Source organism: Lithobates pipiens, unplaced genomic scaffold (assembly GCF_037356315.1).
Source record: "Lithobates pipiens isolate NorthernLeopardFrog02 unplaced genomic scaffold, aLitPip1_a1.2 Scaffold_24, whole genome shotgun sequence".
Lineage (NCBI taxonomy): Eukaryota > Metazoa > Chordata > Amphibia > Anura > Ranidae > Lithobates > Lithobates pipiens.
In genome coordinates, this window is record NW_027507786.1 from 8,757,217 (window position 1) to 8,901,395 (window position 144,179).

Consider the following 144,179-nt stretch of genomic DNA (forward strand, 5'->3'; position numbering starts at 1 on the left):
TCAATGCCTGGAGTCTGTCAGAATTTGGAGTTTTTTTTTTGGTTCACCTGCCTCTTGACGATTGACCACAAGTTCTCAATGGGATTAAGGTCTGGGGAGTTTCCTGGCCATGCACCCAAAATTTCGATGTTTTGTTCCCCAAACCACTTAGTCATAGCTTTTGCCTTATGGCAAGGTGCTCCATCATGCTGGAAAAGACGTTCCTCACTAAACTGTTCTTGGATAGTTGGTCTCTGAGGATGTTTTTGTACCATTATTTATTCGTGTTCCTAGGCAAAACTGTGAGTGAGCTGAGAAGCAACCCCCACACATGAATGGTCCCACCATGCTTTACTATTGGCATGACACAGGACTGATGGTAGCGCTTAACGTTTCTTCTCCAGACAAGGTTTTTTCTTTTTTCGGATGACCCAAACAATCTGAAGGGGGATACAGAGAAAATGGCTTTACCCCAGTCCTCAGCAGTCCAATCTTTGTACGTTTTGCAGAATATCAGTCTGTCCCAAGTGTTTTTTCTTGGAGAGAATGGCTTCTTTGCTGTCCTCCTTGACACCAGGCCATCCTCCAAAAGTCTTGTCCTCACTGCGTGCCGATGTACACCTACCTGCTGCCATTCCTGAGCAAGCTCTGCAAGCCCCCCCCCCCCCCTGCACTGGTGGTGCCCTCATCCCGCAGCTGAGTCTACTTTAGTAGACGGTCCTGGCGCTTATCGGACTTTCTAGGGTGGCCTGAAGCCTTTTTCACAAATGCAGTGGAAATGTTTTTTTTTTTTTTTATGGGTTTAAGTACATTTTCATACTAAAGAGGGACTCTACAATTTATCTGATCACTCTTCATAACATTCTGGAATATATGCAAATTTGCCATCATAAAAACCGAGGCGGCGGGCTTTGAAAATTCTTTTTTTTTTTTTTATTATTTGTCTCGTTCTCAAAACTTTTGGCCACGGCTGTATACACCCCAGCCAAATAAAGTGTATGATCTTTGGTTGGTTGCTTGAGAAAAGAACACCCCTGACGCTCCTTGCGCATGCTCGGAAACCCGTTTGCACGACACCCAGTGACGTCATCACGCCCAGTGTGGTGGTCCACAAGCGCCTCAGTCTCTGTCTTGTATCTCTTCTAGCCAGCTTTCTACAGCCCAGACCAGTGGCACACCAGCAGAACTGGCGGTGACTCCTCACCAGAGATGGATTATTATATATCTACCTGTACCTTTTCAAATGGAAGTGGCCAATCAGTCAGAAACTATTAACTAAACATGCTGATTGACAGTTTGTTTTGGGCACCAGGTGCTTGCCGTACACCAGTGCTGTCATTAATCCTGCAGGGGGAGGAGGGCACCATTGAGACTGCCTGTAACACAGTCTTGAGCTTAGGTACACTCACAGCAAAGGAGGAGATATCAACTGAGCTCTGCTTGATTTCCACAATACAAACAGAAGTTGAAAATCGGAGCACTTGGTCCCCCCGACCCATGGTTTGTTTAAAAAAAAAAAAAAAAAAAAAAAGAAGATATTTCTTTAATGCCTGTGCTAGCTGTAGCTGCACCCCAGGCTGAAGCCCTGTTTATGGGAGTTTCTGTGAGGGAGTTCCAAATTAGCACTGAAGCTACCTCTTCCCCCTTTTCTTTCTAACATCTGCCGTTCTACTAGCTAATCTGAAATTTCTCTGCCTCTTCTGCTCTACCCCTCTACTATCAACCATCTTCCATGTACTGAAAAAGACTTGCTTGTACTTAAAGGAGAGGTATGGCCATGCTTCTCTGGGTCACAAAAATGCACTTCGATCTGCACTTCTGTGACCCAGATTCAGCCTATGGCAGGCTTTGTCTCATTATTGGCTGACGTCACAAAGCCGGTCCAGATTCTGCAAGGATCCCGATCATATTGTTGGTATCCACCCAGATGCCTGATTGGTAGTTGGCTCAGCCTCTCTTTGTGCCACTGGGAGACTGAGCCAGCCACTTCCACCCTCTCCACAGCCCGGCGCTGCCGAGAACGCTGGAGGGACAGAACAGAGTGCCGTTGATTGACAGTTACTGCTTTCTGCTGAGCGAAGATCAAGAACTGAGCAATCTGCGGTCATGTGATTATTCCGTTCTTGATCTTCGAGCCGGCGGGGAACAGTTGCAGTTTCATTTCATATGGATGTTGTTTTTTTTTAATCCCGCGCTTCTCTTTTAAAGAAAAAACTGAGCCCAGACCTGCCTACCAGGTCTTATAGGGAGGAGACTAGAGTACTAGCTGGTAGCTTGTGTTGTGAACGATGGCACACTGGAAAGGAGTGCTGTCATTCACAGCCCAACTCACAATACATGCCAGCTCCTACTCTAGTCTCACCCTTAGCATAGCAGGCAGGCGGAGAGACTTGAATGGAAGCTGGAAGGGTGTATTTTTTGTCTTCAACACTCCATAATTCACAAAAACATAAGCTCATAAACCCACATGCCAGCTACCACTCTAATCTCTCTCGGACAACTGCGCTGAGACCAGCCCACCTGCTATGCTAAGGAAGAGACTAGAGTAGTAGCTGGCATGTGTTGTGGGCTGGGTTCTTGTGAATGATGGTACTCATCTCCAGTGTGCCACCGTTCACACTGCCAGCTAATGCCTTATGCCGGCCATACATGGTCGAATTTCGAACAAATTTTCTTTTCAAAATCAAAGTTTTGTTGTTGTTTTTTGTGATCCGATGGCGCCACCATTCATTTTTGAAATTCAGCCCACCAAGCCTTCAATTTTACCTCATGTTGCTACAGAAAATAATTTTCGTGGCCGGGAATCTTCTTTTCTCTCCGTAAATTTCCTTTTCGTATTACATTTCTCGCAAGATTCTTCCATCATTGATTAGAAAATCGTTTGTTTTTCCAAAAATTTCCAACATGTCTGATTCCTCAAATTTTTTCCTTTGTGTGAAATCCCTGGTGTTCCTGCCAGGCCCTCTGCTTTCCTATTAAAAACTGACCACACTAAGCAGGAAAACAGCATGGTCCATTCTCTAGCTATGCTGTTCTCTAGCTATGTAATGTCACAAGGGGGCGTGACCACCAGGTGATGAAGCCAGGTGGCCCCACCCTTTACTCATATAAGAAATGTCAGACATTGGAGCCTGCAGTAGGCAGCCAGCCTTCATCGACTGCGGGACCGTTTTTCTCTTTCGGATGTGGCGGGCGGTGTGATTGATGATGGATTTACATGGGGGGGGGGGGGGGGGGTGCACAATTTTTTTTAACACTTTTATATTAAAAATTGTCAAAAACTGTGTGCTTTTATTACCTTGTGGCACTTTTTTGCTGAATGGGTAAGGACACCATGTAACCATAAGCATTCACATGGGGGGGGGGCAGGATCTGGGGGCCCCACTTTTTAAATGGGGCTTCCAGATTCCGATTAGCCCCCTGCCCGCAGACCCACACAACCACCGGCCACAGTTGTGGGGATGAGGCCCTTGTCCCCATCAACATGGGGACAAGGTGCTTTGGGGTGGGGCAGAGCACCCTTGCCCCAAAGGACCCCCTCCCCCCATGTTGAGGGCATGTGGCCTGGTAAGGTTCAGGAGGGGGGCTGCTCTCCTGCGCCCCCCTCCTTTTTCCTGACCTGCTGGGCTGCATGCCCTGATAAGGATTTGGTCTGGATTTTGGGGGGGGAACCCCTCACTGTTTTTATTTATTTTAAGTTTGGACTTGGGGGGTGGGGGGAAACCCCAAGCTGTTTTTTTTTTTTCTTGTACCTTTTAATTGTCGGCTTTTTTTTTTTTTTCAATCAGCTGTGAGCAGTAAAGTCCACTGACAGCTGATGATCCATCCATTGTTAAGGATGCGGCGGCCGACTTCCCGGCCCACTCCTTATCAATCACCTCAATGCGGTAATTACAGCTAAATCAAACAAATACCGCATTCTTACTGAATTAAACATTCGCACAATTGTTACCGCATGCGGAATTCTACAGCAGATTATTATCTGTTATTTAACTCTTAGTGAGTTGACCCAGCGGCTCTGTCTTTATTAATATGTCATTCAATTTATTTTTTTATACTTGAATTTGACCTGTTATCAGCAGAGCTCAATGTTAATAATTAGTGACTTTATTAATTAGTGATCAATTAATCCTGGTGTGTGGAAAAACATTTTTTTCTACCATTGAGGGACACTGTGTGCTGCTAATAGGCAAGCTAGGGTTATACTGTCACCTACAGGGGTTACTAGGCACATGGAAAACTGAAGGTCAGCCCCCTTGAGGCGGCCCTCCAGCTGTTGCAGAACTACAAGTCCCATCATGCCTCTGACTGGCTGACTGGGAGTCATGCTTGCCACTGTCAGCCTTGCAATGCCTCATAGGAATTGTAGTTCCGTAACAGCTGAAGGGCCGCCAGTTTGACACCTGTGCGAGAACGGAAGTCTTTTTTTTTTTTTCTGCTCTATTTTTGACTTGTATCGGAGGCTTTTTCTGCTGTTACCAAGCTTCTGATATATTCAAGTCCAATGTTAGAAATCCTGGAAGTGTCTGAAGTTAGCATGAAACAAAATTTTACAGACAGACTGAACTATTAAAATATTTTAATAAGGACGTGAGAACATTAAATAGATCATTTTATAATCAGCCAAAATCTAGAACCGCTCTACATCAACTGACACATGCAAACAATGAATTAAGAATATAAATTAGACACTTGAAGTTATTGCATTTCCATCCAGCAGAGGGCAAAATCAACCAAACAATCCTGTCTGCTCAGCATAAGGCAACACTATACTACAAGTTTTACGCTAACCACATTTTAATCGAGATGGTGAACCCAACAAGAAATAAATAAAGGGAAATGTCAAAAACTGTGAGAACCGTCTCATCCCGCGGTTCTGGCCAAGTAGTCTGGAGGATGACGTTCAGGCAGAGCCACCGAATTAGCAACTCAACTTGAACCGTGACTCCTGTCGTGGGCAGAGACCCTGGAGGGTTTTTTTCATGAAGGGTATTTCTTTTCTGTTCATGGAAGGACACGGCAGAGACCCGGAACATCTGAACCAGGGGTGTAACTATAGGGGGTGCAGCAGTTGTGACCGCAACCGGGCCCTGTGATGCAGGGGGCCCATGCAGCCCCCTCTACATATGGCTGCTCTTTAGTTGTGCATTACCCGCATGACCTGTGTCCTGAGTACCCCTCTCCTGCTCCATGCATTGCCGCTCAGTCCGATGTCTGTGCTCCCCAGCCAGAGTCCCGCCCACCCCGAGACCGGCCCACACTGCACTGCATACTTCTCCCTGGTAAACAAACTTTAAGCACACAGATGCAGTGCAGCCCTATGAGAGCCGGCTCCCCGGAGGACACTGCAGGCTTGTCTGCCAGCCCCCCTCTTGGTCATGGTGAGTGAGAGGACCCCATCCCCCACACACCATTACATACCCCCTCCATCTCCCCCTGGGGACAGGGACCCCTTCTCACGTGGGGACAGGGACCCCCACCTCCCCTGGGGACAGGGACCCCTTCTCACCTGGGGGCAGTAACTTCATCTGCCCTGGAGAAAAGGACCTCATCTCTTCTGGGGACGGGGACCCCATCCTGCCTAGGGACAGTCCCCCAATGGGGCACCTAAAAATAAAAAAAAAATAATAAAAAAAAAATACTGATACCAGTGGTGGAACTACAGGGCTCACAAAGGTCATACCTGTGACCACGCCCTGGAGTTCCACCACCGGACTCAGAGGGAAGGGCCCTGGCTGGGGTTCAGGGGGGCCCTTCGTGGTTTCTTGCATCGGGGCCCTGAAGGTTCTAGTTACGCCACTGATCTGAACCGTTGGTTTATAGTGCCACCTACAAGAGTATGGAATTAAGGTGGTGGTGGTCCTCAAAAGGTTTTATGGGTCAGGCCCTAAAAATTGGTTGAAGGCCCGTAGAGAGGCCTGAGATATCCACCGGAAAAAAGAGGGACGAACCCCTTATAGTGAAGTATATAAATGAAAATAAGGTTATTAATATAAAATTAATGTTTTTTATAAGAGAAAAAGTAAACAAAAAATGACTTACATCTAGTTAGGTCGCAATGACACAGATGGATGGCACCACACAAATTTCCGTAAGATGCAGGGTCCCCTGGTCTCAGCAATCGGCAACAGAGAGGAAGACAGAACCCTTCCTACAGTTCCTGCGCCCCCTGGTCTTCGAATTCAGCATGGCTCTGCCAGCTGACGCCAGCTCTCCTCCGGTCCTTCTCCAGGCCCTGCACTTTCCGCTACCCAAGCTCCTCCCAGCTATGGGGGAGGCACCGTGATGTAAGGGAGGGTGGAGGACTCTTGACATCTGATATAAGGGTGCTCTGGTCATCCAGTCTTACAGATACAACTGGCCATTTGAGGGCAACCATAATGCTGTTGTGGCCCACAACAAAATTGAGTTCAACACCCCTCGTCTGGAGGTTCTCAGGTAGGTTTTGAACTGGTAGAGTGTGAAGAGGTAAAAAACCCATCAGTGAGATGAATGGCAGAGGTACTGATTATCGACTCATTAGGACAAGGAAGGGGCCGGTTAATGACACATTTACTGGCTCCTTCCCCACTCTCCATCTTGACAGATTCCTCGCAGCAGCCAGTGGGAGGGGGCGGGAACGGCATGTAGAGGAACCAATGCCCTCCTTTTACCTCCTGCAGCTGATGAATGCCTGCGGGAGGGAGAAGATGGGAAGCGGGCATTCAGCAGCTACATAAAGGGATTGGTTCCTCTACATGCCGCCACCCCTCCTATGCAGACATACAGGGGGCCGCATGGGTCCCCTGAAGCATGGGGCCGGGTCGCAATGGTGACCCCCTGTATGTACGCCCCTGCAGCTAGCTCATGTTGTGTGTGGGATCGCCTACCAAAGCCCTATCCTGGACCCTAATGCAGCCTGTGGGAAATCACATGGGGGTCAAACATGGCTAAATGCAACAAGAAAGGTACCCCTACCCTCCTTTACTAAAGGTATATTTTGGCATTTATCTTTTTTTTCTTTTCTTTTTTCCTTTACACTCTTGATTAAAATGTGGTCATAAGTTGACTTTAAACAGCAAAGATGAAATAAAATAGAGATTAAGCAGGAAGAAAAGGAAGCGGGGGTTTATGTTATAAATGTAGGTAATACAGCAATATAAACAGCAATTTGGTCCCGGCGTTTGGCAAAGCTGAATCTGAGGGTCTCCTCCCAATTGGTTCTGTCAATCTTTGGTCCATAATACTAACCCTTCTCTCTTTCATTGCAGGCCAGAGTGGACCTCTATGTATATACCCCACCCTTAGGAGGATGGACGATGATAGTTGCTTTTTGCTCGTGTTTAAAGTACTCCTGTGCTTTGCCCACGTAGGACAAAGCAATGGTTTTCCTTTAATGGTGCCCCAATGGATGCTCATATTTTAATTCTCTTTGATGCTTTGTTCACTATTGGGAGCAGGGAAAAGGGGTTGTCAGGGAACCATCAGCAGGAGAAGGGCTGTAGGACCCAGCATCTCTACCCGCACTTATGGCAGGAGAAGCACTTTAGCACCCAACATCTCTTCCAGCAGGTCACATGGGCCTATATAAGGAAGTCTACTAGTGGCTTTAGTTGCTGGCTCCTCCAGTGTGTTATCTCTGTAACATTCCTGTGTCTCCTGTTACCAACCCGACTTGTCCTTGACCTGTCTCCTGTTTGCTTCCTGTGTTTGACCTCGGCTATCCACCTGATCAAGTCTTCTATGCTACCCACCCGGCTCATGACCTAGGCGTCCTTCTGACCATGCTCCAGTCTCAACATTATCTGAATCCTGCAACACCTCACGGGCGCCACCTGTCTGTCGATTCTACGCCAGCACACCAGCTGTACTCTGGAACCGCCTGCATGCAGTCCAGCAGGTGACCCGTTATACTTTGGGCCTGACGTCTCCTGTTTCCACCCTCGGGGGGGTTAGGAACTTAGTCATAAGGGAAGCCCTCTCTCTCCATTGGCCTCTAGCACCAGGTATGTGATAGAGATTCTGTATAAGCTGCAAATCATGACTTGGTGCTTACACAGAGCTCTCTCCCCACAGTGCTGGGTGCTGAGCAACCAATTACCAGCACCCTCATGTGGCAGGAACTGGAATGGGTCACATGCTCCCCCACACTTGGAAGTACCACGTAGTGGGAAAAGGGAGCAGCTGCATTATAGAGACCCTGTTGCTTTGACCTGCAAGGGCAAAGCACAGATACACGTTATCCAATTTTTTAATCTAGTACTTGATGGTTGGCTTTGGCTGATCGTGACGAGAGAGGTCTGCTGGGCCTTTTGGCTAGGTGGACCTGAGACTAGGAGTCTTGCACCCTGGGAGGTCAGGGAAGGGTCCTTCCTCTTTGGGAGGGGACCACATTAAACACTCTAGTGCACTTTTTTGGTTCACTTTCGTGATTTGTTTTAGTGTACCACACCATGGGTATGGAGAAACAAAATTTTTCCAAATTATCCAATTTTCCAGCAACTAATAAACATAGCATTGTCATAGAGAAATTTCCGAGGCTATTTTTGGCAGCCAATAAATAGTTACAAACCCAGCCCTGCTAGGCAAAGGCTATACAAATACAGACAGGCAGCTGGCAAGAAATGCTGAGAGTTGTAGTGCTTAAAGAGGAAGTAAACCCTTCCAAACAACTTGGACCTACAGGTAAGCCTAGATTAAGGCTTACCTGTAGGTCCAAGCAATATCTCCTAAACCTATATGGTTTAGGAGATATTTGCCCGAAAATGGGCACCGCTGTCTACGGCGCATGCGCCGTAGACAGCGGCGCGCAGGCGCACTAAATGCGGCAAATCCATGAATGGATTTGCCTAATTTGTCGACTCCCGTGCGCATGCGCGGGAGTGACGTCATCGCGGCTTCGCCGAGTGGCAGCGGCGGAGCTGCGAGACGCGACTCCCGTGCGCATGCGCGGGAGTGACGTCATCGCGGCTTCGCCGCTGTGATTCGTCGGAGCTGCGAGACGCCACCAGCAACATGGATGCGGCGGACTACAGGGGACAGCGGCGACTTCGCTGGCTCCTGTGTCAGGTAAGTGACACATAATGAGCTACTATGCGATGCATAGTAGTCCATTATGCTTTACCTTTGCAGGGAAAAAAAGAGGAAGTAAACCCATCAGGGTTTACTTCCTCTTTAAGCAGCTGGCAAATTCTTGCTTCTAGGTACTTTAGTTGTACAATCCTCATTAAGCGCTATTCAGAAGCATCGCCAACACCACTCTGAGGTCCCGCACCAAATTCCAGCCAAGGGTGGCAGCAAGACTTTAAGTTCCGTCACCCCAACCCCCATCCCCTTTGCAATAGAAACAGCCGCCCATCGCTTCTTTCTCTGCAAACAAAATGTTATTGTGCAAACCACACAGAGGCATGCCACCCATTCCTCCCGCTGACTCATTTCGACCCCTGCTGGCGCTTCACAGAGATTAAAAGAGAACTCTACAATTAAGCCCCAGTAAGAGGGCGAAGCAAGTTAGAGAGGATTGAGTGGGGGTGTGCCTGCTGTTTGCCCAATAAAGTTTTGCAGTCTGCAGTTCTTTGTTTATATTTTTAGGCATTATTCAGCGCTCGATGTATAATTTCACAGGGTAAAGTGCCAAATTCCATAATTACAGCAAAAAACTAGATTTAACCCACACACTCTTTGTAGTAGGTCAATTTGATGGCATGTGAAGGATCTGTGGTCAGAATGGCTAAATGATTAGAGAGAGGTCCCTGTGAATGTGAATGCGCCATGCCAACCAAAGCAATATCCCATTTTCTCACATAATTTTCCAATTTCTGAGTGATCAGCTCTTCAGTCCGCCCCCCCCCCCCCTCCTTCCCCCGAGGTCCTTCATTAATTAATAAGTCCTCTAGATATAGTCCACAAAGGGACGTTCAGAATCTAATAAATCTCTTTCGTCTTCAGAAAAGCTGAGATCGGCTCCGATTCCTGTTGGTGAAATATTGCCATCTTCGTAGTTGATCTCCTCCATTGGCAAGGCGGTGAAAAATGGCAGGTTGATGGCCTCCTCCCTCTTGCTCTGCAGCAGAAGTTCTTCGCAGACAATTGCAAATTTGTCCCTGCAGCAACAAACAAGGAAAGGAGTTATGACCTGGAAGTTTCCTGGATTGTGTGGGTTACAGAGGAAAGTAGAAGAGTGTCTTAATGGATCTTTGCTTTATCAACATGCGTCATTTTCTCCTGTTCCCTATCTAACCTGGCCACCAGAGTTGAGTGGCTCCATCCCACTATCTCACGTTGGCTTCATGGTAAGACGTTAGGTCTCAATTCATTGGTGCCATTATTAGCCAAGGCTGGTACAAATAAGTGGCAAAGTATCAACCCAATAAGTATAATGGTTCAGATGATACTTCAAGTTTTTGAGTCAACAAGGCGGTGATGCCCTCTCAAAGGGCCAGTTTATGACACCCTGTGCTCCTAGAATATCTTCAGTCTTATGGGTTCACCAAGGACATCTTGTGGCAGAGTGGATTAACTGCAGAGGGACAGCACTGGAGAGGAGGTGAATGCTGCAGCCAACGCAAGTTTAAACCCACTAGGGAGGGATGGGGTTAACTGCTAAAATTAGAGTAGGTGTATGGATTTAGGTCAGACTTATGGCTAAGTTTCCTTGTTGAGGATAGAGCAGAGCCCCTTCTCACTGAAGTGGGGAAGGATAAAACCTTCCCTTGACTGAGACACTCTTATGCCCTACACCTTCCAGCTTCATTTTGATGGATAAAACCTCTCTTGAGCTGCTTTTTGTGTCCCTGTGGTCAAGTGAAGGTATATGTCATCAGAGAATCATCAAAGCCTTTCAGAGGTTTTAGAACTCTGCCACTCTATCCAAAGTTAAAAAATGTCTCTAATGGCTGAACGCTAAAACCCATCATCGGTCATATTTTCAACAACCACCATCCCTTTCATCCATTCACAATTTAAATAAAACAACCCTTGTTATTCCCTTTTTTTACTAATCTGGATTCATCGTCCATCCAGCATACCAGCATCTTCTGGTAGTAGAAACTGGTGATCCACCACTGTCGCCACAGCCAGGGCTCTCCAGTCTCCACCAACCAGCCTGATTGATGCCATTTGTTGTAACAACCCAACGGGAGGTGCGCTGGCTGGACCTTTACTGTACACTGGAAAACCTTTTCTCATGTTTTTTCTCAGAGTGATGATTCTCACAGGAGGCTACTTACCTCTGAGCCTGACAGATCAGTCCGGTGGCACAGGGACAACGGTTTAGAGGGGCTTCTGACTCTGGATCCCATGAAAATATATCGAGGAGTGAGTTTGGAGTCTGGCACTCCTCACCCTTAACCAGCAAAGGTGTGCACACTGGAAAGAGGAGACCTGAAAGGCAAAGAAACCAGGTTTACAAATTAACACTTTGAGCAGCCATATTCAACCTTTTTACCCTAGTGGAACCCTTCAAATAATTTTCAGGCCTTAGGGAACCCCTGCTAAAACCAAATTATTAGGGGTCAGTGGGAAGAATGTTCCTTACATTGGTGATCATTGGGAAGAATGTTCCTTACATTGGTGATCAGTGAGAAGAATGTTCCTTATATTGGTGATCAGTGGGAAGAATGTTCCTTACATTGGTGATCAGTGAGAAGAATGTTCCTTACATTGGTGATCAGTGAGAAGAATGTTCCTTACATTGGTGATCAGTGAGAAGAATGTTCCTTACATTGGTGATCAGTGAGAAGAATGTTCCTTACATTGGTGATCAGTGAGAAGAATGTTCCTTACATTGGTGATCAGTGAGAAGAATGTTCCTTACATTGGTGATCAGTGAGAAGAATGTTTCCTACATTGGTGGTCAGTGGGAAGAATGTTCCTTACATTGGTGATCAGTGAGAAGAATGTTCCTTACATTGGTGATCAGTGAGAAGAATGTTCCTTACATTGGTGATCAGTGAGAAGAATGTTCCTTACATTGGTGATCAGTGGGAAGAATGCTCCTTACATTGGTGGTCAGTGGGAAAAAAGCTCCTTACATTGGTGATCAGTGAGAAGAATGCTCCTTACATTGGTGATCAGTGAGAAGAATGTTCCTTACATTGGTGATCAGTGGGAAGAATGTTCCTTACATTGGTGATCAGTGAGAAGAATGTTCCTTACAGTGGTGATCAGTGAGAAGAATGTCCCTTACATTGGTGATCAGTGAGAAGAATGTTCCTTACATTGGTGATCAGTGAGAAGAATGTTCCTTACATTGGTGATCAGTGAGAAGAATGTTCCTTATATTGGTGATCAGTGGGAAGAATGTTCCTTACATTGGTGATCAGTGGGAAGAATGTTCCTTACATTGGTGATCAGTGGGAAGAATGTTCCTTACATTGGTGATCAGTGGGAAGAATGTTCCTTACATTGGTGATCAGTGAGAAGAATGTTCCTTACATTGGTGATCAGTGAGAAGAATGTTCCTTATATTGGTGATCAGTGGGAAGAATGTTCCTTACATTGGTGATCAGTGGGAAGAATGTTCCTTACATTGGTGATCAGTGAGAAGAATGCTCCTTACATTGGTGATCAGTGAGAAGAATGCTCCTTACATTGGTGATCAGTGAGAAGAATGCTCCTTACATTGGTGATCAGTGGGAAGAATGCTCCTTACATTGGTGATCAGCAGGAAGAATGTTCCTTACATTGGTGATCAGTGAGAAGAATGTTCCTTACATTGGTGATCAGTGAGAAGAATGCTCCTTACATTGGTGATCAGTGGGAAGAATGTTCCTTACATTGGTGATCAGTGAGAAGAATGTCCCTTACATTGGTGATCAGTGAGAAGAATGCTCCTTACATTGGTGATCAGTGAGAAGAATGCTCCTTACATTGGTGATCAGTGGGAAGAATGCTCCTTACATTGGTGATCAGCAGGAAGAATGTTCCTTACATTGGTGATCAGTGAGAAGAATGTTCCTTACATTGGTGATCAGTGAGAAGAATGTTCCTTACATTGGTGATCAGTGGGAAGAATGTTCCTTACATTGGTGATCAGTGGGAAGAATGTTCCTTACATTGGTGATCAGTGAGAAGAATGTCCCTTACATTGGTGATCAGTGAGAAGAATGCTCCTTACATTGGTGATCAGCGGGAAGAATGTTCCTTACATTGGTGATCAGTGAGAAGAATGTTCCTTACATTGGTGATCAGTGAGAAGAATGCTCCTTACATTGGTGATCAGTGAGAAGAATGCTCCTTACATTGGTGATCAGTGAGAAGAATGCTCCTTACATTGGTGATCAGTGAGAAGAATGCTCCTTACATTGGTGATCAGTGAGAAGAATGCTCCTTACATTGGTGATCAGTGAGAAGAATGCTCCTTACATTGGTGATCAGCAGGAAGAATGTTCCTTACATTGGTGATCAGTGAGAAGAATGTTCCTTACATTGGTGATCAGTGAGAAGAATGTTCCTTACATTGGTGATCAGTGAGAAGAATGCTCCTTACATTGGTGATCAGTGGGAAGAATGTTCCTTACATTGGTGATCAGTGAGAAGAATGTCCCTTACATTGGTGATCAGTGAGAAGAATGCTCCTTACATTGGTGATCAGTGAGAAGAATGCTCCTTACATTGGTGATCAGTGGGAAGAATGCTCCTTACATTGGTGATCAGCAGGAAGAATGTTCCTTACATTGGTGATCAGTGAGAAGAATGTTCCTTACATTGGTGATCAGTGAGAAGAATGTTCCTTACATTGGTGATCAGTGGGAAGAATGTTCCTTACATTGGTGATCAGTGGGAAGAATGTTCCTTACATTGGTGATCAGTGAGAAGAATGTCCCTTACATTGGTGATCAGTGAGAAGAATGCTCCTTACATTGGTGATCAGTGAGAAGAATGCTCCTTACATTGGTGATCAGTGAGAAGAATGCTCCTTACATTGGTGATCAGTGAGAAGAATGTTCCTTACATTGGTGATCAGTGAGAAGAATGTCCCTTACATTGGTGATCAGTGAGAAGAATGCTCCTTACATTGGTGATCAGTGAGAAGAATGTTCCTTACATTGGTGATCAGTGAGAAGAATGTCCCTTACATTGGTGATCAGTGAGAAGAATGTTCCTTACATTGGTGATCAGTGAGAAGAATGTTCCTTACATTGGTGATCAGTGAGAAGAATGTTCCTTACATTGGTGATCAGTGAGAAGAATGTTCCTTACATTGGTGATCAGTGAGAAGAATGCTCCTTACATTGGTGATCAGTGAGAAGAATGTTCCTTACATTGGTGATCAGTGAGAAGAATGTTCCTTACATTGGTGATCAGTGGGAAGAATGCTCCTTACATTGATGATCAGTGAGAAGAATGTCCCTTACATTGGTGATCAGTGGGAAGAATGTTCCTTACATTGGTGATCAGTGGGAAGAATGCTCCTTACATTGGTGATCAGTGAGAAGAATGTTCCTTACATTGGTGATCAGTGGGAAGAATGCTCCTTACATTGGTGATCAGTGGGAAGAATGCTCCTTACATTGGTGATCAGTGGGAAGAATGATCCTTACATTGGTGATCAGTGGGAAGAATGCTCCTTACATTGGTGATCAGTGGGAAAAATGCTCCTTACATTGGTGATCAGTGGGAAGAATGTTCCTTACATTGGTGATCAGTGGGAAGAATGCTCCTTACATTGGTGATCAGTGGGAAGAATGTTCCTTACATTGGTGATCAGTGGGAAGAATGTTCCTTACATTGGTGATCAGTGGGAAGAATGTTCCTTACATTGGTGATCAGTGGGAAGAATGTCCCTTACATTGGTGATCAGTGGGAAGAATGTTCCTTACATTGGTGATCAGTGGGAAGAATGTTCCTTACATTGGTGATCAGTGGGAAGAATGTTCCTTACATTGGTGATCAGTGGGAAGAATGTTCCTTACATTGGTGATCAGTGGGAAGAATGTTCCTTACATTGGTGATCAGTGGGAAGAATGTTCCTTACATTGGTGATCAGTGGGAAGAATGTTCCTTACATTGGTGATCAGTGGGAAGAATGTTCCTTACATTGGTGATCAGTGAGAAGAATGTTCCTTACATTGGTGATCAGTTGGAAGAATGTTCCTTACATTGGTGATCAGTGGGAAGAATGCTCCTTACATTGGTGATCAGTGGGAAGAATGTTCCTTACATTGGTGATCAGTGAGAAGAATGTTCCTTACATTGGTGATCAGTGGGAAGAATGTTCCTTACATTGGTGATCAGTGAGAAGAATGTTCCTTACATTGGTGATCAGTTGGAAGAATGTCCCTTACATTGGTGGTCAGTGGGAAGAATGCTCCTTACATTGGTGATCAGTGGGAAGAATGTTCCTTACATTGGTGATCAGTGGGAAGAATGTTCCTTACATTGGTGATCAGTGGGAAGAATGTTCCTTACATTGGTGATCAGTGGGAAGAATGTTCCTTACATTGGTGATCAGTGAGAAGAATGCTCCTTACATTGGTGATCAGTGGGAAGAATGTTCCTTACATTGGTGATCAGTGAGAAGAATGTTCCTTACATTGGTGATCAGTGGGAAGAATGTTCCTTACATTGGTGATCAGTGGGAAGAATGTTCCTTACATTGGTGATCAGTGGGAAGAATGTTCCTTACATTGGTGATCAGTGGGAAGAATGTTCCTTACATTGGTGATCAGTGGGAAGAATGTTCCTTACATTGGTGATCAGTGAGAAGAATGTTCCTTACATTGGTGATCAGTTGGAAGAATGTTCCTTACATTGGTGATCAGTGGGAAGAATGCTCCTTACATTGGTGATCAGTGGGAAGAATGATCCTTACATTGGTGATCAGTGAGAAGAATGTCCCTTACATTGTTGGTCAGTGGGAAGAATGCTCCTTACATTGGTGGTCAGCAGGAAGAATGTTCCTTACATTGGTGATCAGTGAGAAGAATGTTCCTTACATTGGTGATCAGTGGGAAGAATGTTCCTTACATTGGTGATCAGTGAGAAGAATGTCCCTTACATTGTTGGTCAGTGGGAAGAAGGCCTCCTCTACAGTAGTGGTCAGAATGCCATCCTCACCTTAGCTATGAAAAGCATTGGTGTCAAACTGCTAGCACCAAGGTCAAGGGGAATTGGCCCTGCAACTTTGCAGGAACCATCAAACGGAAGGTCAAATAGCAGCTTAAGCATTCTTACACTTGTGGACATTGAGAAAAATGACCACCTTCAGGATAGATAAAAAGATCAATGGTTTCAGTGGGAACTTATCTGAGAGGCAGAAATTGCTCATTGCTCAAGGCACCTTTAGCAACCTCTGGAGGAACACTTGAGTTCCATGGAACCCTGGTCTAGACCAAACTTTATCAACCTTTTTACCCCGGCGGAACCCATTGGTGGTCATTTGGAAGAATGCCCCTTACATTGATGGTCAAAAAGCCACCCTTCCCAAGAGTTAAAAAGATTATTGGTATCATGCTGGTGGCTCTGCCAAGTGGCTTCGGACCAAGTCATCGCCAGATGGCAGGTCAATCAACCACAGCTCAAGGAACCACTAGCAGCCTCTGGAGGAACCCTTGCGTTCTATGGAACCCTGGTTGAGAAACCCTGATCCAGAACAAACTTTATCAACCTTTTTACTCCAGAGGAACCCATTGGTGGTCAGTGGGAAGAATGCTCCTTACATTCATGGTCAAAAGGCCACCCTTCCCAAGAGTTAAAAAGATCAATGATATCAGGCTGTCGGCTCTGCTAAGTGGCTTCGGACCACGGCATCACCAGATAGCAAGTCAATCAGCCATAGCTCAAGGAACCCCTAGTAACCTCTTGAGGAACCCAAGGTTTCTACGGAACGTTGGCTGAGAATAGTTGGTCCACCAATATTCATCCTTCCTTTTCCTCCATCCCAGGATGAGAGGAAAACAAATCCAAACCCACTTAGTGCAGGTCTGTAGCACCCAACCCTTTCCTAATCTATCCAAATAAAAATAAAACGTTTCAGCTGGATCTGAGTACTAGGATACACTAAGTGGACGTGCGGACTTGAGCACAATTGAAGAGTTTTTTGGTTAGCAATTCACAGGTTGATTTTACTTGATGTCTGAGGTGTGCACAATAGATCATGAAGATATTTCATATTGGAGGTGGGGGGGGGGGGTAAATAGTTACTTGAATGTACGGCGCAGCAGAAGCCAGGGTCGCAGTCGCTCTGCTTCTCACAGATGGCACCGCTCTCCCCCTTCTCAGATTTCTTGCACTGACCCCAGATGCACAGCTGCCCATCGCAGCATTCCCCGTCTCTAGTGCACTGCATGAGATAAGAAAAAGAAAAAAAAAAAACATAAACCACCAATCAGATGTGTGCAATGATACAACTATACATTTCACTGTCTTTGCATCTGCCAGGGGGGCAGTGAGCTACTCCGAGGCCCAAGGAACCAGCCGCAGCCATGCTAACATTTTAAAATGAAAAGTTTTCCCCTTTAATAAACCCCGATGAAGATGAATTATTGTGTGGCCCCTGAAACCTGTTGAAAGCAGTTGAACAATGAAGACTCCTAAGGATTTTTTTGTTTGACGCCGTCTTTGACCTCTTACACTTGACTGTGCAGTGTGGCACTGATGTGTGGATTACAAAACTGTCCGAACAGAATTACAAATGCTTTGGCAGGTGTAACGATCCACAGATATTTATTACAGCTCTCTATTTATTGGGTACCTGCAGTTCAGTTTTGCCTGTTTGGATGGAGATGCCTTTTCTAATTTAAAATGGGAAAAAGTCACCTTCAACAAATTTTCAAGACTTATGCCGCATACACACGACCAGACTTTCCGGCAGACTAGGGCGGACTTCCGAACGACGGACTTGCCCACACACGAACTAAGTCCGTTCCTTTTGAATGTGATGACATAAGACGGGACTAAAAAAGGAAGTTCAATAGCCAGTAGCCATTAGCTTCCCTTGCGTCGTATTTGGTCCGTCGGACCAGCATACCGACGAACGGTTTTCCCGATAGGAATTGAGTCCTTCAGACAGATTTGAAACATTCTATTTCTAGGTCCGTCTGATTTTTTTAAAGAAAAAGGATCGGATTATCCCACACACGATCGGATTGTCCGACAGACTGATCCCGTCGGACCTAGACAGCCGGAAAGTCCGGTTGTGTGTACACAGCATAAAAGTGTCACTAAACCCACATCATAAAAAAAACGATCAATAAATGGTGTATTCCATGCTGTTCATACTCCCCTCAGTCACTAAGAGATTCGTTTTCTGTATTCTGCAAAAAACCTGGTTGATCCTGCTGCTCTTTATCTCACCCTTCTGTCCATGTCCCCAGTGCAGTTGGGGATTTTGCAGAGCAGTGTTGGCAGATCTGCACATGCTCAGTTTTCCATGAGTTTCTATGCTGAGCATGACATCTGAGCAGCCCATGTGACAGGGATGGGCTCAGCTCTTCCTTCTCTGAGCTAGCCGCTCAGCTGTCTGCTAATTGCCAGCTCCTATCTCTCCACAGTTACTCAGCTGTTGATGATATCCTGCTCATCAGTCCTGCCTACTTAAGCCAACCTGTCCAGAGGAGCTGTCAGGTCACCTGAGACAAGGTGACAGATGCACTCCATAGGAGTCGGAAGTGCACCAACAAGGTAGTGGATCTTAGGACTGACTGCTGCGGATTGTACCTAGGGAGGTTCAGGAAGCAGGTCTACTGGATCACTAACACAGATCCCAGTGGGAGCTAGAGCATAGATCCCCCAGGGTGCGGAGTCTAAGAGCCAGCTGGTGTTCGCCAGAGCCTCCAGTGGTGAGAATGGACTGCGCTGCAGTCTGGCTCCAGGTCGCGGCTCCTAGGGTCTCACAGCTCACGCTCATGGTAGACTACAGGAGTCAGGGATAAGGCAGAGGTCAGGGCGACTAGCAGACAGGAACAATAGAGTACAGGCCTTAGGTTCAGGGTCACAAGCAGACAGGGATAGTCAGGGACACGCCAAAAGGTCAGGGTCACGAGCAGTTAAACAGTTATAGTTGAGAACACGCCAAGGTTGGTAACAGAGACAAACGTAGAGCACATGGCAAGCAGGAAACAGGAAGCCAAACACACATGATGAATACACAATGGTGGATCAGCACCGCTGGCTTGCAGTGCACAGGTTAATATAGGGTTCCCTGATAGGGCCTGGGGTGGAGCCATGCTTGGAGGAGAGGTTATAAAAACAGCCAGGTGAGAGTGGCTGGCCTCTTAGTCTGAACACATGAGGGGAGGTAAGCTGACAGAGAAAGATTACTGCATAACCATGACAGGATCTCTGCCTTCGCCTTGGTCAACATCACAGAAACTATCTCCTGCAATCCTGTTCAAGGCTTGTTTTGCTGACATCCCTTCTGACTCCAGATCCTGCTTCCTGTTCCACTACATTGATCCCTGACTTCTGGCTTGGCTGACTATCCGTTCTGGTTACTGAACTCTGGCTATTGGCTTCCGCTGCTGTCAAAGTCAGTCAGCCAATGAGAAGAGAAAGCGGGCAGGGCAGGGTGTGGCTTCCATGTCTGAATGGACACAGGGAGCTATGGCTCAGCTCGGGTGCCCCTGTAGCAAGCTGCTTGCTGTGGGGGGGCACTCAACAGGAGGGAGGGGCCAGAAGCGCCGAAGAAGGACCCGAGAAGAGGAGGAGCCTTTGCACAAAGCAGGTGAGTATAACAGCTTTGTTATTTTTACTTAAAAAAAAAAACGAGACTTTACAATCGCTTTAATGCATAACTAAAGACAAAGCTCTTTCCCTTTGTTTTGGATAGGGTGGAGAGGGATTAGAACCCCTGTCAGTTTTTTTTTTATTGCTGTCTGTGTCCCCGGAGATTTACTCTCTGTTTACCATTATCAATGAGAATGAAAGTCTCCAGAGCAGGAATAGAGGGGAAATCTTACAGTGGGGACACTCGTTCTGGTGACAACCGGGAATCACTCACTTCCTGTTTTGGCTATAAGACATGAAGCGAAGGGAAATCTGATGGGGGGGGGGGGGGGGGGGTAATAACCCTCCTTTACTCTATCCACAGTTTAGTTCTACTTGATGACATCATTGAATTCTCAAAGGGTTTTTTCAGACTTTCATAGCAAACATTTGAACAAAAATCTAGCCTTATGCCGCATACACACGATCGGAATTCTCGTCAGAAAAAAAGCTCTGATGGTTTTCCCCACAGAATTCCACTCAAGCTGTCTTGCCTACACACGGTCACACCAAATTCCGATTGTTTAGAACGCGGTGACGTACAACACGTACGACGGGACTAGAAAAGGGAAGTTCAATAGCCAGTAGCCAATAGCTTCCGTCTCGTAGTTGAATCTGAGCATGCGTGATTTTTGGCGTGTCGGAATTGCACACACACGATCGGAAAGTTTTTCCGTCGGAAAAATTGAGAACATGCTATCAAATTTTGGGCGGCGGAAATTCGGACAGCTAAATTCCGATGGAGTGTACACACAGTCGCATTTTACAATGAAAAGCTCTAATCTGTCTTTTTCTGGCCAGAATTTCCGATCGTGTGTACGCGGCATTCGATGTGTAGAAGTAGCGTCGGTGTGCAGGACGTACCGCTTCCTGTTCCTTGCACGGTAGACATCTATAGACAAAGTCTGACAGGTGACAGAAGCCGCCCAGACCGCAGTCCTCGTCCACAATGCACTCCTGGAAAGAAAAAAAAAACAATTATAAGAGATCAGACAGAGCAGGAAGTGGAAAGAAAAGTTACATTGAAATAAATATCTCCACTGCGCTAAAGGTGGAAAATGCGCCCAAAGTAACAAAAAATCTACACTTCATATTTAACTTTTTAAATGTTACATTTTTTGGGTTTTGGATGGAGTGGGGAAAGGAGAAACCCCATTGGGGCTTTTTTTTTTTGCATCCCATCGAGGAGATTTTCTATATAGTAGATATAACAGGAAGTGATAAGAAATCTCCCCGTAGTGAGGAAAGTCCCCTCTTATGTCCTGTACACACGGTTGGACTTTCCGATGGAAAATGTACGATCGTATCGTGCTGTCGGAAAATGTGTGGGTTCCATCTGACTTTTTCCGTCGGAATTTCCGACACACACAGTTTGAGATCAGGATCTACAATTTTTTCCAACAACAAAATCAGATCGTTTAAATTCCGATTCCGTGTGTAGACAATTCCGACGGACAAAGTGCCGCGCATGCTCAGAATAAATTACGAGACGGAAGCTATTGGCTACTGGCCCGTTTATAGTCCCGACGCATGTGGTTTACGCCACCGCGTTCTGAACGATCGGATTTTCCGACAACTTTGTCCGACCGTGTGTATGCAAAGACAAGTTTGGGCCAAAATCCGTCAGAAAAAAATCCTTTGTTTCAGTCTCACTCTTGCTGGCGGAAGTGCCAGATTGTGGCTCGGGTCTCCTGGTGGGACAGGAGCAGTGGCGGCCCTTGCATTAAGGGCGCGCGGGTGCCGCCCCCTCTCTCCTGCCACCGCTCTATAGCACCAATAGATAGATTCATCCACCACTGCCACCCCCTATTCAGGCGCCCAGCCCCTTTCCGGGCAAGGGGGTGGTTTGAAGCACCTGATTAGAGCCATAGGCTCTATTAGGCATCAAAAAAGGTGACCTGCGAGCGCCAAGGCGGGTACTCGCAGGTCACTCAACTGTGTTAGAAAAGCAAATGAATATTCACTTTCCTAACACTAAACCACCTGATTGGCTGAAACGGCAGGCGCTGTGATTGGACGCCAGGTGGGATAAGACATCGAGGAGCTGCCCCTCCGAGACAGGTAAGTGTAGATGGCGGGCTGGTGGGGGCACACTGGTAGCATTTGATATGGTTTGATGGGCACAGTGGTGGTAATTGATGGGCACAGTGGTGGCAATTGATGGGCACAGTGGTGGCAATTGATGGCACAGCGGCGGCAATTGATGGGCACAGTGGCTACAAATTGATGGAAACAGTGGCTGTGTTTGATTGCACAATGCCTGCGTTTGATGAACACAGCGGCTACAATTGATGGAATATACAACAATAGCTGCACTTTATGGGGCACAGTGGTTGCGTTTGATGGCACGGTGGCTGCATTTGATGGCACAGTGGCGGCAATTGATTGGCTTAGTGGCTGCGTTTGATGGGCACAGTGGCGGCAATTGATGGGCACAGTGACTGCATTTTATGGGGCACAGTGGCTACATTTGATGGCACAGTGGCTGCGTTTGATGTGAAATTGGAAGGTGCTGGCACAATTTTTTAAATCACGCTGTCCCCAAAAAAAAACAAAAAAACGCATGGTACGGCGGTACCATGCATTTTTAGCGGGCAACGAATGCCCGCACATTTGCTAGATACATGGGGGGGCACCTACAAGCATCTACAAAGGGCAGCACATTTTTGAGAGGTGTGGGAAAACACCAAATTTTACACGTCTTCCCGCACTGCAGATGGGGGTGAACAGGCTCTTAGGGTTCTACTTTATATTGAAAAAAGTGCAGGGGGCGGGAACGGGGGTACAAGGGACGGCAGATGGGGAACGGGGGGCGGCGGATGGGGGACAAGGAACGGGGGACGAGGGGATGGGGGACAGGGAACGGCGGATGAAGACGGGTGGATGGCGGATGGGGGACAAGGGACGGGGGAACGGGAGGACGGGGGATGGGGGGACGGGGGTCAGGGGACGGGGAATAAGGCATGTGGGACAGGGGATGGGGGGACAAGGGACAGGGGCACGGAGGGACAGAGGTAGGGGGAAGGGGATTGGGGGACAGAGGGATGGGGGGGCGGGGAATGGGGGGATGGGGGACGGGGAATGGGGGATAAGGGATAGGTGACGGGGATAGGGGTCAGGGGATGGGGATGGGGTGGACAAGGGATGGGGGACAGGGAATGGGGATGGGGGGACAAGGAACGGCGGATGGGGACGGGGTGGACGGCGAATGGGGGACAAGAGACGGGGGACATTAGACGGGGGAACAGGAGGACAGGGAACGGGGACGGGGAATGGGGGACAAGCCATGGGGGACAGGGAATGGGGACTGGGGTCAGGGGACAGGGGGACAAGGGACGGCGGATGGGGGACAAGGGACGGGGATGGGGGGATGGGGGACAGGGAATGGGGGACAAGGGATAGGTGACAGGGGGAGGGGGGTCAGGGGATGGGGGAAAAGGGATGGGGTCAGGGAATGGGGACGGGGTTTAAGGGACGGGGGGATGGGGACGGGGGGACAAGGGACGGCGAATTGGGCACGGGGGGCGGCAGATGGGGGACAAGGGTTGGGCGAACGGGAGGACAGGGGACGAGGGATGGGGGGACAGGGGCATGGGGGGACAGAGGGATGGGGGACGGGGATTGGGGGACAGAGGGACGCGGGGGCGGGGAATGGGGGGATGGGGGACGGCGAATGGGGGACAAGGCATAGGTGATAGGGGAATGGGGACAGGGAATGGGGACGGGGAGACAAGGGATGGCGGATTGGGGACAAGGGACGGGGGACGAGAGGACAGGGGATGGGGACAGGGGCACAGGGGGCCGAGGGACGGAGGGATGGGGGCGGGGAATGGGGGACAGAGGGACAGGGGGCGGGGAATGGGGGACAAGGGATGAGTGACAGGGGGGCGGGGGTCAGGGGACAGGGAATGGGGACGGGGCATGGGGGACAGGAGGACGGAGGATGGGGGGACAAGGGACGGGGCGGACAGGGATGGGGATGGGGGATAAGGGACAGGGGACGGGGGATGGGGTTGGTCCTGGCGGCTTTTGATATCAATTCTTTTGATTTTAGTGGCAGGCGGGGGAGGAATCTCATCCAGAGAAATGTTCACAACGTCTTCCTGGATGGCTTCACCACAACGAACGATTCTCCTGCCAAATGTACAGACCGGCAGCTGTCCTGCTTATCATTAATACTCTAAGTGGCTTCATTAAGCAGGAGGGGAGAAGGAGAAAAGAAATGACGGCTTTCCATCCCCCTGAGCGTTCATCTAATGGCCGGGGACAAAATGTACCAGCTACCTTCCATGTAATTAAAATAATTTGTGTTATCTTTTTTTTTGTTGTTTTCGGATGCGGTCTCCATGGAGACGGTTCTTGTTTAACAATCTGAAGACAACATTGCTGCACATGTTTTATCCGTGTGCGGAAAATGATGTTTACCGGGTTTGTGAAATGTTTCTGGAAGCCATAAAAAACTTTCCGAAGCCCAGAAGTTTGAAGATTTAACCCCTCAATACCGGGGGGCACTTCCCCTCCCCCCCCTTCCTGCCCAGGCCAAGTTTCAGCTTTCTGCGCTGTCGTTTTTTAAATGACAATTGCGCGGTCATGCTACACTGCACCCAAACAGAATTTTTATCATTTTGTTCCCACAAATAGAGATTTCTTTTGGTGGTATTTGATCACCTCTGGGATTTTTATTTTTTGCTAAACAAATGAAAAAATACAGAAAATTTTGAAAGAAATAAATATGTTTTCTTTATTTCTGTTATAAAAATTGTAAATAAGTAAGTTTTCTCCTTCACTAATGGGCACCGATGATGGGCACTAATATGCAGCACTGATTGGCACTGACAGGTGGCACTGATGAGCACTGATGATGGGCACTGATATGCGACACTGATGGGCACTCATAGGTGGCACTGATGGGCGACACAGATGGGCTCTGATGATGGACACTAATATGCAGCACTGATGGGCACTGATAGGTGACACTGATGGGCACTGAAAGGCTGCACTGATGGGTACTTATGGGTGGCACTGATAGGTGCCACTGATGGACACTGATAGATGGCACTGATGGGCATCACTGTAAAGGCATCACTGGTAGGCATTCCTGATAAGCACCGTGTGGCATCATATATGGAGAAAAAGAGGGGGGAGAGAAGAAAGAGGGAGAGGGGAGGACAAGAGAGAGGGAGAGAATCGGGATGGAAGAGGGAGGGGAAGAGAGGAAAGAAGATGGAGAGGGGGGAGAGGAGAAGGAGAAGGGAGGGGGAAGAGAGGAGATGTAAGAAGAGGGTGGGGATGAGATGGAAGAGGGAGAATGAGAGGGGGAGAGGAGAAGGAGAAGGAAGGGGGAAGAGAGGAGAAGGAATAGGGAGGGGGGAGAGAGGAGAAGGGAGGGGGAAGAGAGGAAAAGGAGAAGGGAGGGGGGAAAAGAGGAGAGGGAGAAAAGAGGGGAGAAGAGAGGAGAAGGAGAAGGGAGGGGGAAGAGAGGAGAGAGAGAAGGGAGGGGGAAGAGAGGAGATGTAAGAAGAGAGTGGGGGGGGGATGAGATGGAAGAGGGAGAATGAGAGGGGGGGAGGAGAAGGGAGGGGGAAGAGAGGAGAAGGAGAAGGGAGGGGGTAGAGAGGAGAAGGAGAAGGGAGGGGGTAGAGAGGAGAAGGAATAGGGAGGGGGGAGAGAGGAGAAGGGAGGGGGAAGAGAGGAAAACGGGAAGGGAGGGGGTAAAAGAGGAGAGGGAGAAGGGATGGGAGAAGGGAGGGGGAAGAGAGGAGAGGGAGAAGGGAGGGGGAAGAGATGAGATAGAGATGTAAGAAGAGGGGGGGGGGGGGTTGGGGTGATATGATGGAAGAGGGAGAATGAGCGGGGGAGAGAGAAGGGAAAACAAAGGGAGAGGAGGAGATGGACAAGGTATTAAAAAGGCTGGAAGAGGATCGGAAGGAGAAAGAGAGTGCAGAAAGGGTGGGTTGGGGAAAGAGTTGGGAAGAGGAGGAGGGATAAAAGGGAGAAGAGAGAAAAAGGAAGAGGGAGAGAGGAGATGGAAAATGGGGAGAGTGAGTGAGGAGAGGAGAGAGAAAGAAATGTGGGAAGAAGAGAGGGGATAACACAGGGAGAGAGAGGAGAGAAGAAAGGAGGAAGGAGAGGAAAGTAGAGGAGTTCTGAGAAGGATAGAGAGAGAAGGGTGAAGAGAGTGGTAAGAAGAGAAGAGGAGAGATGGAAGAGAGAGGAGAAGAGAGAGAGGGGAAAAAAATAAAAGAGAGGAAACAGAGGGAGAGAGGAGAAGAGGATGGAAGGGGGAGGGAGAAAGAACAATGAAAAGAGAGGAGATGGACAAGGTATTAAAAGAGAGAGAGAGAGAGAGAGAGAGAGAGAGAGAGAGAGAGCGAGAGAGAAGGAATATGGGGAGAGGAGAGAGAGATAGAGCAGAGGAGGAAGAAATAAGAAAAAATTAGAGGAGAGGGAAAGAGACGGGGAAGAAAGAAGAATACAAAGGGGAGAGACTGAGGGGGAGGAGGGAGGGATAGAGAGAGAGAGGAGAACTGGAGAGATGTTAAAAGAGGAGAGAGGTGGGGAGATGAGAGGGGAGAGGGATATAAGAGATGGAATGAAAATCAAGAGAGAGAAATGAGGAGAGCAAAGGAAAACAAATGGAGCGGTGAGGTGAAAGGAGAGGAGATAGGAAAGAGACAAAGAGAGGGTTGGAGATGAGAGCAAGGGGTGGAGAGGAAGGAAAGAAATGAGAAGGGTGGAGAGGGAATAGTAGAAGGATGAATAAAGGGAATAATGAGAGTAGGGGAGATGAGAGATGAAAGGAATGAGAGAGTGGAAAGAAGGAAGGAGAGAAGAGCAGCGAGGAGAAGAGTTCAGTATTTCCCATGAGTCCAGTGACGTTTGCCCCGGTTGAAGGAGAAGTAAATCACAACCCAGAAAGAAGACCCTGTGCATGTGATACACAAATCCGGCGCTTCCCACAGCGCACATATAAATAAAACCTGTACAAATAAAATGTTTTTATTTATTTTTATAAATCATTGATCAGACGAATATATTGATGACATTCACACACATCTACAATAAGCCATATAAAGTTTGTAGGGCCCTTTAAAATGTGTTGTCTGCCATTGCCTGCCATGGCACAGCTCGCATTGGCTCCCCCCGGTGGCCGTCTCCTCCCATCACACCCAGCTCCTGGGAACTGAGAGCTCGGGAACTTTTCCAGGACAAATCCGCAGACTGGCTGTTCTTTTGTCACAGGAGATGAACAAACACAAGCTGGCACTTCCTGCGGGGAGATTACTGCCTGTTATCCCCGTCCTCTATTCCCCCAATCCCAGCGCTTGGCTCGCTGCCTCTATTCTCACACTTCTACACTTTAATAAAAGGAACTGCGAGCTTTTTTAGTGCTTTTTTGCATTGAGTTTTATGATTAATGATGTCATTTTTTTTTTTTTTACCATTGCGGATCCTCCTGTCCTTACAGAGGCCAATTGAAAACAGCGGACTCTCTACAGTCTCTAATGACATTAAACACCCACAATGACCCTGATTGTCATCTAAACTGAATAGGCTCTAAGCTGAGCTCCAGGCAGATATAAATGAAAGCAGCTCTGTATTTATTAAAGTGGAAGTGGATATTCCATGGAAATGGAAGGTCTGCCCCATTGAAAGCCCCCCTCCCCCCCCCCCCCCCCACATAAAGTCAAATTACCTACATAGGGTGTACTGGTAGTAATATCACCCCCCAGGGTGGGCATGTACATGACAGCCGGATTGCACAGGAAGTGGAAGCGTGACCACCCCACATCTGAAAGTCTGCAGGAGCCCACTTAAGCAATGAAGATTTGGTTTTATTTCTGCGTGACACAAGATTTGTAAGTGAGTTCTGTAGAGTTCTGATTTAACTGCATGTTGTATATGAAAACCATTCTGATTTTAAAGCTGAATTCTAGATATGCATTAGAAGCTGGAGCAAGTCTAGATAGAGCCCACCTCATTTCCTGACAGGATGACTTCCAGCATCATCGAGCCCTTATCTCCCCATCCTGACTGTCTTTTATTCTTGGATGCTCAGTGCCACATGTAGTTGCTCTGCATGCAAATACAACCTACCTAGGAACACCCAGTCCTGTATACTGACAAATACCCATCAAAGTATTTTACTATTTGCATAACTCCTCCCAAGAGCCAGCCCACTGCTTGCATCATCTAGCCCACGGGTGTTGAATTAAAATTCAAGGCGTTCCGGTCACTAAAATTTTCTTTCAGCCGAGTTTCATCAGAGTGCCCCTTTACATCAGCTTCCCCCATCACAGTGCCCTCTTTCATCATGTGTTCCAATCAGAGTGCCCCTTTACATCAGGTTCCCCCATCAGAGTTCTCCTTTACATCAGATGTGCCCATCAGAGTGCCACCATAGATTAGGTGTCCCCATCAGAGTGCTCTCACAGAGCAGGTGTCTCCATCAGAGTTCCCCTTTACATCAGGTGTCCCTATCAGAGTGCCCTCACAGAGCAGGTGTCCCCATCAGAGTTACCCTTTACATCAAGTGTGCCCATCAGAGTGCCCCCATAGATCAGGTTCCCCAATCAGAGTTCCCCTTTACATCAGGTGTGCCCATCAGAGTGCCCCCATAGATCAGGTTCCCCTATCAGAGTTACCCTTTACATCAAGTGTGCCCATCAGAGTGCCCCCATAGATCAGGTTCCCCAATCAGAGTTCCCCTTTACATCAAGTGTGCCCATCAGAGTGCCCCCATAGATCAGGTTCCCCTATCAGAGTTACCCTTTACATCAAGTGTGCCCATCAGAGTGCCCCCATAGATCAGGTTCCCCAATCAGAGTTCCCCTTTACATCAGGTGTGCCCATCAGAGTGCCACCATAGATCAGGTGTTCCCATCAGAGTTCCCCTTTACATCAGGTGTCCCCATCAGAGTGCCCTCACAGAGCAGGTGTCTCCATCAGAGTTCCCCTTTACATCAGGTGTCCCTATCAGAGTGCCCTCACAGAGCAGGTGTCCCCATCAGAGTTACCCTTTACATCAAGTGTGCCCATCAGAGTGCCCCCATAGATCAGGTTCCCCAATCAGAGTTCCCCTTTACATCAAGTGTGCCCATCAGAGTGCCACCATAGATCAGATGTCCCCATCAGAGTTCCCCTTTACATCAGGTGTCCCTATCAGAGTGCCCCCATAGATCAGGTTCCCCTATCAGAGTTCCCCTTTACATCAGGTGTGCCCATCAGAGTGTCCCCATAGATCAGGTGTCCCCATCAGAGTTCCCCTTTACATCAAGTGTGTCCATCAGACTGCCACCATAGATCAAGTGCCCCTATCAGCCTTTCCCTTTACATCAGGTGTGCCCATCAGAGTGCCACCATAGATCAGGTGCCCCCATCAGAGTTCCCCTTTACATCAGGTGTGCCCATCAGAGTGCCCTCACAGAGCAGGTGTCTCCATCAGAGTTCAACTTTACATCAGGTGTGCCCATCAGAGTGCCTCATTATATCAGAGTGTCTCCATAGATCACATTTTCCCATCAACATGCCCCCATAGATCAGGTGTCCCCATTAGAGTGCCCCTTTACATCACATGTCCACATTACAGTACCCCCATAGAGCAGATGTCCCCATACAGTAGGTGCCCCCATCAGAATGTCCATATAGATCAGGTGTCCCCATCAGAGTGCCCCCATAGAATAGAGTGGCCATCTTTACATTTCAGTTGTGAACCATCGCCATGCACGTGTACATTGGTAGAGCCCATCTAAGTAATCAGTGTACTTGATGGATAAATCCCTGTAGGCAGGCAGCGGCGGAGGCGGGATCTTGAAGAAGAAGTGTGCTGCAGGGGGCGTGAGCTGGGTGAAGGAACTTCCTGAAGCAGACATCCTTGGTTGCTAAGACCCTGGCGGTCCTAGCAACCAATTACGTAATGCAGCAGGGATTAAGCGCTGCAGATTGGCAGGGCCGACAGGAGGGTATCTGGGTCTGTAACCGCAGTCTGCCATTTAATGAAGACGGGTCTAACCCTCCTGACTCTCTCTGGTCCTCCCCTTTTATTTTTGGAGGATTAATGTCACACAGTTTCTTGTCTGGTCATTAGCCTAGGCTTATGACATCATGCACAGCTCACTTTCGCACTCTCCTAAAGAATTTGCCAGAAAGGGAGAGGGGGATGAGTCATAAGAGGGTCAATGAGAGCTGCAGAGCTGGAGGTGTGTCTGTGTAAATCCAGGAAGTGAACAGGCAGCAGCTTCAGCTGCCCACAGTTAAAATGGCTGCAGCCAGACTTAGCGGAGGGAGATTTCTGCAGCATATTTGGCAAGTACAGAATCACAGTATATATAAAATAATATGCAAAGTGGTTGGAGGGATGCCGTATACAGCATCGAATGCCCATGGGGGTTATTGTCTATAATAAGTGCATTCTCACTTGGGAAATGTTTGGCGTCATTGGAGAAAGAAGGAATTAAGATTGACTTTTTCTCTATTAACTCCTCTTTTTATTTTTATTTTTCTCCTTTTTGTTTTTAATTCATTTTTTTTTCCATTTTTTTTTTTTGCGGGATTAATAATTCCTATATTCGATTTTGGAAATCGTATTATTATATTTTTGATTTAACGTGTACAATGTTTTTGTTGTGTCTTTTTGTGTTTTGTTTGTAAATAATAAAATGTAATAAAGAAGATAAAAAAAAAAAAAAGTGGTTGGGAAGCTTCAGAATGGCAAAGATGTTTTTATTACAAATTATAGGAGCAGACCGCAGTTCCTCTTTAAACTCCCAACTATAAAGGATACAAAGAATGTGGAGCTGTCATTTGTGACAATGTATCATTTGTACGGAATGTTCTTGTTAGAAGCATTGTGATCCCATGAAATATGATGGATACAATGGAATGGGTTGCAGCTGCTGTAGACGGGTGCTGAGTGTTCTAGTTCCTGAACAGGATGCAGGTAGGTGGTTGCCCATCCCCCCGGAGTTGGTGCGCTCAGTAAACAGCACCCCGAGGAGCCGCCAGGCTCTTCTATAAATAGATCTCCCGGTAAACACATTAAATTCTGCAAGGTTCATCTTCTATCCATCTGGAAGTGGGCGTGTCTCCGCTTTCATTTCCACAACCCTCTCCGCATTCGGATAATATATTAAAGTGGGAGTCCACCGGGACTCCGCGTTTTTTATTTTTTTTAAAAGCCAGCAGCTACAAATACTGCAGCTGCTGACTTTTAAAATAGTGACACTTACCTGTCCAGCGCGCCCGCGATGTCGGCACCCAAAGCCGATCGCTAGGTCGTCTGTCGGGTCCTGCCGCCGCCATCTTGGGTATGGGAATCAGGAAATGGAGCCTTTCGGCTTCATTTCCCGGTTCCCTACTGCGCATGCGCGAATTGCGCTGCGCAATAAGGACGCTCCCCGCTGCCTCTGGGAGCTGTGTGTTTCCCAGCAGGCAGCGGGGCACTTGCGGGAAGGGGTGGGCACTTGCGGAAAGGGGCGTAAGTTACGCCCCTTTCCGCAGAGAGCTGTCCCGGAAGTGGGTGCAGTTACCTGGATTATCCAGGTAACTGCACCCCCCTCCCCCCTGAAAGGTGCCGATTGTGGCACCGGAGGGGGGGAGGGTTCCGATGAGCGGAAGGTCCACTTTAGGGTGGACCTCCGCTTTAAGAATCGATGTAAAGGGGGAACTCTGTGGACTCTGATGTAAAGGGGAACTCTGTGGACTCTGATGTAAAGGAGGAACTCTGTGGACTCTGATGTAAAGGAGGAACTCTGTGGACTCTGATGTAAAGGAGGAACTCTGTGGACTCTGATGTAAAGGAGGAACTCTGTGGACTCTGATGTAAAGGAGGAACTCTGTGGACTCTGATGTAAAGGAGGAACTCTGTGGACTCTGATGTAAAGGGGAACTCTGTGGACTCTGATGTAAAGGGGGACATCTTGTGATTAACTTGATATGATTAGAAATGTTATTTAATAGCAACATCTATGCATAGTTTATTCTATGCATAGTATGAAAAACTGAAGTGTTTGGGTTTGACTTGAAGAAAAGGTGGTAAGCCTACCTGCCGCTAGTGTAAAAAAGCCCTTAGTCATGTGATCCCAACCAAAAGAGCTTGGAGAATGACAATCAGGTAGAAACATATTCACACAGACTGCTAAGCTAAGGCCATCAAATGCTGACATTACAAAGAGCTGGAAGCCGGTTTCATTAAAGAGACTGGGGACATGTCAGATATGCGGTTGGAGACTGAGGGCATGCTGTAGATGACAACCAGAGACTGGAGATAGGCTACATCTGTGGTTGGGAGAGTGGAGATGTTGCTGTAAAAGCCAAAGACGGGGCACATGTTACACACGTGTGCTTGGAGACTGGAAATGTGATGTCAGAGGATGTCGGAGTCAGAGACTGGAAACACGTTACAGGTGTGGTTGAAGACAGGAGACATGCTCTAGGATAAAGCCGAGACTGATGACAACATGCTACATGTATGGTTAGAAACCGGAGATGTGCTGCTGAAGTAAGAGACTGGGGGACATGTTACATGTGTTGTTGAAAACTGGAGATGTGCTGTAGGAACCAGAGACTGGGGAAATGTCACATGTGCAGCTAGAGACTGGAGATGGTGTTGCAGGAAACAGCCAGAGACTGGGGACATGTTACATGACACTGTGTAGAGCCATTCAGGTCTTAGTCCTGGTGCGGTGTGTTAGTGCACTTTTTCTGGAGCGTTACCATGCATTACATTACTGCACTCCATTGAAATGGAGACTAGGGAAATGTTACATGTGTAGCTAGAGACTGGAGATGTGCTGTAGGAGACAGCCAGAGACTGGGGACATGTTCCACCATGACACTGTGAAAGAGTCATTCAGGTCTTAGTCCTGGTGCGGTGTGTTATGCCGCGTACACACGAGCGGACTTTTCAACATCCAAAGTCCGACGGACTGAGTCCGTCAGACTATTCGATCGTGTGTGGGCTGCAACGGACTTTTGACTCGCCAAAGTCCGAAGGACTTTAGAATATGGAACATGCTTCAAATTTTCCTGACGGAACTCCGCCGGACCCGGTCCCTTCGAAAACTCCACTCGTCTGTATGCTATTCCGACGGACAAAACCGACGCTAGGGCAGCTATTGGCTACTGGCTATGAACTTCCGTATTCGAGTCCAGTCGTACGTCATCACGTTCGAATCCGTTGGAGTTTAGTGTGATTGTGTGTGGCCAAGTCCGCTCCGCCGAAAAGTCCGTCAGAACTCCGTCGGAATTCCGGCAGAACTCCGACGGAACTCCTTCGGAAGTCTGTCGGACATAAGTCCTCTCGTGTGTACGGGGCTTTAGTGCACTTTTTCTGGAGCGTTACCATGCATTACATTACTACACTCCATTGAAATGGAGACTAGGGAAATGTTACATGTGTAGCTAGAGACTGGAGATGTGCTGTAGGAGACAGCCAGAGACTGGGGACATGTTCCACCATGACACTGTGAAAGAGTCATTCAGGTCTTAGTCCTGGTGCGGTGTGTTAGTGCACTTTTTCTGGAGCGTTACCATGCATTACATTACTGCACTCCATTGAAATGGGCCGTCAACATACCAAAATTACAAAAAAATGGACATGGACCATTTCTGGCGGAGAGAGCAGCCCACAGTAGCGTGTTTCCTATGTCTTGTGGCGCGCTGCATGCAAGTGCATTGGAGCTGCATTGCTGCAGTAAGTTGGAGTTCCTTTCAAAATGAACGGCACGGCGTCACGCGAATGTACGTAACGTTTGTGACCACAGTGCACCGCAGCGTTCACCCCTTACAGATCATAACCCCCTTTACAAAAACAACACTCCCACTACTGGGGTCCAAGGGCCACGCTGCAAGCACCAAAAAAGGGCCACATACAGGCTCTCAAGATGTTCCTCGGGCACCACGGGGGGGTGTTGGCTGTTCAACGCGCTCCGACAGCTCTATTATAAATGAGTCAGAACCCATCCATACTGGTGGCAGGAGCAGTGAGGTGCGTTGTGCTGTACAATGTGTTAGGGGGTCCTGTTTACAATGAAGGAATGCGGCATTGCCGTGCGTTGTGGTAATGTGCGTTGCGGCCCCTCATTTCCCCAGTGCATGGGAATGTGAACGAGCCCAACAAAAATATTTAGATCATGCGACAGCAGCTCTTCTTTAACCCTTTCTTGTCATGCGTTGCAGCGGCTCTGCGACCTCAGGACGCTTCCAGCGAATACCATAAAAAGCACATTAGCGTGCCGGGGGGAGCGCGGTGCGTCGCGATGAATCACGCAGGGAGCCGGTGTCATGCACAGTGACAGCTCTGCCTTGCAGCACGTCATGAATTAAATATCAGTCGCCTTTTTAGCCGAGAATAATTCAGATTTGACATCCCCCAGACTAGCGTTGCGTCACGGCGATTAAAAAAAGAGAATGGCGGGCCGCATCAGAACCGCGAGGAACGCTTACATAATGTCAGCTCTATGGAGTTAAATGTTCTAATTTCCCCATCAAGCCCGCTGCCCCCAACCAATGCACAGCACGGCTTAAAGGATCACTCCACTCCTAACTGATATTTTAGTTAAAGGTGAACTCTGTTTTTTTTCAGATCCTCTGGATTCTTCTGTCTTTCAGGGAGCCCCTAGGAGTCTTACTCACCTTGCTGCATTCTCTAACGTAAAATACAAATGGGGGAGAGTCTGCACTGTTCTGTTTCAAATGCCGCTTTATGCATTGCCATAAGTCCTTAGACCCGGTCTGTCTGGGCAGTATGGTCACTTGCTGACTTGGCACCATCCACAGGCAGCTTAACTCTTCAATAAGACGCAGAAGGTGAATCTGATTTTACTTCAAGAGGAACTGCAGTGTGCTCACACACAATTTGTAATAAAAACATCTTTGCCGTTCTGAAGCTTCCCTCCCAACCACTTTGCATATTATTTATTATATATACTGGGATTCTGTACTTGCCAAATATGCTGCAGAAATTGAGTCTGGCGGCAGCCATTTTAACTGTGGGCAGCTGAAGCTGCTGCCTGTTCAGTTCCTGGGTTTACACAGACACACAGGGGCCCAACTCAAGCTTTGCAGCTCTCATTGGCCCTCTTATGACTCACCCCCCCTCCCTTGCTGGCAAACTCTCAGGAGAGAGAGAGCTGTGCATGATGTCATAAGCCTAGGCCAGGGATCTGCAATTAGCGGACCTCCAGCTGTTGCAAAACTACAGTCCCATCATGCCTCTGCCTCTGGGTGTCATGCTTGTGGCTGTCAGAGTCTTGCTATGCCTCATGGGACTTGTAGTTCTGCAACAGCTGGAGGTCCGCTAATTACATATCGCTGTCCTAGGCTTATGACCAGACAAGAAGCAGGAAGTGGGCTGTATAAGGGATTGACTGGCAGAAAAAAAAAATGTTTTCATCTTTCCATCTATTAAATCTTCTGCCCTTGTTGTTGTTTTAACTTTGGATAGTAAAACATTTTTTTTTCTGCCAGTAAATCCCTTATACAGCCCACTTCTTGTTTCTTGTCTGGTCATTAGTCTAGCAGAAGGATATGCAATTAGTGGACCTCCAGCTGTTGCAGAACTACAAGTCCCATGAAGCATAGCAAGACTCTGACAGCCACAAGTATGACACCGAGAGGCAGGGGCATGATGGGACTTGTAGTTTTGCAACAGCTGGAAGTCCGCTAATTGCATATCCCTGGCCTAGGCTTATGACATCATGCACAACTCCCTCTCTCTCACTCTACTGAGAGTTTGCCAGGAAGGGAGGGGGGAGGTGAGTCATAAGAGGGCCAATGAGAGCTGCAGAGCTGGAGGTGTGGCTCTGTGTAAATCCAGGAAGTGAACAGGCAGCAGCTTCAACTGCCCACAGTTAAAATGGCTGCAGCCTGATTCAGTGGGAGGGAGATTTCTACAGCATATTTGGCAAGTGAAGAATCACAGTATATATAAAATAATATGCAAACTGGTTGGAGGGAATCTTCAGAATGGCAAAGATGTTTTTATTACAAATGATGTGAGCAGACTGCAGTTCCTCTTTAACAATGATTGAAGGGATATGGAAGAAATAGGGAGGGTCTAACTAAGACTAAACTAACTAGCACTAAACAGGAGGTGGGGGGGACAGAGGAAGATACCAGAATCACATAGTAAACAAGTTGCAGTAGACCAAAATGGCCTCTAGATGTCAGCATACTACAAAGCAATGATAACCTCATACAAAAGACATAAAAATGGGGCAGAACAAGGACTTTTCATCCTTGCAATGGAAAGTGGGTGGAGCTGGGATTGGAGGTTTTTGATGCAGAGGGCAATGTGCTACCCTAAGTGCCCCCCCCCCCCCCACCATGACCCTAACCTTCCCTAAAGTCACCCCTTTGCCCTTGTTTCCATACCCACCAGCCTACCCGCTGACCTTTATTGGAAAGGATCCAGCCTTGGGATCCTTCCTAATAAAGGTCAGCAGACTGGGGACATGATTTCAGCCTAGGCAAAGTCACTGGACCGGAGCTCAAGGGAGCGGCTTTTTAATAATCAATTCTGTGTCAGTTCAAAGTAAAGCTTGTGGAAGCTCCTCTTTAATAATGTGCTAAATGACCACCTTGTGGGAAATAAAAGGGCGACCCCTGCTGGGGGTGTAAAAGGAACTGCAGCAAGGCAATCAGGATCTATGGCCCACAGGCACCAATCAGAATTCATCTTTCATTGTTTGGTAAAAAAAAGAAAGCTGGAATCTAATTGGCCTTCATTAGTAACTGCTTTTTTTTGTTCTGTTGCAGGCTGCCCTGCTCCAGTTTTTTACACATTGGCCTAATAATGGAAGTTGGAGATCTGCAGCTGATGATGAAAGCTCCCAGAAATGCGCTGTGCTTGCATCGCAGATGACAAAGATTTATTACACCCGATGTCTGTTGTTTATTACACTTTTTAGCATCTGATCCTTGGCTCTGTATTGGGTGCAGCTTCCGGGGAGCGGAGACGCCGCCGCTTCCAACACATGGAAAGGTGAGTGTATTCCCTCTTCTTTAACAACTATTGGCTAAAGATGGCAGCAGGGTCACTTTAAACGCGTCGCACCCAGGGGCTATGTTTTTTATTTATCACACACATCGGCATTGTTTGCTAGAAAATGACTTGAAACCCCTCAAACATAATATATATATAACTATATATATATATATATATATATATATATATATATATATTCTACAAAGCAGAGGCCCTGGAGAATAAAATGGTGGCAGGTGCAATTTTCTTTAATGTCACATGATATTTGCACAGCTATATTTATCAAAATGCATATTTCTAGGGAAAAATACACTCCCTCTTCTGGGAGTGTCTAATTACTGTCAGTGCTGGCCCAGCTTTTACACCCCTCCTCTCACTTCTAAGGGGGGGGGGGGGGGGAGAGCCAAGGGGAAAAATTTGGATTGACCACTCTGGGTCTGCTGGCACTACATCCAAAGATCCAGATGTGTAAAAATGTACCACCAACAGCAACTGAGTCCAGAATGATATTTTTATTGACTGATCGACAATGTAAAGGAGACAACGCGTTTCAGGGAAACTCTCCCTTCATCAGGGCTACAATACAAAATGAACATATTCATTCATGAAACTCCCTAAATGCTACTTTAAACAACATGATGTGCGTAGGTGTGCGCAGCATTTTGCATTAGGGTGTGCACCCCAAAATCTCAAACACGCATGCCTTTCTCTCGACAGTAAATGAATAGGAAGCGCTCTGTGCTGAGAGGCTTCCTGTTCATTCACAAACGGAAGCATAGGAAACACAATTTCCTATGCTTCAGTTATGAATGGATACAGTGAGTGAGTGTGTTCATTTAGAAAAGGAAGCGGGCGGTAAATTACATATTGACTAGCTCCTTGCTCCGCCATCAATTCTAAAAACGCAGCAGCCGGGAGGGGAGAAAAGAGGAGGGAAGCCAGCAGCATTGCAGGGCAGGGGAACCAACAAGGAGGGGGCAGTAGGGGGAATCGGCACGGCACATAGTGCTGACGCTGTGCCCAGGCGCACCTGGCACACCCCCTGTGCATGTCGATGTGTCTCGTGTATTGATCATATCATAGATCTTATGGAGTCAGTTCACACTAGTGTGCCGGCATCGCATAGGACTCGCAGGCAGTTCGCACTTCCCTATGCGAACCGCTGCGGGTGTCAATAGAAAGTTAATGCCAACCCCCCCCCCCCCCCCAGATCGGTTCGCAGATTGCAGCATGAACTGTCAAATGGTGCAGGAATTGGAACGCATGGGTGTGAGCATCCATGAGAACCGATTCCAGTGCGGACCAAAAAAAAAAAAAGGGTTCCTGCACCATTTTAGTGCAAATGCGATGCGAATTCAGCCATACATGGCTGAATTCACATCGCACAGACATCTCATGTGAGCTGCACAGCAGTGCGGTGCGAATCACATGCGATGACTAACATCATGCCGGTGTGAGCCCAGCCTTAGGGCCAGTTCATACCACATGCAGTCCATCGAAAAAACGCATGGAAAGAAGGTTATATGGTTTTCAATGGCATAGTTCACACCAGTGCTTGCAGTTCCAGTGCGTTCCAGTTCCAGAATAAAACGTAGAACGCGCTGCATTTTTCCTGCACTGGAACGATGCAAAACGCAGCAAAAAAGGCACTGGAACACACATGTCCTTATTTAAGGTTAAGAAAAAAAGAGGGGGAAAAAATGCACTGGACTGCATTCAAAAACGCACCAAAACGCATCAAAAACACGCATGCGGAAAAGCATCTGGAACGCGTCCAGACTGCGTTTCTGTGGTGTGAACTGGCCCTTAGTGTATGAAGAAGATGCTGTATAAGAACAGTTTGTGGTGTACAATATGTCACTTTTGGGATATATTCCTCTATAGGCTGAGTTTGTTCTATAACAATATTGACACTTTGTTGTTGTACATTTTGGGTATTATTATTATTATTATTGTAGAAAATAATTTTAGATTATATTAAAACCACTGGCTGACCCGGCCTTTTCGTTTACAAGTTTAACCACTTCAGCTCTCCGGGAGATTAAATAACAATAATAATAAGAAAAACGTTTTAATATAATTATTTATTATTATTATTATTATTATTATTATTATTATTTCGTTCCACTCCATTTGTTTAGATGCGGCATTCGTTATTTCAGATAATTCGTAACTTCGGATAAATTCGTATTCGTTACGTTCGCTAACAGCCAAATTTGGAAGGAAATTCCAATACCTATAATTTAATCGTTAGTTATTCTTTTTAATTTTTGGATTTTATTTCTTATTTACGAACTGCGACCAAAACGAATGACCCGAAAAATGGAAAAAAGAACAAAAAAAAAAAACAAATGAAACGAAAACAAGCTAATTTTTCGGCAGTGCACATGTCTAGTGGCTAATAGGACCTGTCTTGATACCGATTAGATTGTAAGCTCTTATGAGCAGGGCCCTCTTAATCCTCTTGTATTTTATTGTATTGTAACTGTATTGTCTCCTTTTATATTGTAAAGCGCTGTGTAAATTGTTGGCGCTATATAAATCCTGAATAATAATAAAACCAACAATATTGATGATCAAAGACAAGCCAGAGGAGTTTTGGAAGGCTTGTATGACCACCTATAATTTAGTGGTCCATACCTTGCGGTAAGAGGCCCGGTGTGCTATGGTGTCGGTGGAGAGGTGTTATTTCACCTATATTATATCTCTACGCAGCCTTAGGACTTATGAACTGGTACAACCAAAAAAAAAAATTTTTATTTTTTTTATCTCTGTCATATATCCTGGGAGTTCCTATTGATTTTTTTTTTTTTACTTTTTTCACGAATGAACTTTAATCTCTGCATTTCTTTTTTTTTTTTTTATAGTACTTTTAGAATCATTGTAGCCGCTGGAATGTTTTTAGGAGTCCTGCTGATTCTGGTGGATGAGGAGGGCGGAGTTTGTACATTTATAATGAATATAAAACCTTGGATTGCGAGCATAATTCCTTCCGGAAACATGCTTGTAATCCAAAGCACTTGTATATCAAAGCGAATTTCCCCATAAGAAATAATGGAAACTCCGACGATTCGTTCCACAACCATTTATTAATAACTCCTTCAGTTTATTGTCCATATAGAAAGATTATAGCAATGTGACCGGGTTCTGTATCCATAAAATGTCCATCTACAAGGGGATTAGAAGCAAAATCCAGCAGGCGCTCCAGAGAATAAAAGAGAAGAGAGGAGCCTCTAAGTGTAGCAATATGTTGCCAAATGTTGTCCCTTCATTAAATGTAACCATATTACTACACTTAGAGGCGCCTCTCTTCTCTTGTATACTCAGTTGTGACACGATGCTACTTGTATATCAAAACATTGTTTATATATCAAGTCAAAATGTATTTAAAGCGGAGGTCCACCCTAAAGTGGACCTTCTGCTCATTGGAATCCTCCCCCCCTCCGGCGCCACAATTGGCACCTTTCAGGGGGGAGGGGGGTGCAGGTACCTGTACAGTACAGGTATCTGCACCCACTTCCGGCATAGCTATCTGCGGAAAGGGGCGTAGATTCTGCAGAATCTACGCCCCTTTCCGAAAGTCCCCCCGCTGCCTTCTGGGAAACACACGGATCCCAGAGACAGCGGGGACCATCCTTATTGCACAGCACGACTCGCGCATGCGCAGTAGGGAACCGGGAAATTAAGCCGAAAGGCTCCACTTCCTGATTCCCATACCCAAGATGGCGGTGGCAGCACCCGAGAGACGATCGAGAGATCGGCTTCGGGTGCCGACATCGCGGGCGCGCAGGGCGGGTAAGTGTCACTATTTTAAAAGTCAGCAGCTGCAGTATTTGTTGCTGCTGGCTTTTAAAAAAAAAAAAAACGGCGGAACTCCCGGCGGACTCCCGCTTTAAAAATGTAGCTTGTCTTGCAAAAACTCTCTCAAACCAAGATTTGACTGTATTGTGTATTGTAATGAGCTCTGTGTCATCCTATAGGGTTTTGTTCCCCCCTGCTATATATGTGGGTGATATAAGGTCCTGATAATGAATCTTTTGGCTGGCTCTGTGTACAATGAGTAACAGAAAGGTGAAGCTGATTGAGCAGAGAGGGCGCCGCATGTTATGTGAGGACTCCGACCCGTCATACATCCCAGGACGACCTCTGTAACCAGATAGGTGTAGGATTTCCTGGCAAGTACAGCGATTCCCCCCCCCCCCCCGCCAATCCACATCTGGATCACTTTACTGGAGGGGAACCCAAGATAAACCATAGAGAGGAGCAACCAGACAATACTCAAATACTTCTAATACTCTGCAGTATTACTCCTATTCTCTAAAACAGGTAGTGCTCGAAATATATTCCAGAGTGACAGGTTAGTACCAAGTAGTTAGCAATTAGTAACAAGTTTCCTAATACTGTCAAACAATAACTCATCCTACTGGAGATAATTCTAGTACTCTGCTGCAGGACTGTGCATTACTCCTATACTCTAATGCCATAACCAGCAATATTCAGAAAATATGTACCTGACACCCAGTTACAGTAACAGACATTACTCGCAATACTCATAGTACACTACAGTACCTAGAAGTGCCCCTATTCTCTAATTCTCTACTCATGATATACTACAGTACCTAGAAGTGCCCCTATTCTCTAATTCTCTACTCATGATATACTACAGTACCTAGAAGTACCCCTATTCTCTAATTCTCTACTCATAATATACTACAGTACCTAGAAGTGCCCCTATTCTCTAATTCTCTACTCATGATATACTACAGTACCTAGAAGTACCCCTATTCTCTAATTCTCTACTCATAATATACTACAGTACCTAGAAGTGCCCCTATTCTCTAATTCTCTACTCATAATATACTACAGTACCTAGAAGTGCCCCTATTCTCTAATTCTCTACTCATAGTACACTACAGTACCTAGAAGTGCCCCTATTCTCTAATTCTCTACTCATAATATACTACAGTACCTAGAAGTGCCCCTATTCTCCAATTCTCTACTCATAATATACTAAAGTACCTAGAAGTACCCCTATTCTCTAATTCTCTACTCATAATATACTACAGTACCTAGAAGTGCCCCTATTCTCTAATTCTCTACTCATAATATACTACAGTACCTAGAAGTGCCCCTATTCTCTAATTCTCTACTCATAATATACTATAGTACCTAGAAGTACCCCTATTCTCTAATTCTCTACTCATAATATACTACAGTACCTAGAAGTGCCCCTATTCTCTAATTCTCTACTCATAATACACTACAGTATCTAGAAGTACCCCTATTCTCTAATTCTCTACTCATAATATACTACAGTACCTAGAAGTGCCCCTATTCTCTAATTCTCTACTCATAATACACTACAGTATCTAGAAGTACCCCTATTCTCTAATTCTCTACTCATAATATACTACAGTACCTAGAAGTACCCCTATTCTCTAAGGCCATTACCAGCAGTTTTCAAATTACTTCTATTACCCTGCCTGCCAAAGTAACAGGCATTGGTCAAAATACTCCTAATGCCACGTACACACAACCGAATTGTCCGGCGGACTTAGTCCGGCAAACAATCTGCCGGACTTTCTAACGAACGGACTTGGCCACACACGGACGCTCCGAAAGTCCAGCGATTTCTAACGCGATGACGTACAGCACGTACGACGGGACTAGCAAAAGGAAGTTCAATGGCCAGTAGCCAATAGCTTCGTTCTCATACTTGCTTCTGAGCATGCGTCATTCTTAGTCCGCCGGACTAGCACACTGACGAACGGATTGTCCGCTGAAAGCCAAGTCCGGCAGACAAATTTTGATGCAAAACTACTTTCTAAGTCCGCCGGACTTTACAGTGAAAAAGTCCGCTGGAGCCCACACACGATCGAATTGTCCGGCGTAATGCGGTCTGGCGGACTAAGGTCGCCGGACAATTCGGGTCTTGTGTACGCGGCATAATACTCTCAAATGATATCTGATCCTACTGGCAATTATCCTAATACTCTGCTGCAAAAAAGCAGCAATACTCCTATATTCTAATGCCATAAGCAGCAATAATCAGAATACTCCTGATACCCAGTTACAGTAACAGGCATTGCTTGCAACTCTCCTAATACGTTACAGTATCCAGAAGTACCCGTATTCCCTAAGACCCTAACTGGAAGTTTTACAAATTACTTCTAATACCCTGCCTGCCAAAGTAACAGGCATTGATAACAATCCTCCTAATATGTTACCCAGACGTACCCTTATTCCCTAAGATCATAACCGGGAGTTTTACAAATTACTTCTATTACCCTGCCTGCTAAAGTAATGGGTATTGGTCAGAATACTCCTAATACTCTCAAACAATATCTGATCCTACTGGCAATAATAATGCTAATACTCCCAATAATCTGCTAAAAGGGCTTGGTGTTACTCCTATAATCTAATGCCATAAGCAGTAATGATCTGAATACTTACAATACTCCTAATACGCTACAGTACCCAGGAGTACCCCTGTTCCCTAAGGCCGTAAGAAGCAGTTTTCAATTTACTTCTAATTCCCTGACAAAGGAACAGGTGTCGGCCAAAATGTTCCTAATACTCTCACACAAAAAACTGGCAGTAATGCAAATACTCCCAATAATCTGCTAAAGGGCTCGGCTTTACTCCTATATTCTAATGCCATAAACAGCAATATTCGGAATACTCCTGATACCCAGTTACCGTAACAGACATTACTCACGATATTCCTAATACGTACAGTACCCAGAAGTAGTGATGGACGAACTTCCGACGGGACGTTTCGCGAACGCGAAATGCGAACGGACCCAAACGTTCGCGAAACCGACCGTTCGCCGCGGGCCCCATTGACTTCAATGGGAGGCGAACTTTGCAAACCTTCATGTCGAATTTGCGGCCACGTGGTAATTATTAGGGGGTAAAACGTAGTCCCACCATCTGGACAATGACATAATACATGTATGAGGTGAATTTGGGATCGATAACTACAAGCATTTTTATTTTATTTGGGAAATTGTTCTAACAATTCAGGACTATGGAGTTAATGAAGGCAATGGAGGAGAGGGAAGGTCAGGGACCAGGGTAGGCAAAGAAGAGGGTGCAGGAGATGATCACCAGCAGCGTGACATACCGGAATGACACATGCACCGTGATAGAGGCATCTGACAGCAGCACCGTAATACAGAGCACTGACAGCAGCACCGTGACATACAGCGCTGACAGCAGCACCGTGACATACAGCGCTGACAGCAGCACCGTGACATACAGCGCTGACAGCAGCACCGTGACATACAGCGCTGACAGCAGCACCGTGACATACAGCGCTGACAGCAGCACCGTGACATACAGCGCTGACAGCAGCACCGTGACATACAGCGCTGACAGCAGCACCGTGACATACAGCGCTGACAGCAGCACCGTGACATACAGCGCTGACAGCAGCACCGTGACATACAGCGCTGACAGCAGCACCGTGACATACAGCGCTGACAGCAGCACCGTGACATACAGCACTGACAGCAGCACCGTAAGCAGCCCCAGGAGGAAGTCAGCACAGCACAGGGATGGTGTGATCCCCTCATAATAAGAACCCCCAGGAGGAAGTCAGCACAGCACAGGGATAGTGTGATCCCTTCATAATAAGAACCCCCAGGAGGAAGTCAGCACAGCACAGGGATATCATAAGCAGCCCCAGTAGAAATATGACACCGCTCAACCTCTTCAAAGAGGAGGGTAGGGGCATATAGTACGGTGTGCTTTTTTGGGTCAAGGAAGTGAGCCAAATGAATTAAGAAGGTCTGTGTGCTTGATTAAAAAAATAGTTTATAGACATATACATGGTCTACTGGTCACATGTGTTGAATTCCTCCGAGATCCATGCCTCATTCATTTTTAGAAATGTGAGGTAGTTAACACTGTGGTGAGCTAGGCGAGTACGCTTATCGGTCACAATCCCCCCTGCTGCGCTGAACGTCCTTTCGGACAGGACACTGGATGAGGGGCAAGCCAACAGTTCGATTGCAAATTGGGCAAGCTCTGGCCAGAGGTCAAGCCTGCCCACCCAGTAGTCTAGGGGTTCATCACTCCTCAGAGCGTCCACATCGGCCGTTAACCCAATGTAGTCGGACACCTGACGGTCTAGGCGTTCCCTGATGCTGGATCCGGATGACACCTGTCGATGGGTCGGCTGAAAGAATGACCTCATATCCGAAGTCACCAACACATCTTCAAACCGGCCTCTTCTTGCAGGCGCTGTTGGATTGGTACCCGCAAATCCTTCTCTGGGAGTGGGAATTGCTCCTCTGCCAGCGCACGCAAAAGCAGAATGCAGCATTTCTCGAAGCAAGGCCTGGAAGTGCTGCATTCTGACAGCCCTCTGCGACGGCGGTAACATTTCCGCCATTTTGTGTTTGTACCGGGGGTCTAAGTACGTTGCCACCCAGTACTGGTCCTTGACCCTCATGCTTTTTATACGGGGGTCCCTATTAAAACACTGGAGCATGAAGGCCCCCATTTGCACTAAAGTGGAAGCGGTGTGGTGGCCTGGCTCCTGCTCATCATCCAGGATAATGTCGTCCTCTTCATTCTCCTCTCCCCATCCTCGCACAACAGGGATCCCAGAAAGGTTTAAAGCATGCTCTTCTTGCTCCTGCTCATCCGCCCCGGCACCATCCTCCTCTGACTCCTCATCAGACTCCTGTTGTTGACTTGTCTCAGATAGAGTAGCCCCCCCTGGGAATTCATCCAGCATTGCGACTTCCTCATCTTCCCGCTCCTGCTCCTCCACAGCCTGATCAATGACACGACGCAATGCACGCTCCAGAAAGAAGGCATAAGGTACCATGTCACTGATGGCGCCATGGCTGCGACTGACCAGTTTGGTGATCTCCTCAAATGGCCGCAGAAGTCTGCATGTGTCGCGCATGAGCAGCCACTGGCGCGGTGAAAAAAAACCCAGCTCCCCAGAACCGTTTCTTTCGCAGAGTTCATACAGGTAGACGTTAACTGCACGTTTCTGCTGGAGCAGCCTATCAAGCATATAGAAGGTTGAGTTCCATCGCGTCGGGCAATCGCAAATAAGACGTCTGACCGGCAGATGGTGTCGCCGCTGAATGTCAGCAAGGCGAGCCATGGCCGTGTAAGATCTTCTGAAATGGGCCGAGATTTTCCTTGCCTGCCGCAAGATGTCCTGGACCCCAGGGTATTTGACAAGGAATCGCTGCACGACCAAGTTTAAGACGTGTGCCATGCACGGCACGTGCGTGATTTTGCCCTGTTTCAATGCGCTAAGCAGATTGGCACCGTTGTCACACACCACTTTACCAACTGTCAAATTGAGCGGTGTTAGCCACTCATCTGCCTGTGAACGCAAAGCTGAAAGGAGTGCCGGGCCAGTGTGGCTCTTTGCTTCCAGGCACAACAGACGCAGCACGGCATGGCAACGTCTCACCTGGCATGTGGAATAGGTTCTGGGGAGCTTGGGCGGTGCAGTGGAAGAGACGCTAGCAGCGGAAAAGGAGGAGGCAGCTGAGGAGGAGAGGGAGGAGGATGGAGTAGGAGGAGGAGAAGAAGAGTCAGGCCTGCATGCAATCCGTGGCGGTAAAACCAAATCTACACGGGTGCCACGGGTTACATGCTTGACGGCCGTCAGAAGGTTCACCCAGTGGGCAGTAAAACTGATATACCTTCCCTGCCCGTGTTTGCTAGACCACGTGTCTGTGGTCAGATGTATCTTGGCACCGACACTGTGTGCCAGAGATACATTCACTTGCCGCTGAACATGGCCATATAGCTCTGGGATGCCCTTCTCTGAGAAATACTTCCTTCCTGGGACCTTCCATTGTGGTGTTCCAATGGCCACAAATTTGCGAAAGGCCTCCGAGTCCACCAGTTTATATGGCAGTAGTTGGCGGGCTATGAGTTCTGACAAGCCAGCCGCCAACCGTTGGGCAAGAGGGTTATCCGGCATCATCATTTTTTTACGCTCAAACATTAGGCCCACGGAAGCCTGCCTTTTTGCAGAAAAATGTGAGCTTGGCGTGATGGAAGGTGGAGTGGAGGACAATTGTGAGGAGAGAGGAGAAGGAGAAGTAGAAGACGAGGCTGGACGGTGAGAGCCTGCAGTGTGGCTTTGTGTGTTCCGTTGCTCCCACTGGGCTCGGTGATGGCTGCTCATGTGCCTTCTTAAGGCGGTCGTCCCTAGGTGAGTATTGGGCTTACCGCGACTAACGCGTTGACTGCAAAGATTGCAGATGGCAACGCTATTGTCAGCAGCGGACACGTTAAAAAAAGCCCACACTGCGGAGCCATGTGCCGGTGTCCTGGGAGCGCCAGATGTGACCGTACATGGTCGATGACTCGCTCCTGATACATTTGCAGTCTGCTTTGTCCCTGCTGTGCAATGTAAGTCATTGCTGCTTCTCCTCCCTATCTGCTGGTCCATATCTCCCTCTGAACTCCCCTCCTCTTCCTCTCTTGTGGGCACCCACGTGACATCACTAGACACGTCATCATCAACGTCACCTTCCCCACCGCTATAAGTAGAGATCTCGGAGTAGGCAGCAACACCAGGGACCAACCTCCTCCTTGGGCTGATCTGGGTACTGGCGTCAGACTGCTGAGTAGCGCTTGTTGCTACCTCCTCTTCCTGATCCAATACCAAGAGTGGCTGCGCATCAGAAATGTCCTCTTGATATGGATCGGAAAATAATTCCAGTGACTCAAGCGGAAGGTATGTGGTGGTGGTGGTGGTGGTCGTGTTGTTGGTGGTAGTGTCTTTGGGGGTGCACATAGCAGAGAGTGAAGAAGAGGGTGCAAATCGAGAGGATGAGGAGGGTGCAGAAGAGTAAGGCTGAGCGAGCCACTCAACCAAGTCTGGTGCATCCTTTAAAGTAATTGAACGCACCTTCTGCAACTTCCCACTTTGGCTCAAGCCTGTTGCTCCTGCCCTACCCCTACCACCCCTGCGGAAGGGCCTGCCTCTTCCTCTGCATGTCATTTTTTAAATGACCCTGTGACAAAACTCTTAGTCCCTATACCGCTGAAGGACTGCTGCAGTATAGGTGAGCGGTCAGCAGTGGTGCACGTCAACCCTATCTATTGTGGACCTATAGCGGTCCTTACAGAACAGCAGACTGTACCGCACTCAAGCCTATGTACCGTAGCACCCTATACCAAGTTACCAGTCCTTATAAGAACTTTTGTGGACCAAGCAGGTTGTGTATTAGTGTTTAGCAGACTGTACGTCAGTCCCTATACCGCTGAAGGACTGCTGCAGTATAGGTGAGCGGTCAGCAGTGGTGCACGTCAACCCTATCTATTGTGGACCGATAGCGGTCCTTACAGAACAGCAGACTGTATCGCACTCAAGCCTATGTACCGTAGCACCCTATACCAAGTTACCAGTCCTTATAAGAACTTTTGTGGACCAAGCAGGTTGTGTATTAGTGTTTAGCAGACTGTACGTCAGTCCCTATACCGCTGAAGGACTGCTGCAGTATAGGGCAGCGGTCAGCAGTGGTGCACGTCAACCCTATCTATTGTGGACCGATAGCGGTCCTTACAGAACAGCAGACTGTATCGCACTCAAGCCTATGTACCGTAGCACCCTATACCAAGTTACCAGTCCTTATAAGAACTTTTGTGGACCAAGCAGGTTGTGTATTAGTGTTTAGCAGACTGTACGTCAGTCCCTATACCGCTGAAGGACTGCTGCAGTATAGGGCAGCGGTCAGCAGTGGTGCACGTCAACCCTATCTATTGTGGACCGATAGCGGTCCTTACAGAACAGCAGACTGTATCGCACTCAAGCCTATGTACCGTAGCACCCTATACCAAGTTACCAGTCCTTATAAGAACTTTTGTGGACCAAGCAGGTTGTGTATTAGTGTTTAGCAGACTGTACGTCAGTCCCTATACCGCTGAAGGACTGCTGCAGTATAGGGCAGCGGTCAGCAGTGGTGCACGTCAACCCTATCTATTGTGGACCGATAGCGGTCCTTACAGAACAGCAGACTGTACCGCACTCAAGCCTATGTACCGTAGCACCCTATACCAAGTTACCAGTCCTTATAAGAACTTTTGTGGAACAAGCAGGTTGTGTGTTAGTGATTAGCAGACTGTACGTCAGTCCCTATACCGCTGAAGGACTGCTGCAGTATAGGTGAGCGGTCAGCAGTGGTGCACGTCAACCCTATCTATTGTGGACCGATAGCGGTCCTTACAGAACAGCAGACTGTACCGCACTCAAGCCTATGTACCGTAGCACCCTATACCAAGTTACCAGTCCTTATAAGAACTTTTGTGGACCAAGCAGGTTGTGTATTAGTGTTTAGCAGACTGTACGTCAGTCCCTATACCGCTGAAGGACTGCTGCAGTATAGGGCAGCGGTCAGCAGTGGTGCACGTCAACCCTATCTATTGTGGACCGATAGCGGTCCTTACAGAACAGCAGACTGTACCGCACTCAAGCCTATGTACCGTAGCACCCTATACCAAGTTACCAGTCCTTATAAGAACTTTTGTGGACCAAGCAGGTTGTGTATTAGTGTTTAGCAGACTGTACGTCAGTCCCTATACCGCTGAAGGACTGCTGCAGTATAGGGCAGCGGTCAGCAGTGGTGCACGTCAACCCTATCTATTGTGGACCGATAGCGGTCCTTACAGAACAGCAGACTGTACCGCACTCAAGCCTATGTACCGTAGCACCCTATACCAAGTTACCAGTCCTTATAAGAACTTTTGTGGAACAAGCAGGTTGTGTGTTAGTGATTAGCAGACTGTACGTCAGTCCCTATACCGCTGAAGGACTGCTGCAGTATAGGTGAGCGGTCAGCAGTGGTGCACGTCAACCCTATCTATTGTGGACCGATAGCGGTCCTTACAGAACAGCAGACTGTACCGCACTCAAGCCTATGTACCGTAGCACCCTATACCAAGTTACTAGTCCTTATAAGAACTTTTGTGGACCAAGCAGGTTGTGTATTAGTGTTTAGCAGACTGTACGTCAGTCCCTATACCGCTGAAGGACTGCTGCAGTATAGGGCAGCGGTCAGCAGTGGTGCACGTCAACCCTATCTATTGTGGACCGATAGCGGTCCTTACAGAACAGCAGACTGTACCGCACTCAAGCCTATGTACCGTAGCACCCTATACCAAGTTACCAGTCCTTATAAGAACTTTTGTGGACCAAGCAGGTTGTGTATTAGTGTTTAGCAGACTGTACGTCAGTCCCTATACCGCTGAAGGACTGCTGCAGTATAGGGCAGCGGTCAGCAGTGGTGCACGTCAACCCTATCTATTGTGGACCGATAGCGGTCCTTACAGAACAGCAGACTGTACCGCACTCAAGCCTATGTACCGTAGCACCCTATACCAAGTTACCAGTCCTTATAAGAACTTTTGTGGAACAAGCAGGTTGTGTGTTAGTGATTAGCAGACTGTACGTCAGTCCCTATACCGCTGAAGGACTGCTGCAGTATAGGGCAGCGGTCAGCAGTGGTGCACGTCAACCCTATCTATTGTGGACCGATAGCGGTCCTTACAGAACAGCAGACTGTACCGCACTCAAGCCTATGTACCGTAGCACCCTATACCAAGTTACCAGTCCTTATAAGAACTTTTGTGGAACAAGTGAGTTGTGAATGTTTAGCAGACTGCAGCAGAAGGGCAGCAGTCAAGTATAATATCCTTTCTATATTTGGAAGAAAGAATATTATACATGTACAAGCCTATTACTGTACCACTGATACCAGTCCTGAAAAGAACCTTTGTGGAACTAATAATAACAGCAAGTCTTTAAAATTACCCTCACTGCCTGACAACACTGCTTCCTTCCTGTCCCTATACAAATTGGCAAAAAAAGAGAACGATTAGTGGTTACTGGAACAGCTCTTTTGTGGACCTTGATAGTAACAGCTAATGATGATGATGATGATGATGATGATGATGAAAGACTAATCTGGCTGTCCCTGTAGCATACACCGTCCTTTCCCTTTCTCTAAACTAACAAAAGACACTCAGGCTGCTGCAAGAATCAGCAGCACAGCAAACCTATCAACACCTAACACCTATACCAGTCCTGAAAAGAACTTTTGTGTACCAAATAGCTAGTGGTTTATCTCTCCCTACTCCACACAGGAACCTGTCCCTATCTTAACAGAAGAAAGAATGTAAAATGGCCACCGGATCGGGTGTATTTATAGGTTAGGGGGAATGTACAAGTGTCCATGTGCTGTCATGTCTCAATTGGCTGTCCTGTATCACATGATAAACGTGTCACCAAAGGTTAAAGTTCTTGTATACATTAAACACGTAAGTCCGCCGCGGCGAACGACGGAAAAAGGCGTTCGAACGTGCGGACCGCGAATGTCGGAAATTCGCCGCGAAACGACCGCCGGGCGAACCGTTCGGCCATCACTACCCAGAAGTACCCCTATTCCCTAAGGCCATAACAGGCAGTTTTCAAATTACTTCTAATACCCTGTCAAAGTAACAGGTATTGGTCAAAATATTCCTAATGCTCTCAAACATTACCTGACCTTACTGGGAATAATCCGAATACTCTGCTGCAAAAAAAAACGCAATACTCCTATATTCTAATGCCATAAGCAGCAATAATCAGAATACTCCTGATACCCAGTTACAGTAACAGACATTGCTTACAATACTCCAAATAAGTCACAGTACCTAGAAATACCCCTATTCCCTAAGACCATAACAGGCAGTTTTCATATTACTTCTAATACCCTGCCTGCCAAAGTAACGGGTATTGGTCAAAATACTCCTAATACTCTCAAACAATACCTGACCCTACCGGGAATAATCTTGATACTCTACTGCAAAACCCGGCAATACTCCTATATTCTAATGCCATAAGCAGCAATAATCGGAATACTCCTGATACCCAGTTACAGTAACAGGCATTACTTACAATACTCCTAAGGCCGCGTACACACGGGCGGACTGTTCGCCCAACTTTGTCCGCTGAACAGTGTTTGGGCGGACAGTCCGCTCGTGTGTGGGCTTTCAGCGGACAGTTTCAGCGGACAGTTTGACGGACAAGGTTTTTCGGAATTTCCGAAAAACTGTCCGCTGAAACCTTGTTTCAGCGAACAGTCCGCTCGTGTGTAGGCTTGTTCGTCAAACAAAGTTGCGCGCATGCTCAGAAAGGATTTTCACGCCGAAAGCTATAATGCAGTGTATAGGACGTCGTATTTTTCGTCCCGTCGTACGTGCCGTTCACGTCATCGCGCACGGTTTCAGCAAACTGTTCGTTCGTCGTGTGTGGGCATGTCCGTCCATGCTAATTTTGAGCAGACTGTTTGCCGAAACTGTTGGACGGACAAAGTTGGGCGAACAGTCCGCGCGTGTGTACGCGGCCTAACACTTCTAAATATGTGTTACTGAGACCCCTCCTAGTATCCTGCCACATATCCCAGCATTTCTCCTATTTTCTATTGTCCTAACCGACAGTATTCAGTATACTTCTGATACCCGGGCACAGTAACAGCCATTACTCACAATACTTCTAAAACTCCTTTACCGAAAGCTGCATTGTTGAGAATACTCCTAATACTCCTAATACTGTGCTGCAGTACCTAGTATTATTCCTGTTCTGTAGTGCCATAATAGGCGGTGCTCACAATACTCCTGATACTCTTCCATAGTAAGAGGTATTAATTTACAATATTTCTAAAGAATAGACTGTATTGCTGAGAAACATCCTAATACTTCCCTGTGGTAACGATCATTACTTTTATAATCTAATGCCATAACCAACAATACTCAGAATACTCAGAATACTCCTGACACTTGGGCACAATAAAAGGTATTCATCACCAAACTCCAATGAGGCAAAAAGTGATATTGCTGAAAATACTTTCCTTTATTACTTACATTTTCTAATGCCATAACAAGCAGTACTAAGAATACTCCTGTTACTCTGCGCAGTAACTAGAATTAGTCACAATACCTTTATACAGTAATGGCATAACCAGCAATATTTGAAATACTTCTGATACTCTTCCATAGTGATTAGCATTAGTCAGAAAGCTCCCATAATCAAAGGCCATAAAAGTACTAATATTACTCCCAATACTCTTCCATAGTTACTAGCATTGTTCACAATGCTTCTATACACTAATGTCATAACGTATAATTAGGGATGCACCGATACCCTTTTTTTTACAATGAGTACAAGTACCGATACGTAACTGGGACAGGGTATCAGGAGTAATGTGCTTGTTATGGCACATGAAGTATTATAAGTAGGGTTGCACCAGTATTGGTATCGGTGCCAATACCGAGTATTTGCACAAGGATTGGTACTCATGCAAATACACCGATACCTAAAACCGATACTTTCAGGCTCAGCTCTTTGAGCTGTCAGGGGGTCTCCCCAGTGTTAAAGAAGTCCAGTAATTGGATCTGTCAAAAAATAAATAAAAAAAAAAGCAGCAGCCGGCAAAGTTTATTAACAACATTGCTCAGCCCTGAAACACTAAAATAAAAATAAAAATTGTTTCTTTTTGTATCTTTCTGTTTCTTCATCTGCAGATCAAAGGGATGAACAAATGTCTCTCTGTTTAACCCCTTATGAATCCTTAATGTACTCTAATCAGCCTTAATTAACTCCCTGCTCTCCTCCAATTAGTTATTATTTTCCTTTTTTTGTTCTTCTTTTGTTTTCCTGTTTTTTCCTGTTATTTTTTCAGTTTTTTTCTTCTTTTATCCACGTCTATTTTATAAAAGATAAACAATTAAAACTTTTTTTTGTTTGCTTTGTTATATGAATATTTTTACACACACACATATATATATATTATATATATATATATATATACACACACACCATATATTTACACATTTCCCATTGAAAAAGTGCTAAATTAAAAACAAATCTATTTTTTTCATTTGTAAATAACTTTTCAATGCTTTGTACCATTGCTGACAGCTGAAGTTAAAACAAAACAGTTGCGGTAGGTATCGGTAATTGGTATTGGCGAGTACTAAAAAAAAGTACTAAGTATAAGTCACAATACTCCTAAACAAAAGAAGGTATTACTGAAAAGCCTCCTAATTCTCTGCTGCAGTACAAGCACCACTACTATACGCTAATAGCAAAATCGGCAATGCTCGGAATACTCCTGATACCTGCACACAGTACAAGCCAATCACCATAATACTCTTATATGGCAGTAAGTGGCCTGAATGACCTCTAATACTCTACTGTAGTGCCTAGTATTGCTTATATTCTCTAATGCCATAACAGCCAGTGTTCAAAATACTCCTAATACTCTAATACTCTGTCACAGTAACTAGAATTAGTAACAGTACTTTTTATACTGTAAATTCATTACGAGCAACACTCCTTTTGTGATACAATTCTTATACTCCGAAATCCTTCTGCTACTTTTGCACAGTAACCAGCGTTAGTCGGAATCCTCAGAATACTGGCATTAGTCGGGATACCCCCATACTTCAACCTTCCTGATTACTTTCTGTGGTAACCAACATTGCTATTGTAATCTAATGCCACCAATAACCAACAATGCTCAGAATACTCCGGATACCTGCTCACAGTAACAAGCAATCGTCACAGAACTCCTATGGGGAGAAATGTAATTATTTCCATTATTACTTGTACTCTCTAATACCAGTGGTGGCCCGTGCACTGTGGGCGCCTGGGCGCTGCCCCCCCCCCCCCCCATCCATTCTCCCAGCCCCTTTCAAGATCAAGATCAGCCACCCTGCACAAGGAGAGAGCAGAGTTGTGGGAGGGGCCTAGGGTTGCCACCTTTTCATCAAGCCAAACCCGAACACTTTAGCGGCCTGGGACACCGTAGTGTGACCCAAGGAGAGTAGTAACGCGGTGTGAATAGCGTGCCACAGCGAGCAGTGGGTTTGGCCAAATTGCTCTTACTGACATCTGCACCCTGCCCCCCCAGTGATGCCAAACCTGCCGCCGGACAGCTGCCCGCAGCTCCCAGACGGCAACAGATTTGTGATTGGACATCCCGGTTACTTGGGGAGCCACAGCCAGGTCTGAATAATGTGTCAGAGTTTCAGTCCGCCTGAAACCCGGACACATGATTCAAAACCCAGACTGTCCGGGTGAATCCCAGACAGGGAGCAACCCTAGAGGGGCCCAGCACTCCACCCATTCAAGGCTGCCTGCAGAAACCTACAGGAGGGGGCGGAGACGAGATCAGTCCCCCTGCACAAGGAGAGAGAGCGGAGCTGTGGGAGGGGCCCAGCATGCTCCACCCACTACAGGCTGCCTTCAGAAACCTACAGGAGGAGGGCGGAGACCAGACTAGTCACCCTGCACAACTATAGAGCACAGAGCTGTGGGAGGGGCTCGGCAGTTTCCACCCATTACAGGCTTCCTGCACAAAACTACAGGAGGGGGCGGAGACAAGACCAGTCACTCTGCACAAGGAGGTGAGATCAAAGATGTGGGAGGGGCCCAGCAGCCCCACCCAATTCATAAAATGACAGGAGGGGGCAGAGACAAGACCAGTCACCCTGCACAAGGAGAGAGAGCAGAGCTGTGGGAGGGGCCCAGCAGGCTCCACCCTCTACAGGCTGCCTGCAGAAAACGTCAGGAAGGGGCGGAGACAAGACCAGTCACCCTGCACAAGGAGAGAGCAGAATTGTGGGAGGAGTCCAGAAGGCTCCACCCTCTAAGGCTTCCTGCACAAAACTACAGAAGGGGGCGGAGACCAGACCAGTCCCCCTGCAGAAGGAGAGAGATGAGCAGTGAGTGGTCTTTATTACAGGAAGGAAAAGTCTCACACTGGATTACTGCACAGATCTGAAATACACAAAGCACATTGAGATTCAAGAAGAATACACATGAGGAATACATTTAGACAATATTTACTTTTCACTGAGTTCAGCCTTAGATATACGAAAATGGGAAAATACCCGGATCTGCCAGCGGGGGATGGGGAGAGGTAGCACTGTCTGAATGTCTTATATTGCCTTCAGGGACATCCAGCAATCTGCTGACTTTTTTGTTATGTTCCCAACCACGAATGAAAACAAAATCCTCCTTCCAATTGGAAACAGATCTGACTTCAGGACAAATCCGCCATCAATCATCGTTGTTCACTATTTAATGTTCTTCATGTGATTCAGAGAGAAACAAAACCTGCAGCAAGCCAGAGGCCAAAACTAACATAGCGATTTCCCCTGATTACACCGCCGAGCCGCGAACCGCAGTGGAGTCACAGCGCACCGAGCGATGGATGGGTCAGACGCCGAGAGAGGGACACATGGAAATCAGATGTGAGCCCAGCTGAATGCTACGTACTTTACTCAGCGAACAGTATTATAACTAACTGCCATTAACCATGTGCCCTCTGGAAGATTTACCCCCTTCCTGACCAGGCCATATTTTGCGATACAGCACTGCATTACTTTAACTGACAACTGCACGGTCATGCAACGTTGTACACTTACAAAATGTGTGTGTCCCCCCCTCCCCCCCAACAAATAGAACTTTCTTTTGGTGGTATTTGATCACCTCTGCATTTTTCTATTTTTTGCTCTATAAACAAAAAAAATAACCTGAAAATTTTGAAAAATAAAACAATATTTTTTACTTTCTGCTGTTGTTATTATTTTTTAATTTTTATAATTTTTTATTATTATTATTATTTGCACTATAAACACAAAAATAACCTGACAATTTTGAAAAATAAAACAATATTTTTTACTTTCTGCTATTATTATTATTATGTTTATTATTATTATTATTATAATTTTTTTTTTGAGCTATAAACAAAGATAACCTGACAATTTTGAAAAATAAAACAATATTTTTTGCTTTCTGCTATTATTATTATTATATTATTTTTTATTATTATTATTACTATTATTTTTTGCACTATAAACAAAAAAATAACCTGACAATTTTGAAAAACAAAACAATATTTTTTACTTTCTGTTATTATTATTATTATATTATTTTTTATTATTATTATTACTATTATTATTTTTTGCGCTATAAACAAAAAAAATAACCTGACAATTTTGAAAAATAAAACAATATTTTTTACTTTCTGCTATTATTATTATTATTATATTATTTTTTATTATTATTATTACTATTATTATTATTATTTGCACTGTAAACAAAAAAAATAACCTGACAATTTTGAAAAATAAAACAATATTTTTTACTTTCTGCTATTATTATTATTATATTATTTATTATTATTATTATTATTATTATTATTACTATTATTATTATTATTTGCACTATAAACAAAAAAAAAAACCTGCCAATTTTGAAAAACAAAACAATATTTTTTACTTTCTGCTATTATTATTATTATTTTATTATTTTTTATTATTACTACTATTATTTTTTGCACTATAAACAAAAAAAATAACCTGACAATTTTGAAAAATAAAACAATATTTTTTACTTTCTGCTATTATTATTATTATATTATTTATTATTATTATTATTACTATTATTATTACTATTTGCACTATAAAAAAAAAAAAACCTGCCAATTTTGAAAAACAAAACAATATTTTTTACTTTCTGCTATTATTATTATTATTTTATTATTTTTTATTATTACTACTATTATTTTTTGCACTATAAACAAAAAAAATAACCTGACAATTTTGAAAAATAAAATAATATTTTTTACTTTCTACTATTATTATTATTATTTTATTATTATTATTTTTTATTATTATTATTATTTTAATTTTTTGTGCTATAAACAGAAAAAAAACCTAACAATTTTGAAAAATAAAACAATATTTTTTACTTTCTGCTATTATTATTATTTATTATTATTATTATTATTATTCTTTTTTGCGCTATAAACAAAAAAATAACCAAAATAAAACAATATTTTTTACTTTCTGCTATTATTCTTTTTTTTTTAATTATTATTATTATTACAATTTTTATTATTTTTTGCACTATAAACAATTTTGAAAAATAAAATAATATTTTTTTACTTTCTGCTATTATTATTTTATTATTATTATTATTATTATTATTATTAATTATTATTAATATTTTTTTTGCGCTATAAACAAAACAAAATCTAACAATTTTGAAAAATAAACAATATTTTTTTCTTTCTGCTATTATTCTTTTTTTTATTATTATTATTATTCTTCTTTTTTTGCGCTATAAACAAAAAAATAACCTGACAATTTAGAAAAATAAAACAATATTGTTTACTTTCTGCTATAAAACATACCCAATACGTTTAAAAAAAAAAATGCTGCTACATAATTTTGGTAAATTAAAAAAAAAAAAAAAAATCCTAATAAACGTATATTGATTGCTCTGCACAAGTTACAGCGTCTACAAACTATGGGATATATGCTGGAATTTCTATTTTTTTTTTTTTTTTTTTTTACTAGTAATGGCAGCGATCAGCGACTTATAGCGGGACTGTGATATTGCAATGGACATTCGGACACTAACTGACACTTTGTGGGGATCAGTGACACTAATACAGTGATCAGTGCTAAAAAATAAATAAATAAATAAAAAAAAATGCTGCGTCGCACCTGCAGATCAGTGAGAAAGTGCTAATATGTCTATTGCAATTGCCCAATACCCATTACCCAATGTTTAATAAACCAACCTTTTTCTCTTACAGCTTCTGCTGGCATCGCTGTGCTGCTAGAAAGGTCCCAGGCGAAAACACTTGGTGTCATTCCACCTGGGACGGGAGTTGGCGCTACAGAGGAGGCATTGGCTTATACAGGTCATGCTCACTCCGCGGCCAATTCCTTACCCTGCAGCTAGCGCCAGCTCCATGCACTCTGATGCTCTGGGATGGCTGGTCAGCAACCATTAATCTGGGCTTGCCAACCCACCATCCCAGAGCACGAGGACGAAGGGTCACATCAGAGGGCTCAAGTTTAGCACCCCTGTTATAGAGTCTACAGACTATTATATACACAATGGAACCTTGGATTACGAGCATAATCCGTTCCAAGAGAATGCTTGTAATCCAAAGCACTCGCATATCAAAGCGAGTTTCCCCATAGAAGTCAATGAAAACGAAGATAATTCGTTCCGCATTGACTTCTATTATATGCAATACCGCATATGGCCAGAGGTGGGGTGGCGGGGGGTGTCGGAGAGCCTCGGATATACTCGGGGACAGCTCGGCTGAACTCGGAAACACTCAGGAACGGAGAATAGGGGTATTGCTGGAAAACCTCAATATACATGGCACCTCATCCCAATTTTTGAACAAAATTTTGTAAATGGGGATAGAGAAAGGGGATTATGGCGGTGCCAAAAGATGCAAGAATTGCAGAAAAAGAAAGTACATAAAACAACAATAAATTTTATTTACATAAAACGGACATAAACATCAAAAATAAACAGTAAGTATAGACTGACGGTACATAAAATTGCAAATTTCTGAAAAAGGGGGGAGAAAAAATAAAATAAAAAAAAGGAACAGTCCTTGGTGTTTGAAAGGCCAATGATACAGGCACTCAAATCCTACATGTTTCGCCAAGACATTGGCTTCCTCAGGGAAATGATATAGGCCTGTGCCAATGTTGAAGGTTCTAGGTGGGAAAACAAAGAAGGCATAAGATCTACAATTCAAATAAAAAAAAAAAATTACGTTTAAAGCGGGAGTCCGCCGGGACTCCGCGTTTTTTTTTTTAAAAGCCAGCAGCTACAAATACTGCAGCTGCTGACTTTTAAAATAGTGACACTTACCTGTCCAGGGCGCCCGCGATGTCGGCACCCGAAGCCGATCTCTAGATCGTTTCTCGGGTGCTGCCGCCGCCATCTTGGGTATGGGAATCAGGAAATTGAGCCTTTCGGCTTCATTTCCCGGTTCCCTACTGTGCATTGCGCGAGCCGCGCTGCGCAATAAGGACGGTCCCCGCTGCCTCTGGGATCTGTGTGTTTTCCCAGCAGGCAGCGGGGCACTTGTGGAAAGGGACGGGCACTTGCGGAAAGGGGCGTAATCTACGCCCCTTTCCGCAGAGAGCTATCCCGGAAGTTGGTGCAGTTACCTGGATTATCCAGGTAACTGCACCCCCCTCCCCCCTGAAAGGTGCCAATTGTGGCGCCGGAGGGGGGGAGGATTCCGATGAGCGGAAGGTCCATTTTAGGGTGGACCTCCGCTTTAAGCTATATATTTGCACCTGGATGCATGATAATCCCTGGAGTATTTCCAAGTGGTTCCGAGTATTTCCGAGTGATTCTGAGTATTTCCGAATGGCTCTGAACCGAGTGTCACCAGCGGCCCCGCACCTCTGGCCAAATGCGGTACTGCACACCCCATTAGCTTGAATCCTGCTCGTTTTGCGAGACAACACTCGCAAACCGAGTCAGAATAAAAAAAAAAGTTTGCTCGTCTTTCAAAACGCTCGTTAACCTCGTTACTCGTTAACCAAAGTTCCACTGGATGTTTGAAAATTGATCAATCCTGATGTACTGACATCCTATCTCATTTCTTGAGGCCCTAAAAATGCCAGGACAATACAAAATGACCCCTTATTGGAAAGTAGACAGTCTGAGGCATGGTGAGTTTCTTTAATTGTATTTTTTTCCACAATTTTTTTTTTAGGAAAATGAAGAAAGTAAATACATTTTGATTTGATTTACAACAGGTTATTTCTCACAAGCACAGCATAGGCATACCTAAAATCCCCCTCCCCCCCCCCCCCAAAACACATTCTACTCCTTCCAAGTATGGGAATAGCAAACGTGTGAGTTTTTTTTGTTGCCGAAATGCATAGAGAGGCCCAAAATCCAAGGAGCACCTACAGGCTTTCAAGGGGCTTCAATTTTGTATCTGATTTCTCGACTACCTATTACATTTCTTGTGGCCCTGAAGCATACCTCCCAGCATTCTGAGATGGGAATGAGGGACACCTGCTAGCAAACTGTATGTAGGCATAGGATATGCCCCCTGCCACACCCTCTTAAAGGAGAATAACCCAAAAAAAGGTTAATTTAATCCAATTTTTTTTTTACCACTACTATTCCTTCATACTGGCTTTTAAAATTTACAAATTTAGCAACAGCAATTTAGAAATTGGATGTAAGGTTTAGGGCTGGGAAACACTTTTTAAAGATAAAAGGCGCATTTATATGCAACTATATAGATCAGACCAAAATGAGGAGGAAGGAGGGACAGAGGGACATTGCTCCAAATCAGGGACAGTCCCTCGAAATCAGGGACAGTTGGGCGCTATGCCTGGAGTGCCAGGACAAGAGAAACACTCACAAAATAACCCTAATTTGGAAAGTAAACACCCCAAGGTAACCCGCAGTATGCCCATACTTAGAATTACACCCTAAAACACATTCTGCTATGCCTCCTGAGTGTGGGGACACCACATGTGGGTCTTTTTAAACGATTGCACTGATTATATACCAGACAATGTGTATTACAAGACAGAATAGAATGAAAATAATTAACAAGTTAATTAGAAACCCGCGCTCACTCTGAAGTGCGGGTGCAAAGATTGATATTACTTAACACAAACAAAACAAATGAAAGTTACTGTGAAATGAATTGCCACCATACATATCTAACAGCAATAGTTAGTTAGAATGGAGTATCTTGTGTATGGGGGGATCAGGAACACTGTTGTTGGCTTACACTGGTCGGGTGGCACTGGCACTGGTGTGGTGGCAGTCAGGAACACAGTTGCTAGCTGCTGCTATGGCACCAATTAGCAACACTTGTTGCTGGCTTACACTGGTCTGGTGACAGTTGGACTGGTGTTGCAGTGATCAGGAACACTGTTGCTGGCTGCACTGTTTTGGAGACACTGGGACTTATGTGTTGGTGATCAGGGACACTGTTGCTGGCTCCACTGGTCTCATGATACGATACTGTACGGGGGATCTGGCGCTAATTAGGAACACTGTTGCTTGCTTGCACTAGTCTGGTGACACTAACACTGGTGTGACGATGATCAGGAACACTATTGCTGGCTTGCACTGGTCTAGTGACACTGGGACTGGTGTGGCAGAGATCAGGAAACACTGTTGCTAGCTGACGCTGGGACTAGTATGGTAGGGATCATTAACACTGTTGATGCCTTACACTAGTCTAGTGACACTGGGACCAGTTTGCTAGTGGTCAGGAACACCGTTTCTGTCTACACTTGTCTAGTGACACTGGGACAAGTGTAGTGGTGATCATGAACGCTGTTGCTGGTTTGCACTGGTCTGGTGACACTGGGACTGGTGTGGCAGAGATCAGGAACACTCTTACTGGCTTGCACTGATCTGCTGACACCGGAACTAGTGTAGTGGTGATCGGGAACACTGTTGCTGGCTTGCACTGGTCTAGTGACACTGGGACTGGTGTGGCAGAGATCAGGGACACTGTTGCTAGCTGACATTGGGACTAATGTAGTGGTGATCAGGAACACTGTTGATGGCTTATGCTGGTCTGCTGACACTGGTAGTGGTGTGGAGGTGATCGGGAACGCTGTTACTGGCTGCACTCATCTGATTTGGTGGTGATCAGGAACACTATTGCTGGCTTGCACTGGTCTAGTGACACTGGAACTGGTGTGGCAGAGATCAGGAAGACTGTTGCTAGCTGACACTGGGACTAGTGTGGTGGTGATCAGCAGGAACACCGTTGATGCCTAAAGCCTCATACACACGATCGGACTTTGTACAAACTTTCCCGTGGACTTTTGTACAAAGGGCGTAGGCCACAAGTTTGTATTGGATACACACGATCTGACTTTTTGACAACAAACACGAACGTAGTGACGTCACAACGTACTGATGACACTTCAAAAGAGGACGTTCAATGACTCCAGCGCCACCTTTGGTCAACTTCTGTATTGTTGTCTGATCTTTTGCATTGGTTCTGAGCATGCGTGTTTGTACCTTGTACAAAAGTCCGATGCTTTTGCGTACACACGATCAGACTTTGCTCCATCGGACTTATGTTGTCAAAAAGTTTGTTCGTTCGCACAGCCAACAAAAGTCAGATGAAAACAGAAAAAGTTTGTCCGATGGAGCGTACACACGGTCGGATGTTGCTCCAAAACAGCTAATTTGCATGTTTGTTGTCAAAAAGTCTGACCGTGTGTATGGGCCTTTACACTAGTCTAGTGACACTGGGACCAGTTTGCTAGTGATCAGGAACACTGTTACTGGCTTACACTGGTCTGCTGACACTGGTAGTGGTGATCAGGAACACTGTTGACGGCTTATGCTGGCCTGTTGACACCGGTAGTGGTGTGGAGGTGATCGGGAACACCGTTGCTGGCTGCACTCATCTGATTTGGTGGGGATCAGGAACACTGTTTCTGTCTACATTGGTCCGGTGACACTGTGACTGGTGTGGCAGAGATCAGGGACACTGTTAATGATTGCACTAGTATGGTGACTCTGGGATTGGTGTGACTGTGATTAGGGACACTGTGATTGGCTGCACTGGTCTTGTGACAATGACAGGTGAAGCTGGTGATCAAGGACACTGGCTGGCTGCACTGACATACAGTGCCATCAGTGCAGCCAGCCAGTGTCCCCGATCACCAGCCTCACAAGCCACAACAGTGCCAATGTCACCATACTAGTGCAGCCATTTACAGTGTCCCTGATCACTGCCACACAAGTGCCACTTGTGGTAAAATAGTTTTCCTCATAAATTACGGTACATTATTATTATTTTCTATATTTTTTTGTGACCTCACCTGGTACTAGACCCCCTTCCCCCAAACGATACATCCCATAATCCCTAGAGAATCCAGAGAGAAATTCAGACACATTCTTCTTTAAATGCATTAATTTTATTCAAACTTTATTCAAAATGTTTGTGATAGATTGTGCCAGTCTCGGTGCTGTAGCCAGGCTCAAGAGTTTATCTCATTTCTGGGTAACACATTTCTCCCAGTATGTTCTATACCTGTTAGTTAAAGCCGTTAAAGTTTGACACCACAAATCCTTGTTGGGAAATGAGCTGTGAATTAAAATAATTACAGGTTTAGTCAATCAGATCTGGAGAGTATGAATTTCAATGCAAAATCTTGAACCAGATGACCCTAAAAGTTAGAGTGTGTGATTGTGCGAAGCGTGATTTGTGTCTCTGAAAGCATCTATTATACAGTGTATGAAATAATCACCAGATATGCCTATAATTAAAATGAATGCCCATTATTTACCAACAGTGCTCATTAATGAAGAGTAGTGCCCTTTACATATCAATAGGGCCATTATAGAAAAGAAGTGCCCATTATACACCAAGAGTCCTCATTTTAGGAGAGAAATGTGTGTTATACACGAAAAGTGGCCATTATAGAAGAGAAAACTCAATTATACACCAAGCGTGCCCATTGTAGAAGAAAAAAGTCAATTATAGACCAACAGTGCCCATTATAGAAGCGAAAAGTCAATTATAGACAAACAGTGCCCATTATAGAAAAGAAAAGTCAATTTTACACCAAGAGTGCCCATTATAGCAGAGAAAAGTCAATTATACGCCAACAGTGCCCATTATAGAAGAGAAAACTCAATTATACACCAAGAGTGCCCATTATAGCAGAGAAAAATCAATTATACGCCAGCAGCGCCCATTATAGAAAAGAAAGGTCAATTATATATCAATATTGCCCATTATAGAAGAGAAAAGTAAATTATACACCAATATTGCCCATTATAGAAGAGAAAAGTCAATCATACACCAATATTGCCCATTATAGAAGAGAAAAGTCAAATATACACCAATATTGCCCATTATAAAAGAGAAAGGTCAATTATATACCAATATTGATCATTATAGAAGAGAAAAATCAATCATACACCAATATTGCCCATTATAGAATAGAAAAGTCAATTATATGCAAATATTGCCCATTATAGAAGAGAAAGGTAAATTATACACCAATATTGCCCATTATAGAAGAGAAAAGTCAATTATACACCAATATTTCCCATTATAGAAGAGAAAAGTCAATCATACACCAATATTGCCCATTATAGAAGAGAAAGGTCAATTATATACCAATATTGCCCATTATAGAAGAGAAAAGTCAATCATACACCAATATTGCCCATTATACACCAATATTGCCCATTATAGAAGAGAAAAGCCAGCAGAAAAGTGCCACTTACAGAGGAACAATGCCCATTAAATGCCAACAGTGCCAATAGCAGAGTAGCGCCCACTGTAAAATAACATTTATAGAGCAGCAATGCCCAGTCGAGAATTACAGTACCCTTTATGTAGCACACATACATAAGATATAACAGCGGTGGTAGTAAATCGGTAACACTAATTATATACTGGAGACATCTTATTTATACAAGCAGTGCCATTGTATAGAGTCATTTCCCCTAAGAGACTGATAAAACCCAATATATGCAAGCATTTATATAAAAGCCCCAAGGATGGAAACGAGTGTGGGGTTTGGAGGGGTTCACATATATCTCACATGGGTTTTGTAATGTTTCGTGAACTGATGATCACAATAACTGGAGCATGGTGCTATTTGTATAAAACGGGAAAGACAACATTCCACCTGACTGATCACGAAGACAGGAAGGATCAGCACTGATCCTTCAATAAATACAAGATGAATTACTACCAGAAGTCATGACAGGAAATAAATAGCTAAAAATCTCTGAAGGTGCCATTCAAGGGTCAGTTTGCCCAAAGCGGAAAGCTTTTGAGTGAATTCCAAGGAGCTGAATTAGTTGTTGCCCTCAGGAAGAATCATCATTACCGTAATTCCTTCTTAGGTGTCTGGCTGTTAGGGTCATAGGGATGGCATTAAGAGCTTTTGCGAGGCTCTGTTACCCCAAAAAAAATTAAAAAAGGACACTGCCAATTAATTAGTCCAGAATGGTGACTCTGATCCACTTTCTCTTGAGAAGCTACATTGGGTTCAGCATACAACACTTCCCGGTGTGCCAGATACTTGGGTCCTAAGTTGCATATGGTGGTTCCTTCCACCTGCTGCTTTGTCACCACTGTGCACTGCAGAGCTGTGGTGGTTTAGGGACCACAACGTGCAGTTGGGTAAGCAGGCTTACCAAAACACTTAGAAAACTTGGAGCCGCTAAACGACAAGTTGGTGAGAAACATTAATATTAACATGTATATGTTTTTTTTAGAGGTGCCAGTGCATTTAGAGGGTATCACCATTCACCATGCCCCAACAACAGCAGCAGTTTGAGTAAGGCCAACATGACTGTGCACCTGTCTACAAAGTCAGCTCCTTAAAGACATCATTTGACAAGTTTGGTATGGAGAAACTAGAATGGCCTTCATAGAGCCCTGACCTCAACCCTACTGAACACCCTTTTTGATGAATTATAATGAGCCAGGTCTTCCCATCCAAGAACTCCATAAGACACGGTTTGATGAGTTTGGTGTGGAGGAACTCAAATGGCCTTAACGGAGCCCTGACCTCAACCCTACTGAACACCTTTGAGATGAATTGTAATGAGGCAGGTCTTCTCATCCAAGAACTCTATGAAGACATAATTTGATGAGTTAGATGTGGAGGAACTTGAGTGTCTATCACAGAGCCCTGACCTCAACCCTACTCAACGCCTTTAGCTTTGGGATGAATTGGAATGAGCCACGTCAAGAAACTGCATAAAGACATAATTTGATGAGTTTGGTGTAGAGGAACTTGAGTGTCCTGACCTCAACCCTACTGAAGGCCTTTGGCTTTGGGATGAATTGGAATGAGCCGGGTCAAGAAACTGCATAAAGACGTAATTTGATGAGTTTGGTGTCCTGTACTCAACCCTACTGAACACCTTTGGGATGGTTTATAATGCCAATTAACGAGACAGGTCTTCTCAACCAAAATCAGAACCTCACTTCACAAATGTTCTTCTGGCTGCATAGCCAAGCACACTCCAAAGTCTTGTAGAAAGCCTTTCCGAAAGGGTGGGGGCTAATATAGCTCACATAGATGGTCAGGTGTCCAAAACTCTTTGGCCATATGATGTCTTTCAATTTCCCACCAGTTTGTCATTGTGGCCACTCTTTTTCTACTGTTGATGACCACACCCAAGATCCTCAACATTGAGGCCAAATACAATGTCATCTATCTCTACCATATCTATCTCTGGAACATTGTATCGCACAGTCTAACCACCCTGAGATCCAGCGCTATCTTTCATCAACCTTCTGAGGTTCCTATTGTTATCTATGCCCTAGTTTGGGAGATCCAACCTCCCTGCTGACACCTGTTCCAGAGACAACTACCAGAGGGATTTTCCTAGTTTTAGGAAAGGGGTCTCAAACTAGCGGCCCTCCAGCTGTTGCGAAACTAGAAGTCCCATGAGGCATTGCAAGGCTGACAGTTACAAGCATGACTCCCACGGGCAGAGGAATGATACGACTTGTCGTTTTGCAGCAGCTGGAGGGCCCCCAGTTTGAGACCCCTGTTTTAGGGAAATTTCCACATAATTCCCTTTTGTGTCTCCTGGGACAGAAAATGCAGAAAGATTCATGCAGCTGAGGACACACACAGCTATAAAACCTGACAGATTGTCGGTGTAAAGTTAGGCCGCGTACACACGCGCGGACTGTTTGCCCAACCTTGTTCGTCAAACAGTTTCGGCAAACAGTCCGCTCAAAATTTGCATGAGCGGACTTGCCCACACACGAGCGGACTGTTTGACGAACAAGGTTGGGCAAACAGTTCGCTCAACTTTTGAAATGAACGGACTCGCCCACGTAAGGAGGCAAATCCGCCCATTTCGAGCGCGTGTACAGGTAGGCGGGGCCTGCGAAGGAGACGTCGCGGGCTCCGCCGCCTGGAATGGGCTTAAAGGGGAACCCCAACGCCGAAAAAAATCGGCGTGGGGGTTCCCCCAAAGTCCACACCAGACCCTTGTCCGAGCACGCTACCCGGCCGGCCAGGAAAGGGGGGCGAGCGAGCGCGCCCCCCCTCCTGAGCCGTACCAGGCCGCGTGCCCTCAACATGGGGGGGGTGCCTTGGGGAAGGGGGGGCCGCGCGGCCCCCCCACCCCAAAGCACCTTGTCCCCATGTTGATGAGGACAAGGGCCTCTTCCCGACAACCCTGGCCGTTGGTTGTCGGGGTCTGCGGGCGGGGGGCTTATCGGAATCCGGGAGCCCCCTTTAAGAAGGGGGCCCCCGGATACCGGCCCCCCACCCTATGTGAATGAGTATGGGGTACAATGTACCCCTACCCATTCACCTGTGAAATAAAGTACAAAAAAAAACACAACACAGGGGAAAAAATATTTTATTGCACAGCTCCGGGGGTCTTCCGTCTTCGGGGGTCTTCTCGCCGGACTCCTCCGCTATCTGTGTGTAGCTCTTTTACTAGCGGAGGAGTCCGGCTTTCTTCCTCCCCGCCGCCGGCCTCTTCTCCCGACTTCGGGGGTCTTGTCCCCCTCTTCGGTTCTTCTGCCGGGCCACCGCGCCTTCTTGTAGCTCTTTTACAGGCGGTGGCCTGGTCTTCTGTCGCCGCTGTCGTCGTCGCCGCCGCCTTCCGTTCTTGTTCTTCTTCTTGTTGTTCTTCTTCTTCTCCTGGAGATGTTGACTCGACGATCTCTCCGGCCGGAATGCCAGGGACACGCTCCGCTGCCACTTATATAGTGACAATGGGGCGGTGTCACATGGTATATGTCACATGGGTTGGTCACATGGGTTGATGTCACATGGGGACTATGACATCGTAAGGGGGCGGGGTCACCATGTGACCAACCCATGTGACATATACCATGTGACACCGCCCCATTGTCACTATATAAGTGACCGCACAGCGCGGCTCTGGCATTCCGGCCGGAGAGATCGTCGAGTCAACATCTCCAGGAGAAGAAGAAGAACAACAAGAAGAAGAACAAGAACGGAAGGCGGCGGCGGCGACGACGACAGCGGCGACAGAAGACCGGGCCACCGCCTGTAAAAGAGCTACAAGAAGGCGCGGTGGCCCGGCAGAAGAACCGAAGAGGGGGACAAGACCCCCGAAGTCGGGAGAAGAGGCCGGCGGCGGGGAGGAAGAAAGCCGGACTCCTCCGCTAGCAAAAGAGCTACACACACATAGCGGAGGAGTCCGGCGAGAAGACCCCCGAAAACGGAAGACCCCCGGAGCTGTGCAATAAAATACTTTTTCCATGTGTTGTGTTTTTTTTTGTACTTTATTTCACAGGTGAATGGGTAGGGGTACATTGTACCCCATACTCATTCACATAGGGTGGGGGGCCGGTATCCGGGGGCCCCCTTCTTAAAGGGGGCTCCCAGGTTCCGATAAGCCCCCCGCCCGCAGACCCCGACAACCAACGGCCAGGGTTGTCGGGAAGAGGCCCTTGTCCTCATCAACATGGGGACAAGGTGCTTTGGGGTGGGGGGGCCGCGCGGCCCCCCCTTCCCCAAGGCACCCCCCCCATGTTGAGGGCACGCGGCCTGGTACGGCTCAGGAGGGGGGGCGCGCTCGCTCGCGCCCCTTTCCTGGCCGGCCGGGTAGCGTGCTCGGACAAGGGTCTGGTGTGGAGTTTGGGGGAACCCCCACGCCGATTTTTTTCGGCGTTGGGGTTCCCCTTTAAGCCCATTCCAGGCGGCGGAGCCCGCGACGTCTCCTTCGCGGGCCCCGCCTACCTGTACACGCGCTCGAAATGGGCGGACTTTCCGAGCGGGAACAGTCCGCTCATTTCGAAAGTACAGCGGACAAGCCCACACACGGGCGGACTGTTCGCTCAAACACAGTTTCAGCGGACAGTTTTTCGGAATTTCCGAAAGACTTTGTCCGTCCAACTGTCCGCTGAAACTGTCCGCTGAAAGCCCACACACGAGCGGACTGTCCGCCCAAACACTGTTCAGCGGACAAGGTTGGGCGAACAGTCCGCCCGTGTGTACGCGGCCTTACATGTTTAATAAAACATAATGCTTTCAGCCTGGCACTGCCCTTAACAAATAAAACAGATGATACAAAGACTCACATGCTCTTTCTTGTCACCACCTTTCAGTGATGATACGATGGTCTTGGACAGGTAGGTTGATCCTGTTTTATTGTCCGTTTTCTGCAAAGACACAGAAGAAATACGTATGTGTAAACGGTAAAGCAAATAATTATCACAGAATATAAAAATCAAAGAGGTATGTTATAGTGATTTTGATGTTCCTGATTACATCGAGGTAGGTTTATTTTTTTTGTTTTTTTTCCCTCATTGGTGATTTTCCTTCACTTTCTGTCCCGTAGAGACAACAGGAAATATTAGGAAATCTCTCAGAAACAAGGGAAAATCCCCTATTAGATAATTGTCATTGAACAGATGTACCCATTGCAGGTTTTAGAGCAGTTGTGATCATTTTTTTTTTATATATGGGGCCCAAAATTCAGCCATTGACATCACCAAAGAGCCTTACAGAATATTCAATGAATGGAATACTACAGAAGTCTATCAGAGCAGACATGCAACCGGAGATGGTCAGAGACTATGGGCATGCCACAAGAAATGTCAGGGATTCTGGGCATGCTACAAGAGATGGTCAGAGACTATGGGCACGCTACAAGAGATGGTCAGAGATTCTGGGAATGCTAAAAGAGATGGCCAGAAACAATGGGCATGCTACAAGAGATAGTCAGAGATTCTGGGCATGCTACAAGAGATGGTCAGAGACTATGGGCATGTTACAAGAGATAGTCAGAGATTCTGGACATACTACAAGAGATTTTCAGAGACTATGGGCATGCTACACTAGATGGTCAGAGATTAGGGGCATGTTAGAATAGATATAGTCAGAGTCTATAGGCATGCTACAAGAACTGGTCAGAGACTATGGGCATGCTACAAGAGATGGTCAGAGATTAGGGGCATGTTAGAAGAGATATAGTCAGAGTCTATAGGCATGCTACAAGAACTGGTCAGAGACTATGGGCATGCTACAAGAGATGGTCAGAGCATAGGGGCATCCTGCAAGAGCTGGTCAGAGTCTATAGACATGCTACAAGAGCTGGTCAGAGACTATGGGCATGCAACATGAGGGTCAGAGACTAGGTGTATGCTGCAACAGATGGTCAGAGACCGTGGGCATGCTACAAGAGCTGATCAGAGACTATGGGCATGCTTCAAGAGATAGCTAGAGACTATGGGTAGTCTACAAAAGATGGTCAGAGATCATAGGCATGCTACAAGAGCTGGTCAGAGACTATGATCATGCAACACGAGATGGTCAGAGGCTATGGGTATGCTACAACAGATGGTCAGAGACTGTGGGCATGCTAGAAGTGAGGATCGGAGACTATGGGCATGCTAGAAGTGAGGATCAGAGACTATGGGCATGCTGCAACAGATGGTCAGAGACTATAGACATGTTACAAGAAATGGTCAGAGACTATGGACATGTTACAAGAAATGGTCAGAGACTATGGACATGTTACAAGAAATGGTCAGAGACTATGGGCATGATACAAGAGTTGGTCAGTGTTGTCGGTCATGCTACTAGAGATGGTCAGAGACTATAGGCATGTTACAAAAGATGGTTAGGGACTATGGGTATGTTACAAGAGATGGTCAGAGAATGCAATTATGCTATAGGAGTGGTTGTAGATTAGGAACATGCTTCAGTAGACAGCCATAGGCCGGGGACAGATTACATGAGACTACTAGAGAGCACTGCTATCATTGAATGCTCCTTCATGCAGCTCCTTGTGTTCTCGGGTAATCACTGCACATACCTTGTTAATTAGTTCCTTGGTGATGATGGTGTCATTCCCAATTTTCGTCTCCTTGACCGTCTCATTATGGTAATTAGGTGGGAGGTCCTTCATATTCACTCTATCTGCCGCAAATTCTTCAGCCTCCATCTGAAACAAGATCATCGTTACAGATCTTCATCTTCGAATTTGACAAATCTTAAAAAAAAAAAATAAGAATCTCCACCCTCTGTTGTTCCATTGACCACCTCCTGAGTGGTTCTAGTTTCCGTCCCGGCATCAGACTGCGTTCTCTCATTAGCAGAAGTTTAATCTTCTTATATTTGCCTTCCCTGGTCCCTCCCCCCCCCCCCCCCCCATCAGTAACATGATAGTAAAATGTTTAAATAAAACCTGTTTTCATTATATACCTTATTTTAGACCTTGTGATGTCATCACCGGGTCTCTGGCTTCTCTATGCAATGCAGGGAGATCATGGCTGGTGGGAGGGGCCAGCAGGGGGCTGTATATGGCTTCCTGAGATCATCACAGCCCCCCGGGCCTCAATACTCTTCTCTAGAGCCCTCCGTCCTTATGCAAGCGGGGGGCTGGATCTTGGGAGGAGTTATGCAAAAATCAAGACACTTTGATGGGTGGGTGGTCAGCCTGGAGGAGTGGGCGTTCCTAGGTAGGCTGTATTTGTATGCAAACCACCCTAAGTAACACCCACATGTGAAGCTGGGCTTCCACGAATGAAAGAACTGAAAGAAACTGAAAGGGGGCGTGGCTAGGGGCAGTCAGGCCGGGGAGCAAAGCACTAGATGATGTTGGATGTCCTCCAGCCAAGAAATGAGGAGGGCTCTATTTGACTTGCTTGATGACGATTCTAGTGCACCTCGTGAAAAGCTCACAGTGTGCGGTAAAATTAGAGGAAGCCATTTCAGTCCAGGAGAGGAGCCGGTACAACTGTGCAAGTCTGAAGGAAAGGCCGGAGGTCAGATTTAACTTCTCCAGATCTGAATGTCTGAGTGACATTAGAATCGCTGTTTCCTGAATGCATGAGTGACCTCAGACATGAAATATGAACAAAGCCTATCCCTCTATAATGTGTACTTGCCTCTATCCAGAGCACTAAATGTCATTTCTGTCCGCTTTCTCCTTCCTCTATCTCTATGGGTCATTTCTGACAAGTTTTCCTGACACCAAGAGATAAAAAAAAAAGTTACAGAGGAGGGAGCACACAGCCTGTGATTGACAGCCTCAGCTCTTTTCCTGTGTGCTGTGTCCCTTCCCTCCAATCAGCTCTCTCAGTGTAACTTCAGCCCTCCGCCTCCTTTTTTCTGAACTCCAACAAGCTGTATAAATTCTGAATTGCTGTAGAGAAAGAATTGCTGTAGATCAGGGATGTCTTAATGCACGAGCAGTGCCCAGAGGCCCGAGGTGCAATTGGGGAACCATGATAATCTCGCATTACATCATAGTTGGCAACTGTCCCAGATTTGACAGGACAGTCCCGCTTTTTACTAAGCTGTCCTGGGGCTGGCCGTGTCCCAAGCAGCGTCCCGGGAACCTGTACTACTGCCAGAATACTGATACCTGATCCCAGTATTGTTCCCTCCTGATCCCAGTATTGTGCCCTCCTGATCCCAATATTATGTCCACCTGATCCCAGTATTGTGCCATCCTGATCCCAATATTGTGCCCACCTGATCCCAGTATTGTGCCTTCCTGATCCCAATATTATGTTCACCTGATCCCAGTATTGTGCCCTCCTGATCCCAATATTATGTTCACCGGATCCCAGTATTGTGCCCTCCTGATCCCAATATTATATCCACCTGATCCCAGTATTGTGCCCTCCTGATCCCAGTATTGTGCCCTCCTGATCCCAGTATTATGTTCACCTGATCCCAGTATTGTGCCCTCCTGATCCCAATATTATATCCACCTGATCCCAGTATTGTGCCCTCCTGATCCCAGTATTGTGCCCTCCTGATCCCAGTATTATGTTCATCTGATCCCAGTATTGCGCCCTCCTGATCCCAATATTGTGTTCACCTGATCCTAGTATTGTGCCCACCTGATCCCAGTATTGTGCCCTCCTGATGTCAGTATTGTGCCCTCCTGATCCTGGTATTGTGCCTAAATGATTCTGGTATTGTGACCTCCTGATCATAGTATTGTGCCCACCTGATCCCAGTATTGTGCCCTCCTGATCCCAATATTATGTTCACCTGATCCCAGTATTGTGCCCTCCTGATCCCAGTATTGTGCCCTCCTGATCCCGGCATTGAGCCCTCCTGATCCCAGTATTGTGCTCACCTGATCCCAGTATTGTGCCTTCCTAATGCAAGTATTGTGCCCTCCTAATCCCGGTATTGTGCCTAAATGATTCTGGTATTGTGCCCTCCTGATCACAGTATTGTGCCCACCTGATCCCAATATTATGTCCACCTGATCCCAGTATTGTGCCCTCCTGATCTCAATATTATGTCCATCTGATCCCAGTATTGTGCCCTCCTGATCTCAGTATTGTGCCCTCCTGATCCCAGTAGTGTGTCAACCTGATCCCAGTAGTGTGCCCACCTGATCCAAGTATTGTGCCCTCCTGATCCCAGTATTGTGTCCACCTGATCCCAGTATTGTGCCCTCCTGATCCCAATATTATGTCCACCTGATCCCAGTATTGTGCCCTCCTGATCTCAATATTATGTCCACCTGATCCCAGTATTGTGCCCTCCTGATCTCAGTATTGTGCCCTCCTGATCCCAGTAGTGTGTCCACCTGATCCCAGTAGTGTGCCCACCTGATCCAAGTATTGTGCCCTCCTGATCCCAGTATTGTGTCCACCTGATCCCAGTATTGTGCCCTCCTGATCCCGGTATTGTGCCTAAATGATTCTGGTATTGTGCCCACCTGATCCCAGTATTGTGCCCTCCTTATCCCAATATTATGTAGACCTGATCCCAGTATTGTGCCCTCCTGATCCCAGTATTGTTCCCTCCTGATCCCAATATTATGTTCACCTGATCCCAGTATTGTGCTCTCCTGATCCCAATGTTGTGCCCACCTGATCCCAGTATTGTGCCCTCCTGATCCCGGTATTGTGCCCTCCTGATCCCGGTATTGTGCCTAAATGATTCTGGTATTGTGCCCTCCTGATCCCAGTATTGTGCCCACCTGATCCCAGTATTGTTTCCACCCGATCCCAGTATTGTGCTCACTTGATCCCAGTATTGTGCCCTTCTGCTTCCCCCTATACTGTACTCTTTGTGTTGATTAGTCTTTGATTTATGGCATGTTTTCTTATTGCTTAAAATCTATTTTACTGAAAATACTAATAGATAGTTACATAGTTAGTAAGGTTGAATAAAGACACCAGTTCATCCACTTCAACCTGAGTGAGTGGGGGTGCGTGTCTACAATTGTCCCTATCCCTGTGTCATTAAGATGCTCATCTATTATATTATTATTTATTGCACCCATATAGCGCCGTTAATTAACACATCCATCCATCCATCCATACATACAAGATATATGTTTAATTCTGTTAACTATTTATACTTTACATTCATTTTTTTTTTTTTTTTTTTTTACTTATGTCAGCATAGAAAAAACAACCATATCGCAACAATATCACATTGTCAAGAGCAACACATGTAGTATAATTCCAGAACATAAGGTTGTAGTTATAACAATACATACGATAAAAGGCCTAAGTTTAATACCAAGAACCATTAAAGCGGTTGTATTGCCCGCTTGGTGATTTTTACCTATAGGTAAGCCTATAATAAGGCCTATAATAAGGCTTCCCAGTAGGCAAAATGAATATCTCCTAAGCCTGCGCGGTTAGGAGATATTCACCCTGCATGCAACCACTGACATCAGCGGCGCATGCGCTTTAAAGGTCCGGCGTTCCATACCGGAACTTCAGAGCTCCTCGCCGGAACAGAGGACTCCCGCGCGCATGCGTCATCGCGTCTCCGGCCACTCAAAGCGCTGGAGCCTGCGAACCCGGAAGAAGATGCAGAGGGAACATGTCAGCTCCCTCAGCGATGACTGGGCGCTGCTGCGGGGGCTTCGTTCTAAGGTAAGTATTTCATAATGTGCTAGTATGCGATGCATACTAACTAGCACATTATGCTATTGTCTTGCAGGTTTTTGTTTTTTTTCAGTGGTTTACTACCGCTTTAACTGGAACCCAAAAATGCATGGTAGCGTAGATTGAAGTTCTCAGTACTGCTACAGAACACGCTACATAGCAAGTCATTCATAAGGCACTACTGATTGGTGCAGAATACCATTGGTCACTTTCAGGGATTTTTTTCTCCGCCCCCCCTACCTACCTCCAAGGACCGTTCCTTGGTTCCACCCCCTGCCAACCCCCCTGTACTCTTTAGAGCAGGGGTCTCAAATTGGCGGCCCTCCATCGTGCCTTTGCCTGAGGGAGTCATGCTTGTAACTGTCAGCCTTGCAAGTCCTTATGGGACTTGTAGTTTCGCAAAACAGCTGGAGGGCCGCCAGTTTGAGACCCCTGCTTTAGAAAATACAGAGCCAAGTATAATTTTATGGTGTCAAGTATTTAGTATGGAATCTGTTAATGGTAACAAGAAAAGCAGTAAAATAGATCCCCTGCAGCCAATAACAACAATAGAACCTCCAGCAACAATATATCCCTATCCCCACAGTAATGGACCACCCGCAGAAAAGAATCCCCCAGCAACAATAGACCTCCGGCAGCAACAACAGATCTCCCCACAGTCAGCAACAGTGGACCATTCCCTCAGCCGCAGATCTCTCTAAGGAACAACTGACTTCCTAGCAACATAAGACCCCCCCCAGCAACAATAGATCCCCCACCAGGAACAATAGACTCCCCCCCCAGCAGGAACAGACCCCCCGTACAAAGCTACACTAGACCCCCCCAGCAGCTAGCATCAGTACATCTTTCAGCACACACCAGCACCCCTTGCATACATTCAGTGCTGGAGGTGCCGGAACTGCGTTCCCCCACGTTCCTGCTGGAAAAAAAGCCCTGGTCACCATTAATATCACAGCAACAGAGACAGTATATTGAGTATCGAAAAAGGAAACAACAAGGAATCCAAGAAGAGAAGAGAAAGAAAAAAGGGAAGGAAGAGGAAGATCAGAAGAAATAAGAATCCAGGAGACACAAGGAGACCTAGGTTGAAAAGGACGGTGTAACAGGAGGTTAGTCCCTCGTTGGTAGTGCCCCAGGAGTCATGGACACGGGTACATGTATCCAGGTCGCTCCAAGGCTCATTAATAATCCCTGCAATCTTTTCATCCAAGAGATTTCACGTTTCAAAACTAACTTCAAAACTTCAAAACGTCTAAACTATACTGAGGGTGTCTTCCATGCTCCTGCTATAATAATCTAAGCTGCTTGTAGAATAAAGAGAATTAGGCTTTTTTAGTGGACGTGGCCACTAAAGAGGAAGTAAACCCTGATGAGTTTACTTCCTCTTTGATTCCCTGCAAAGGTAAAGCAAAATGGACTACTATGCATCGCATCGCATCGCATAGTAGTCCATTATGTGTCACTAACCTGACACAGGAGCCAGCGAAGTCACCGCTGTCCCCTGTAGTCCGGAGCATCCATCTTCTCGGTGAGTCTCGCTGCTCCGCCGCTGTCATTTGACGAAGCCTCGATGACGTCACTCCGCCACTCGCAGCATATCGGCGGTGACAGCGGTGCGCTCAGTGCGCCTGCACGCTGCCGTCTACGGCGCATGCGCCGTAAACAGTGGTGCCTGTGTTTTGGCGAAATATCTCCTAAACCATGTAGGTTTAGGAGATATTTCTTGGACCTACAGGTAAGCCTTAATCTAGGCTTACCTGTAGGTCAAAGTGGTTTATAAGGGTTTACAACCACTTTAAGTAAAGTTAGGGGGTTGGGTTGGGTTGTTGCTCAACAGAAAGCCCCCTGTTATTTTCAGAGCATCGAAAACACCCTATTCCAGAAGGTCCTGATTTTGGGACACTCCCACCAAATGTGAAGCATGGAGCCTCGAAGGAAACAGCCCCCGAAGCATTCTGCGGTGTGTTATGTATCCTAGCCAGGCACGCAGGGACTAGATACCATCTGGTCTGCACTTTCAGACTGGCTTCTATCAAAGAAATGTTCAGGGATGCCTTTGTCCAAACAGCCACACTACATGTTTTCAGAGAGTCCTGTATTTCACCTGAAGTTATTTGTGGGTTTTTCTTTGCATCCTGAACAATTTTCCTGGCAGTTGTGGCTGAAATTTTAGTTGGTCTACCTGACCGTGGTTTGGTTGCAACAGATCCCCTCATTTTCCACTTCTTGATTAGAGTTTGTACACTGCTGATTGGCATTCTCAATTCCTTTTTATATCCCTTTCCTGTTTTATAGAGTTCAACTACCTTTTCCCGCAGATCCTTTGATAATTCTTTTGCTTTCCCCCATGACTCAGAATCCAGAAACGTCAGTGCAGCACTGGATGAAAGATGCAAGGGTCTGTCAGAAGTCCAGAAACTCACTGACCTTTTATACACACACACTAATTACAAGCAGATATCACAGGTGAGGATGGTTTCCTTTAATAGCCATTCAAACCTCTTTGTGGCAACTTGTGTGCGTGTTATCAGGCCAAAATCACCAGGGTATGTAAACTTTTGATCAGGGCGATTTGGGTAATTTCTGTTGTGATTATGATTTAAAAATAGTAAACACAGGTGATTGATAATAAATGGCTTCAGCCAAACACTAACCATGAGTGAAAAATGTTTTTGTGTTATTCATATTCTCTGAAAAATGGCCAAGAAATCATAAATTCTGCCAGGGTATGCAAACTTATGAGCGCAAATGTATAATTCAATATTATCTCTGTAAGGATTATGACAAGACATGGAATCTTGTGTCTGCCTTCCCTTTGCAGGCCACTGTCCCACATCAAGGATATCCCTCCGGAAAGCAGTCAGATGTAATTGCTGTAATTATTCCAACTGGCAGATATGAGATATATTTTTATTAACAATATAATTGTGCAATTGTAGCATTTTAAATGAAAGTTTATATTAATCTTATTCCAGATATGACTTTTTTTTGCTATATATTCCGGCTATTGGAATCTACCTACCTTTTGTGTTTGGACTTTAACAAAGGAGTTTTCTCCTAGGTATGTCTTCTAGCACTGGTTAGGTAATGCTCGCGTTGGTGGATATTTGGTAGGTAGTGGTGTATTATCTACCATCTTTCCCTGTTTCGGTACCTTATGGCCAAACATGTGACCAATCAGCTATAACCGCCAACCCCTATGTATTGGACCCTTTCTTCGGATTTTGGGAAGAACCTCTCTATCCGACTTCATATTCCTCAGATATAGACAGATATAGACAGAAAGGCACATTCAAATATGCTACTCAATGACAACAAAGGATATACATTATTTTTGTGCAGTAAATGCCTTTGCAAACCCAGATATGACCTTGTAAAAGTAACAGTGACATCATTACTGTGCTGTACATAGCCTGTGTAGGGCTGGTGCAAGGATTTTTTGACACCCTAGGCCAGTGATGGCGAACCTTGGCACCCCAGATGTTTTGGAACTACATTTCCCATGATGCTCAACTACACTGCAAAGTGCATGAGAATCATGGGAAATGTAGTTCCAAAACATCTGGGGTGCCGAGGTTCGCCATCACTGCCCTAGGCAAAACCTAATTTTGACGACCCCCCCCCCCTCTTGGGCCCACCCCTGACTCCAGCCCCTTTGCCCTGCCCATGAATACCCCACCTTTTTAATGAAGCGCCCATCAAATTCAGCCTCACCAGTGCCCATCAATGCAGCCTACCAGTGCCCATCAATGCAGCCTCACCAGTGCCCATCAATGCAGCCTCACCAGCGCCCATCAAATGCAGCCTCACCAGTGCCCAGTGGCGGCCCGCCCATAGGGGGCGCCCGGGCGCCGCCCCCCCTCTCCCTAGGTGTAAAAAAAAAAAAAGTAAAAAAAAAATAAATAAAAATAAACGGGCCCTTTAAGACATTTAAAAAAAAAAAAATGTCATTTAACAATTTGACATAGTGTACTGTGGCGCCGGTCACAGTGCACTATGAGAAGCGCCACGTCGATGCAATCACAAGATTGCATCCATGGCGCTTCATTTGCGGGTTACAAACCCGCCTTGCGGCGCACTGCAGAACGCCGACTAGCTTCCGCCCGTAAAATCACTGTGATTCTACGGGCGGGAGCATTGTCATTCTTAGACAGGCAGTCACTTCCGGCTTTCGGCTGCTTCACAAAACCCGGAAGTGACGTCGGCAGCTCCGTTCCTTAGCCCGAGCGGAGCTGCCAGACAGTGAGACAGGTGAGTCACCGCATAAAGGCTTTCTAGTTTCTACTTTGTGGAGAATGTTCGTGCATTTAGCTGAATGAATGCAAAAAGCTTTCGCAGCCAGAAAGGTTTCCCCAGGCCAGGCGACTTTTGCCGTGGCCAATCAGAGAATGAGCTCTGAAGGGGGAACTCCACGCCAAATTTCTGAAAAAAAATTGACGTGGGTTCCCCCTCCGAGAGCATACCAGGCCCTTAGGTCTGGTATGGATTCCAAGGGGAACCCCCTACGCCGAAAAAAACGGCGTGGGGGTCCCCCCCAGATCCACACCAGACCCTTATCCGAGCACGCTACCCGGCCGAGCAGGAAGGGGGTGGGGACGAGCGGGCGCCCCCCCCTCCTGAGCCGTACCAGGCCGCGTGCCCTCAACATGGGGGGGTGCCTTGGGGAGGACTGGCGTGCGGCCCCCCACCCCAAAGCACCTTGTCCCCAAGTGATGAGGACAAGGGCCTCTTCCCGACAACCCTGGCCGTTGGTTGTCGGGGTCTGCGGGCGGGGGGCTTATCGGAATCCGGGAGCCCCCTTTAAATAAGGGGGCCCCGGATACCGGCCCCCCCCACCCTATGTGAATGAGTATGGGGTACAATGTACCCCTACCCATTCACCTGTGAAAAAAAGTACAAAAAAAAACACAACACAGGGTTAAAATATTTTATTGCACAGCTCCGGGGGTCTTCCGTCTTCGGGGGTCTTCTCCTCGGACTCCTCCGCTATCTTCTTGTAGCTCTTTTCTAGCGGAGGGAGCCCGGCTTTCTTTCTCGCCGCCGGCCTCTTCTTCCGACTTCGGGGGTCTTGTCCCCCTCTTCGGTTCTTCTGCCGGCCACCGCGCCTTCTTATAGCTCTTTTACAGGCGGTGGCCCGGTCTTCTATCGCCGCCGCCGCCCGTTCTTCTTCTTCTTCTTCTTCTTCTCCAGGAGATGTTGCCTCGACGATCTCCCTGGCCGGAATGCCAGGGACGCGGACTGTGACATCAACCCATGTGACCAACCCATGTGACATCACCCATGTGACACCGCCCCATTGTCCCTATATAAGTGGCAGCGCAGCGCGTCCCTGGCATTCCGGCCAGGGAGATCGTCGAGGCAACATCTCCTGGAGAAGAAGGAGAAGAAGAAGAAGAGAAGAACAGGCGGCGGCGACAGAAGACCGGGCCACCGCCTGTAAAGAGCTATAAGAAGGCGCGGTGGCCCGGCAGAAGAACCGAAGAGGGGGACAAGACCCCCCGAAGTCAGGAGAAGAGGCCGGCGGCGAGGAAGAAAGCCGGGCTCCTCCGCTAGCAAAAGAGCTACAAGAAGATAGCGGAGGAGTCGGCGAGAAGACCCCCCATCCAAAAACTTCACCAGCCGCCACTGCCAGTGCCCATCAATGCAGCCTACCAGTGCCCATCAATGCAGCCTCACTAGTGCACATCAAATGCAGCCTATCAGTGCTCATCAAGGTAGCCTCACCAGCACCCATCAAATGCAGCCTCACCAGCACCCATCAATGCAGCCTACCAGTGCCCATCAATTCAGCCTCACTAGCACCCATCAAATGCAGCCTACCAGTGCTCATAAATCGGGAGAGGAGCGACGTCCTGACGCCACCATCTCGTGTTGTATGTTTACGGTATAACGGGCGCGAATCGAGACCGGCCGGCTCGGTTTCGCTGAAACGATCGTTTTTATCTTCATTTCTGTAAGTGCGCATTTGTCTCTTACGTTCGATTAAAGATATATTTGGGTTTTACACTATTGTGAGTCTTTTACTTTTTATGCTAATCTGTGAACGGGAGCAAATCGAGAGGCGAACGGATTCTGGAATTTCTTCACATCCATTCGTGGAAACCCTGGACTGAGGGAATCAGTCACCTGCTCTATATGGTTCTCTATGACAAAGAACCACTCATTTCTGGTAAGCGGCAGTAATATCTTTGGTGGAGGTTAAGCACGAGTCACGTTCGTTTTGGATCTTTATGCTGTCACCATTTCACTGCGGAATACCTTGCAAATAGAGACTTTATATGGACTTTTTGAACATTGCAAACACTTTATGTTATGTTCACAATTAATTTCTATATCCATGTTTCCTTAATGGTTTAAGACAACGGAACAGTGGATTTTATATTGTTTGCTCTTTTTGCAGGTTCACATCATAATATGATTGTTTATATTACTTAAGGGTCTTTATTCACTATTCTGATACTTAATACGATTTTTAGATATAGTTGGTATACATATATATTTTGTATCTATATTTATCTGTTTAGGTTTAATTAATATATTTTTTTTCTCTTTGAACATTCACTGTCATTTAGGGTTTTTTGGGAAACTATATCAAGGTGTATTTGTTACCTTTTCTATATAGGATAGATACACCATTAAGTCAATGTTTTTATGAGCCTTTTCATGTAAGCGTATTTCTTAATTTTTTGTAGCGCACCTCACTCTTTTTTCCTCATAAATGTAGCCTCACCAGCTCCCATCAAACGCAGCCTACCAACGCCCATCAATGCAGACTACCAGTGCCCATCAATGCAGCCTCACCAGCGCCCATCATTACAGCCTCACCAGCACCCATCAAATGCAGCCTACCAGCACCCATCAATGCTGCCTACCAGCACCCATCAATTAATGTTTGTTGCTTCCATTCATTTGAGAGTCGGGACACAGACACAGTTCTCCACCTCTGCCTGCTGATGCTGAGACTTAGTTGCTTGCGGCAGAGAGAAGAGTGTAGGACCGGGCGCCCTAGGCAGCAGTGCGCCCTAAGCGGCGCTGCCTAGTTTGCCTAGTGGTAGCACCGGCCCTGAGCCTGTGCAGAGAGCAGAGCTGTGGGAGGGGCTCAGCAGGCTCCACCCACTACAAGCTCCCTGCATAAAACTACAGGGGGGGGGGGCGGAGACAAGACTGGTCACCCTGCACAAGGAAAGAGGGCAGAGCTGTGGGAGGGGCCCAGCAGGCTCCACCCACTACAAGCTTCCTGCAGAAAACTACAGGGGGGGGGGCGGAGACAAGACTGGTCACCCTGCACAAGGAAAGAGGGCAGAGCTGTGGGAGGGGCCCAGCAGGCTCCACCCACTACAGGCTTCCTGCAGAAAACTACAGGGGGGGGGGGGGGGGGGCGGAGACAAGACTGGTCACTCTGCACAAGGAAAGAGGGCAGAGCTGTGGGAGGTGCTCAGGAGGCTCCACACATTTTGCGCTGCCTGCAGAAAACCACAGGAGGGGGGGCAGAGACAAAACCAGTCCCAGTAGACATGCAGAGAGCACAGCGGTGGGAGGGGCTCAGAAGGCTCCACCCATTACGGGCTGCCTGCAGAAAATGACAGGAGGGGGCGGAGACAAAACCAGTCACCCTGCACAAGGAGAGAGAGAGAGCAGAGTTGTGAGAGGAGCCCAGCAGCTCCACCTACTTCAGAAAAATACAGGAGGGGCGGAGACCAGACCAAATACAGGAGGGGGCGGAGACCAGACCAGTCTCACACTGAATTACTGCACAGATCTGGAAGAAATACACAAAACTCACCGAGATGCAGGAAGAATACACATGATGATTGGATTGATACAATGTATCTTTAGCCTGGATTTAAAAAGAAGTGAAAACAACTTTAATAATAACATTCCCCTGTTAAGTCTCCTATGAGATTGCAGTCATTGGGTCATATTAATGAGTGGATTCCATGTCTCGCCTGAAGCTCGGCGTTGTTCTTCCTCCTCCAGACATCTCCCAGAAATAAAACGTGTTTTTTTTTCCAGGCGGGGAAACAGAGAAGCCACGGACAGATTTTATTTCTACACCTTCCTCAGCATCTAATTTAATTCCCTGCCAAGAAAATTCTGCCTTCCGCGGAAACTGAAAAAAAAAAAAAAACCTTTGGGGTTTGTGGGTAAGGGGGGGAGGGGGAGGGGGTGTACAGGGAACAAGAGAGAAATGTAGGATTCCATCATTTTATACTGAAAACCCTGTTAACTGAACAAAACCCGGTGCCGGCTTTCTGGGTCATCACCAAGCTCAAGCCCAGCTTTTTTTTTAAAGGGGATCTCTACTGAGATGAATACAAGGGGCTGACCTCCTTCCGAAACTATCAGATTTCATGGCATGGCAATCTGGCTGTCATGGCAATCTGGAAATTATGTGGTGGAGCTCTGACTTCGAATTTAATGGGAATTCCGATGGCATGAAGCGATTGTTTGCCGGGATGTGCCAGCCCTCTGCTGCAAGAAGGAGGCTTAAATCCAACTTCCAGCCTGCCCTTCAGCCTTGCACAGTTGTACAGGATCCTCATCTTGTAGGGATGAGCCGAACGGCCCTGGGTTCGGGTCGAGCAGTCCGTCAAACTTCAGATGCCCAACCAGAACCCTACTGAAATCAATGGGAGCTGAATCTGTAAAAATCAAAAATGCCCATTTTCTGGGCTAATAGGGGGTTGTCGAAAAATAGCATGGGGGGGGGGGGGGGGGGGGTGGTGAACACTGCCCTGGGGGGTGGTGAACAAATGCAACAAATGTTTTAAAAATCCTAAGAGCAGTGTTTTTTTTTTAAACCATAGACATTTAGGCCGGGTTCACACCGCTGCGATGCGGGAACGCCGCGAATCCGCTGCGTTTTCCCGCATCGCATTACTCCCGCCGGCAGTTCACACTGCCCTATGCGGACGGCTGGGAGTGTCAATGATATGTTAATGACACCCCCAGATCCGTCCGCATATCGCAGTGCGATCTGCCGACTCGCACAGGAATCGGATCGCATGGTGTGAACACCCATGCGATCCGATTCTGTTGCGGACCAAAAAAAGGGTCCCGTGCGAGTTTGCTGCGGGAGCGATGCGAATTCAGCCATACTATCTGTATGGCTGAACTCGCATCGCTACGGAGATCGGATGTGATTTGCGGTGCGAATCACATCCGGATCTCCCCCCGCAGCAGTGTGAACCCAGCCTTAAAAGAAAAAAATGGTTTTAAATTGGCAGACAATTACATTTCCCTGCTGGCTTCTAAGTAAAAAAATTAAAATAAAAAAACAAAACTGACTGCATACAACCCCCCCCCCCCCCCTCCAAGACCCCCTAAAATACATAGCAATCTGCCGTGTATTTTAGGATACCTTTGGAGGGGTCTGTGAACGGTTTTATTTTTTGACAAAAGAAATCCGGCAGTGAAATGTCATTTGCTTGCAATTTCATCTTTTCTTTCCTTGTAAATGTCACCTATGCTGTAGCGCAGCCATTCTCAACCGGGGTTCCTCCAGAGGTTGCTAGGGGTTCCCTGAGCTGTGGCTGATGAACCACCTTTATGATGGTGCCTACAGAGTTCGAGGTTCAGCATCACTTAACATAGCCAGCAGTATGGCACCAAATATCTTTTTAGCTGCCTTTAAAGTGGTTGTAAACCCTTACAAACCACTTTGACCTACAGTTAAGCCTAGATTAAGGCTTACCTGTAGGTCCAAGCAATATCTCCTAAACCTATATGGTTTAGGAGATATTTGCCCGAAAACGGGCACCGCTGTCTACGGCGCATGCGCCGTAGACAGCGGCGCGCAGGCGCACTGAGCGCAGCATTCTCAGCGACGGAGCTGCCGCGCGTGTCGGCTCCTGTGCGCATGCGCGGGAGTGACGGCATCGCGGCTTCGCCAAATGACAGCAGCGGAGCTGCGAGACCCCACCAACAAGATGGATGCGGCGGACTACAGGGGACAGCAGTGACTTCGCTGGCTCCTGTGTCAGGTAAGTGACACATAATGGGCTACTATGCGATGCATAGTAGTCCATTATGCTTTGCCTTTGCAGGGAATGAAAGAGGAAGTAAACTCATCAGGGTTTACTTCCTCTTTAAGGGTGGCATTCTGAGCGTCACTTTAACCGGTTCCCGACCAGCGCATGCCGATGTACATCGGCAGAATGGCACGGGCAGGCGTATTGGCGTACAGGTACGTCCAATCTTTAATGCCGCCCTGCCATCGCGAGCACGCCGCGGGACCCCCGTGAGTCTGGTCGCGGGTCCCGCGGACTCGATCGCCCCGGGCATACCCGCCATCGTCTCACAGGGCAGCTGAACGGAGAAATGCCGTTGTAAACAGCATTTCCCCGTTCTGCCTAGCAACTAGTGATGCTGATCTCTGCTCCATGTGATTGGAGCAGAGATTAGTGTTCACTAAATGAAACCCCAGCCCCCCACAGTTAGTAACACACCCCTAGGAACACTTAACCCCTACACTGCCACCCACTGGTTAACCCCTTAACTGCCAGTGTCATTTACACAGGAATCAGTGCATTTATATAGCAGTGATTGCTGTATAAATGACAATGGTCCCAAAAATGTGTCAAAAATGTCCGATGTGTCCGCCATAATGTCGCAATGATCGCCGCCATTACTAGTAAAAAAATTTTTTTTAATAAAAATGCCATAAAACTATCCCCTATTTTGTAAACGCTATAACTTTTGCGCAAACCAATCAATAATCGCTTATTGCGATTTTTTTTTTGCCAAAAATATGTAGAAGAATACGTATCGGCCTAAACTGAGGGAAAAACATTTTTTTTTATATATTTTTTGGGGATATTTATTATAACAAAAAGTAAAAAATAATGCGTTTTTTTTTTTTCAAAATTGTCACTCTATTTTTGTTTATAGCGCAAAAAATAAAAAACGCAGGGGTGATCAAATACCACCAAAAGAAAGCTCTATTTGTGGGAAAAAAAGGACGCCAATTTTGTTTGGGAGCCACGTCACACGGCCGCGTAATTGTCGGTTAAAGCGTGCAGTGCCGAATCGCAAAAAGTGGTCTGGTCTTTGACCAGCAAAATGGTCCGGGGCTGAAGTGGTTAACGGGACATTCTTCCCATTGACCACCAGTATAAGGGGGCATTGTTCCTATTGACCCCTGATAAATTGGTTTTAGTAATGGTTCCTCAAGACCTGAAAATCATTTTTGGGGTTCCTCCAGCGTTAAAAGGTTAAGAAAGGCTGCTTGAGCACATCCCGCAGCAAAAAATAACAAGACCCTTTGAGTTTGGTATGGATTTTAAGGGGGACCTCATGCAAAAATAAAAATATGTGTGAGGTCCCCCAGGAAATCCATACCAGACCCTTACTCTGAGCATGCAGCCTGACTGGCTGGCCAGGAAAGGGGGGGTAATGAGTGTGTGCTCCCCCCTCCTGAACCATACCGTGCCCTCAACTTGAGGGGTGTCCTTCCTGGGGAGTCCTTTTTTGATAAGGACAAAGGCATCTTCCCCACAACCTAGCCTGGTGGTTGTTGGGGGGTCTACAGGCTGAGGGTTTATTGAAATCTGGAAGCCCCTGTAAAAGTAAAAGGGGGCCCCCAGATATCAGGGGTTTGGCTTTAGATACACGTTAATTAACACTATAATAGCTGTACTCATAGGACATAGCTGTTCCAGACACCCCAACAACAGTCTCTGCTGACCCTCCACTACGCCATAATCAGAGCACTGCTCAGACTGATGTACACAGGAGATCCCCCATTGCCTCATGGGAGCAGAGGTTTTCTCCTGGTCCAGACTCGTTAGGCTGTGAGATGCTTTAGAGGAGGAATGGTCACATGGAAGCATAGAAATGGAAGCTTCTGCAGAGGGACTTGGCGGTTACACAGAAATCTTATAAAAACAGTGCAGTTATTCTTGAAGACCGGCTTTCCTTGCCAAAAACAAATCTAAATTATAATGTGCCTAGCCAAATTCCCGAGTTGTAACCTATCCCGAACCTTAACTTCTTCAGTCCCAGAGCCTTCTCCTCGCTTTACCCCCAACGAGTCCAAGAGCATTTTCTTCTCTATACCCCCAATGAGTCCCAGAGCATTTTCCTCCCTTTTCCCCCCACCCCCAATGAGTCCCAGAACCTTCTCTTCCCTTTAGCTCCAACGAGTCCCAGAGCCTTCTCCTCCCTTTACCCCCAACGAGTCCCAGAGCGTTTTCCTCCCTTTACCCCCAATGAGTCCAAGAGCATTTTCTTCTCTATACCCCCAATGAGTCCCAGAGCCTTCTCTTCCCTATGCCCCCAATGAGTCAGAGTCTTTTCCTCCTTTTTTCCCTAATGAGTCCAAGAGCCTTTTCCTCCCTATACGCCCAATGAGTCCCAGAGCGTTTTCCCTCCTATACCCCCAATGAGTCCCAGAGCCTTTGCCTACTTATAACCCGCTTAAGTCAGAAAGCCTTTTATTTTCTCTACCGCCAATGAGTACAAGAGCCTTTACCTCCCAAAACCCCCACTGAGTCCCTTAGTGTTTTCTTACCAAAACCCCCAATGAGTCCCAGAGCCTTTTTCTCCCTATACCCCCAATGAGTCCAAGAGCATTTTCTTTTCTATATTCCCAATGAGTCCCAAAGCCTTCTCCTCCCTTTACCCCCAATGAGTCCAAGAGCGTTTTCCACCCTATACCCCCAATGAGTCCAAGAGCATTTTCTTTTCTATATTCCCAAATCCCCAATGAGTCCCAGAGCCTTCTCCTCCCTTTACCCCAATAAGCCCCAGAGCCTTCTCCTCCCTTTACCCCAATAAGCCCCAGAGCCTTCTCCTCCCTTTACCCCCAACGAGTCCCAGAGTGTTTTCCTCCCTTTACCCCCAATGAGTCCAAGAGCCTTCTCTTCCCTGTGCCCCCAATGAGTCATAGAGTCTTTTCCTCCTTTTTTCTCTGAGTCCAAGAGGCTTTTCCTCCCTATACCCCCAATGAGTCCCAGAGCGTTTTCCCTCCTATACCCCCAATGAGTCCCAGAGCCTTTGCCACCTTATAACCTGCTTAAGTCAGAAAGCCTTTTATTTTCTTAACCACCAATGAGTACAAGATCCTTTACTTCCCAAAACCCCCACTGTGTCCCTTAGTGTTTTCTTACCAAAACCCCCAATGAGTCCCAGAGCCTTTTTCTCCCTGTACCCCCACTGAGTCCCAGAGCGTTTTCCTCCCTATACCCGCAATGAGTCCAAGAGCATTTTCTTTTCTATATTCCCAATGAGTCCCAGAGACTTCTTCTCCCTTTTCCCCCCCAACGAGTCCAAGAGCATTTTCTTCTCTATACCCCCAATGAGTCCCAGAGCTTTTCTTCCCTATGCCCCCAATGAGTCATAGAGTCTTTTCCTCCTTTTTTCCCTTATGAGTCCAAGAGCCTTTTCCTCCCTATACCCCCAATGAGTCCCAGAGCGTTATTCCTCCTATACCCCTAATGAGTCCCAGAGCCTTTTCCGCCTTATAACCCACTTAAGTCAGAGAGCCTTTAATTACTCTACCACCAATGAGTACAAGAGCCTTTATCTCCCAAAACCCCCACTGAGTCCCTTAGTCTTTTCTTACCAAAACCCCCAATGAGTCCCAGAGTCTTTTTCTCCCTATACCCTCCAATGAGACCTACAGCCTTTTCCTCCTTATACCCTGTCTAAGTCTGATAGCCTTTTTTCCCTTTACCCCCTTAAAAGTATAACTTTGGATAGAGTGGAGAGGGATTAGAACCCCTGTCAGTTTTTTCTGCAGTCTGTGCCCCCCATTAGGGAGATTCACCCTCTTTATTTGTCCTGCTTACCATTATCACCAAAAGTGAAAGTGAAAGAAAATCCCCAACTTTTGGGTTGTCAGTCACCAAAACAGGAATAGATGGGAAATCTTCCAATGGGGACATTAGTTCTGATGATTGTCACCCAGGAGGGATTTCCTCTTATTTCCTGTTGCGGCTATGGGAAAGGAAGATCTCCCCAATGAGACACAAATGGCAAAAATAAAACAGATGGGGGTTATATGCATCCCTTACTCTATCCAAAATGTAAAAAAATAAGTTTTGCCTACTTTAAGTCGCTGTGCCTTTTCCTGGCTATATTCCATTTGAGTCCCTGAACCTTTTCCTTCCTATGCCTACCTTGAATCCCAGAGCCTTTTCTTCCCTATACCTCGCTTGAGTTCTAGAGCCTTTTCTTCATTACACATCACTTTAATCCAAGAGCCTTTTCTTTATTACACATCGCTTTAATCCAAGAGCCTTTTCTTCCCTAAGTTTTGATGGAGTGCTAGAGCCTTTTCTTCCCTATACCTTGCTTGAGTCCCAGAGTATTTTCTTCCCTATACCTTGTTTGAGCACTAGAGCCCTTACTTCCCTATACCTCACTTAATTCCCAGAGCTGTTTCTTCCCTATACCTCACTTAAGTCCCAGAGCCTTTTCTTCCCTATACCTTGCTTGAGTCCCAGAGCTTTTTCTTCCCTATACCTTGCTTGAGTCCCAGAACCTTTTCTTTCCTATACCTTGATTGAATCCCAGAACCTTTTCTTTCCTATACCTTGGTTGAGTCCCAGAGCCCTTGCTTCTAAATACCTTGCTTGAGTCCCAGAGCCTTTTCGTCCCTATACCTTGCTTAAGTCCCAGAGCCCTTGCTTCCTAATACCCTAGCTTGAGTCCCAGAACCTTTCTCCCCTACACCTTGTTTAATTCCCAGAGCCTATTCTTCACAATACCTCACTTGTAGCTCAGAGCCTTTTCTTTCTTATACCTTGTTTGAGTCCTAGAGCCCTTGCTTCTTAATACCTTGCTTGAGCCCCAGAGCCTTTTCTTCCCTATACCTCCCTTAAGTCCCAGAGCCTTTTCTTCCCTATACATTGCTTGAGTCCCAGAGAACTTTCTTCCCTATACCTTACTTGAGTCCCAAAACCTTTTCTTTTCTATAACTTGGTTGAGTCCCAGAACCCTTGCTTCTAAATACCTTGCTTGAGTTCCAGAGCCTTTTCTTTCCTATACCTTGCTTAAGTCCCAGAGCCCTTGCTTCCTAATACCCTAGCTTGAGTCCCAGAGCCTTTTCTCCCCTATACCTTATTTAATTCCCAGAGCCTATTCTTCCTAATACCTCACTTGTGGCTCAGAGCCTTTTCTTTCTTATACCTTGGTTGAGTCCCAGAGCCCTTTCTTCCTTGTACCTTGCTTAATTCCCAGAGCCTTTTCTTTCCTATACCTCATTTGTGGCTCAGAGCCTTTTCTTCCCCATACCTCACTTAAGTTCTACCTAGAGTCTTTTATTCCCTTCACCTTGCTTGAGTTCCATAGCCTTTTCTTCCCTATACCTCAATTAAGTCCCAGAGCCTTTTCTTCCCTACACCTTGCTTGAGTCCCAGAGCCCTTGCTTCCTAATACCCTAGCTTGAGTCCCAGAGCCTTTTCTTCCCAATATCTCACTTGTGGCGCAGAGCCTTTTCTTCCCTATAACTCACTTAAGTCCTAGAGCCTTTTATTCCCTGTACCTTGCTTGAGTCCCAGAGCCTTTTCTTCCTTATACTGCACTGAATTCTAAAGCCTTTTTTTCTCTCCTAGGATGACGACCCTCACTTATAGCACTGTATTCAGAAGCAATGTTGTCACCCTAGGAGAGGAAGTACCTTTGGACTACAGAACACCCCCCCTCTTCCTATTTTTTATAGCATGGGAGTGTGATTCTCTAGTCCTCGGAGAGAACTAGGAATAATGTAACTAATAAGAATGCGGCGCAGGAAGCTATCAGCTTACAAGATTTCTGGCAGAATCAATGGGTATTTTCTGCAGGTATCAAATAGATGTAACAAAATATTTTCAGGGCTATATTGTGAGGAAATAATAGAAATGAATTGTTAGGCTTTAAATACACTTTAACCATTAGACTAATACTAAGGGGACCATTTATAGAAAAATGTACATAGGTGTTCATCCATTATTTATAAGCATTATGGCCACTAGATGGTGCTGTGTATTATGGGAAAAAAGTGTCCCCTTCAGCTCCATCCAGTGGCCATAATGTGGTATTTTACCCTTCTACACTTTTTTTTTTTCAATGAATAACATTTAACCAGCCTGAGAATGTTTGATTTTGGCTCATCCAAACAGAATTAATTTACATAGTTTTTTTTATTATAATTATTATTATTATTATTATTATAGCTATACTCTTACGGTAAGTTATCTCGTAAAATGTGGTACTTATCTTGGTGAGACTTCACACTGCACTAAATGGAGATGCGCTTCACGGCCTTTCTACGAACAAGCGGTTCGCAGCGCCATTCTAAGATGCAGCTCGGTGCGCCTTACCTCTTTCACAGCATTCTCCAGCTTAGAGTTGGAATCCCGAATCAGATCTCCCACTTCCCTGAAGATGTCGTTCAGACTGTCCGTCTCCCCAGGGAGGTCCAAGAGGGAATCCGGGGTGACTTCATCGGAGATCTCAGATCTTCTGGTCGGAGAGGTGGACACGAAGCTCAGGGTCACCGCCAAGAAGATGAGAAACATCTTGGAAACAAGCGTGGAACTCGTCACTGCACCTTCAGAGGGGGAAGAAATGAGTCTTTTAGACCTGCAGGAGAAAGAGAAAAGTAGTCAGGGACCCTCCTGGTTGTTTTTACCTGATGCCCCCAATGACCCCCTCACTTTATCCACACTGTGTTGTGGTGTGAACCCGGCACTGCGGGTATAGGGCCTAAAGCAACACTGTATACTGTGCATAACAAACATGTAACAAATGTAGCAAATGAATCAAAAAAACTTAAATGTTTTTCAACCTGTTATCCCTTATCATTTTTTTTCTTATCGATGGAGCAAACTTTCCTCTCATTTTTACACTTGACCTCTGGAAGGTTTACCCCCTCCCCCCCCCCCCCTTCATGACCAGGCCATTTAAAAAATTATATATATTTTTGGATACGGTACTGCGTTACTTTAACTGCTGTATTTATTGGCGTATAACACTCACTTTTTCACCATGAAATTGATGGCAATGGTGAGGCTGCCTGTACTGATGGCAATGGCGAGGCTGCTGCATTGATGGCAATGGTGAGGCTGCCTGTACTGATGGCAATGGTGAGGCTGCCTGTAATGATTGGCAATGGTGAGGCTGCCTGTAGTGATGGCAATGGTGAGGCTGCTGCATTGAAGGCAATGGTGAGGCTGCTGCATTGAAGGCAATGGTGAGGCTGCTGCATTGATGGCAATGGTGAGGCTGCTGCATTGATGGCAATGGTGAGGCTGCTGCATTGATGGCAATGATGAGGCTGCCTATACTGATGGCAATGGTGTGGCTGCTGCATTGATGGCAATGGTGAGCCTGCTGCATTTAAGGCAATGGTGAGGCTGCTGCATTTAAGGCAATGGTGAGGCTGCTGCATTGAGGCAATGGCGAGGCTGCTGCATTGAGGCAATGGCGAGGCTGCTGCATTGATGGCAATGGTGAGGCTGCCTGTACTGATGGCAATGGTGAGGCTGCCTGTACTGATGGCAATGGTGAGGCTGCTGCATTGAAGGCAATGGTGAGGCTGCTGCATTGATGGCAATGGTGAGGCTGCCTGTACCGATGGCAATGGTGAGGCTGCCTGTACCGATGGCAATGGTGAGGCTGCCTGTACCGATGGCAATGGTGAGGCTGCTGCATTGAAGGCAATGGTGAGGCTGCTGCATTGATGGCAATGGTGAGGCTGCTGCATTGATGGCAATGGTGAGGCTGCTGCATTGATGGCAATGATGAGGCTGCCTGTACTGATGCCAATGGTGAGGCTGCTGCATTGAAGGCAATGGTGAGGCTGCTGCATTGAAGGCAATGGTGAGGCTGCTGCATTGATGGCAATGGTGAGGCTGCTGCATTGATGGCAACGGTGAGGCTGCTGCATTGATGAAAAAGGCAAGGCTGCTGCATTGATGGCAATGGTGAGGCTGCTGCATTGAAGGCAATGGTGAGGCTGCTGCATTGAAGGCAATGGTGAGGCTGCTGCATTGATGACAATGGTGAGGCTGCTGCATTGATGACAATGGTGAGGCTGCTGCATTGATGACAATGGTGAGGCTGCTGCATTGATGGCAATGGTGAGGCTGCTGCATTGATGGCAATGGTGAGGCTGCTGCATTGATGGCAATGGTGAGGCTGCTGCATTGAAGGCAATGGTGAGGCTGCCTGTACTGATGGCAATGGTGAGGCTGCTGCATTGAAGGCAATGGTGAGGCTGCTGCATTGATGGCAATGGTGAGGCTGCTGCATTGATGGCAATGGTGAGGCTGCTGCATTGATGGCAATGGTGAGGCTGCTGCATTGATGAAAAAGGTGAGGCTGCTGCATTGATGGCAATGGTGAGGCTGCCTGTACTGATGGCAATGGTGAGGCTGCTGCATTGAAGGCAATGATGAGGCTGCTGCATTGATGGCAATGGTGAGGCTGCTGCATTGATGGCAATGGTGAGGCTGCTGCATTGATGGCAATGGTGAGGCTGCTGCATTGATGGCAATGGTGAGGCTGCTGCATTGATGGCAATGGTGAGGCTGCTGCATTGATGGCAATGGTGAGGCTGCATTAATGGCAATGGTGAGGCTGCTGCATTAATGGCAATGGTGAGGCCGCTGCATTGATGGCAATGGTGAGGCTGCTGCATTGATGGCAATGGTGAGGCTGCATTGATGGCAATGGTGAGGCTGCAGATTGGCACTGACCCTTATTTTGCTTCAAAGTTCCTTATTTAAAATTTTAGTTTTTTTCCCCTGAAACTTCCCTCTTAAAATGAATGTGCGTGTTATAGGCTAATAATAACGGTAATAACGGCACTGTCATGAAACGCTGTAACCAAATAAAATGCATGTAGTTTTCCCCCCACAAATAGAGCTTTCTTTTGGTGGTATTTGGTCACCACTGGGGTTTTTAATTGTTGCACTATAAGCACAAAAATACTGACAATTTTGAAAAAAAAAGCAAACAAAAAAAACAAAAAATACAAAACAATATTTTTTAATGTCTGCTATAAAATATATCCACTAAAAACAAAAAATGTAAAAAAACAAAATAATTTTTCATACATTTAGGTCAATATATATTCTGCCTACATATTTTTGGTATATTTGGCATATGATTGGTTAACGCAAAAAGTTATAGTGTCTACAAACTACAGTATATATATATATATATATATATATATATATATATATATATATATATATACATACATATACATACATACATACTGGAATTTTTATTTATTTATTTTTTATACTAGTAATGGAGATGTTTCCCAACTTACAGTGGGACTGTGGTATTGTGGCAGACAATCGGACACCTAACTGACACTTTGTGGGAACCAATGACACTAATACTAATAATATGCACTGCCACTGTACTAATGACACTGGCTGGGAAGGGGTTAACATCAGGGGTGATCAAAGGGTTAACTGTATGCCTAGCCAGTGTTTCTACATAAATAATATAATAATGATAATAATAATAAATTAATAAATAAAAAATATAATAATAATAATAATAATAATAATAATAATACAATTTAACATAAAAATAAAATAAATAAATAATAATAATAATAATAATATTATTATGGGCTGAAGTGGTTAATATAGTCGACGAAAGTATGTTAGTCGCAGAAATGCAATATTTAAAATAAATGCAATATACCAAAATAAAATGGTCATGCGCCATTTCTGGCAGGGCATCACAACACATGGCGGTGCATTACTGTGCGTTGTGGTGCTCTTTGGAACCGATTTGCTTTATTGCGTTGTCCTTAGAAACGAATGGCGTCGCGATGCACTAATGCACAGAACCCGCGTGGTTGTAAAATTTGGTTTCAGACCGGAGGCCATGGAAGATCTTCCCAGGAGTCCGGACATTACTCTCTGCCGACGGTTGGATACAAATCACCATAAAATTCTGTACGTTCCGCACAGCTGCGATCTGTCAGACTGAAAAATGGGTATTTTATTTTTAGACATCAAATGTACATTTTTAGCTGAACCTGGAGGCGCTCAGCTTCAGATGTCTTCACACCCCCATCCCCCCTCCCCCCCGGATTATTTTGAAGCCATCGGCATGGAATGATGGACTGTTGTGGGTTTATGGGCCCAAAATATACAGTGCTGTTTGTATTATTTTATAGGTTATAAAAAGTGTTTCTAAAGCCAAACTTTTTTTTGTGTTTTTTTTTTAGCTTTGGATGGAGTGGGAAAAGGTTACGTCCTCTGTCAGGTTTTTATTACTCGCAAACTTGAGTAGGAGGCATTGGAACGCTGAATAATTTTTATATATTTTTAGTCTTTTTGTCATTCAATAGTACAGTAATAGTGTAAATGTAAGGAATCCGAATTCTGAGCTGACAGCTTCTGTACACTGTGGGGCAAAAGAAAGTCCCTTACATTGGTGATCAGTGGGAAGAATGTTCCTTACATTGGTGATCGGTGGGAAGAATGTTCCTTACATTGGTGATCGGTGGGAAGAATGTTCCTTACATTGGTGATCAGTGGGAAGAATGTTCCTTACATTGGTGATCAGTGGGAAGAATGTTCCTTACATTGGTGATCAGTGGGAAGAATGTTCCTTACATTGGTGATCAGTGAGAAGAATGTTCCTTACATTGGTGATCAGTGAGAAGAATGTCCCTTACATTGGTGATCAGTGGGAAGAATGCTCCTTACATTGGTGATCAGTGGGAAGAATGTTCCTTACATTGGTGATCAGTGAGAAGAATGTCCCTTACATTGGTGATCAGTGGGAAGAATGTTCCTTACATTGGTGATCAGTGAGAAGAATGTCCCTTACATTGGTGATCAGTGAGAAGAATGTCCCTTACATTGGTGATCAGTGAGAAGAATGTCCCTTACATTGGTGATCAGTGAGAAGAATGTTCCTTACATTGGTGATCAGTGGGAAGAATGTTCCTTACATTGGTGATCAGTGAGAAGAATGTTCCTTACATTGGTGATCAGTGAGAAGAATGTTCCTTACATTGGTGATCAGTGAGAAGAATGTTCCTTACATTGGTGATCAGTGGGAAGAATGTTCCTTACATTGGTGATCAGTGAGAAGAATGCTCCTTACATTGGTGATCAGTGAGAAGAATGTTCCTTACATTGGTGATCAGTGAGAAGAATGTTCCTTACATTGGTGATCAGTGGGAAGAATGTTCCTTACATTGGTGATCAGTGAGAAGAATGTTCCTTACATTGGTGATCAGTGAGAAGAATGTTCCTTACATTGGTGATCAGTGAGAAGAATGTTCCTTACATTGGTGATCAGTGAGAAGAATGTTCCTTACATTGGTGATCAGTGAGAAGAATGCTCCTTACATTGGTGATCAGTGAGAAGAATGTCCCTTACATTGGTGATCAGTGAGAAGAATGTTCCTTACATTGGTGATCAGTGGGAAGAATGTTCTTTACATTGGTGATCAGTGGGAAGAATGTTCCTTACATTGGTGATCAGTGAGAAGAAGGTTCCTTACATTGGTGATCAGTGAGAAGAATGTTCCTTACATTGGTGATCAGTGAGAAGAATGTTCCTTACATTGGGGATCAGTAAGAAGAATGTTCCTTACATTGGTGGTCTATGGGAAGAATGTTCCTTACATTGGTGGTCTATGGGAAGAATGCTCAAGCTTTGGTAAAATTCATCAGCAGAGGAGGTCCCAGGCCGGAGTTCCTGTCTCTTGGATCTATAGAAAGTTCGGGATCAGACCAGTGCAGCCAGCACTGTTCCTGATCACCTCCAGGGATGTCGAGTTTCAGCCAAGAGGTGATCAGCTCACAGAGACTGGATTCAGTGGACAACTTTTTTGCCTTTCTGCAGAAAGTGTTGTCACCCTCCCTTCACCATCTCCTTACAAGACGATGGGAATTCCTAGCCGCCATTGAAGATAATACACTGCTGTCATGTAGCCAGGGGTTTGCTACTATAGTCATAGTTGAACGGTTTGTTGTTGTTTGCAAATGAGTTTGGCTCCCCCTAGTGTCTGCTGGACTCTGTTTTTTTCTTTACTCTGAGAATAATGGAGCAAAGCATTGTGGGAGATGTAGTCTGGAGGAGGAAGTGACTCTGTTAGCTGGATCAGCCCTGGACTACAGGACAGACAATGCAAAGCGCACAGAACTGCCTGCTGGGAGGAGTGATAAAAGGAGAGGTGCGGCCTGTTTTTCAATCTCTCTGGATGCCATTCAACACCTGCCAGCAGGAGGTCCGTGTGTGACCAGGAGTGAGAGACTGCGGCCTATACAGCGGAGAGCCGGCTCGCCTGCCTCTGAGGGATCTTGGAGGACAGTCCTGCTATTCTATCAAGCAGACCAGCCCGCACTTCAGAGCAACTGGAAGCCACCTGCACTTCAGTCCATCGGGAGATGCAGCATGGTGCGGCGGTGCCATCTTCACCAGATGGAGACACCAGGAGGGGATTCCGGATGGAGCCTCACAGCCATTGAGGTCTATTGTGGTGAGAGGGCACCTGCCCATTCCAGTAGAGATTACAGTATTGTTGAGTGAGTTCTTTCTACAGAATGCTGGTGAGACTTGTAGTTCCACGGAGGTGAATCTACTTCTCCACAGGCATCTTACAGCTGGACTTTGGGGTATTGTCTTTCTCCCCTGCGCTGTAAAGTCAGTACTGTATTGAAGGAGGAATCTACAAGTGGTGATGTTCCTTCAGTTAAGCCGTCATCAGCATATCTGTCATGGTTATGCAGTGATCTTCCTGTTTGCTTACCTCCCCTTATGTGTTCAGACTAAGAGGCCAGCCACTTTCACCTGGTGGTTTTTATAACCTCTCCTCTAAGCATGGCTCTGCCCCAGGCCCTATCAGGGAACCTTATATTAACCTGTGCACTGCAAGCCAACAGTGCTGATCAATCATTGTGTGTTAGCTTCCTGTTACCTGCCGTGTGCTCTTCTGTTGTTTCGTTACCGACTTTGGCGTGTCTTTGACTATCCCTGTTTGCCTGTGAACCTGACCTTTTGGCGTGTCCCTGACTATTCCTGTCTGCTTGTGGCCCGACCTTGGCTTTGTCCCTCACCATCCCTATCCTCCTGTTGCCTACTGTGGGTGTGAGCTGGGGGACCCTGGGGGTCGTGACCTGGAGCCAGTTGCAGCCAAGTCCATCCTCACCACTCGAGGCTCTGGTGAATACCTGCTGGCTCTTAGACTCTGCACCCCAGGGAATCTTACGCTCTAACCCCGGTGGGACCTGTCTCCCATCTGCAGCAGTCAGCCGTAGGGTCCACAACCTTTGCGGTGCACTCCTGATCCCTACGGTGTGCATCTGTCACCTCGCCTCAAGGTGACCTGACAATATCTTTTGTTCTGCAGTCATTTCTTTCCTTTTGTCTTTGTGGATTACAAATTACAACAATATACTGCAGTTTAACCATCAGGCTAGCTGAAGACATCTGGAGTTTAACCACTTCCCTCCCAAGGTACGTCCAGGGACATCCTTGACTTTTTTCCGGGGTTATATCTGAATGATGGGTGCAGCTACAGGCATCATTCAGATATCGGCTTTTTCAACCGGTGATTCCCTACACCATAAGAATGATCATAACGACTGTTCTGCCGCTTGCTCGTTCTTTCGGGCGGCGAGAGGGCATGTGCTTCTACCGACTCACCGCTTCCATCGTTGAGTCGGAGACAGGATCCGCCGGCCCCGGATGGTGACCATAGAGGTTCCGGCCAACCAGATGGTTGCTAGACATGTGCACCATCAATAAATTCGTTCCGTTCACATTAGCCATTCATTCGTATTTCGTAATTCGTGTCCGAAATTCAATTTGGATTTGTATGAAATACGATTTTTCGTTAGGTTCGTTAACTTTTCGTAACAATTACGAATGTTCGTGCTGTGCTGACTTGCTGGGTTTTTAACTTCATCATAAGGAATAATTGTAATTAATGAACATTCTTATTTTGTCCGATTCTGAATCTCCCATCGACTACCAGTACCAGTCCCCCACTCCCATATTAACCCTTTCATGGCTAAGCCTATTTTTGGAATTTGGTGTTTACAAGTTAAAATCCATATTTTTTGCTAGAAAATTACTTGTAACCCCCAACATTATATATATATATATATATATATATATATATATATATATATATATATATATATATATATATATATATATATATATTTTTAGCAGAGACTCTAGAGAATAAAACGGCGATTGTTGCAATATTTTATGTCACACGGTATTTGCACAGCGGTGTTTTAAACGCAACTTTTGGGAAAAGGGACACATTCATGAATAAAAAAATAAAAATAAACAGTAAAATTAGCCCAATTTTTTTGCATAATGTGAAAGATGATGTTACGCCGAGTAAATAGATACCAAACATGTCACACTTTATAATTGCGCGCACTTGTGGATTGACGACAAAGTACGGTACCTAAAAATCTCAATAGGTGACGCTTTAAATTTTTTTTACGGTTACCAGGTTAGCGTTACGGAGGAGGTCTACTGCTAGAATTATTGCTCTCGCTCTGACGATCGCGGCGATACCTCACATGTGTGATTTGAACACCGTTTACATACGCGGGCGCGACTTCCGTATGCGTTTTCTTTGCTTCGCGAGCTCGCGGGGACGGCGGGCGCTGTAAAAAAAAAATTTTTAATTTTTTTATTTATTTTAAAATGACTAAATTGTTTAAAAAAAAAAAAATTGATCACTTTTATTGCTGTCACAAGGAATGTAAACATCCCTTGTGACAGTAATAGGTGGTGACAGGTACTCTTTATGGAGGGATCGGGGGTCTAAAAGACCCCCCACCCCTCCTTTACACTTCAATGTATTCAGATCGCTGAAAATGGCGATTCTGAATACGGGATATTTTTTTAAAACCGGCGCCATTGGCAGCCGAGTAAACGGGAAGTGACGTCATGACGTCGTTTCTGTGTTTACGATGAGGAGACTGGAACGAAGCCGATTACAGCTTTGTTCCAGTTCCTCCCCAGCAGCCGGAGGCAGCGGAATTTGAATCGGTGCTCCTGATTGAGCGGGAGCACTGGTAACAGCGGCGGGAGGCGGCGGGAGGGGGGGGACGTCCCCTCCCGCTCCTCCGGCATAACAGCCGAGCGGCTTTTAGCCGCATCGGTTGTTATGCCTGGATAGCCAATCGCCTGCTGAAAAAAACGGTACTGGGATGATGCCTGCAGGTGCGGGCATCATCCCGGTATAACCCCCGGAAGCCGAGTACGCACATCTGCGTACGCTCGGCGGGAAGGGGTTAAAAAAGGTAATTTTCCCAACACTCACTCAGCAGCAGAAGAAAACCTCTGATTGGTCAACAAAACACCAGTCATGTTTTCCATTGTAATGAAATTTCGGAAGCATAGCAATTCGTATTTCGGATCCTCCCGAATGTACGAATTTAGGGAAATTCGTACGAATTTTCGATTCATACGAAATGGATCGCACATCTCCAATGGTTGCGGGAGTCTCTATGATCGGTCGGAGGCCCGGTGTTATGACGTCACCCCCGGCCTCTGCATTCAAACGAATGGCGTCGCCTCGGCTGGGAAGCCTAGATTGTTTTTTTTTTTTATTTGATTTCAGGCTTCCCAGCCTAGAGGTGAGGTGTGAGGTCTTATTGACCCCGGATCTCACTGTAAAGAGGACCTGTCATGCCCTATTCCTATTACAAGGGATGTTTACATTCCCTTGTAATAGGAATAAAAGTGATCAAAACTTTAATTTTTTTGTCTCAAACTAAAAAAAGAAAAGTAAAATTAACAATAAAGAAAAAAAAAAAGAAAAAAAGTAAAGCGCCCCTGTCCCCATGTGCTCACACGCAGAAGCGAACACATCCGTAAGCCCCACCCACATATAAAAACAGTATTCAAGCCACACGTGTGAGGTATGGCTGCACATGTTAGAGCGAGAGAAATAATTCCAGCCCTAGACCTCCTCTGTCACTCAAAACCATGTAACCAGTAAAAAAAAAAAAAAAAAATTTAAAGCCTCACCTATGGGGATTTTCAAGTACCGAAGTTTAACGCCATTCCATGAGCGTGTGCAATTTTGAAGCGTGACATGTTAGGTATCTATTTACTCGGCGTAACTTAATCTTTTACATTATGCATAAAAATTGGGCTAACTTTAGTGTTTTTTTGTTTTGTTTTTTAAAGCATGAAAAACTGTTTTTTTTCTCCCCCCCAAAAAAACGCTGCGCAAATACCGTGCGAGATTAAAAGTTGCAACGACCACCATTGTATTCTCTAGGGTCTTTGTTAAGAAAAAAAACAAAAAAGAAAAAACCCATATATATAATGTTTGGGGGTTCTATGTAATTTTCTAGCAAAAAAATGATGATTCTTCTTCTATTACTAAGCACTGCCACCCTACTCACAAGTCGATCTCTGAGTTATAGCCTAGGGGGAGCCATTTGTGTATATGTTTACTATAAAGAATGTAAAGATTATATACTGCATTTTGGTCTTTGTGTTGAGGCCTCAGTGGGAAGGTATTTAATATGTCTTGAAGATATTGAGTACCTATCCTTCTGTGCAGCTGTTCACATATATAAGGTGATTCTAAGGTTATATGTTCTGTATATGTGTATTAAGTGATATCTGTTGTCAATCATAACTTGTGTTCATTCATGCTTTTCATTGTGCTCCATTACTTATCTCAGTAAACCCTTCTGAGTGGTTCAGTGATATTGTGTGAGTTTCTTATTGCTAACGCCACATTGCAGAATGGAGGATCTGCAGATTCGGGGTGGCCGGCGGGGTATAGAGCCAATCAGCAGCCAGGGGCGGATCCAGGGGGGGCAACGGGTCAATTGCCCCCTCCGAGAATACCGCCAGCTGATGACACCCGCGGCCGGTTCCGCGGGTACCAGCGCCGCCGGTTCCGCGGGTGCCAGCGCGGCCGGTTCCGCGGGTGCCAGCGCGGCCGGTTCCGCGGGTGCCAGCGCGGCCGGTTCCGGTGAGTGGACGGGTGAGGGGAGGGGGCAGCTGGGCGGCTTAAGAGGGCTGCTGGCCAATCAGGAAGCCAGCGGGCAGGGGAGCAGGGAGATGACATCATCTCTCACTGCCCTGCATCCCTCCAGTTCCGCCCTCACTGTGCAGGAGGCTGTGTGCAGCAGAGAGATTACATCATCTCTCTGCTGCCTATCTTCACTCTGGACTCAACAAAAGAACACCTTAGCAGAAAAGTGACACAGTAGGTGACAATCCGCAATGTGTGGCAGGCTACGTGGCAATCCGCAATGTGTGGCAGACTACATGGCAAGTGGCAATCCGCAATGTGTGGCAGACTACGTGGCAAGTGGCAATCCGCAATGTGTGGCAGACTACGTGGCAAGTGACAATCAGCAATGTGTGGCAGGTGACGTGGCAAGTGGCAATCCGCAATGTGTGGCAGACTACGTGGCAAGTGACAATCAGCAATGTGTGGCAGGTGACGTGGCAAGTGACAATCCGCAATGTGTGGCAGGCTACGTGGCAATCCGCATCTGGTGGCAGGTGACGTGGCAAGTGACAACCCGCAATGTGTGGCAGGCGACGTGGCAAGTGACAGTCCGCAATGTGTGGCAGGCGACGTGGCAAGTGACAATCCGCAATGTGTGGCAGGTGACGTGGCAAGTGACAATCCGCAATGTGTGGCAGGTGACGTGGCAATCCGCAATGTGTGGCAGGCAACATGGCAAGTGACAATCCGCAATGTGTGGCAGGTGAAGTGGCAATCCGTAATGTGTGGCAGGCAACATGGCAAGTGACAATCCGCAATGTGTGGCAGGTGAAGTGGCAATCCGCAATGTGTGGCAGGTGACGTGGCAAGTAACAATCCGCATTTGGTGACAAGTGACGTGGCAAGTGACAATCCGCGTTTGGTGGCAGGCGACATGGCAAATGACACCCTCAGGGCTCCCACTGATTTTGCATTATGGTGAGTTGAACCATTTAATTTTATATTACAATGTAATAATAGAAATAATGCGCTTCATCCTGACACCATAACAACCATGGTGCCGTAATGATTGAAGCGCCAATACCAGCCATTTCCCATATAAATTGCCCCCAAAAAAAACATATTTTATAGCAGTGCCCCTCCCGAGACTGGACTCCGGATCCGCCCCTGTCAGCAGCCCCCACATGGGTACCGCTACAGTTATGTATTATGTCCTCTGTTTTTCCTTCTTCTGTTTTAGGGAAAGCGGCTCCGCTCAAATTATTATTGAATCATTTCAAGGGAGGAGGTGGAAATTGAAGGGGAGGAAAAAAAATCACAGTATTGATTATCACCTGGAGAGAGTACAAGGCTGCACAAAGTAATCAATATCTGCGATCAATATCTGCGAGCACCAATAACAAGAGGCAGGATACCAATCGATATATGCAAAGAGCGTTCTACCGGTAGGTAAGTGTTCTTGTCTGAATGTCAGCTGGCTCCACACACTGGAAGGATTTATTCAAATGAGAGAATGAGCAGAACTACATGAGTTCTGATTGGTCACTCTGGGCAACAATTTTACAACTGCAAAGAACCCATTAAGATGCAAAACCCAGACATCCTAGACAAAATATAGGTAAGTCCTTAAATAAAAAAGATAGATCAAATACAATAAAAATACTAAATAATAATAATAGCAACAATAATCATAATAATAATAATACTTATGTAAACATATAATTACAGACACAAATAAATAGATATATAACAAAAAAATTTAATATATATATATATATATATATATATATAAAATAATCCATTTATAGATTTATAATATAAATATAAAATAATAAATTATTATTATTACTTAGTAGTAGTACTGATCTATTTTTTGTTGATTTCTAATTGTATTTATATGTATAATTGTGTATATATGTGTGTGTATATATATATATATATATATATATATATATATATATATATATATATATATATATATGTTTATTTAAATTTTATTATTATTAATATTATTAATAATAATAATAATAATGCTTAGTAGTAGTAATACTGATCTATTTGTTTATTGATTTATAATTGTATTTATATATGTTTATTTAAATTGTATTATTATTATTATTAATAATAATAATAATACTTAGTAGTAATACTGATCTGATTGTTTATTGATTTATAATTATATATATATTAAATTGTTTTATTATTAATAATAATAATAATAATAATAATAATACTTAGTAGTAGTAATACTGATCTATTTGTTTATTGATTTATAATTGTATTTATATATGTTTAATATTATTATTATTATTAGTAGTAGTAATAATAATAATAATAAAACTTGGTAGTAGTAATACTGATCTATTTGTTTATTGATTTATAATTGTATTTATATATGTTTAATATTATTATTATTATTATTATTATTATTATTATTAGTAATAATAATAAAACTTAGTAGTAGTAATACTGATCTATTTTTTATTGATTTATATTTATATATGTTTATTGCAATTGTATTATTAATAATAATAATAATAATAATAATAATAATAATAATACTTAGTATTAATACTGATCTATTTGTTTATTGATTTATAAATATTAATAATAATAATACTTAGTAGTAGCAATACTGATCTGTTTGTTTATTGATTTATAATTATATTTATATATGTTTATTTAAATTGTATTACTACTACTACTACTACTACTACTACTCCTCTATTTGTTTGTTGATTTAAATAAAAATATATAAATACAATTATAAATCAATATTACTACTAATAATAAAGTTTGTGAACCATTTGCCGTTTTCTGCTTTCTTACATGATTGCCCGATAGGTCTGGCAATTTAATAATTATTATTATAATACAGGATTTATATCACACCAACAGTGTGCACAGCGCTTTACAACATGAGGGCAGATAGGTACAACAGAATTCAATACAGGAGGAATCAGTGGGCCCTGTTCCTTAGAGCTTACTTATAATGATACAATTGAAAGTAAAATACATAAATGAAATAATAAATGAATAAATACAATAATAATGCAATTTAACTAAAACAGATAAAATAATAAATGAATACCTAAATTAATACATAAATAGCATAATAATAAAGCATAATAATAAATTAATAAATTAATAAATAATAAATAATACATTAATAAATTAATAAATAATAAATAAAAAATAATAATACAATTTAATATATATATATATATATATATATATATATATATATATATATATAAATAATAAATTAATACATTAATAAATGAATACATTAATAGCATAACTAGTGTCGGGTGATTGGATATAGTGTATACCACATTTACCATTAACTAATGCAGAGTTGCAATGCAAGGAGATCAGCTAAAAGTAGTTGGATCTGTATGTGCGTTATAATTAATTGAAATGAGTCGATTAATTGATTTAAAAAAAAAAAAAATCGATTAATCGAACACGAAAAATTTTAATCAGTAACAACCCTATTATTATTATTATTATTATTATAAGCAGAAGAAGAGGAGTACAATTTAAATAAATAAAAAATATAAATAAAATAATAATTTAATAAATAGAATAATAACAATAATACAATTTAAAGTAAAAAAAATATAAATAAAATAATAAATGAAAAAATAACTAGATTCATTTTTTTGTATTATTATTTAATAATAATAATAATAGAATTTAAATTAAAATAATAAATGAATAACTACATATCATAATGATAATAATACAATTTAAATTAAAAATCTATATAAATAAAATAATAAATTAATAAATAACTAGATTAATTATTTTTTTGTATTATTATTATTATTATTATTATTATTATTATTTAATAATAATAATAACATTTAATTTAAAATAATAAATAAATAACTACATATCATAATGATAATAATACAATTTAAATAAAATAATAAACATTATTAATTATAAAATAAAAATAATTTAAATAAAAATATATGAATAAATAATAATAAAGTAATAAATAATAATAACACAATAAAAATAAAATAGGATAATAATGATAGATAAAATAAATGTAAACCCTAACTGAATGATATTTTATTTTCTCTGTCCTCTGTATATGATCGCCTGAATCTCTTCCTATCTACATCCACCCCCCCTGGTAGTTTGTGTCTCTGCCCCTCCCATACAGCCACCATGAAGGTGTCACAGGTTGAGAAGCGTGGTGTATCTCATCCTCTTGCCTGTGACACAACTTTCCAGCAACCAGGCAGAATTAGGAGTTTAGGTTGAAGCGACAACCTTGAAAATCTGTAACATTGGTTTTCCACCATGGCGACAAATCTCAGGTCGATGGAATGGAGTTTTATTGCTTCCGCAAGCTGAATATTAACCCTTCACCGCCCCAATATTGGGGTGCTGGGAGGTCCAGCGTAGAGGTGACTATTGTGAATCTAACCGGTGTCAACCCAACTGCCCCCCCCCCCCCAGGCATGCAATCGCAGGACAGTCGCTCACACAGACAAGCGTAGACAGGATGAGCCCCACTCCCTCCCATCACTGACCTGCAGTCGCTGAGATGCTGGATGAACAATGATCAGCTGCAGCAGCAGCAGCAGAGCCAGACTGGGAGTGGGGCACGCCTACTCATCTGCATAGTGAGCCCTGATTGGAGGGTGGGGGGCGGACGTCACCTGCAGGGGAGGGGGACCTGCAGGGACCACGTGTGCAGAGGACAACACATAACACACATACACCACATGCTCTACATAACAAGCGGCGTGTCATGCAATGTTCCACATTTAATTAATAATCGCGATTGTGATTTTTTATTTTTTTTTCTTAAATATTAGAATTTTTTTTTTGTTTTTAGTTTTTTAATTCCTCTTTCTTTTTTCTTATTTCCTTTTTTTTTTTTTTTTTTTTTTTGTGGGATTAATAATTCATATATTGGATTTTGGAAATTGTATACTTATATTTTTGGTTTAATGTGTCTGATGTTTTTGTTGTGTCTTTTTGTTTTTTGTATGCAAATAATGAAATTTAATAAAAAGATTAAAAAAAAAATATATATGACTTTTTTTTTAAATTTTTTTTTTGAAGCCATTTAATAATGAGGGAAATTTTAAATGCGAAGGTCTGATTGACTGAAGACGATAACTGAAACATTGTTTCCATTAGCACTGTGAAGCAGAAACAATGTACGGAATCCAATGACTCGACGTGGAATCTCGGAGGATTTTATTTGCATAGATATATAATGCGTAAATCATCGCAGCGTGCGACCAATCACCGAAATGTTACATAAGATTTCATTCTAAACTCCGGGCTGAGATAAAAATCTGCATTCATTAACATCATTGCATTATTATTTTAATGCATGTGTGTCTCCATGCTTTATTTTGCTGTAAAAAAAAACTTTGAAAAACACCCCCCTTCCCCCCCCCCTCATCAATTATAGCTGCAGCCATCTTGAGTAAGGGAAAATCATTTTTTTTTCCTCCTTCTAGTGGTTGAACTGGATGTACTTGTGTCTTCTTTTCAACCAGACTAACTATGTAACTAAGATTATTCATGTAGCATTTACTTCCTGGCATCCATCTGCCCTTAGCTCAGGCATGCAGGGCAGGCAGCAGGGTGTTTTTGGCTGAGAAAACCCCTCCTCCCCTCCTGAGGACTCCTGGGATGTATGACATCAGGTGTTCACACAATTACAGCCATCACATATCAGTTGTACTCGATGAATGGCTTTCATTCTAAGCTATTCATTGTGTACTACTGTGATTGATTACATGGTACAAACAGGGCCAATCACAGTGCGTCTGTACCATCTGGTAGCTGTGGCCAATCAGTGCATCTGTACCATGTGGTAGCTGTGGCCAATCACAGTGCATCTGTACCATGTAGTAGATGTGGCCAATCACAGTGCATCTGTACCATGTGGTAGCTGTGGCCAATCACAGCTATCACAATAGTACACACTGGCAATGATTGATCACATGGTACAAACAGGGCCAATCACAGTGCATCTGTACCATGTGGCAGATGTGTGCAATCACAGTGCATCTGTACCATGTGGCAGCTGTGTGCAATCACAGTGCATCTGTACCATGTGGCAGCTGTGGCCAATCACAATGCATCTGTACCATGTGGTAGCTGTGGCCAATCACAGTGCATCTGTACCATGTGGTAGCTGTGGTCAATCACAGCTATGACAATAGTACACACTGGCAATGATTGATCACATGGTACAAACAGGGCCAATCACAGTGCATCTGTACCATGTGGTAGCTGTGGCCAATCACAGTGCATCTGTACCATGTGGTAGCTGTGGCCAATCACAGTGCATCTGCACCATGTGGTAGCTGTGGCCAATCACAGTGCATCTGTACCATGTGGTAGCTGTGGCCAATCACATCTATCACAATAGTACACATTGGCAATGATTGAACACATGGTACAAACATGACCAATCACAGTGCATCTGTACCATGTGGTAGCTGTGGCCAATCACAGTGCATCTGTACCATGTGGCAACTGTGGCCAATCACAGTTCATCTGTACCATACGGTAGCTGTGGCCAATCACAGTGCATCTGTACCATGTGGCAACTGTGGCCAATCACAGTGCATCTGTACCATACGGTAGCTGTGGCCAATCACAGTGCATCTGTACCATGTGGTATCTGTGGACAATCACAGCTATCACAATAGTACACACTGGCAATGAAAAGATGCCATTAATAAAAAATTGCCTGCGACCAGATGCCATCAGGTGTCCCCAGTGGGGTCTGTCCTTACATCAGGTGCCCCCAGCGGAGTCCATCCTTACATCAGATGCCCCCAGTGGAGTCCGTCCTTACATCAGGTGCCCCCAGCGGAGTCCGTCCTTACATCAGCTGCCCACAGCGAAGTCCGTCCTTACATCAGGTGCCCACAGCGGAGTCTGTCCTTGCATCGGGGGCCCCCAGCGGAGCCCCTTCTTACATCTGTGTCCCCAGCGGAGCCCCTTCTTACATGTGTGTCCCCAGCGGAGCCCCTCTTTAGATCTGTGGCCCCAGCGGAGCCCTTCCTAACATCTGTGTCCCCAGCGGAGCCTCTCCTTACATCTGTGTCCCCAGCAGAGCCCCTCCTTACATCTGGTGTCCCCACTGGAATCCCTCCTTACATCTGGTGTCCCCAGTGGAGCCCCTCAAATCTGTGTCCCCAGTGGAGCCCCTCCTTACATCTGTGTCCCCAGCAGAGCCCCTTCTTACATCTGTGTTCCCAGCGGAGCCCTTCCTTACATCTGTGTCCCCAGCGGAGCCCCTCTTTAGATCTGTGGCCCCAGCGGAGCCCTTCCTTACATCTGTGTCCCCAGCGGAGCCTCTCCTTACATCTGTGTCCCCAGTGGAGCCCCTCATTACATCTGTGTCCCCAGCAGAGCCCCTCCTTACATCTGGTGTCCCCACTGGAACCCCTCCTTACATCTGGTGTCCCCAGTGGAGCCCCTCACATCTGTGTCCCCAGTGGAAGCCCTCCTTACATCTGTGTCCCCAGCAGAGCTCCTTCTTACATCTGTGTCCCCAGCGGAGCCCTTTCTTACATCTGTGTCCCCAGCGGAGCCCTTCCTTACATCTGTTTCCCCAGCCGAGCCTCTCCTTACATCTGGTGTCCCCAGCAGAGCCCCTCCTTACATCTGGTGTCCCCAGTGGAGCCCCTCCTTACATCTGGTGTCCCCAGTGGAGTCCCTCAAATCTGTGTCCCCAGTGGAGCCCCTCCTTACATCTGGTGTCCCAAGCGGAGTCCCTCAAATCTGTGTCCCCAGTGGAGCCCTTGCTTACATCTGTGTCCCCAGTGGAGCCCCTCCTTACATCTGTGTCCCCAGCGGAGCCCCTCCTTACATCTGGTGTCCCCAGCAGAGCCCCTCCTTACATCTGGTGTCCCCTCCCCCACCTTACATCTTGTGTCCCCAGCGGAGCCCCTCCTTACATCTGGTGTTTCCAGCGGAGCCCCTCTTTAGATCTGTGTCCCCAGAGGAGTCCCTCCATACACCTTTTTGAGGGTCCTTATATAATCCTTATATGTGTCCCCAGCGGAGCCCCTCCTTACATTTGTGTTCCCAGCGGAGCCCCTCCTTACATCTGTGTCCCCAGCAGCACAGCCCTCCTTACATCTGTGTCCCCAGTGGAGCCCCTCCTTACATCTGTGTCCCCAGAGGAGTCCCTCCTTACATCTGTGTCTCGAGCGGAGCCCCTCCATACATCTGTGTCCCCAGCGGAGTCCCTCCTTACATTTGTGCCCCCAGCAGAATCCCTCCTTACATCTGTACATCAGCAGCACAGCCCTCCTTACATCTGTGTCCCCAGCAGCACAGCCCTCCTTCATGCAGAATCTGTCTCTCCCCTTCAAAGGCAGCTATTCAGTTCCTGTCTTTCTCTGTGTGTTCAGTGGAGAGGGGAGGGGCCAGTAAAAGAAGAGGAGGATCAGAGAAGATAGGAACAAACAGCCTGTGTACACAATGCAGAGGATTAACCCCTTAGGTCCCACAACAATAGTATAACAAGCATGCTGGACGGTGGACGCTCCATCAGGGGCGCCACTCCCTAATTTCAATGCGCCCGGCCCCTAATCTCCATGCAGGGCACCGGACGCATGGATTTCAATGTTTGTTTGTTTTTTGTTGTTTTTTTTTAAAACACATGATTAAAGCCTGAGGCTTTAATGGGTTTAAAAAAAGGGTGGGCTCAGGGCAAAGAGCACTGCGCCCCGAGCCCACCCAGTTGTGTGACAATAGCGAATTAATATTCGTTATCGTCTTCCTGATTTTCCTCCCAGCCAAATCAGACCCGATTGGAGGAGAATCAACTATAGTGCCCGCTGAGGAGGTGCAGGGGGAAGACAAAGGTGCTTGTGACCTAGATGGGGGGGGGGGGGGGGGTGGTGTGTGTGGCGGATGGTTTGTTTGCCACCCCCCCCCCGCGCCAAAATGGAGCACCAGCTGCCACTGCTACATACATACACTGATTTTACTGTTGTGGGTTTAGTAACACTTTAAGGGTTAATTCACACCAGGACATTCAAACTGCGCTGCCTTTTGGATCTGCTGTGGGTGCCGATACATTGTTAACACCCCAAAAGCCGATCGCAAACACAGTGGTCTTGCTGGCACCAAGTTGCATGGTACCACATTACCATGCGATTTGGTACATCCCGTTCTTCAAAGGTGGTGCATGCACTACGTTTTGCGCGTTCTGGTGCGATTAGCTGCCCATTCAAATGAACAGGCTGTCAAATTGCACTGCAGAGGAATGCACAGGAATCGCACAGGAACCAACCCTAAAATGCAAATACGAGGGGGTGCTTTAACAACACATTGCGGTGCAGCTCACACACTGTACACCACCAGCGCACCCAGAGGATTTCCTCCTACTTTGTATTTTCCTCCTATTCACTTTAGTAACCTGAAATTTAGACATATTTCAGTTCTTCCAGTATTGCCCCCCCAGGGGAAGAGCTCAGGCCGTGATATTGGTAAATGATTGCTAATTGGTTCCTGGGGAGGGGAGCACATAGCACAGGGCCGGTTTATCTTCTAGCTGTGGAACACCATGCAGTTAAACAGGCATGTCTGGTCTTATGTAGCCAAGTCCCGGGGCCCCTGAAGCCCAATGATGACCTCCAGAGATAGGGACAGCTGACATCTTTCTATGTAGAGTGGGTTAGATGGCGGGTGTAATGCAAGGTAGATTGATGGGTGCCAGACACTTCTTAAATGCAAAGAGATTTATTGTCTCTTGAACAGAACTGTGGGAGAGAGGGTTAGGGTCAGGACACCCATTAGGAGATGCAATGTTAATTGGCAGACTTCGAGACTTCTACAGGCAGACAGCCATGCAGGGAAAGGTATCCAGCTAGACAACATATCTGCATGAGTAGGACCGCTGTCCCCTTTGGGAACAATCTTGTAACAGTTTCTAAGAAAGATTGCAATGAACTCCTTCACTTCTTCTACAATCTCCTATTGTAGAACTTCACTCCGCTGAGCTCCCGGTCTTCCACTAGACTACCAGATCCACTCGCCACTGGATCTCCTGAGCTCTTCCAATCTTCCCACTCAGTATCTTCCTCAAGCGTCACCCCCGTCTCCTTGCTGGGCTCCTAGCTTGGCACTCAAAGATACTCCTCAAGCGTCACCCCACTTGGCCTGCTCGGTCCCTGGCTTGGCACACAGTAATATTATGCAAGCGTCACCTCCACTGGCTGGGTCCCTGGCTTGGCACCTGCTGAAGTTTTCCCAATTCTTCACCGTCCCCGGCTGGTGAGAATACTGCTCTGGTACTTGTGTAGCACCCTGGGGTTTAGTCAGGGATGCTCCTCACCAGGGGGGTTGCTAGGTCTAGAAAAGATCTGGGGCTAGAGCCCATAGCAGCACAGTAGAGAAAGCCATACGATTGGGTGGGCATACACATGTATATACAGTAATATATGTGTGTGTGTATATATCCCCAGAGACTCCTCACTTACATCAGGGTCCCCAGAGAGCCCGCCTTACATCAGAGTCCCCAGAGAGCCTCCCCCTTGCACCAGGGTTCCCAGAGAGCCCCTCTTACATTAGGGTCCGCGGAGAGCCCCCCTTACATGAGGGTCCCCAGAGAGCTCCCCCACTTACATCAGGGTCCCCAGAGAGCCTCCCCTCGGGGACCCCTGCAGAGACTCGGGGCTATGGGCCCCATATTTGGGGCTATAGCCCCAAAAGCCACCTCCTAGCGAAACCACTGCTCCTCACAAGTTTACTTACCAGTAGTAGTTACTGTCAGGTACTCACCAAAGCTGAAGTGCTGAGAGCGGCTTCCCTTGCGGCTGGGTGCACAGTACCCCTGAGGATGGAACAGTGGGTACAGGGCACGGAGGGGCACGGAGGGGCACGGGTTGCCAGCAGGTGACTAGTACGCAGAAGGTCTTCTGAAGGAAGAGATGCCCGTGCAGATGATCTTGGAACTGGTAGAAGTAAATGCCTGCCAGGGGTTCTAACACCTGGAGTGAAGGCCGAGGGTCAAACACAGGTATCAGTCCATGAGACAGAGCATATTCCAGAGGCAGGCCGAGGGTCAAACACAGGAAACAGTCCATGAGCCAGCAAGGCTGAGTGCAGAAAACAGAGGATATTCCAGAGGCAAGCCGAGGGTCAAACACAGGTATCAGTCCGGGAGTCAGCAAGGCTACGAGCAGGAAGTCCATTTAACAAGCCAGGGGTCAGGTCAGGAGAGAATCAGAGTAGTCTTCAAGCAATCTGGGTCACAACAGGAAGTGGTCAACAGGAACACAGGTGAGCTGAGGAGACAAACCAGCAAAGACACAGAGCACATCGATGCCTTTTATAGGCCTGTCAGGCCAATCAGGTAAGGCCCATAGCCGTGTGCATAGGTGTGCACATGCGCGTACAACATTGTATCTTATCACGCATATGCGTGCGTTGTTGTGCAGCTCTTCCCCGCAGGTGCACGGGGAAGTGCCGACGTTGAAGTCTGGTGATTCTCTGACAGTTACCCTGGTCAATTGTTAGAGATCCATTGATTTCTCCCTAAGTTTGGCCTTGTTGCACTTTTCTCTTCTACCACTAGGTGGCCGAGTACTTGGTGGTACTAGATATGAGAAGAGCAACCCAAGGCCAGGTTATGGGTATATGGGGTATTTCAGCCAATGGGCAGGGGTTTTCTTGAATCTCTAGGCCTGCTGGGAGAGCCTATATATTTGGGTGGAGTCAGGTGATCGGGGTTCTTTGCCACCCGGATGGCTGTCTGGGTGGAAGTGTATTGTGTGTCCCCCGGGCTGCTAGGCCAGAGATTGGGCCTATCCCAGGGGCATCTGGCTGCCAGACTGTGTGAAGGCCTATCCAGAGAGCAGTGCAGGGTTGGGATTGTGGAGAACCTGTAAGTGGTCGGAGGTAGAGGGGAAGCTGTCACCACAAAGGGGCCAACCAATTACCAGGGACCACAGTGAGTAACTGAAGCAAGTACCGGAATCATATTCTCACTGAACGGGCACGGTGGAGAATCGGGAAACTTCAGACGGTGATCAAGTCAGGGACCCAACCAGCGGAGGTGACGCTTGCAGAGCAGCCTTACGTGTCAAGCTAGGGACTGAGCCGGTCAGCGTGGGTGAAGCTTGAGAAGTATCTGGAGTGCCAAGCTAGGGACCCAGCAGGGAAGCATGGGTGACGCTTGAGGGTGATACCACTGCAAAACTTGGAGGAGATCAAGGGATTCAGAGTCAGTGAATCAGAGGGTCCAGTGAGAGACCAAGAGCTCAGGCATTTGTAGTGAAGCTGAAGGAACTGTTACATTTGCGTTAGGAACTGTTAAAGACTGTTACCATAGGAGAGAGCATTCCTGCACGTGCAGATGTGGCGCCTTGCTGAGGCCTTTCCCTGCACAGCTGTCCTCCTATTGAAGTTTCTGAGTCTGCCAATTGAATCTACAACTATCTAAGGGTGTCCTGGCCCTAACCCTCTTTCCCTAAAAAATATAAAAATGACCGTTAAGAGAAATAAAACCTCTTTTACATCCAAGAAGTGTCTGGCGCCCAATAACTTTGTCCACCTTGCACCCACTATGCCTCACAACCACCACATACAGAAGGATGTCGGCTATCTCTGGCAAGTTCTCATTAGACTGGACAAGGCCAGAGACCTTGCTACACTTGCTTCAGCTACTTACAGTGGTCTCCGGTAACAAGGTGGTTGGTCCTTTAGTGGCGACAGCTTCCCCCCTACCTCAGAAACCGACCACAGCTGGTTTCTCCGGCCGGCAGAACTGTTGCTTCTGGTTGGACTGCAAGTCGCAGTCCCAATCCTACGCTGCTCCCTTGCTTCTGTATAGGCCTTCAGACAGCCTAGCAGCCAGATGTCCCCAGGATAGGTCCAAGGCTTATGGCCAGCGCCGTCTTTAATGCAGTGAAAAAGGGGCAATTGCCCTGGGCCCTTTCATTGCTATGGGGCCCAAAGCAGCGGGCAGTGATTTGTTTGGAGGGAGACTGAGAGTGACGCTGCGTCCATAAGAGGCCGCTCCCTCTCTCCATCCACCCCTCTATCACCAATAGATAGATTCATGCACTGCATGAATCTATCTATGGCCGCCGCTGCCACCCCTCTTCAGGTGTCCAGCCCCTTTTTGGCGCCGGGCGCCTGAATTGCAGGGGGTGTTTTTGAAGCACCTGATTAGAGTCATAGGCTCTAATAGGCGTCAAAAAAGGTGACCTCTGAGCGCCAGCTGTGTTAGAAAAGCAAATGAATATTCACTTTCCTAACACTAAACCGACTCTCCGCCAAGCAGGTGCTCGCATCTGTTACGTGCAACCTGATTGGCTGAAAGCACAGGTGCTGTGATTGGATGCCTAAAATCAGTGTGCCGCGCCATGGGTGGAAAGAAAGGAGGACTTGTTTGGCATGCGGACAGTGAGTCGGTGTAGTGAAACTTCCAGTAACTTCTCTTTGCTTCTGTCCTGCTCCTGCCGAACACGCTAAGCCCTGAGGTGGGGACTAACTTATGACCAAGTGCACTTTGCCACTTTACGCTGCATAAGCCTCCAAGCTGTATGTACCCAAGCTGCTTGAGCCGACCTGTGCATTCCAATGCTGCTCTAATATTCTGCATACGCCTCTCTCACACGAGCCTGCAATTAGCCTATATGTACAGTTGTGCTCATAAGTTTACGCGTTTCATGGGATCTATCCAATCATCAGGGGCGGATGCAGGATACATCGCCGGGGTGCAGTCTGAGTCCTCTAACTGATACACTTCCTGTGCAGTCTGCACCAGACATCGGTGGCTTCTACTCCTATATCAGCAACACTAGAATGGAGCCCCTTTGCTGCATTGTTCCAGATATTCTGGGTTACAACCATGCTCCTGTTCCCTGTGTTTCTGTTGGACCCTACTACCACAGCTTCCCGGAACAGGCATTCCTTTCGGCCCCAGCACCGCTGCGATGTATCATGCATGAGCCCCTGATGATTGGATAGATCCCATGAAACGCGTCGGACCTAACCTAGATGCAATGTATACATACCCACATGTTATTTGGATTCAGGCAATGCCGTGGATTATAACTGTCATATTACAATGATGTTTATTATTGAGGACAATACTACTGTATATTCTATTCATATTTTTTAACATGTAAATGTTTTTGGATACATGATTTGTTATATTATGTGCCATTATTGCATGTATTGTCTGCCATGCACCTACTCAATCATGGCAAACAAATAAATACTTGTTCATGTTTTACTTTGACTCCTTCGATTAGCTACAATATAGACACCTCATTTAAAGTCCCGACCCTTTTTCTCTATGTATATTAATAGCCATTCAGCCTGGGTTCACACTGAGCTGCGGGAATGAAGCTGTGCGAGTTCAGCTAAACTCACACGGCTTCATTCCCGCCTGTCAGTCGCGATTTTGGCCGAGATTTCAGAGACATCTATGCAGGTTTCTGCACAGATCTCAATGTAAATTGCAGCCTGAGATCACAAAAAATAGTACAGAAACTACTTTTTGGAATTGGTGCAGCGCCGCAGATGCGGCGTCGCACCGATTAGGAAGGTGCCATTGCCGCCGATTTGACATGTCAAATCGCATGTCAAATTGGCAGCAATTGCCGTCAATGGCACCGTCCTAATCGCTCTAGTGTGAACCAGGGCTCAAACCCCTTTGTGTCAACTTGTGTGCATGTTTATCAGGCCAAAATCAGAATTTACAGGAACTGGAGGCTTTTTGCCAACCATCTGAGAAGATAAAGAGCCTCACCCAGAAATACCACAAAACGGTTATTGATGTTAAAGGTGGCAATACACGGTATTAAGAACTGGGGTATGTAAACTTTTGATCAGGGTAATTTGGGTAGTTTCTGTTGCCATTATGATTTAACCACTTGAGACCCGCGCTATTGCCGAATGACGGCTACAGCGCGGATCTCCTTTTCCGGGACTACGTCTATTGACGTCGTTCCGTGCACGAGCGGCCTGCGTGCCCCCTGAGGGGCGCGCGCGGCGCGCTCTGTGATCGGCGAGTCTATGAGACTCGCCTGATCACCGATCCGTGCAAGGGGTCGATCCCGACCCCTTATCACGTGATCAGCTATCAGCCAATGACAGCAGATCATGTGATAGAGCGGAGCCGGTAATCGGCTATTATTCCTCCTCACGCTGACAGCGCGACGAGATAAAAAAAAAGCCGATCACCGGCGGCCGTGATCGGGACATCAGTCCCGATCACGGCCAGCCCTGCTAGTGCCCACCTGCCCCCTGCCAGTGCCACATTAATAAAAAGTAAGTGCCCCCCGTCAGTGCCACCCAGCAGTGCCCATAGTGCCACCCAGCAGTGCCCACAGTGCCACCCAACAGTGCCCACAATCTGCCTCAACAAAGGTGCTGCACCCCAGTGCCACATATCCGTGCCCATCAGTGTCATCTACCAGTGCCCAGCAGTGCCGCCCATCAGTGCCCAGCAGTGCCACCTATCAGAGCCACCTATCAGTGCCCATCAGTCCCATCTATCAGTGGTACCTATCAGTGCCCATCCGTGCCACCCATCTGTGCCACCCATCCGTGCCATCTTATCTGTGCCCATCTTTGCCCATCAGTGCCGCCTTATCTGTGCCCATCGGTGCCGCCTTATCTGTGCCTATTAGTGCCGCCTTAACTATGCCTATCAGTGCCCACCAGTGCAGCCTATCAGTGCCCACCAATGCAGCCTTTCAGTGCCCACCAATGCAGCCCATCAGTGCCCACCAGTGCAGCCTATCAGTGCCGCCTCATCAGCGCACTTCAATGAAGGAGAAAAATGACCGTTTGCAAAATTTTATAACAAACTATTAAATATGATTATTTTTTTTTGCATCTTTTTTTGTTTGTTTAGCAAAAAATAAAACTCTGAGCTGTAATTAAATACCACCAAAAGAAAGCTCTATTTGTGGGAAAAAAATGATAAAAACTTCATTTGGGTACAGTATTGTATGCCCGTGCAATTGTCATTCAAAGTGCATCAGCGCTGAAAGCTGAAAATTGGTCTGGGCTTAGGGAGGTTTAAGTGCTCAGTAAGCAAGTGGTTAAAAAAAATAAACACAGTTGATTGATAATAAATGGCTTTGGGCCAAACACTAACCATGAGTGAAAGAAAAGTTTTTGTGTTCTCATTCATATTCTCCAAAAAATGGCCAAAAAATCATAAATTCTGCCAGGGTATGTAAACTTATGAGCACAACTGTATACGCAAATACAGTGCAATGGGACGTCCTTTGCAAGCTTGATGGTGGTGAAGCAATCTAGTCTGTTTGCATGATCCCCTTCACGCCTTTGCTTGGACCAGCTGGTGTATTATAACACCTTTACGATATTCTGGTAAAGCATTTGCTTAAAGGGCTGTATTTTGATCCACTTTAATGGACATGAATTTCAATTGTGAGAAGGACTACTAGTGCCAGCAAACACAAAAGCTACGTATGCAGTGATCTTATGCATGATTCCTGCTTCATGATTCAGTTTGCTGGCTGTAGGCGTATGTGGCTGGATTCGGCGACCTATACATAGGAAGGCTTATTGTGATCCCACCCTTAGGCCGCGTACACACGGGCGGATTGTCTGCCCAACTTAGTCCGCTGAACCGTGTTTCAGCGGACAATCCGCTCGTGTGTGGGCTTCAGCGGACTTTTTCAGTCTGACGGACTTTGTCTTTCGGAATTTCCGTAATTTTGTCCGTCCAAACTTGGTTTCAGCGGACAGTCCGCTCGTGTGTAGGCAAGTTGGACGGACTAAGTATGGCGCATGCTCAGAAAGGATTTACACGGCCGAAGGTTGCATTGCAGTGTATTGGACGTCGTTTTTCTAGTCCCGTCGTACGTGCTGTACACGTCATCGCGCAAGTTTTCAGCGGACTGTCTGTTCAACGTGTGTGGTCAAGTCCGTTCATTCAAAAATTGAACGGACTGTCTGTCGGATTGTCTGACGAACTTAGTTGGGCAGACAATCCGCCCGTGTGTACGCGGCCTTAGGCATATACAATTTTTGGGCAGTATTGTCCAGGCTGCGTTTTTAATAGGTTAAAGGGGTTCTGAACCCTCGCCGTTTTTCACCTTAATGCGTTCTATTAAGATTATTGTGATTCTGCGCATCACATGACTGGCCACTAATAAATCAGAAAGATATATAAAGAGTGCGCCATACACACAGGGGCCTCTAAAGGGCGTAAAAGGAGTCATGCTTGTGAAGGAGTCCGGAGTTGGGCTTTAAGTGTTAAAGGTCCGTGCAGCACACGCAGAGTGCAGATCACCGTCTGGCCGGTGTTCACAGATCATTTATTACATGGCTAAGTACAAACAGACAACCAATGACTAACACAACAAGCTCGGTATGTTTCCTGAACTCCACGTCATCCGTTGTGAGTCACGCTCGTTCCTTCTGAGGTTGGCTCTTCTGATCCGGCATTGGTTTTTATGGGTCGAATGGAGATGTCGCTGCATCTGAAATTGCTGAAACTTGTACGCTCATTACGGTGCTCCTCAGAAAAGTATGGCTGCATGCACACTGGCGTTTTAGAAGCCTGACGTCATTTCTTAGCACTTCCTCACACTAGAAAAACTGTCTGCCATACGAGTGAATGGCTGTATGTAGGTCTGCTCTAAACACCAAAGGCCTGTCCACATAGACATGGATAAACCGCAGTGGTTCCAGATGCAGTGAGCAAGCAGTAGAGAGCCGTGTGGTGCGCGTTTCAGTGCATCACATGGGTCCCCTTTATTTGACTCGACTATATTTGAAAAAGTGACCCTTCATTCATTTCACTGTAGAGAGGAGTGACATGACATGCGATCCCACCTGGAAATCTGCGATAAAATGCATCTGGGGGGCATTCAATGTGAATTGGGCACATAGAAATCAATTGTTTTCTGGGTGTCCTACTGTTGACCATGCAGAGCCTCTCCCATCTTCTGGAATTCCCTGCTGTCCAGGACCTCTCCTATCTTCTGGAACTTCACACCCCAATCTGTTCAGGACCTCTCCTGTCTTCTGGAATTCCATACCCCAATCTGTGCAGGATTTTTTCAACCTTGTGGAACTCCACACCCCAATCTGTCCAGGACTTCTCCCATCTTCTGGAATTCCATACCCCAATCTGTCCAGGACCTCTCCCATCTTCTGGAACTCCATACCTCAATTTTTCCTGGACCTTGCCCATCTTCTGGAACTCCATATCTCAATCTGTCCAGGATCTTTCCCACCTTCTGGAACCCCACACCCAAATCTGTCCAGGACTTCTCCCATCTTCTGGAATTCCATACCCCAATCTGTCCAGGACCTCTCCCATCTTCTGGCACTCCATACCTCAATTTTTCCTGGACCTTGCCCCTCTTCTGGAACTCCATACCTCAATCTGTCCTGGACCTTGCTCATCTTCTAGAACTCCATACCTCAGTCCGTCCTGGACCTGCCCGGGCACGGGCACATCAGGCTGGGTAGCGGGCATGGGCACATCAGGCTGGGCAGCAGACAGGAACACATCAGGCTGGGCAGCAGACATGAACATATCAGACTGGGCAGCAGACAGAGAGTCATCAGGCTGGGCAGCAGAGAGGGGCTCATCAGGCTGGGCAGCAGAGAGGGGCTCATCAGGCTGGGCACCAGACAGAGGATCATCAGACTGGGCAGCAGACAGAGACTCATCAGGCTGGGCAGCAGACAGAGACTCATCAGGCTGGGCAGCAGACAGAGACTCATGAGGCTGGGCAGCAGTCAGAGGCTCATCAGGCTGGGCAGCAGACAGAGGCTCATCAGGCTGGGCAGCAGACAGAGGCTCATGAGGCTGGGCAGCAGACAGAGGCTCATCAGGCTGGACAGCAGACAGAGGCTCATCAGGCTCAGCAGCAGACAGAGGCTCATCAGGCTGGGCAGCAGACAGTGGAACATCAGATTCGGCAGCAGACAGTGGAACATCAGACTGGGCAGCAGACAGTGGCACATCAGGCTGGGCAGCAGACAGGAACACATCAGGCTGGCAGATGCTCATCGGGCTGGAATGCTGGCTCTGGCTCTTCAGACTAGAACGCTGGCTCTGGCACCTCCAGCTGGAACTCTGGCACCTCCAGCTGGAACTCTGGCACCTCCGGCTGGAACTCTGGCACCGGAAATTCAAGCTGGGACAGATTGGTGGGTGTGGAGGCAGGTTGGGTTAATGGCAGGATCCTTTTGGTTGGGAAAAACTTTCATTTTTTTCTTTGGCTTAGCCACTGAAGCTCTGTAGGTGACTGCAGGACTGTAGGTAAGGGGTGCAGCAAACTGGAAAGGAGGATTGGGATATGGCAGAGAAGAGGTAACAGTAGCTGAGGGAATATCTTGTGGGTTTGTAGGCAGCAGAGAAGAGGCAGGTGGGATGAATGCAGGATAGGTACAGGGAGCAGAGACCGGATATGAGTATTTGGCTGGGAGCAGCGTGTACTGGGCTGCAACTGAGGTTGACATGGCTGATGGGAAAACATACATTTGGGTAGGCTGGTGTCTGATGGCAGAGGTGGTTTGTTTGGCTGGGGCTGATTGCACCATTCAGACCATGCCGAAAATATAGGTTGTACAAACCGTAGTTTTAAGTCTCCGTGTCTAACAAAAGACTGAGCAGACACAATGCACTCAGCAATCACCTGTGGGGAACAGGCTGAGTAGTGCTCACAAAAATCGTCAGGATTAGGGATGAGCCGAACACCCCCCGGTTCGGTTCGCACCAGAACTTGCGAACGACCCCCGCGTTCGGTACGAACGTTAGAACCCCATTGAAGTCTATGGGACTCGAACGTTCGAATTAGAAAGTGCTAATTTTAACGGCTAATATGCAAGATAGTGTCCTAAAAAGGGTTTGGGGACCTGCCTCCTGCCTCAGGGGACATGGGTCACTGCAAAAAAAAGTTTTAAAAACTGCCGTTTTGGCGGGAGCACTGATTTTAATGACGATTAAAGTGAAAAAAAAAAGTGAAATATTCCTTTAAATATGGTGCCTGGGGGGTGTCTGTAGTATGCCTGTGAAGTGCCACGTGTTTCCCGTGTTTAGAACAGTCCCTGCACAAAATGACATTAAACGGAAATAACACCATTTAAAACTGCTTGCGGTTTTAATGTTATATCTGGTTCCTGCAATATGGTTGAAAATCATTGAGAAACATGGCATGGGTAGCCCTCCCTGCCCATTACCAGCCTATTTGGGTCTTGTACGCATATTAAGGGGAACCCCGTACCCATATTAAAAAAAGGAAATGCGTGTGGCCCCCAGGCCCTATATACTCAGAACAGCAGTATACAGGCGGTGCAAACAAGACAGGGACTGTGTAGGTTTGTTGTGTTAAGTTGAATCTGTTTGTCATTTTCAACCGGTACATTTTTAAAGTGTAGCTCCAGTCAAAAAAACTATCTTTAAGCTTTTTGGAAAACATAGGGAAGGGTTATCACCCCTGTATAATTTGTTTTGTCGTCCATCTTTTTTCATCTCACTTGCTGCTGTCTCCTTGCGTTTGCAAGTAGGAGATGTTTGTAAGTTGGATGTTTGAAAGTAGGGGCCTGCCCTATATTATAGCGGTATGTACTGGGTACAGAGCACGCAGACAGCACGCACTATCTCCTAACACTACTGACTGCAAGCTCTATTATTAACCACTTGTTAGCCCAATGTTTGCATAAAGTGAAAGATGAAGTTATGCTGAGTAAATAGATATCAAACATGTCACTCTTCAAAATTGCACATGCCCGTGGAATGGCGCCAAACGTCGCTACTTAAAAAATCCCCATAGGCGACGCTTTAATTTTTTTTTTACTGGTTACATGTTTTGAGTTGCAGAGGAGGTCTAGGACTAGAATTATTGCTCTCGCTCTAACATTCTCGGCGATACCTCACATGTGTGGCACATGCGAGCACATGGGGACATGGGCGCTTTAATTTTTCTTTTATTTTTTTATTGTTCATTTTACTTTATTTATGTTAGTTTGACATTTTTTTCCCCAAAAATATATTTTTGATCACTTTTATTCCTATTACAAGAAATGTAAACATCCCTTGTAATAGGAATATGGGGTGACAGGTCCTCTTTACAGTGAAATCTGGGGGGTCAATATGACCCCACATCTCACCTCTAGGCTGGGAAGCCTGAAATAAAAAATAAAAAAAAGATTATGGCTTTGATCGTACTGGCGAGTTGGTAGAAGCACCGGAGGGCGGTGAGGGGTGGGGGGCGTCTATGGCTGGGTATTTCAGGGTATCACCGAGTATGGCTGGGTATCTCTGAGTATGGCTGGGTATGGCAATTTATGGCAGGGTATTACAGAGTATTGGCGGGGTACTACAGAGTAATAGCAGGGTACTGCAGAGTATTGGGGGGTACTACAGAGTAATGGCAGGGTACTGCAGAGTATTGTGGGTACTGCAGAGTAATGGCGGGTACTGCAGAGTAATGGCGGGTACTGCAGAGTATTGGGGGGTACTGCAGAGTATTGGGGGGTACTGCAGAGTAATGGCAGGGTACTGCAGAGTAATGGCAGGGTACTGCACTGCAGAGTAATGGCAGGGTACTGCACTGCAGAGTAATGGCGGGGTACTGCAGAGTAATGGCGGGGTACTGCAGAGTAATGGCAGGGTACTGCAGAGTATGCACTGGTATTGCAGAGTATTGGCAGGGAATTGAGGGGTTAAATTCGGTGAGCAGCGATGTGGGCACTGCAGATGCAGCCCACATCGCTGCTGACACCGATCTCTTTCCCCTCCGCTGTACCGATCGGTACATAGAGGGGAGGGAGGAACCGGCGTCATAACATGACGCCGGTTTGTTTCCAAGTGATCACTCCGTCATTTGACGGAGCAATCACGTGGTAAACGGCCGCTATGAGCGGCCGTTTACCGTGATCCGTGATGCGCCGGGTCCTGTGGACCCGGCGGTCACGGATGCTCTCGAGTGCGCACACCTCGGGGCACGCGAGAGCAGAATTCTGGGAGGCCGTTAATTAACGGCCTCTCTGAGTTAAACAACCGCCCTGAAGCCGTTAATCGGCAATGGGCAGTTGTTAAGTGGTTAAAGCTAGATCACTAGCTATATAGGTGAGGTGAATATAGTGGTGTATACTGTGGTCAGGGCACAGACAACAACCACTACACAGCAGCAAGATAGGAAATCAGCCAAAAACGATTGGTGTGTACTGTGAACACCCACAGAACACCCACTGCTTCAGATGCTAAGTAACACACTACAGGAGGCCGCCTTAAAGGCGGCCTTATATAGTGTGGGGCGTGCACTACACAGCCTGAGCTATGATTGGCCACAGGCAGGATGCCTGTGGCCAATCATGGCTCTCCTCGCTGCCGGCGCTGCGATTGGCCAAGCATGCGGGGTCACAGTGCATGCTTGGCCAATCATCGGGCAGCAATGCACTGCGCCAACGCAGTGCATTGTGGTCCGCGCGCGCGTCACTCGAATTTTGACGCGAACGGCCAAAACGTTCGGAATTCGCCGAACGCACGAACAGCCAATGTTCGAGTCGAACGTACGTTCGACTCGAACACGAAGCTCATCCCTAGTCAGGATCATCTTCAAAAAGCCATATTAAAGATACAACCTGATTCATATTAAAAGGAGGAGTGAAATCATCATGGCCGTCTGGAATGCAGGGCAGGGCTAGCTCAGTACAGATCTTGATCAAAGGCTGCACCTCCCCAAACAATATATAACCCTGATGGACCAGGGAGTGAGCCAAACGGATAGCTGCAAACAACTGGTCACTAGACCAGTCTTTCAAAGCCTGACGGCAATAATTACTACTTTCAGATGCCAGCAGAGAAAATAAATGATCTCATCGGCATTCATGTTTGCAACCAGATTGAAGCAAAATGGTTCCCCTGTGCAGCCACTTCTGGTCGGGGATGGCCCTGGTATTCTGTCATAAACCAGATGTGATCAGAACTGTGTGACTGCGACAGACTGAACAAGACATAAATAAGTGAAAGTACGTTTATTAAAGTAAATGCATATAAATGTGAACACACCACCAATACAAACTGAGTGAACAAACTGAACAACCAAACAGTGATAATAAACCAACCAGCATATGTAACAAAAGGGAGTACCAGAATCGTAGTCAAGCCAGGCCAGGGTCATAAACAGGAGATCAGCAGATGGGGGGCCAGGGGTAAACAGACAGGGAACAGGATGCAGGGATCAGGCTGCAGGGCAAGGATTCAGGGATACAGGAGCAGATACAAACAGGTCCAGGATACAGGAATCAGGGTTCAGGTTCAGGATCAGGATACAGGAATCAGGGTTCAGGTTCAGGATCAGGATACAGGAATCAGGGATCAGGTTCAGGATCAGGATACAGGGATCAGGTTCAGGATCAGGATACAGGAATCATGGATCAGGATCAGGATCAGGATACAGGAATCAGGGATCAGGGATCAGGTTCAGGATCAGGATCGGGGATCAGGTTCAGGATCAGGATACAAGAATCAGGGATCAGATTCAGGATCAGGATCAGGATACAGGAATCAGGGATCAGATTCAGGATCAGGATACAGGAATCAGGGTTCAGGATCAGGATCAAGATCAAGGTTCAGGATCAGGCTAACAGATAAACAGGCTGCAGGTCAGGGTACAAGAACAATACCAGGGCAAGGTGTGTGTGCACTTGCCGGGTATTTATACTATAGCTGCTATCGAAGTCATGCGATGCCTAATTGCAGAAGGTAATACCTGCTCCACACTGCCAGGATCCCCCCACTAGTGGACGCCAGTACTGCGGTCCAAAGATGACATAATTCCAGTAGGGAAAATCTCTTCTGACAGCTCCAAACTGCCAGGAGACACCTGCTGGTGGATCTCAGTACTGCACGCCAAATGATCAATATTACCAGCGGAGAGAACCTTTCCTGACACCCATCTTCTGGAACTCCATACCTCAATCTGTCCAGGACCTTGTCCATCTTCTGGAAATCGGTACCTCAATCTGTCCATGACCTCTCCCATCTTCTGAAAATCTGTACCCTAATCTGTCCAGGACCTCTCCCATCTTCTGGAACTCCAAACCCCAATCTGTCCAGGACCCCTCACATCTTCTGGAATTCTATACCCCAATCTGTCCAGGATGTCTGCCATCTTCTGGAATTCTGTACCCTAATCTGTCCAGGACCCCTCCCATCTTCTGAAACTCCATACCCCAATCTGTCCAGAACCTCTACCATCTTCTTGAACTCTGTACCCCGATCTATCCAGGACCTCTCCCACCTTCTGGAACTCTATAGCCCAATCTGTCCAGGACCCATTCTATATTTTGGATCTTCGCACCCCAATCTGTCCAGGACCCCTCCTATTTTCTGGAACTTCGCACCCTAACCTATCCAGGACCCCTCCCATCTCCTGGAACTTTATACCCCAATCTGTGCAGAGCCTCCCCCCATCCTCTGGAACAGCCTACTCCTATCTGTCCAGCTCTCTTCGACTCTATCCACCTTTAGGCATCCCCAAAATCTCATCTCTTCTAAGAAGCCTATCCCACCACCACATATGTGTACAGGGCCTAATGCTTTTGCAACTGCATTTGCCCATGCATGCAGGTCTAACGTATTTTCCTAAATGGGCAAGCTTTGTTTTAAAAAATATATGTTGGACGTGCATGCACAGGTACAGTAATCGCAGATGCAAAGAAACAGCGTGCAAAGATTTGCAGTTTGTCTTAGAAAGCAGCCACAGCCTGAGTAGAAAAGCCTGTCTATTGCCAGCATGCTGCAGAGAAGGGCATTTGCTCGGTACGTGGAAACAGTGGTCTCTTTGCAGAGCTCTGACAGACACATGCAGCTGCTGACTTTTAAAATAGTGACACTTACCCGCCCAGCGCGCCCGCGATGTCGGCACCCGAAGCCGATCTCTTGATCGTCTCTTGGGTGCTGCCGCCACCATCTTGGGTATGGGAATCAGGAAGTGGAGCCTTTCAGCTTCATTTCCCGGTTCCCTACTGCGCATGCGCGAGTCGCGCTGCGCAATGAGGATGGTCCCGCTGCCTCTGGGATCTGTGTGTTTCCCAGCAGGCAGTGGGGGACTTTCGGAAAGGGGCGTAGATTCTGCGGAAAGGGGCGTGCCTTCTGCAGAATCGACGCCGGAAGTGGGTGCAGATACCTGTACTGTACAGGTACCTGCACCCCCCTCCCCCCTGAAAGGTGCCAATTGTGGCGCCGGAGGGGGGGAGGGTTCCAATGAGCGGAAGCTTCACTTTAGGGTGGACCTCCGCTTTAAGTGAATTTGTCAAGATCTGTTCCACCCACAGACTGTTCTTATGATACATTTAACAGAGTCGGTTATTTGTGGAGCCAATGCTTTTCTTCTTATTTAAAGTGAGTCAGTGTTTATATCAGGTTCCCTTGACAGCCCTGACCTTTCCTAACCATATATACTGTATACTGAACTCCACCACAGCGTTCATCTGATGGAGCCCTTTAAAATTCCGACTATGGGGGAGCATTAGACATGTGCAATTAGTTTCATTCCAAATTCATTTTTTGACGAATTTCGCCAAATTCATAAATTCTGAAATATCCGAATTAACGAAAAAAAAAAAAAAAACATTTAACAAATTTTTCCGAATATTCATAAATTCGTAAATTCGAAAACCCAAAAATCCGAAAATTCGAAATAACTAATAATAACTTGACTATTACTTATTAGGAGAGGGGAGGTGGTTGCATGCTCCCTCGACATGTGCACTGACGAAAAATCTGTTTGTTTTTGTTTTCGCTTCATTTATTTATTTATTTATTTTGTTTGTTTTTTTCATTTTCCGGCTCATTTGTTATGATCGCAATTCATGAATTCGAAAATTGAAAAATCTGAAAATAATAAAAAAAAAAATCCGAAAATTCGAAAGAATAATGAAAAAACAAACTAACTAATAATAACTAACTTTTCAATTGTAGGTATTAGAATTTCCTTTCCAGTTTGGCTGTTAGTGAACGAATTTATTTGAAGTTACGAATTATCTGAAATAACGAAGGCCGCATCTAAACAAATGGAACATAATAAATTAAAGAGGAAGTAAACCCTTCCAAACAACTTGGACCTACAGGTAAGCCTAGATTAAGGCTTACCTGTAGGTCCAAGCAATATCTCCTAAACCTATATGGTTTAGGAGATATTTGCCCGAAAATGGGCACCGCTGTCTACGGCGCATGCGCCGTAGACAGCGGCGCGCAGGCGCACTAAATGCGGCAAATCCATGAATGGATTTGCCTAATTTGTCGACTCCCGTGCGCATGCGCGGGAGTGACGTCATCGCGGCTTCGCCGAGTGGCAGCGGCGGAGCTGCGAGACGCGACTCCCGTGCGCATGCGCGGGAGTGACGTCATCGCGGCTTCGCCACTGTGATTCGTCGGAGCTGCGAGACGCCACCAGCAACATGGATGCGGCGGACTACAGGGATCAGCGGCGCCTTCGCTGGCTCCTGTGTCAGGTAAGTGACACATAATGAGCTACTTTGCGATGCATAGTAGTCCATTATGCTTTACCTTTGCAGGGAAAAAAAGAGGAAGTAAACCCATCAGGGTTTACTTCCTCTTTAATAATAATAAATAATAGAAATAAATAACAATAATAATAAAATCGTTTATCTTTTAACTTTTAATTATTATAATTTATTATTAAATAATTTGTAATTATTATTATTATTTACTATTATCCTGTAAATAATAATGATAAACATTTTTATTATTATTATTGTTATTTATTATTATTATTTACAGGATAATAGTAAATAATAATAATAATTACAAATTATTTAATAATAAATTATAATAATTAAAAGTTAAAAGATAAACGTTTTTATTATTATTATTATTGTTATTTATCTTTTAACTTTTAATTATTATTATTATTAATTTGTTACGTTCCTATTTGTTTAGATGCAACATTCGTTATTTCTGATAATTTGTAACTTCAGATAAATTCGTATTTGTTACGTTCACTAACAGCCAAATTCGAAAGGAAATTTCAATACCTATAATTTAATAGTTAATTATTAGATAGTTAGTTCTTCTTTAAAATTTTCGGATTTTGTTTTGGATTTTCAAATTTTTGAATTTCAACCATAACAATTGACCCAAAAAAACAACAAAAAACAAAAACGAACAAATTTTTTGGCAATGCACATGCAACCACCTCCCATCTCCTACAAAAGCAATTTGCAGTGGCCGCTAGACGTCTGCACTGAAAAAAATTGTTAGTTTTCGTTTCATTTGTTTTTTTGCTTTTTTCGGAAATTCAGAAACGTGAAAATTTGGAAATTCGAAAATTCCGAAATCCGAAAATTCGGGTTTTCAAATTTCCGAAATCGTTTAAATACATTCACTAACAGCCAAATTTGAAAGGAAATTCCCAATACCTATAATTTAATATTTATTATTAGTTATTATTTCAGATTTTCGGGTTTTCGAATTTTCAGATTTTCATTCTTTTGAATGTTCAGATTTTCATTCTTATTTTTGGATTTTCAAATTTCCAAATTTTTTAATTTTTCAATTTCCTAATTTCCGAAATTTCGAATTTGCGACTTTCCAACTTCCGAAATTCCTTTCTGAAATTTTGAAATGTAGAATTTCTGAAGTTTTGAATTTCCGAAAATTAACGAATTTGGCAAAATTTGTTAAAAAAAATAAATTTGTAACTAAACAAATTGCACATGTCTAGTGGCAGCCATGCAAGAAGCAGAGGGAGAAATGGAAAGGTGAATATGATGTGATTGGGGGGGGGGGTTTGTGTTAAACAAACGCTTGGCACAGATCAGCCCATGCTGCATTCTTTCCTCCTTGGGAAGTGTTGCAAGATTACAATGTTGAAGTCTGATCACTGGGGGGGAGGGGAGACTGAGGAAAGACCTCCTTCTGCCTGCAGCAGACTGGTGACATCATCTCAGCCTAGGCAAAGTCACTGACTTGAGCTGGAGGCAGATTTCCTGTTGTGACTTGGTAGCTTCTAATAACTCCTATAAGTATGCAGGTGTGCGCCCCGCAGCGCCCCTCCTCAGACCGTCTGCTGCGATTACTCACACCGACCACAACGGCACATTTTGTAGTTCTGACTAATCCAAATCCCGTCCCCTCCTAACAATGATGTACTGTATACATTTAGTACTCTACCCATGGCCTTTATATGACACCACGGATGAGTCAATCCCCAATGTGGATATTAGGAAGACCTATGCTAAATACATGGAATGTCACTTCTGTCCTCCGGGGGGTTCCGGGCCTAGAACAAGCATGCAGATCAGGAGCTTTGATTTCACTTGCTGCATGCTTTGTTCTGGGTCAGTTACCTGTGCTCAGCCCATGCCGGACAAAATAACAGGTATGTGTTAAAGTGACCCTGCCATAAAACTAATATTAAACTAATATTAAACCAGTGTTCATTATCGTCAACGAAAAAAAAATTTGGCAAAATTTTCGGCAGCGGTATTTTTTACAGTGACGAAAAACAAAATCAAAAGTACCCTACATTTTCGTCCACTGACGAAAACTATGACCAAAATCAATTCCGTTTTCGTAACGAACGAAACGAAAATGTGAGGCAGGAACGTTTACCCTCATGAACTTCTGGTTTCCACAGAGCTCCACCTGCTTCCGCTCCCAGCCAGCAAGCGGCTCGAGTCCGAAGTGTGCTTCGCTTAGCAGCACTGTGCAGCCAGCATTACAGGCCTCAAAGACCACCATCCAACACTGAGTATTACAGGCCTCCTCAGACCACCATCCCAGAGCACTGTGCAGCATTACAGGCCTTCTCAGGCCACCATCCCCTCCTCAGACCACCATCCCAGAGCACTGTGCAGCATTACAGGCCTCCTCAGAATACTATCCCCTCCACAGACCACCATCCCAGAGCACTGTGCAGCATTACAGGCCTCCTCAGAATACTATCCCCTCCACAGACCACCATCCCAGAGCACTGTGCAGCATTACAGGCCTCCTCAGAATACTATCCCCTCCACAGACCACCATCCCAGAGCACTGTGCAGCATTACAGGCCTCCTCAGAATACTATCCCCTCCACAGACCACCATCCCAGAGCACTGTGCACTGTGCAGCATTACAGGTAGGGTTGCCACCTGTCCAGGATTCACCCGGACAGTTCGGGTTTGAAACCATGCATCCAGGTTTCAGACTGCCTGAAACCCGGACACATTATTCAGACTGGACCATGGCTTCCCAGCAGGGTTACCGGCTGCAGTTATCTAAGCTGAGAGTGTCTGTTACACCCTCTTTTACACTGCCTAAAGCCAGCACTCCCCCCACCCCAACCCCTCAAACACACACACAGACAGGAGAGGAGAGAGGGCTTGATCTGTATCTCTTACTCTCTTAATTAGAAGTCCAGCAGCCTCAGATACATCTGGGTGAGAGGTGCTGACTACCAAGGGGTGAGTGAGCTCACCATCCATCCCTGTCTGTGACTGAAGTCTCCCCCCTTCTCTCTCCTGCCTCTGAGAGAGTACACTTATGTAAATCAGGGTTCTCAGAGCACCCTTTACATCAGAGTTCCCCTTTACACCAAAGGGCACAGTGTTCCTTCTTACATCAAAGTCCTCTCCGTACATCAGAGTTCTTAGTGTTCCCCCTTAAATCGGGGTTCCCAGAGCATCCCTTATGTTAGAGTCCCCAGAGTTCTCCCTTACATCAGAGTCTGCAGAGTCTCCCCTTACAGTGAAAGGGAACTCTGCAAGTTCAGATGTAAAAGGGGAACTCTGTGGACTCTGATGTAAAGGGGAACTCTTGTTATTAATGTCATAAGATTAGAAATGTTATTTAATAGCAAAATATATCTATAGTTTATACTATAAAAAAAAAAAAAAATGCCGTGCTCCGATAAAGTGTTCGGGTTTGACTTGAAGAAAAGTTGGCAACCCTAATTACAGGCCTCCTCAGACCACCATCCAGAGCACTGTGCAGCATTACAGGCATCCTCAGACCACCATCCAGAGCACTGTGCAGCATTACAGGCCTCCTCGGACTACCATCCAGAGCACTGTGCAGCATTACAGGCCTCTTCAGACCACCATCCCCTCCGCAGACCACCATCCAGAGCACTGTGCAGCATTACAGGCCTCCTCAGACCACCATCCAGAGCATTGTGCAGCATTACAGGCCTCCTCAGCCCACCATCCCCTCCGCAGACCACCATCCAGAGCACTGTGCAGCATTACAGGCCTCCTCAGGCCACCATCCAGAGCACTGTACAGCAGTACAGGCCTCCTCAGACCACCATCCCCTCCGCAATCCACCATCCAGAGCACTGTGCAATATTACACTCCACAGACCATCCAGCACTGCTAAATCTATGGCTGTTTGTTCAAACTTTAATACCATAAATAATAAAATTCTATTTTTTTTACTCCAGGAGTATAGATTGAGTTTGGAAATTGTAGAGAAATGCTTAACCCTTTCATTACTAAGCCTATTTCTGACGTTTGTTGCTTGCAAGGCCTCCTCAGACCATTATCCATCACTGTGCATTACAGGCCTCTCAGAGTCAGACCACCATTCCAGAGCACTGTGCAGCATTACAGGCATCCTCAGACCACCGTCCCCTTCACAGACCACCATCCCAGAGCAATGTGCAGCATTACAGGCATCCTCAGACCACCATCCCCTCCGCAGACTACCATCCCAGAGCAATATGCAGCATTACAGGCCTCCTCAGACCATCATCCAGAGCACTGTGCAGCATTACAGGCCTCATCAGACCACCATTCCAGAGCACTGTGCAGCATTACAGGCCTCTTAGAGTCAGAACACCATTCCAGAGCACTGTGCAGCATTACAGGCATCCTCAGACCACCATCCGCTCCACAGACCACCATCCCAGAGCAATATGCAGCATTACATGCCTCCTCAGACCACCATCTCTTCCTCAGACCACCATCCCAGAGCACTGTGCAGCATAACAGGCCTCCTCAGACCACCATCCCCTCCGCAGACCACCATCCTGAGCACTGTGCAGCATTATAGGCCTCCTCAGACCACCATTCCCTCCGCAGACCACCATCCCAGAGCACTGTACAGCATTACAGGCCTCCTCAGACCACCATCCAGAGCCCTGTGCAGCATTACAGGCCTCCTCAGACCACCATCCCCTCCGCAGACCACCATCCAGAGCACTGTGCAACATTACACGCCTCCTCAGACCATCCAGCGCTGCTAAATCTATGGCTGTTTGTTCAAACTTTAATACCATAAATAATAAAATTCTATTTTTTTTACTCCAGGAGTATAGATTGAGTTTGGAAATTGTAGAGAAATGCTTAACCCTTTCATTACTAAGCCTATTTCTGACGTTTGTTGCTTGCAAGGCCTCCTCAGACCACCATCCATCACTGTGCATTACAGGCCTCTCAGAGTCAGACCACCATTCCAGAGCACTGTGCAGCATTACAGGCATCCTCAGACCACCGTCCCCTCCGCAGACCACCATCCCAGAGCAATGTGCAGCATTACAGGCATCCTCAGACCACCATCCCCTCCGCAGACTACCATCCCAGAGCAATATGCAGCATTACAGGCCTCCTCAGACCATCATCCAGAGCACTGTGCAGCATTACAGGCCTCATCAGACCACCATTCCAGAGCACTGTGCAGCATTACAGGCCTCTTAGAGTCAGAACACCATTCCAGAGCACTGTGCAGCATTACAGGCATCCTCAGACCACCATCCGCTCCACAGACCACCATCCCAGAGCAATATGCAGCATTACATGCCTCCTCAGACCACCATCTCTTCCTCAGACCACCATCCCAGAGCACTGTGCAGCATAACAGGCCTCTTCAGACCACCATCCCCTCCGCAGACCACCATCCCCTCCGCAGACCACCATCCTGAGCACTGTGCAGCATTATAGGCCTCCTCAGACCACCATTCCCTCCGCAGACCACCATCCCAGAGCACTGTACAGCATTACAGGCCTCCTCAGACCACCATCCAGAGCCCTGTGCAGCATTACAGGCCTCCTCAGACCACCATCCCCTCCGCAGACCACCATCCAGAGCACTGTGCAACATTACACGCCTCCTCAGACCATCCAGCGCTGCTAAATCTATGGCTGTTTGTTCAAACTTTAATACCATAAATAATAAAATTCTATTTTTTTTACTCCAGGAGTATAGATTGAGTTTGGAAATTGTAGAGAAATGCTTAACCCTTTCATTACTAAGCCTATTTCTGACGTTTGTTGCTTGCAAGGCCTCCTCAGACCACCATCCATCACTGTGCATTACAGGCCTCTCAGAGTCAGACCACCATTCCAGAGCACTGTGCAGCATTACAGGCATCCTCAGACCACCGTCCCCTCCGCAGACCACCATCCCAGAGCAATGTGCAGCATTACAGGCATCCTCAGACCACCATCCCCTCCGCAGACTACCATCCCAGAGCAATATGCAGCATTACAGGCCTCCTCAGACCATCATCCAGAGCACTGTGCAGCATTACAGGCCTCATCAGACCACCATTCCGGAGCACTGTGCAGCATTACAGGCATCCTCAGACCACCATCCGCTCCACAGACCACCATCCCAGAGCAATATGCAGCATTACATGCCTCCTCAGACCACCATCTCTTCCTCAGACCACCATCCCAGAGCACTGTGCAGCATAACAGGCCTCCTCAGACCACCATCCCCTCCGCAGACCACCATCCTGAGCACTGTGCAGCATTATAGGCCTCCTCAGACCACCATTCCCTCCGCAGACCACCATCCCAGAGCACTGTACAGCATTACAGGCCTCCTCAGACCACCATCCAGAGCCCTGTGCAGCATTACAGGCCTCCTCAGACCACCATCCCCTCCACAGACCACCATCCAGAGCACTGTGCAACATTACACGCCTCCTCAGACCATCCAGCGCTGCTAAATCTATGGCTGTTTGTTCAAACTTTAATACCATAAATAATAAAATTCTATTTTTTTTACTCCAGGAGTATAGATTGAGTTTGGAAATTGTAGAGAAATGCTTAACCCTTTCATTACTAAGCCTATTTCTGACGTTTGTTGCTTGCAAGGCCTCCTCAGACCACCATCCATCACTGTGCATTACAGGCCTCTCAGAGTCAGACCACCATTCCAGAGCACTGTGCAGCATTACAGGCATCCTCAGACCACCATCTCCTCTGCAGACCACCATCCCAGAGCAATGTGCAGCATTACAGGCCTCCTCAGACCACCATCCTGAGCACTGTGCAACATTACAGGCCTCTTCAGACCATCCAGCGCTGCTAAATCTGTGGCTGTTTTTTCAAACCTTAATAACATAAAGAATAAAATTCTATTTTTTTAACTCCAGGACTATAGATTGAGTTTGGAAATTGTAGAGAAATGCTTAAGGCCTCTTTCACATGACCGATCCGTTCAGGTCCGCCTGTCAGTTCTTTAGGCGGACCTGAACGGATGCTCCATAGACCTCTATGGAGTGTTGGATGTCAGCGGTGACATGCCCACTGACATCCGACCCACTATGATCGGAAAAATTGTGACGGAGGAAAAACCTACTTTTCCATCCATCATCGGATCAGGTGACAACGGACTCTGCAGTCCATCCTCATCCGATCCCCCATAGGGGAGAGCGGCGCTCTGACAGGTCCATCCCTGCGCAGAGTGCAGAGACAGACCTGTCCTCTTCCTGCTCAGCAGGGATCAACGGAGCGATCCCCGCTGGGCAAGGGGATGTTCACGGGCCGGATCATCACTGATCAGTCCCATGTGAAAGAGCCCGTACCCTTTCAAGACTAATGCCGCATACACACGATCGAATTGTCCAGCAGACTTAGTCCGGCAAAAATCCGGCAAACAATCCGCCGGACTTTCTAACGAATGGACTTGGCCACACACGGAAACTCCGAAAGTCCGGCGATTTCTAACGCGATGACGTACAGCACGTACGACGGGACTAGAAAAAGGAAGTTCAATAGCCAGTAGCCAATAGCTTCCTTCTCGTACTTGCTTCAGAGCATGCGTCATTCTTAGGCCGCCGGACTAGCACACTGACGAACGGATTGTCCGCTGAAAGCCAAGTCCGGCGGAAAGATTTTGATGCAAAACTACTTTTTAAGTCCGCCGGACTTTTACGATGAAAAAGTCCGCTGGAGCCCACACACGATCGAATTGTCCGGCGTAATGCGGTCCGGCGGGAATTGTGCGCTGGACTAATGCGCTGGACAATTCGATCGTGTGTAAGTGGCATTAGCCTATTTCTGACATTTGTTGCTTGCAAAATAAAATCCTTATTTATTGCTAGAAAATTACTTAGAACACCCAAACATTATATATCTTTTTTTAGGAGAGAATCTAGAGAATAAAATGGGGATTGTTGCAATATTTTATGTCATAATGTATTTGCGCAGTGGTCTTTCGAATGCAGTTTATTAGGAAAAAAGACACTTTCATGAATTTAAAAAAAAAACGAAACAGTAAAGTTAGCCCAATTTTTTTGCATAAGAGGAAAATGATGTTATGCCGAGTAAATAAATACACAATGTGTCACGCTTTGAAACAGCCCACAGTCGTGGAATGGCGACAAACTACGGTACCTAAAAATCTCCGTAGGCGGCGATTTAAAAAGAAATAACGGTTACCAGGTTAGAGTTACAGAGGAGATCTAGTGCTAGAATTATTGCTCTCGCTCTATAGATCGTGGCAATACCTCACATGTGTGATTTGAACACCGTTTACATATGCGGGCGTGCCTTATGTGTGCGTTTCCTTTGCTGCGCGAGCTCGCAGGGACGGGGTCACTTTAAAAAAATATTTTTCTTTTTCTTATTTATTTTAGTTTTTTTTTTTTTTTTACATTGTTACTTTAAAAAAAATAATTGATCACTTTTATTGCTGCCACAGGGAATGTAAACATCCCTTGTGACAGTAATGGGGGGTGACAGGTACTCTTTATGGAGGGATCTGTTATCTAAAACAAGGATATGCAATTAGCGGACCTCCAGCTGTTGCAAAACTACAAGTCCCATCATCCCTCTGCCTCTGGGTGTCATGCTTGTGGCTGTCAGAGTCTTGCTATGCCTCATGGGACTTGTAGTTCTGCAACAGCTGGAGGTCCGCTAATTGCATATCCCTGGTCTAAAAGATCTCAAATCCCTCCTTTGCACTTCAAAGTATTCAGATCGCCAAAAAACGGTGATTCTGAATACTGTATATTTTTTTGGGCAGCCAAGAAAACCAGAAAGAAGACTGGAAGTAAGGCGTTTATGGCTTCCTTACAGTCTCTCTAGCCGGCGGAAGTGCTGGATGGTGGCTCAGGCCTCCCGGTGGGACGGGAGGCCCCAGGAAGAGCGACGAGCTCCTCCGGTATAATAGTAGAGCGGCTTTTAGCCGCATCGGTTGTTGTCCCTGAAGAACTGCGGCTGCAGACATCCTCCCAGTACAACCCCTTAAATCCGAGGCCGCATATGTGCGTATGGTCGGCGGGAAGGAGTTTTAACCACTTCAGCCCCGGAAGGATTTACCCCCCTCCCCTTCCTGACCAGAGCACTTTTTGCGATTCGGCACTGCGCCGTTTTAACTGACAATTGCGCAGTCGTGCTACGTGGCACCCAAACAGAATTGCCGTCTGTTTTTTCCCACAAATAGAGCTTTGTTTTGGTGGTATTTGATCACCCCTGCGGTTTTTATTTTTTGCGCTATAAACAGAAAAAGAGCAACAATTTAGAAAAAAAAAAAGCTATATTTTTTACTTTTTGCTATAATAAATATCCCCCCAAAAAATATATCAAAAAATGAATTCCTTTCTCAGTTTAGGCCGATATGTATTCTTCTATATATTTTTGGTAAAAAAATAAAACTAAATCGCAATAAGCGTATATTGATTGGTTTCCGCAAAAGTTACAGCGTCTACAAAATAGGGGCTAAAGTTAGGGCATTTTTATTACTAACTTTTTTTTATTAGTGGCGGCGATCTGCGATTTTTTATCGTTACCGCGACATTATGGCGGACACATCGGGCGCTTTTGACACCATTTTGGGACCTTTGTCATTCATACAGCGATCAGCTATTAAAAATGCACTGATTACTGTGTAAATGACACTGGCAGGGAAGAGGTTAAACACTAGGGGGCGATCAAGGGGTTAAGTGTGTCCTAGGGAGTGATTCTTACTGTGGGGGAGGGGGTGGGCTTCCACTCACATGACAGCGATCACTGCTCCCGATGACAGGGAGCAGTGATCTCTGTCCTGTCTCTAGGCAGAACGGGGGAAATGCCTTGTTTACACGATCGCTGGCCCCCTGGCGGACATCGAGTCTGCGGGACCCGCGCACACAATGTCTTAAAGGGGATGTACCTGTACGCCCATTTGCCCAGCCGTGCCATTGTGCAGACGTAAATCACCGCACGCTGGTCGGCTAGGGGTTAAATAATGCATCACAATTTAACTAAGCCCATTCGATTGTAGACGACTAAAATGAGTTTTAGTCGACCAAAATTATTTTAGTCGACTGATACGTACTGGAGATTTTAGTCGACTAAATACGAAACGACTAAGACTAAAATAAAATCGAAATTTGCTGCCAAAATGAACACTGTATTAACCCGTTCCCGCTGAGAGTATGTAGATGTGCATACTCGGCTTTCGGGGGTTATACTGGGATGAGGTCCGCAGCTGCAGGCATCATCCCGGTACCATTGTTTAGAGCGGGCGATCGGCTATCCAGAGGTAACAACCGATAAAAGCCGCTTGGCTGTTATCCCGGAGGAGCAGGAGGGGACTCCCCTCCCTCCCGTCGCCCTCCGCCGCTCTCCCCGGGCCTCCCGGAGGACAGATCGACAATCCACCGCTTCTGGCGGCTAGGGACAGACTGGAGCGAAGCCGGATATGGCTTTGTTCCAGCCTCCTGATTGTAAACACGGAAGTGACGTCACGACTTCACGCCGTCACTTCCGGTTTACTCAGCTGCCAATGGCGCCGGTTTTTAAAAAATATGCAGTATTCAGAATTGCCGAAAAGGACGATCTGAATACTTTGAAGTGCAAAGGAGGGATTGGAGGTCTTCTAACCACTCGCCCGCCCTATAGCAGAAACACGGCGGCAAAGTGGTTTCAAAATCCTGACCAGGCGTCATATGACGTCCTCAGGATTTTGAGCCGCTGCGCGCCAATCATTGTTGCGGAGTGTGAGTCGGATAGAGACTTTTTACCACGTGATCAGCCGTGTCCAATCACAGTGTAAATAGGAAATGCCGTTGATCGGCTTTTCCTCACTCGCGTCTGTCAGACGCAAGTAGAGGAGAGCTGATCGGCTGCTCCTCTGACGGGGGAGTCTGTGCTGATCGATTATCAGCGCAGCCCCCCCCCCCCCCCCCCCCCCGAGGATGCCCACAGTGGACCACTAGGGACGCCACCAGACCACCAGGGATGCCCAGCACCAGGTGTGCCATCCTAGACCACCAGGGATGCCAGTCAGTGCCCACAATGGATTCCAATCAGTGCCCACAATGGATGCCAATCAGTGCCCACAATGGGCATCACTGATTGGCATGCATTATTGTTTGGCACTGATTGGCATCCATCAGTACAGTATAATACAATACAATGCAGCCTATCGGTGCCCATCTATGCCGCCTATCATTGCTCATCCGTGCTGCCTATCAGTGCCCATCCGTGCTGCCTATCAGTGCCCATCCGTGCCGCCTATCAGTGCCCATCCGTGCCGCCTATCTGTGCCCATCCATGCCCATCTGTGCCGCCTATCCATGCCCATCTGTGCCGCCTATCCATGCCCATCCATGCCGTCTATCAGTACCAATTTGTGCCACCTATCAGTGCCCATCCGTGTCGCCCATCAGTGCCACCTATCAGTGCCGCCTATCAGTGCCACATATCGGTGTCCATCAATGCCACCTCATCAGTGCCACTTCATCGGTGCCCATCAGTGCCGCCTTATCAGTGCCCGTCAGTGCAGCCACATCAGTGCCCATCAGTGAAGGAGAAAACGTACTTATTTACAAAGTTTTGAAACTGAAACAAAAAAAAACATATTTTTTTTTCAAAAAATAAAAACCACCAAAAGAAAGCTCTATTTGTGGGGAAAAAAAATGATAAAAATTTAATTTGGGTACAGTGTAGCATGACCGCGCAATTGTCATTCAAAGTGCGACAGCGCTGAAAGCTCAAAATTGGTCTGGGCAGGAAGGTGTTTAAGTGCCTGGTATTGAAGTGGTTAAACCCCCGATCCCTTCATAAAGAGTACCTGTCACCACCTATTACAAGGTGTTGATGTCACAAGGATGTTTACATTCCTTGTGACAGCAATAAAAGTGATCAAATTTTTATTTATTTTTTTAAACACAACTTAATAATATAAAAATTAATAAAATAAATAAGAATTTTTTTTTTTTTAAAGCGCCCCCTGTCCCCGCAAGCTTGCACAGCAAAGAAAACGCATACAGAAGTCGCGCCCGCATATGTAAACAGTGTTCAAATCACACATGTGAGATATCGCCGCAATCGTCAGATCGAGAGCAATAATTCTAGCCCCAGACTTCCTCTGTAACTCTAACCTGGTAACCGTAAAAAAAAAAAAAACCTAAAGCATCGCCAATGGGGATTTTTAGGTACCGTCGTTTGTCGCCATTCCACGAGTGCGTGCAATTATAAAGCACGACGTGTTCGGTATCTATTTACTCGGCTTAACCAAAAAAAGGGGGAAGAAGGAGAGAACGGACTATACCGGTACCTGAACAAGATATAACAAACAATTTGTAATACATTTTAATTTTATTGATACAAAGTCCACACTATACAAATATAAAATTCATAAAAAAATTTTTTTTACTTATGTACCGTATATACTCGAGTATAGGTCGATCCGAATATAAGCCGAGGCCCCTAATTTACCACAAAAAAACTGGGAAAACGTATTGACTCGTGTATAAGCCGAGGGTGAGACATCCCTGTGTCCATCCCTGTGTCCCGTCCATCGCTGTGTCCCGTCCATCGCTGTGTCCCGTCCATCGCTGTGTCCTGTCCATCGCTGTGTCCATCGCTGTGTCCCGTCCATCGCTGTGTCCCGTCCATCGCTGTGTCCCGTCCATCGCTGTGTCCCGTCTATCGCTGTGTCCCGTCCATCCCTGTGTCCCGTCCATCCCTGTGTCCATCCCTGCCTACCTGTGCCAATCTGCAGCCTCTGTGTGCCATGCCGCACCTCTCCTCCTCGTCTGACAGACGGCGGCCATTCCACTGTTCAAAAGCCGCGCCTCTCTGTCTGTGATAGGCGGAACACTCAATTTCCCAGCAGTCAGTGTTCCGCCTATCACGGACATCCTCTCATCCTCGTCCGTAGTATGAGAATGAGCGGATGTCCGTGATAGGCGGAACACTGACTGCTGGGAAATTGAGTGTTCCGCCTATCACAGACAGGGAGGCGCGGCTTTTGAATAGTGGAATGGCCGCCGTCTGTCTACCTGATCTCCGTGACTCGAGTATAAGCCGAGGGGGGCACTTTCAGCCTAAAAAAAGGGGCTGAAAATCTCGGCTTATACTCGAGTATATACGGTAGTCAAAATCATAGATACTGGTTGACACGTTTTGCCGATGGCTTCCTCAGAACCAGGTAAATATGACTGTAGAACCTAGGAGGACCAAAAATGGGAGAGCAGAGGTATGTAAGTGAAATCCTTCAAGTATAGATTCTAAATATTACACTATATGTACATTATCAATAAATATTCCATCATCATTTTACTAAGAATCAGACTCACTTACATACCTATAGCCTAAGTGAGGCTTCTGAGGAGGCTGAGGAAGCCATCGGCGAAACGTGTCAACCAGTATCTATGATTTTGACTACAAAACTTTATTAGAACATTTTTTTTTAATGAATTTTATATTTCTATAGTGTGGACTATTATGATCATAAAATTATGATGGCATATTTATTGATAATGTACATATAGTGTAATTTTTAGAATCTATACTTGAAGGATTTGACTTATATACCTCTGCTCTCCCATTTTTGGTCCTCCTTGGTCAGTGATGGGGAACCTTGGCGCCCCAGATGTTTTGGAACTACATTTCCCATGATGCTCATGCACTCAGCAGTGTACTTGAGCATCATGGGAAATGTAGTTCCAAAACATCTGGGGTGCCTAGGTTCGCCATCACTGTCCTAGGTTCTATAGCAGGAGTCTCAAACTGGTGGCCCTCCAGCTGTTACAAAACTACAAGTCCCATGAGGCATTGCAAGGTTGACAGTTACAAGCATGACTCCTACAGGCAGAAGCATGATGGGACTTGTAGTTTCGCAAAACAGCTGGAGGGCCACCAGTTTGAGATCCCTGTTCTATAGTCATATTTACCTGGTTCCGAGGAAGCCATCGGTGAAACACGTCAACCAGTATCTATGATTTTGACTACAAAAGTATATTAGAACATATGTTTTTTTTTTTTATGAATTTTATATTTGTATCAATAAAATTAAAAATGTATTACAAATTGTTTGTTATATCTTGTTCAGGTACCGGTATAGTCCGTTTTCTCCTTCTTCCCCCTTTTTTTTTGCTTATGCTATTTAAGATGAGGCACCCCCTTAGCTTTTTTTCATATATTTCGGATTACTCGGCGTAACATCATCTTTCACAAAAAAAAATTGGGCTAACTTTACTGTTTAGTTTTTTTTTAAATCCATGAAGGTGTCCCTTTTCCCCAAAAAGTTGCATTTAAAACACCGCGCCACAATTACCACGTGACGTAAAATATTGCAAAGATCGCCATTTTATTCTATAGATTCTCTGATAAAAAAAATAAAAAAAAAAATAATAATAAAAAAAAAAAAATATATATATATATATATATATATATATATATATATATATATATATATATATATATATATATATATATATATATATATATATATATATATATATATATATATATATATATATATATTTATTTTATTATTATTTTTATTTTATTTTTTTTATTTTATTTTTTATTTTATTTTTTATTTTTTTAGCATAAATATAAATATATTTATATATAATGTTTGGGGACTCTAAGTAATTTTCTAGCAAAAAATACGGATTTTATCTTGTAAACACCAAATGCCAGAAATGGTAGGCTTAGTCATGAAAGGGTTAAACCATCGGCATGATTGAGCAACCAGATAAACGTTCCCCGGTAATCTATTTGGTAAATTCTGACCCCGGCACTTGCCGTTTACAACAACTTTCAATGACGTCACCGCTTCTAAAGTAAGGTATGTAATGAAAACAAGAAGAATTGATTAAAGAAAAAATATATATATATATATAATAATGAAGATCGATGAGAGAGAAAAGAAGAGACCAGGGAAGGAAGAATATCAGCAGATTATTCTTCAGCCTTAGCCCAGCATAGAGGGAAGTGTTGCCGTGACCCGGATCTGGTTCTGGTTCTGGTTCTAGAGCCGGTCGGGACTCAATACAAAATGTTCAGCTGCTCCGGTCTCACCGGGTTTCCAGAACTCTGCCGCCGAACCTTCCAGATGGACACAGCCTGGGCTGAATTAGTACCAAGTATGTCTCCAAGCGATCGAATTGAGGCCGGCTTGATTCAATCAGTACATAATCAGAAGCCAGAAAGCAGGCTGCGGCGGCAGGAAATGAGTCAGCGTGGAAAGCAGCAGACGCTCCATTAATTAGGGCTCCGCAGACTAGAACCGTTTTTTGGATTTAATCCGTCAAAGTCTTCAGAGTCGTTCTTGTATCCAATAACAACCAGGACTCCATTCCTTTCACGTGTCTGAGATCCGGTGCAGGACAGGGAAACAAGTCATCTGTCTAAACAAGGAGATTTCCTTTTTATTGACCTGATGTACAAAACCATCTTATGG

General features: G+C 45.9%; 1 protein-coding gene across 2 annotated transcripts; it reads right to left on the reverse strand.

Annotated features, from left to right (window-relative positions):
- Nucleotides 1-4,541: 4,541 nt before the first annotated feature.
- Nucleotides 4,542-106,915, reverse strand: DKK3 (dickkopf Wnt signaling pathway inhibitor 3). 2 transcript variants are annotated; one of them, XM_077453571.1, is made up of 8 exons: nucleotides 106,846-106,915; nucleotides 91,677-91,938; nucleotides 71,313-71,441; nucleotides 69,574-69,654; nucleotides 20,530-20,622; nucleotides 17,104-17,242; nucleotides 11,187-11,340; nucleotides 4,542-10,061 (listed from the first exon to the last, which is right to left on the reverse strand). In XM_077453571.1, exons 2-8 carry the CDS (start codon nucleotides 91,872-91,874, stop codon nucleotides 9,851-9,853), a joined length of 1,005 nt encoding a protein of 334 aa, XP_077309697.1. In that variant the 5' UTR covers nucleotides 91,875-91,938; nucleotides 106,846-106,915; the 3' UTR covers nucleotides 4,542-9,850. The 2 variants fall into 2 exon arrangements, with proteins under 2 accessions (XP_077309697.1, XP_077309696.1); XM_077453570.1 differs by lacking the exon at nucleotides 106,846-106,915 and adding an exon at nucleotides 92,335-92,360.
- Nucleotides 106,916-144,179: the final 37,264 nt, after the last annotated feature.

What these genes read in the sequence shown, in the direction of transcription:
- DKK3 (XM_077453570.1), bottom strand. An exon ending in TGGAGAATGCTGTGAAAGAG is followed by an intron (nt 71,442 to 91,676) that starts GTAAGGCGCACC and finishes ATCTTGTTTCAG; the next exon opens with ATGGAGGCTGAAGAATTTGC. An exon ending in CCAAGGAACTAATTAACAAG is followed by an intron (nt 69,655 to 71,312) that starts GTATGTGCAGTG and finishes GTGTCTTTGCAG; the next exon opens with AAAACGGACAATAAAACAGG.